The sequence below is a fragment of the Erythrolamprus reginae genome, chromosome 3 (genome assembly GCF_031021105.1).
Source record: "Erythrolamprus reginae isolate rEryReg1 chromosome 3, rEryReg1.hap1, whole genome shotgun sequence".
NCBI classification, from domain to species: Eukaryota; Metazoa; Chordata; class Lepidosauria; order Squamata; family Dipsadidae; genus Erythrolamprus; species Erythrolamprus reginae.
This window is the reverse complement of record NC_091952.1, coordinates 78,720,454-78,842,349: the sequence shown is the minus strand read 5'-3', so window position 1 is coordinate 78,842,349 and position 121,896 is coordinate 78,720,454. Positions and strand designations below refer to the sequence as shown.

The window sequence follows — 121,896 nt, the reverse complement described above, 5'->3', positions numbered from 1 at the left end:
CAATTCAGTAGTGTCAACCCCTAACCCCAAACATTTTTCCCTTAAACTATCCACGATTGACCTCTCCAGGTTCCTTAGAGGTCAGTAAGGGGCGTGCATAAGTGCACCAGTGTGCCTTCCATCCCCTGTCCAATTGTCTCTCCTTATCTCATTCATCTTTTCTTCCTTTCAAATTTGTTCACCTATACTTTTATATCTTTCTTCTATTCTTTTCTTTAGTTATATTACTACATATCTATTCTCTTCAATGTGTGTTATGTATTGGACTAAATAAATAAATAAAATAAATAAATAAATAAAGCCTGACTGGCTGGGGGATTCTGGGATTGAAGTCCATAGGCCTTAAAGTAGCCAAGTTTGGAGACCTCTTGCTCTGGAACATAGCTATAGACAAGCTGGCGACTCGAAGTCTCCAATCTCTCGAATTTGTTTTTCTAAATTATGATACTTAATGGAGCTGAAGGACAAAATTATTAATTGCATTATGTTAATTTACAGTTGTATTTATTCATTTAATTTTAAATGTAAATGAAATGAAGTTTAGTTGTTGTCTGACTCCACCCTTTATGTTTTGAAGTGTGCTCCCAGCCAAGGTTGATTCTCAGACTCCAAACTTGTCATAATGCATGGAGATTCAGGAGAGATGTTATGGAGAAAGATCCCTGCTTAGCTTTGCAGCCAACTGATTATAAAACGCATGGCACGGTTTCAGCTTGTAGCTTGAATTATTAACCATTTTACAGATACAGTTTATGATTTCCAAGCTGTCCTTTACCATGTGATGGTTTTCAGTCCTGCTGATTATTGACCGCTGGAATTGATTTCTACTTTGGGGGATTCGCTGAGCACATGATGAATATGAAGCAGCAAGCTGACTAAGGAAGAAGAAACATTTAATCTGGCTCCTCCTTTTGCAGGCAACATGTGAATCAGCAGCTAAACCAGAAATACCGGTTAAAAAGAAAAGAGGTGGAGAAATCAGAAAAGTAAACAAATTTGAAAGACGGGAGAGAAAGAGAGGAAATCCTGGAAAGCTGCTGATTGAAGACTCCTGAAGGGTCAGGAGCCTTTCCGAGCAGGCAAAATGGAAGAAGACGCCGTGGACATTGACACTCTTATTGATGAGATGGACTACATTCCTGGTCACTTTCATCTAGATATGAATTTAAATTTTGAAACTTCTGCGCCAATCAGCTTCCAAGGGAGAGACCTGAAGCTGAAACGAGAGAGTCTCCTCTGTGAGTTGGAGTTTGAAACTGGCTCGCAGCGATATGCTATTCAAAACCTTCTCGGGGTATTTTCCTTCTACCTGGAGGAAGTGGAGCAAGCCAAAGAGATTTTCCTGCAGATCACTCAAGAACAGCCAGAGAACTTAAACGCATGGGCCAACCTGGCCTACATCTACGACAGGTTGAACCAGGAGCAAGAAGAGGCTGAGTGTACTGAGCAGCTCTCCTACTTAATGGGTTTGGATTCGGAAGACAAACTGCAGGGAAATCCCCAGGACAGAGCAGCCCGTTGCCTGGCTGAACAGGGCTACGCTTATGCCTTCGATATCAGGCTAACCAACGAAGAGGAGAAGATGGAGAAACTGACTGTAGGTCTCACCCTCTACAGCAAGGCTTTGGCTTACGGGAAGCAGGTAACTAAGCTATGGTGAATCTTTGTATCATTTGTATTTAGTGGGAGGCTGGAGTTCTATCACATACGGGTCAGGAGTGGCTTCCTCCCTGTTAGATATGCTGCCCAGTTACCTACCCAGTTACAGGGTAAAAGTCAAAAGTTCAGACTTGTTTATTGTATGTTAATTGGTTAGCCTATTTTGGCAGTAAAAATGTATCTGTGTAAAAGCTGCCTGTTGCTGGGGCTATTTTGTATAAATACCCAGAGCTGTTTTTGGTTTGTGCTCTCAATACACAATTGCTTCTTGACTGAATTGAACTTCCTTGTCCTGTCAGAGCAATAAACCTTGCTTTTGATTCAACCTATTTTATTGAGAGTTATTACATTGGCGGCGAGGAGGAGACCAGATCGACTGAACCGCTAGGAACCCACTGGTGACATCAGGATAGTGTCATGGTCCCAGTTCAGTTGATGCCAGTCTGTGGGCATCGCCATCTCTTTTTTGAATTTTTGATGACTTTTTTTACTGTTGGGACGTTGTTTCCTCTGCTGCTGTTTTAAAAAGAGCCTTCTCGCCCGCCCCCCAAGTTGAAACCGACCTTTATTTCTTCACCCGAAGCACAGCTGATCAAATCCTCAGCTGTGTGTCAGGCCGATTCTAGCTAGTGAACATGCGCAGAAGCCAAATTGGATGAGGGAACTTGTGCATGCATGAATAGAGCGTAAGCAGGTGCGCTAAACATCGTGATGCGAACTGGCAGCAAGGTAAGTAGGAACCCAGGGTGGCGCAGTGGTTAGAGAGCAGCACTGCAGGCTACTTCAGCGAACTAACTAGCTGTAGTTCAGCAGTTCAAATCTCACCACTGGCTCAAGGTTGACTCAGTCTTCCATCCTTCCGAAGTGGGTAAAAGCCAGATTGTTGGAGGCAATGTGCTGATTCTGTAAATCGCTTAGAGAGGACTGTAAAAGCACTATGAAGCGGTATATAAGTCTAAATGCTATTGGTATAAGTAGGAACCCAACCCTGATACAAGCAGTCCTTGACTTACATTTTGTGACTATTAAAAGTTACAACGGCACTGAAAAAAAGTGACTTAGGGCCATTTTTCATCCTTATAACCTTTGCAGTATCCTCAGGGTTTACATGACTTACATTCGGACGCCTGACAATGGACTCATATATTTATGATGTCGTGTGATTCCCCTTCCATGACCTTCTGACAAGCAGAGTCAATGGGGAAGCCAGATTCACTTAACGGCAGTGTTAACTAAGGGAACCACTGTAGCGATTCCTTTAGCAGTTGTGGCAAGAAAGGTTGCAAAACTGGGCAAAGCTCGCTTAACAAGTGTCTCACTTTGCAGCAGGAACTTTGGGCTCAATTGTGGTTGTAAGTTGAGGATTACCTGCATACTGAACAAAAGCCACATAGGGCGCCAAAAACAGGGAGCTAAGAGTGGGAGGAATTTTGCAGGAGACAAAATGGATTCTTAAGCTTTCCTAATAGCCTTCCCTAGGGTAATTTCTTTAGATATGTTGGGCTTTGGTGATATCCCAAGAAACCAGGAATATTGACCATGTTGCAAGAGACCAACATATGTGAAGGTCACTCTGTTGGGGGAAAATTTGGTCTTGTAAGAGGACCTTTCACCAGCCTCAAGCCAAAGCACTTAGCTATTGCCTTCTTTGGGTAAAAGTGCAAATTATAAGATCAGGAGGTCCATCTACAATCATGCTTGCTACACTAAATAAAACATTTAGGCTTTTTCCATTATAAGCCATGCTTTCCCTTTGAGCCAGGGCTTTGTCCACAGAACTGTTGTGATCACCAAGCTCCTTGTCCTGCATGAAGAAGTGAAAAGGACAATGCTAGTGGGTAATAATGTGAAAGTGATTTTTGGGGCAGAATCTTAATTTTATCTGTTCTTCTGTGCAGAGCTATTTTGCTGACTATACCCATAATTCAATGGGTTTAGTCATGCGGTGGGGTATCCCCATGCCTCACCCAGTGCACCTGTGCATGCTACCCCACCCTGCACAGCCTTGCCCCCTAGATCCTGGGGAGGGCAAAAATGCCCTTTCCTGTCCCCCCAGAGGCCGTCTAGAGGCCAAAAATGGCCCATTTCCTGACTTCCAGTGGGCCCAGTAGGCCTGTTTTTTGCCCTCCCCAGGCCCCAGAGGCTTCCAGAGGCTGGAAATGCATTCAAAGAACCTCCACCAAGCCGACAATCAGCTGATGGAGCTGAGCTAGGGCAATGGCTTGTGTGCCGGAAGATATGGCTCCGCATGTCATTTGTGCATGTGTTCCATAGGTTCACCATCATGGGCTTAGCGTGCTGAAGATGTTGTAGCAAACTTTGATCATGATGGAGTTAAATGGAGTAAATAAACAAACCTTGGGACTCCATAACTAATTGTTTCATGGTTGGCTGAAGCATTTTATAGCCACTTTTCTTATGGCTATAAGAAGTATGCAAAAATAATCAGGGCAGGAAAGGTTTAGGTTAATAGGTTAAAATATTTGAAGTTGAATGTCAAGGACATTTCTGAACAGCTCTGATCCATCCCAGACAGAATTAACTTTCAGTTTTCTAATTAGCACTTTCATTGTTGTTGTTAATTACATAGCCAGCAAGATGTTTAGACTGGATTTTAAATCCACCTTTCAAGTCCTTCCCAAGGATCTGGCAGATGTTGAGGTTTCATGTTATATTATTATTGTGGTTGATCATATAGTCAGCTAGATGTTTAGATTCGATGTGGAATTTTTCTCCGCCCAAGGACCTGGAATAGGTAGATGCTGTTCGTTATTTTTGTTATGCTTGTTTTCTTGTTTTAAGGTTGTCCCAAAGTTATTTCCTTCTTAATGCTCAATTTGTGCTCTAAACACTAAAGGCACAAGACAAGAAGGCTAAACTGTAACTATTTGTTATAGCACAATATTTACACTAAAGGGATGGTCTGTGTTTAATTTTATAACATTGTGAAGGATTCGAAGTTCTTAGGTGGTGCAGAAAACAGAATGGCATCAAAATAACATTCATAAATATATTTTAAAGTGGTTGTCTTATAGACATATAGACAGGGGTGGGCTACTGCCCAGACAAGGGGTAGGGACACAGTGGGGTAGTGAAAATGGAGCTCCACCCCAGAGCACCCAATTTGCACTGAAAGATGTTGAAAGGAAATGCAGGGTGTCCTGCCCACGCCCACAGTATGGTAGTAAAAATTTTGGTAGCCCTCCACTGCATATATAGTAAAAATATTGGGGATTTTTGCTCTGAGCTTTCTGCAATATGAAAATTATTTTTTTGATTTGCTGTATTTGTGATATTTTGAACTATTACCTAAATTAAAAATATTAATGAAGGAATCCTATGACATATTATCAATTGCCAATTACTTTATTTATGAAAGATGAGCCATTTGCATAAAGTGGTATAGTTTCCAAGAAGACAATGTTTTTTCAATGAAAATAACTAATCTGATTGATTTTACTTCTTTTTGTTTAACTACATACTGTATTTGCATGAGAATATTCAGTCACAAGAAAGGATCTGACTTGGCATATGCTATAAACTGTTCAAGTTTTGTTTCTGTTTTTTTGCCTCTGTCTCTAAATTGTTTTGATTTTTATTGCAGCCTTTAATTTCTACCTGCATTTCTTTTAATGTTGCTCAGATAATCCCATTAAATATATACTTTACTGCTTTTTAATGTGATACTTCTCTCTGAGCAGATTTACAGGACAGGACAAATAATTACTACTCAACATTTAATAGAGCTGATGAGTGGATTTTGCTCTTCATTTTTAGGATTGAATTTATTATATCAAATGAGGTGATACAGTCTGTTATATACACTGCTCAAAAAAAATAAAGGGAACACTTAAACAACACAATATAACTCCAAAGTAAATCAAACTTTTGTGAAATCAAACTGTCCACTTAGGAAGCAACACTGATTGACAATCAATTTCTCACATGCTGTTGTGCACATTCAACTTTGTACATAACAAAGTATCCAATGAGAATATTTCATACATTCAGATCTAGGATGTGTTATTTGAGTGTTCCCTTTATTTCTTTGAGCAGTATAGTTTGTGGATGGGAACAAGCTAGCAACTACAGTCTTTAATTTCATGAAATAATATTCTATGACTGGTACTGGGGGAATGCGATCACTCAGTCCTTAGTGCCTAATCATACTCTGTTGTCCTTGCCCCTCTGTCCCTTCTTCCCAATTTCAGATCCCTTTAGAAGAGAAACGGAGCTGGTACTTTGCTATGGCCACTCTGCACATCAGGTGAGACATGAGAAGGCATCCAGAATGAAAGTTCACCATCACTGGTCTCCAGGGCATGGGTTCTAACTTAATTTGCTGCCGGTTCACTTTCTTCTGTGCCGTGTGGCTGCACCCAGGGGTGGGCTGCTGCCCGGATGGTGGTGGACGCAGTGGGGTAGCAAAAATGGAGCTTCACCCCAGGGCCCCCAATTTGCATTGAAAGATGTTGAAAGAAAATGCAGGGCATCTTGCATAAGCCACATCCACAGGGTGGTAGTAAAAATGTTGGTAGCTCTTCACTTGCTGCACCACATGGGCAAGTGCATGTTTTTCATGCGTGTACATGCACAGTGCCCAAAAATCCAAAATAAATTCTGGGGGAAAAAGCCGAAAACAAGATGCCAACACATGCACAGTGTTGGAAACTTGGTTTCTGTGCATGCACATATGAACACCCCCCCACCCCCAAACCATGCTTACAGAACCGGTAGGGGAAGTTTTCAAATTTAACCCCTGCTTTATATCAACTTACTTCTCTGGGAATAATTGGGAAATCTCCCATTATCAAATTATAAGAATCAATCAAAAGATAACAGAAGTGGCTAACTCACAATGATATCACAAGTTTCCTCTGGACCATATTACTCTCTAGAGCAGAGGTCTTCAAACTTAGCAACTTTAAGACTTATGGACTTCAACTTCCAGAATTTTCCAGCCAGCATAGCTGAATGGAGAATTCTGGAAATCCATGTCCACAAGTCTTAAAGTTGCCAGGTTTGGGGACCCCTGCTCTAGAGCAGTGATTTTCAACCTTTTTTGAGCCGTGGCACATTTTTTACATTTACAAAATCCTGGGGCACACCACCAGCCAAAATAACATTTACCTCCAGTCCTGACCAGGATTAGAAATCGGGACCATGGGGAGGAGTAGCAGCTCCAACTACTCACTGTGGCCACACAATGACAAGTGCGCAGCAGCCCAAGTGGGGACCTTCCTGGGTGTGGATGAGAGGTGGCCTGCTATTGGTTCATCGCTAGTGGTCAGGGTGAATCCTAGAAGATGATTGGTCAGTGAGCATTCCCTGTGTCTCCACTCTTCCTGTCGCTGATAGCTGGAGGGATTGTGAGGGGAATGTTTATGTTCAGATGGAGGCGGCTGGCGGCAGGCCGGATAAATGGCCTCCGCGGGCTGTATCCGGCACACAGGCCATAGTTTCTTTAATTTCCCCATGGCATAACTGACCATGTCTCACAGCACACTAGTGTGCCGCAGCACACTGGTTGAAAAACACTGCTCTAGAGGTATCACAGTTAGAAGAGGGTGGAAAGAATGGGATTCAAAGAAATATTTCCAACATTTGATTTATTTTTTTAATATTAATCCTATAGGAATTTTAAAAAAATATGTCACCAATCAATTTAGCAAATTCTGTATGTACACATCTGTATGTATGAATGATATTACCGTATTTATGCTTTTTGCTTCAGACTAGATGGGGTATGGATGAACAAAGGTGAGGATGAGAAGAAGAGGCTGACGGCTTTCAACAGAACTCTGGTTTTGCTTCAACAAGTGCTGAAGTCATCTAATCTGCACTACAGAGGTAGGAGAAATGATCATTGATCCATTACCAATCAAAGGCTGTAGCATGGATCAAACCAGGCCAGAACATTGGGATACCATTGCCAGAACGCCTCTATTTACTTGCACACACATATACGCACCCCAAAATCTGGTAGCATCTTTTCTGATTAACAATGGCAACTCACTTGATCATATCCATAGAGTGTCTCAAATAATGTAGGTTTCTAAACTGGGTTAGAGAAGGAGAAAAGAGGGAAGATTGTTAAGGTGTATGCAGAACCCTTGAGTTATCAAGAACATGCACAGAGAAAAATGTAGGATTCCAGCAGATATTGAGAAGATATGAGTAATTATTCAGTCATACCAAACAAATTAAAGTTTATAAAATAGTGCTTAGTTTAGAAATAGCTCAGTCATGTTAAACAGTCCGGTCATACACGTTCAAATCAGTCAATATCTCTCAATACAATAATAATATTACAAGCCTGTCTTTGTCTTACATATCAGACATACTTTGCAACTTACAAATACATCAAACTAACACAGAGCTTACTATATCAGTCATAGTGAATCAGCAGAAAGAATAGAGCACAGAGAGAGAGAGAATCATGCTTTCTGGCTCCCTCTTATGGCAACTTGCAACACTACCTCTTAAAGCTATAATTCTTCAATACATGCAAACATTCAGTGTCAGCTTGTTTATATATTGCCAAGCCAACTGTTTGTACATAGTACTACCTTTATTTTGGAGTTATCCTCCAGGACACCTTTTCAATTTCACAGTTTAGTCTACAGGTCTACATTGCTCTGATGGTTCTCCAGCCAGATATTAACCAGGACTAAACCAGCCTAGCTAGAGTGCTTCAGAATTTTCTGATTTGAAAACCTTTTCTATACAATCCCAGGGGCTGTCTCCAATTAATAAGTAAAAAATTAAGTTTAATAATAATAACTTCTCCTTTATTTTTGATTGGAATGATCCGCTCTGAAGTATATCTTAATTTTTCTCTAGCTTTAGCCTGGTGCTATCTTGGAATGCTACTAGAAAGGAAATATTCTTTCTCAACTATTCCCCTGGGCATTAATGACTGTGGTTATGCTGGAACTGATGCCCTGGATTGCTTTGGAAAGGTAGGCTGATATAATTAATCATTACAAAAAGACAAAGGTGGGAATGATACCCAGTCTCCCCCCAAGAAATTTAAAGAGGATTTTCAATAGAAATAGTACTTAGAGAGTACTTTACAGCCCTCTCTAAGTGGTTTACAGAGTCAGTATATTGCCCCCAACAATCAACCTGAGTGAGGCATATCAACCTCAGAAGGCTGGAAGTCTGAGTCAACCTTGAACCTGTCAGGATCAAACTCCTAGCAGTGGGCAAAGTTAGCCTGCAATACTGCATTCCAACCACTGTGCCAACATGACTCATAATGTATTAGATGCTTCTTTGTTTAATGTTCTTCCTACTGCATAACACAGAACATATCTTCCTTTGCTATTTTCTTCCCTTTTGCAAGTGATGGTGGGCTTCGAAGTTGATTGCTTCTCTCAACACCACAAGTGAGGTATATCCTTCCCTTCCCAACCCTAAATCGAGCACACACAAACATACTCCTAAACTACATTGCAAGGGGGTGGGGAAATGCATAGCAAAGGAACTTGCTGATTGGTTAGTGAAAAGCAGGTGCAAAGAATTGTGGTTGTGTTGGTTATCTAACCTGAGCTGGGTACACTTGCATCTCTATGCTAGCAACCTCAGCCTCTCAAAGGCTGCTTTGGATAGCACAATCTCATCCATTTGCAGGACTGTCTGCAGAATGATGAACAGGCAATTTTGCTTGATTATAATCCTATTGATGTAGTTTTCTTCAAGGAGTGTAAGAGGAACAATATTTCAAATCTTATTTTTAAGAGAAGAAGTTTGGGGCATTGATGTTGGGGCAAATTCAGAAATGTGGAGGCAACACATGCCAATTTGTTTGTTTGTTTGTTTGTTTGTCAAAACATGTACAAGATAGCAGGTATTGGTATAAATGTAAACATAAGCAAAGTAGGTACAGGTAAATTAGATCAATAGGACAGTAAGACAGGAACAGTAGGCATAATGGTGTGCTTATGCACACCATTTACTACCCCTTTTTTGAAAATATAAGAATGAGTACTTAGAACAAGATGTGCCCAGAAAAAAATACTTCGGGGCTAAAATGAAAGGATGATTTTATTGCTTTCATCTTCTCATTGTATGCAAGCAAGAGAAGCAAAAAGCTTCTTCCAAGCTTCACAATTATAAAGGAAGAAGAGGAGGCATCTTGCTCATCTGCTTATAATTCTATTGTAATGCTAGCTCATTGATGTAAGAAATATTCCTAAAGCTTTAAACATTAATCAAGTGTAAAATAAATATGGTTAAAATGTATCATCGCAGGCTAATTCTGCCAACTGACACAGGTTCAATTTTCACCAGATCAAGGTTGACTCAGCCTTCCATCCTTCCAAAGTCGGTAAATTGAGGATCCTGATTGTTTGGGCAGAGGGAGCAATCTAACCTATGAACTGCTTAGAGAGGACTTTAAAGCACTGTGGAACCATAAGTCTATTGCTATTTTATTGCTTTGCTAAATCTTCAGTGCAGGGATCTCCAATCTTGGCAACTTTATGGCCACAAGCTGGCAGAGGAATTCAGGGAATTGAAGTCCACAAGTCATGAAGTTGCCAAGATTGGAGACCCCTGTTCTAGGCAACTAACCAGAGCATTTTTTTCAGCCATGAATTAAAGATGAGGGCATGTCATGTATTGAGTATGACCTATAAAGCCCTACATAGCATCGGACCAGAATATCTTCGGGACCGCCTTCTGCCTCACGAATCCCAGCGACCGATTAGGTCCCACAGAGTTAGTCTTCTCCGGGTCCCGTCGACTAAACAATGCCGTCTGGCAGGACCCAGGGGAAGAGCCTTCTCTGTGGCGGCCCCGGCCCTCTGGAATCAACTCCCCCCAGAGATTAGGACTGCCCCCACCCTCCTTGCCTTTCGAAAGCTCCTGAAAACCCACATGTCGCCAGGCATGGGGAAACTGATATGCCCATTAGCTATTATGGTTTTTTATGTATGGTTTGTTAGGTTGTGTGTTTTTTTATATTAAGGGTTTTAAATTGTTCTTTTTAACATTAGATTTGTACATTACGTATTGTTGTGAGCCACTCCAAGTCCTCAGAGAGGAGCGGCATAAAATCTAATAAATTCTTCTTCTTCTTCTTCTTCTTCTTCTTCTTCTTCTTCTTCTTCTTCTTCTTCTTCTCCTCCTCCTCCTCCTCCTCCTATCATTATTATTATTATTATTATTATTATTATTATTATTATTATTTCCAAAGTGTGGTTAAAAATGTCTTGGAAGACAGCTGGACTACAAACCCACCTAGCTGATAATTATGGAAGATATAAGCTAATGCAGCATCCAACTCAAAATGAGTAACCAGGTTTTTACACTAACAACAAATATTAGAGAAATCCTTTCTTTTACTCATTTGCCACCTAACACAAGTGGCCAAAGAGTTCCACCTTTTAACCTGTGTCCAAGTTGTGACTATAACTGATCATAATTTCCCTGTTCATGGCAACTGATGATTAATTGGGAAAAACTGTATTTGCTTTTAAGGCAATAGAGGTTGCTAGAGATAATCCACCTGTTCTCAACCGCCTGTCAAAAATCTTCCATTTCCTTGGCAAGCTGGAGATGGCAATGGCAGTTTGCAACATGGCTCTGGATGTAAACCCTGATCCAGGACTTAACTGGCAGGCGTATTGTATGCGTGCTAAGGTAGGTAGCTCACTCTTAAAACAACTCACTTGGTAACATACCAAAACACCCGAGAATATTTTTGAATAGATGATTTAAGTTTGTGCTGCTTGTGTCACTGCAGTCCTACCGAATGATAGCATTTCCAAAGGATCCAATGCCTTTTAAAAAAATGTTATGACATCAAACTAATTGGACACTGAACAGACTTTAAAGAAAAGATAAAACAGCCTCGATGGTGCAGTGGTTAGAGTGCAGCACTTCTGCTGACTGCTGGCTGCCAGCAATTTGGCAGTTCAAATCCCACCAGGCTCAATATTGACTCAGGCTTCTATCCTTCCAAGGTCGGTAAAAATAAGGACCCAGATAGTTGAGGGCAATATGCTGCCCCTGTAAAACCACTTAGAGAGGGCTGTATAAAGCACGGTGAAGCGGAATATAAGTCTAAATGCTATTGCTATTGCTACATAAATTTAACTGTATACACAATGTCAATGGCATTGATAATAAAAGGAGCTATAGCAGATAATTTGACCAACACATTGAAAGTCTGAAGGTTTCAGAACTCCCCACCTAGAACACCCAAGATTGTCAACCCAAACTTCCTGCATTGGTATGCCGAAAGGTGCTTTTTTCAAGAGCCAAATTTGAATCACATCTGCTTGGTGTAGTTGTTTTGTGGTTTGCCACCTCTTATTTTCCAAGTGAATGTCTTAGTTAGCAACTTTTTCCATAGGCCACTGTTTCTCATCCTTGGCAAATTTAAAATGTGAACTTTAGCTACCAGAACCTGAGCCACTTATGCTGCTGGGGAATTTTGGCAGAGGTGGTTCGGACCAGTTTTATAGAACTGGTAGCAGGAATTTCCCCCTGCTCAATGAACTGGCAACGATGGTCGGTTGGCCACGCTCCCAAACTGGCTTGCTTGGCAATGCTATAGGCACCACCATCTTGTTTTTCACTTCTGTGCATGCGCAGAAGCTGTGTTTTCAACACTGCGCATGAGCGCATACAGGCACACGTAAAGTGCACATGCACCCACAGAGCACAGGAGGAAGTGAACTGGCAATGAGGTAAGTCAGAACCAATGGTGGGATCTAGCCGGAATGCTAAATTATTTTATTTTATTTTATTTTATTTTATTTTATTTTATTTTTATTTTTATTTTTATTTTATTTTATTTTATTTTATTTTATTTTATTTTATTTTATTTTATTTTATTTTATTTTATTTTATTTTATTTTATTTTATTTTATTTTATTTTATTTTATTTTATTTTATTTTATTTTATTTTATTTTATTTTATTTTATTTTATTTTATTTTATTTTATTTTATTTTATTTTATTTTATTTTATTTTATTTTATTTTATTTTATTTTATTTTATTTTATTTTATTTTATTTTATTTTATTTTATTTTATTTTATTTTATTTTTATTTTATTTTATTTTATTTTATTTTATTTTATTTTATTTTATTTTATTTTATTTATTTTGTTTTATTTTATTTTATTTTATTTTTTATTTCATTTCATTTCATTTATTTTATTTTATTATTTTATTTTATTTTATTTTATTTTATTATTTTATTTTATTTTATTTTATATTTTATTTATTTTATTTTATTTTATTTTATTTTATTTTATTTTATTTTATTTTATTTTTATTTTATTTTATTTTATTTTATTTTATTTTATTTTATTTTATTTTATTTTATTTTATTTTATTTATTTTATTTATTTTATTTTATTTTATTTTATTTTTTATTTCATTTCATTTCATTTATTTTATTTTATTATTTTATTTTATTTTATTTTATTTTATTATTTTATTTTATTTTATTTTATTTTATATTTTATTTATTTTATTTTATATTTTATTTATTTTTTATTTTTTATTTTATTTTGTCCAATACACAATGAGGGTTTTAGTGGGTACTGTATATATATATACACACATAGTAAAATACATGATGAAGGTTATAGAGGAGATACTCATAGTAAAATATATCTAAGAAAGAATAGAAAAGAAGATATAGGAATAGAAGAAAGGTATAGGAGATATAGGAGAGCAATAGGACAGGGGACGGAAGGCACTCTAGTGCACTTGTACTCGCCTCTTACTGACCTCTTAGGAATCTGGATAGGTCAACCGTAGATAATCTAAGGGTAAAGTGTTGGGGGTTTGAGGATGACACTATGGAGTCCGGTAATGAGTTCCACGCTTCGACAACTCGGTTACTGAAGTCATATTTTTTACAGTCAAGTTTGGAGCAGTTAATATTAAGTTTAAATCTGTTGTGTGCTCTTGTGTTGTTGTGGTTGAAGCTGAAGTAGTCGCCGACAGGCAGGACGTTGCAGCATATGATCTTGTGGGCAATACTTAGATCATGTTTAAGGCGGCTTAGTTCTAGGCTTTCTAGGCCCAGGATTGAAAGTCTAGTCTCGTAGAGTATTCTGTTTCAAGTGGAGGAGTGAAGGGCTCTTCTGGTGAAGTATCTTTGGACATTTTCAAGGGTGTTGATGTCTGAGATGCGATATGGGTTTCAAACGGAAGAGCTGTATTCGAGGATGGGTCTGGCAAACGTTTTGTAAGCTCTGGTAAGTAGTGTGAGATTGCCAGAGCAGAAGCTACGTAGGATCAGGTTTACAACTCTGGAAACCTTCTTGGCTATGTTGTTGCAGTGGGCTCGTCGCCAAGGCTCATCAGTGCTTGTGGGGCCAGCATGATTTTGCTTCTGCACCTGTGGAGATAGCAAAATCACACATGGAGCCGCAGGTGCGCCCGTGTTTCGGCGAGGGTTTTTTTTATTCCACGCATGCCAAAACATAGGAGCACCTGTGGCTCCATGTGTGATTTTTCTATCTCCACAGGTGCAGAAGCAAAACTGCACTGGCCCCGCAAGCACTCACGAGCTGCCACGGCAAGCCAAATTAGTCTTCCGGCTAGCAGCCCACCCCTGGTCAGAACCCACCCCTGAATTCTGGGAGTTGAAGTCTACACATCTTAAGGTGGAGGAGCACTACCTTTAGGCAGATCACACCCCGCTGCTCCCTTCAGGAAAGATCAAAAGCAGAGAAAGCCACAAAGGTCATAATTTCATTCTTTCAGCCGCTCCCCAAAGTTTTAGCAGTGATAAAACCAAATCGTCAACTGAGCTCTATACATTTATCTTTAGATGCTGATTAAACTGTATTTACGGGATGTGGAACGTATGAAGATAGGCTTGGCTGAAATGCCAGACCAGAGCAATCTTTTGGGGGCCAAAGTTGATCTTGAAAAAGTCATCAAAGTCCACCCCTGCCTGAAAACCTACTTTGATCTTGGCCAGGTAAGTGAAGTCATCTATGCCATCCATATATTTTCACTTTCACTCTTTTCAGGAACTGTCAGTCATCGAAGAGCTGCTAGTGAGGAAAGTTCAAGGCTCCGCCCACCTACCCAGAAGCCGCCATTTGGTTTCTTCTACCCTCTGCACATGTGCAAAGTATTCAGTGCATGCATAGAGGGTAAAAGAACCCAAATGGCGGTATCCGGGCAGGTTGGCGGAGCCTCGCGCTCCTTTCACAACTGGCTCTCTGCCAACTGACAGGCACGAGTGAATCAAGAGCATTTCATCCCTGGAATATATCAGGACTTACTGCATGCAGACTGATCAGAGTCTGATGCTAGAGTTGTTAAAACGTTGCAATTCAAGATACTCCTCCTTGTAAAATATTTCATTATTGATCACAGCTGCGCGGGTGGGGGGTGGACACTGAAATTTACAATTGTGGTTTACCACATCTGGTGGACTTCTTAATTTTTTTTAGATAAAAAGTGGTGTTTTTAAAACATGTATGACTTGGATTTTTTTCTCCCCGCATTTTTAAATTGTCTAGGTATATTACTACCTGGGAGTAGATGCTATGCAGGAGCTTTTCCTTGTGGATGAAAGTGCCCTCAACAAAGCCCTTGTGCTCTTTGCTAAAGCCATGGAATTAGACCTGGGCAATGTCTTGCCTGAACTCCAGGTGCTGAAAGGGAAATGTCTTTGGATTAAAAACGAGACTCTGGAAGCCATGGAGTGCTTCAAGCAGGCCATAGAACTGGACGATGTGGGTTCCACGCATAGAGAGAGCTTCCGGTGCTTAATGGAGCTGCTGCTTACCCTGTTTGCTCAGAAGAGGATCAACATGGAGATGCTCATGAAGGAGGTAGAGCTGTGGGTGAAAAAGGCGGAAGAGAAATATCCAAACCAGCAAGTGCAACAGGAACTTCGACTGGTCTGTCGGCATCACACCAGTGAGGTGCTTGAACTTTCTAAAGCTATGCTGGCTCGAGGGAAGACCGAACTGGTGAAGCTGCTTTTTGAGACCATGAAATGCGATTTTAATCGACCCAGGCTGAGCGAACGTTCGTTCTCTTTTTGACCTGCTGCTATCTCTTTATTTATCTACTACCCTATTAGTTAAACTTTCTTCATTAAGCAGAAAGAATCTATGTTTGAGAGCCATAGTACTTTTTACAGACTCAAATGCCTTATCTACCTTTGGAGAAACCAGAGTTATGGTGATCTTTAGAAATGGCTGTTCTTTCTCTGTATGTGTTTTTTTAAAATAATAATAATAATACATTCAAAAATATGGATGTTTTGAATCTTACATCTATCAATGTGTTTGTGCATGTTATCTTTATTGCATTGAAGCAAAATTAGTGTACAAGTTTTTTAAAAACCGAAGCAAATTTTTACACCAAGATAAGATGTCAGAGAAAAGAGAGAAGGGACAAAGAAATTATGAACAATAAGTGAAATGTTTAAGCCAGGGAAATGTTTACACCGTGCTGATACTGTACCACAGCCTCCACCTTAGAACTGGTTTTGAACTGCAGATCTTAACATATGAAAATTGGTTCTTTAGCAATAGCACCTATATACCACTTCATAGCTCTCTCTAAGTGCTTTATGGAATCAGCATTTTTGCTCCCAGCTATCTGGGTCTTCATTTTATCGACCTTGGAAGGATGGAAGGCTGGGTCAACCATCAGCCAGGCAAGATCAAATGCTGGCAGTCGGCAGAATTAGCCTGCAATGCAGGGGAGGGCTGATCCCCACCGGGGGGAGGGGGAGCGTGGACGCCATCCTGGAAGCGGAAATGGAGCTGTGCACGCAGCTCCAGCTGATCGGATATCAGACGCGTGTGTCCTGTGCGAGATCTACAAGCTTCACAAATAGAACTACACTATCCAGTAGCCATACCACCTAATATGTCAATTGGAGTTGAGTAACATCTGAATGGCCACAACTTCTTATGTAAGTTAGAAGCCACTTACGAATCTCTCTTTCTTGGTTTGAATGACGTAGCTATTGTTATCCCTATGAGAGACCAAGTATAACAATGTGTAAAGAAGATACATTTTGTGCTACCCAGAATTAGATATAGAAAGAAACCTGTGTTTGTTTGACAATTTAGGGACTTAAATGTACAAGACTTCTGTTTAGATCTGTAGCATATGGAACAACTCCTTTGTTTCCATTTATATTCTCTCTAGTAGCTGGATAGCCATGCTTCGCTACGAAACTATGTGACTGGGTTTGATAAATTGACAGTTAAAGCTTGAAAATTTATGTAGAATGCATAACTCCTTAGCATCAGAGTGTGTTAATATAAGGCAAGTGGCAGTTGGAACAGAGTTCTTTTCAGGTGGGGAGGGGGAGTAGAATGTCTAACTCCTTAGCATCAGAGCATGTTAATTTAATAATGCATAAGAAACACTAATTATCTGATGGTCACTTCAAAAAAAATCCTTTCTTAGCAAGCACCTAGAACCCAAGTGGAACATATGTGTCAAGTTTCAAGTTTATAGGCTTTACAGTTCTAGAGAATTTGTGATGAGTGAGTGATTTTTGGCTTTTATATATAGTATATAAATAACACTTGTCATTTATTTTTAAAATGTCACAATTTTCCAATGACTTTTTCCCCAACAAAAGAAAATCCAGGGAGCAGGAGCTTTTCCCCGTGTCAGGAAACAGAGAACATCAACCTCGACCCCAGGGAAGGGGGGGAGGAGTGGCTATTGTAGCCAGGGAGAGCCTTGGCCTGCGTGGGCTCGTTGCTCCGGAGATTGCGGGTTGCGAGCCCCTCCTTGTGAAGTTGGACTTAGGGGTTCAGGTGGGCTTGTTTCTCACGTACCTGCCTCCCAGCTGCGTGTCAAAAGCCCTGCCTGTGCTACTCGAGGAGGTAGCCGGGTTGGCGGTGGAGTTCCCCGGACTTATTGTCCTGGGGGACTTCAATCTGCCGTCACTCGGCGAAACCTCTGGGTTGGCACAGGAGTTCATGGCCACCATGACAGCCATGGACCTGACTCAAGTAGTTCAGGGTCCGACTCACGAGGGAGGGCACGCACCTGACATGGTATTCCTTTCTGAGCAACTGAGTAATGGTCTGAGACTAAGGGGCTTAGATGCGTTGCCTTTGTCATAGTCAGACCATTTCCTACTACGGCTTGACTTCCTACCTCCAATCCTTCCCCGCAGGGAGGCGGAACCAATTAAGATGTTCCGCCCCAGACGCCTGATGGACCCTGAGGGCTTTCAGACGGCGCTTGGGGTTATACCAGAGGCACTTGTCCACAGTTCGGCAGAGTCTCTTGCGGAAGCCTGGAACAAGGCCGCAGCGGAGGCTCTTGACCGGATTGCGCCTTTGCGACCTCTCCGAGGTGCTAGGCCCCGTAGAGCTCCATGGTTCAACAAGGAGCTCCGGGAGTTGAAACGCCAGAAGAGACGTCTAGAGAAGCGATGGAGGAAGAGTAGGTCTGAATCCGACCGAACACTTGTAAGAGCTTTTATTAAGACTTACAAAGTGGCGCTCAAGGCGGCAAGATGCGCGTACCATGCCGCCTTGATTGCATCAGCGGAATCCCGCCCGGCCGCTCTGTTTAGGGTGACCCGCTCCCTTCTTAACCAGGGGGGAGTTGGGGAGCCCTTACAGAGTAGTGCCGAGGACTTTAACACGTTTTTTGCTGATAAAGTCGCTCGGATCCGAGCCGACCTCGACTCCAATTGTAAAACAGAGTCGACTGACAACGAGTCAGTCGAGGTGACTGGGGCACGTACTTGTCCACCTGTCTGGGAAGAGTTTGATCTGGTGACACCTGATGAAGTGGACAAGGCCATCGGAGCTGTGAGTTCCGCCACCTGTTTACTGGATCCGTGTCCCTCCTGGTTGGTTTCGGCCAGCAGGGAGGTGACACGGAGCTGGGCCCAGGAGATTACCAACGCTTCCTTGGGGAGGGGAGTTTTTCCATCACTCTATAAAGAAGCGCTTGTGCGCCCCCTCCTCAAGAAGCCCTCCCTGGACCCAGCCGTACTTAACAACTATCGTCCAGTCTCCAACCTTCCCTTTATGGGGAAGGTTGTCGAGAAGGTGGTGGCACTCCAGCTCCAGCGGTCCTTGGAAGAAGCCGATTATCTAGGTCCCCAGCAGTCGGGTTTCAGGGCCGGTTACAGCATGGAAACCGCTTTCGTCGCGTTGATGGATGATCTCTGGCGGGCCCGGGACAGGGGTTTATCCTCTATCCTGGTGCTCCTTGACCTCTCAGCGGCTTTCGATACCATCGACCATGGTATCCTTCTGCACCGGCTGGAGGGGCTGGGAGTGGGAGGCACTGTCCTTCAGTGGTTCTCCTCCTACCTCTCTGGCCGGTCGCAGTCGGTGTTAGTGGGGGGCCAGAGGTCGACTCCTAGGTTTCTCCCTTGTGGGGTGCCTCAGGGGTCGGTCCTCTCCCCCCTGCTATTCAACATCTACATGAAACCGCTGGGCGAGATCATCCAAGGACATGGGGTGAGGTATCATCAATATGCGGATGATACCCAGCTTTACATCTCCACCCCATGCCCAGTCAACGAAGCGGTGGAAGTGATGTGCCGGTGCCTGGAGGCTGTTGGGGCCTGGATGGGTGTCAACAGACTCAAGCTCAACCCGGATAAGACGGAGTGGCTGTGGGTTCTGCCTCCCAAGGACAATCCCATCTGTCCGTCCATCACCCTGGGGGGGGAATTATTGACCCCCTCAGAGAGGGTCCGCAACTTGGGCGTCCTCCTCGATCCACAGCTCACATTAGAACAACATCTTTCAGCTGTGGCGAGGGGGGCGTTTGCCCAGGTTCGCCTGGTGCACCAGTTGCGGCCCTATCTGGACCGGGACTCATTGCTCACAGTCACTCATGCCCTCATCACCTCGAGGTTCGACTACTGTAATGCTCTCTACATGGGGCTACCTTTGAAAAGTGTTCGGAAACTTCAGATCATGCAAAATGCAGCTGCGAGAGCAGTCATGGGCCTACCTAGGTATGCCCATGTTTCACCATCACTCCGCAGTCTGCATTGGTTGCCGATCAATTTCCGGTCACAATTCAAAGTGTTGGTTATGACCTTTAAAGCCCTTCATGGCATCGGACCAGAATATCTCCGAGACCGCCTCCTGCCGCACGAATCCCAGCGACCGATTAGGTCCCACAGAGTGGGCCTTCTCCGGGTCCCGTCAACTAAACAATGTCGGTTGGCGGGCCCCAGGGGAAGAGCCTTCTCTGTGGCGGCCCCGGCCCTCTGGAACCAACTCCCCCCAGAGATTAGAACTGCCCCTACTCTTCCTGCCTTCCGTAAACTCCTTAAAACCCACCTTTGCCGTCAGGCATGGGGGAACTGAAACATCTCCCCCTGGGCACGTTTAATTTATGCATGGTATGTCTGTGTGTGTGACTGTTAGCATATGGGGTTTTTTAAATATTTAAATATTTAAATTTGTCTGATTGCTTATGATTTGTTTTTACATGTTGTGAGCCGCCCCGAGTCTTCGGAGAGGGGCGGCATACAAATCTAAGTAATAAATAAATAAAAAATAAATAATAAATAAATAAAACTTCACTGTCATATGCCTTAAATTAGAATGCATTTATCGGAAGAAAATAGAATAGAATAGAATAGAATAGAATTTTATTGGCCAAGTGTGATTGGACACACAAGGAATTTGCCTTGGTGCGTATGCTCTCAGCGTACATAAAATGATGGTTGTAAACATTTTAATTTTATTCAAAACTAATTCCTGCATGTCAAGTCAAAAGAAAATTCCATGACCTTCATTCTAATATCAGAATATGACAATTGCAGCATATAAACCTCTCTATGACTATAAACATTTCTGGAGCAAAAGATCTCATGGCCAGCACAAATGATACAACCACCCTCTTTTGGTCTGAACTTAGGTGAAAAATGTATCACTCATTACACCTTTAAGCTATCTCCATTTAATGTTTAATTATATACATAAACACACATAACAAATATTTTTCAAATGCAAGCTATAGTTTTTTGAACATGGAAAACACCCTTCCCCATAGATAATGTCTGAATCAGCTGTTCAATACAAAAACTATTATCATCATTATTATTAAATGTATATGCCACCCTTCCCCCAATAAGGCAATTCTGGGCAACTTACAAAGAGTAAGCTATGCAGGTTATGCAAGACCTGAAGTATCTCACCCATCTCACCTTCATCTTTGTGTGTGTGTCACTCTCCAAATTAAATTAAATATTCAATATGCTATAAATCACATAGCATAATTTCTAAAAGTCATACTTAATTCAAAAAGCCATTTTCAGCTGGAATAAAACAAGTGCTACTATTTGGCTCTCCTTATTACTTAACATGACAGCAATGAGACAATGATGCTTGCAAAAAAAATATTGTAAAATATGAATACTTATTATGATTTATTTTATTTATTAATTGGATTTATATGCCGCCCCTCTCCGAGGATTCGGGGCGGCTTACAACATATAAAAGACAATAAAAACTTCTGAAATCCAATTAAATTTAAAAACTAATTGGTCTAAAAACATTTAAAAATCAGTGACTCCCATTTAAACAACAAGCATCCCTTTCATTCAATGGCTGGAGGCAAGCAGTTAATAGCCCCAAGCCTGGCAGCCCAAATGAGTCTTTAGACTCTTGCGGAAGGCAAGGTGGATGGGGATAGTAAAATCTCTGGGGAGAGCTGGTTCCAGAGGGTCAGGGCCCCTACAGAGAAGGCCCTTCACCTAAGTCCTGCCAAGCGACATTTTCTAGTTGATGGGACATGATGATGTAAAGGGCAAAGCTGTCTTTTCCTGGAACGTTGATGCATCTTATTTAAGGTTTCATTGCCTGGCCCTCCGTGGAAGTTCTTGGCTCATTCTTTAGATGTTGCCCAGCAACATCAGGATGAAGGTGAGTAAAACGAGCCAATGCTAAAATAGGGAAGATGTTGCGGTAGGCTGTATAATGGAGAGTGCCAGCTTTGTAGAATCCGGTAACAATGTCTTCCTAAGAAGAGGCAAGAAAGAATTGTCCTGAAAAGCCTGCTTATGCTTTAAAGCTTTTACTCAGGGGTGAAATCCAACAGGTTCTGACTGTCACGCTGAATATTTGCCAGCCCCCATAGACATTTAGTAATTAAAGAGTTAACTGTGTGCGCCTTACTTAGACCCTCCTATTATGATGTAATATCCTGCCAAATCTAACATCACTTCCTTCTTCTTCCCATCATTCTCCTTTCTCTTTTCTATCCTCCATCATGTAAGACGTATTTGTTATGTTGTCCCTCGAGACATGTTTTATTTCTGTTTTTATAATAAAGAAATCTTGTTTTTGAACAAATGAATAAGGCTTCTATCTATCGCCTCCGTGGGGTTAAGGTTCTAACGGACTTTAATCACTCACAAACCGCGACACTGACAGGTCCTAGAGAACCAATAGCGTAAATTTTTAGTAGTTCAGAGAACCAGCAAATGTCACCTCTGGCTGACCCCAGGAGTGGGAGGGAATGGAGATTTCGCAATATCCCTCCCCTGCCACACCCACCAAGCCACGCCCACAGAACTCGTGTGGAAAAAAATTGGATTTCAACACTGTTTCACATTAAAGATAAAATCCAGAACAATAGGATGTGATCGTTACTAATACAAAGAACAAACTTCTTTCATACATTGCCCAGAGGCGGGGGTTGGGGCTCCCGCCACTACTGGTGTGTTGTGCTCACAGATTCAGGTGACTAGTGAGCAGGCGTGCATGCCCGAGTGAGATCTTCAGATTTCAACAGTTGTTTGTTTCTCCACATGTACGGAAGCAAAAAAAAATCATTGAAATCTCACACGCACGTGTGTCCCTTCGCAAGATTTTGCTGTGCAGGCACAAGAAGCAAAATCTTGCGAGGCGACACACGTGTGTGTGCGATTTCAGCGATTTTTTTGCTTCCGTGCATGTGGAGAAACAAACAATTGTTGAAATCTTATTGATTGATTGATTGATTGATTTTGTCCACTACACAATGAGGGTTTTAGTGGGTATACACATAGTAAAATACATGATGAAGGTTATAGAGGATATACTCATAGTAAAATATATCTAAGAAAGAAAAGAAGACAAGATATAGGAACGTATCAATGAACATAACAATGAAAGAATAGAAGAAGAGATATAGGAATAGACGAAAGGTATAGGAGATATAAGAGATCAATAGGACAGGGGACGGAAGGCACTTGGGTTTCTGGTGCGAGGCTGTCCATCATCTTCCCAAAAAGATGCCCATAGGAGAAGACGCAGTTGCATCGGGCATTCCCTTTTTGAGGAAATTAAAATTAATTGGCATGCGTCCCCTCATAAGAAATTTGCTTCCTGTGCATGCAGAGAAGCAAGATATCGCTGAGGCGCCTGCGCGAATCCGCCCAGCACCTGAAGCTGTGCGTGCAGTTTAATTTTCGCTACCAGTTTAGCATCATTATCTGTACCGGTAGCAACCCAATACTGATTGTCCAGAACTTAACTGTTAAATAAGATGAAAGACTCAGTTCTCTAACTCTTTGGAGTCAAGGGAGTCTTCCTATTAGACGAGGCAAAACAATCTCCTCACGCAGCAGAAATCAAAAGAGACACCAGAAAGGTGTTGAAAAAATATACAGTGGTACCTCATGATACGAACCCCTCGTCATACGAACTTTTCAAGATACGAACCCAGGGTTCGGAATTTTTTTGCCTCTTCTTACGAACTTTTTTCACCTTACGAACCTGCTGCCGGCTGCTGGGATGCCCCACCTCCAGACTTGAGTTCCTCCCGTTTTTTCCCACCCTGTCCTACCCCATTCTCCCCTCTGGATCTCCATGGGTTTCCTCCGTTTTTCTCCACCCTGTCCTGCCCCATTCTCCCCTCTGGATCTCCATGGGTTTCCTCCGTTTTTCTCCACTCTTTCCTGCCCCATTCTCCCCTCTAGATCTCCATGGGTTTCCTCCATTTTTCTCCACTCTTTCCTGCCCCATTCTCCCCTCTGGATCTCCATGGATTTCCTCCATTTTTCTCCACTCTTTCCTGCCCCATTCTCCCCTCTGGATCTCCATGGGTTTCCTCCGTTTTTCTCCACTCTTTCCTGCCCCATTCTCCCCTCTGGATCTCCATGGGTTTCCTCCGTTTTTCTCCACTCTGTCCTGCCCCATTCTCCCCTCTGGATCTCCATGGGTTTCCTCCATTTTTCTGCACTCTTTCCTGCCCCATTCTCCCCTCTGGATCTCCACGGGTTTCCACCGTTTTTCTCCACCCTGTCCTGCCCCATTCTCCCCTCTGGATCTCCATGGGTTTCCTCCGTTTTTCTCCACTCTGTCCTGCCCCATTCTCCCCTCTGGATCTCCATGGGTTTCCTCTGTTTTTCTCCACTCTTTCCTGCCCCATTCTCCCCTCTGGATCTCCATGGGTTTCCTCCATTTTTCTCCACTCTTTCCTGCCCCATTCTCCCCTCTGGATCTCCATGGGTTTCCTCCGTTTTTCTCCACTCTTTCCTGCCCCATTCTCCCCTCTGGATCTCCATGGGTTTCCTCCGTTTTTCTCCACTCTTTCCTGCCCCATTCTCCCCTCTGGATCTCCATGGGTTTCCTCCGTTTTTCTCCACTCTTTCCTGCCCCATTCTCCCCTCTGGATCTCCATGGGTTTCCTCCGTTTTTCTCCACTCTTTCCTGCCCCATTCTCCCCTCTGGATCTCCATGGGTTTCCTCCGTTTTTCTCCACTCTGTCCTGCCCCATTCTCCCCTCTGGATCTCCATGGGTTTCCTCCGTTTTTCTCCACTCTGTCCTGCCCCATTCTCCCCTCTGGATCTCCATGGGTTTCCTCCGTTTTTCTCCACTCTGTCCTGCCCCATTCTCCCCTCTGGATCTCCATGGGTTTCCTCTGTTTTTCTCCACTCTTTCCTGCCCCATTCTCCCCTCTGGATCTCCATGGGTTTCCTCCATTTTTCTCCACTCTTTCCTGCCCCATTCTCCCCTCTGGATCTCCATGGGTTTCCTCCATTTTTCTCCACTCTTTCCTGCCCCATTCTCCCCTCTGGATCTCCATGGGTTTCCTCCGTTTTTCTCCACTCTTTCCTGCCCCATTCTCCCCTCTGGATCTCCATGGGTTTCCTCCGTTTTTCTCCACTCTTTCCTGCCCCATTCTCCCCTCTGGATCTCCATGGGTTTCCTCCGTTTTTCTCCACTCTTTCCTGCCCCATTCTCCCCTCTGGATCTCCATGGGTTTCCCTCCCCCCACTCCGTTCGCCTCAGCTTCGTCTGCCGGCAGCTTTTTTTTTTTAAAGCCTTAATGTTTTGGATTTTCCTAATCGGCTTGCACGCATTATTGGCTTTTCCATTGATTCCTATGGGAAACATTGTTTCATCTTACGAACTTTTCACCTTACGAACCTCGTCCTGGAACCAATTAAGTTCGTAAGATGAGGTATTACTGTATAACCTTTCTTAATCAGTACAACTGATCACCCCCCCCCACCCCAACAGTAGTGCCAACATTTACTCCACCATGTTTTAGAATTGTAATGTGTAATTTGGTCGTCTGAAAAATATTTTGGCACCTCAGAGCAGATATCCAAATTTTGTATGGCGAAACCAAATGTATGCAAATGAATCCACGGTTGTCGCCATCTTTGTGTTACAAGAAAGCTGCTGATTGAAGGACATGGGAACACACCTTACCTACCAAATCACACTAATCTTTGTCTGGGGCTTAGGTGTTATGCTAGGAATGTGAATGTTTCCATGTTTTCCTTTGGATGGGTATCTCCCAAGGAAGCTTTGGGGGAAAGGGCTAATCTAGTGCAGTGTTTCCCAACCTTGGCAACTTGAAGATATCTGGACTTCAAGTTGCCAAGGTTGGGAAACACTGATCTAGTGCATGGGAGAGGATATCAAAAATTAGCAGCTTTTCCCCCCGCCCACTATCACATTGCTATCATGTTCATGCATTACAGACGCTGCATTAAACCAGTAGTGGGGGAGCAGCTTTCTAGAAGCAACTACAGTGATCCCTCGATTAGCACGGTCTCGATTAGCGCGAAACGCTGCAACGCGGTTTTTCAAAAAATATTAATTAAAAAATAATTAATAATAAAATAATCAAAATAATAATCAGTCTTCTATGTTTCTATGTTTCTATAAGTCCGCGCTAGTTCTCTCTCTCTTTCTCTCCCTGTTGCCGGCGTGGTATATGAGAGAGAAAGAGAGAGGCAGAGGTCGGGCGCATTACCGGGAGGTGGAGGCGGCGTGGGGACGCTGGGTGCCGGGGACACCGAGGAGGGGGTGGACGTGGCCTCTCAGCTGCAGAGCCGAACAAGGGCGGAGGCAACGGCGGAGTCCGGCGCTGGGGCCATGCGGGGCCGCTCATCCAGGGCGGCGTGGACTGGCAAGTCGCCCTCCTTTCTCTTTCTTTCTCTCTCTTATACCACACCGGTAACAGGGAGAGAAAGAGAGAGAGCGGAGGGCACCTTGCCGGTCCACGCCCCCCTAGATGAGCGGCTCCGCATGGCCCCAGCGCCGCCCAGGCAAAGGGGAAACCCCAAGATCACTTGCCGCTTGCCGTATTGCAGCGAAGGAGGCGAAGCAAGGCTCCAAGCTGCAATACGGCAAGCGGCAAGCGATCTTGGGGTTTCCCCTTTGCCTGGGCGGCGGGAAGACCAAGGGAAGGTTCCTTCAGCCGCCCAACACCTGATCTGCTCCGCAGCGCGGCAGCAGCGAGGAGCCGAAGATGGGGTTTCCCCTTTGCCTTTACCCCATCTTCGGCTCCTCGCTGCTTCCGCGCTGCGGAGCAGATCAGCTGTTGGGCGGCTGAAGGAACCTTCCCTTGGTCTTCCCCGCCGCCCACACGCAAACTCCACCATCTGCGCATGTGCGGCCATGAAAAAAATGGCGTGCATGCGTAGATGGTGTTTTTTACTTCCGCACCACTATAACGCGGAAATCGATTAGCGCGGGAGGTCTTGGAACGTAACCCCCGCGCTAATCGAGAGATCACTGTACAGTGTTCCCTCGATTTTCGCTGGTTCAAACTTCGCGAATTGCCTATACCACGGTTTTTCAAAAAATATTAATTAAAAAATACTTCGCAGTTTTTTTCCTATACCACGTTTTTTCCACCCGATGACGTCATATGTCATCGCCAAACTAATAATTTTTGCAAATAAATAACAAAAAAATAATAATTATTAATAAATAATTATGTTTATAAATATCAGGATCACTAAGTGTTTTATTGGATGGTGAGTATCAGTAATAATGGCGAGTAAATGCCTGTTAAGGGAATGAGAAATGGTAATTTGGGGGTTTAAAGTGTTAAGGGATGGCTTGTGATAATGTCCATAGCCAAAAATGGTGTATTTACTTCCGCATCTCTACTTGGAGGAAATTCGACTTTCGTGGGCAGTCTTGGAACGCATCCCCCGCGGAAATCGAGGGAACACTGTACATCAAAAAGAAAACATGCTAACTCTATCAGTCTCTTGGTATTTGCATCTGTACATCTGGAAGACCTGATTGGGCCTTGTCCCGTTCTTGTCAGAGGGAGCCTTTTTAAAAGGCCCTTCCAGATTGAAAAGGTTAATTGGTGACTTCACTGTTGTCTGAGGAGTGCTTGTGGGTGCTCCTTTCATATCTCCATAAAGAAGCCGGAGTGAATGGTGGATACTCACCTACCCCAACAGCACTCAGATCTCGAACGCAGGCCCGCTAACCTCCAACCTCTTAACCATATGAGCCACCCCGCTCTACCTGATTGGATAAAAACAGATAGTCACACACCTGAGCCCAGTCCCCAATGGCTCGCTGCTTGTCAATCAAAACTTGGATCCCCCTTTCTAAAACACGAACATCGGGATACCTGCAAAGCAAATGGAACAATGGTGGTTAGTTCTGACAGCAGAGACTAAGTCAGAAAGTCCTATTTGCTTTTTCTAGAATGATTTTTTTTTAACTAAAATCAGTTAGTAAGATCAAGATGAAAATGTTTCCTTCAAAACAACAATCCTCTAAAGGTTTGGGTAAGTTATTTATAGCTCTTTTCTCCACTCCTGGAGACCACAAATTATACAGAATCCCCCCCCCCAAGTTTTTTATTTTTATTTTTGTTAACTCCATATTCACACATATATTACTGCAAATAACATACAAATATTTCCATAACATATATTATTATATCTTTCTAATCAATCTCTATTCTATTCGACATCTTTATCATATTGGTAAAATTATCAGTCTATATTCATATTTCTCTTTCTCACTCCCCTTCTACTCTCTTCATCTCTTCCATCTACCTTCTATACCTTCCTTCCTTCCTCTTGTACAGAATTTGTACAGTTACCCATACAAAATTGTACAGCATTTTTAATGTGAGGCAGTAACATTCCAACACAAAATATTTTAAACTACAATTTAGATTTGTGATGAATTGTTTTATTTTGCTGTGAGCCGCCCCGAGTCTGCGGAGAGGGGCGGCATACAAATCTAAATAATTAATAAATAAATAAATAAATAAATAAAGAAAAGAAAATTTGAAACTTCCTTGTAACTTGTGGAAATTGGTTGGCAAATTAAAACATTCAATAGGATTACTGCCTAGACCTAATTTGCGTTCCTTGATATATTAGCTTGTATATTAGCTTGTATATTAGCTTTTCCTCTATATCCACCTTCCTTAAAAGAAACATTGTTATGTCTTTGTACTTACCTAGCAGCCATCAGCCCCAACAGAGCCCATGCAGTTTGGTGCACCTGGGAAACTGTATGCTGAATATATTTGCGAAACTTGTAGGATTCAAATTCTTCTCCCCAACCGCCATCTTTCATTTGTTTGGAGACCAGCCAGGCACAACCCTTGGTTACCTCACTGCATGCCAGTCTGGAAAATATGACACATACTTATTTTCTTTTTTTAAATGATATAGTTAATAACTGCCTTTGGGAGGGGGAGTTGGACTACAAGACCTCCACAGTCTCTTCTTAATCACATGATTCCACGATTTGATCTGTTCCATTATGGGACTGGGTTGTATCCAAGTGAATTTCAAGCAACACATTTAGGCTATGATGAAAACTAGCAGGAGAAACTACTAGTGAAAGGACCAGTAGCAGTGGTAGCTCATCTTACGAACTTAGTTGGTTCTGGGAGGAGGTTTGTAAGGTGAAAAGTTTGTAAGGTGAAACAATGTTTCCCATAGTAAACAATATAAAACCGTTTAATGCGTGCAAGCAAAAAAAAATCGCAAAAACGGCACTCCGCTGGGTGCCGCCGCCCGGCTGTCACCTTTTGAAACAGCCAGGCACTTCTCAGCGTTCTCACGAACGCCGAACCCGGAGGTTCAGCAAAAGTTCGGGTTCCGCTGTCACCTTCGCAGAAGAGCCATGGAGCTGTCGGCTGGTCAGGAGGTTCAAACGGAGGTGGGGAATCCCAATAGGGAATTCCAGGGGCGGAGCTTTGACGTCACGAAGATGTCCTTCCTGGAGTCCACGTTTCAGCCGGCCAGGAAGAACGTCTCCGTGATGTCAAAGCTCCACCCCTGGAATTCCCTATTGGGATTCTCCACCTCCGTTTGAGCCTCCCAACCGCCCAACAGCTCCACGACTCTTCTGCGAAGGTGACAACTGGACGGCGGCGCTTCCAGGCATTCTCCCGGACCCGAACGCCGAACGCCGAACTTTTGCCGAACTTCCGGGTTCGGCATTTGCGATGGCGGGTTCGTAAGGTGAAAAAAGTTCATAAGAAGAGGCAAAAAAATTCTGAACTCTGGGTTCGTATCTCGAAAAATTCGTATGACGAGGGGTTCGTATCACGAGGTACTACTGTATTCTGTATTCTGTATTCTATACTCTATATTCTGTATTCTATATTCTCTATATATATTGAGAAAGAAAGTGGCAGGAAATCAGAAACCAGAAGTGTTAATGCTCAGAAATCGCTTTGTCTTTTGCATGATTATATCCTATTGCACTGTTTCATACCTTCAAACTTTCACAATATCATCTCCAAATTTGGAAACGAAATGAAAGAACGGAATTATAGAGTAACATGCTTTTAAAAGTGCTGTTTCTTAAACAGTTATTCTTCCTCACCATAGCGTTTGTGTACACCACACCAAAACATTTGTGTGTGTTTTTTTGTTGGTTTAGTTTTATATTTCTTGCCTGGTATAGTTATCTATATTAAAATCAGATTTTTCTAAAGTTTCATAATAAAAATATGAAATAGGGGAAGGGCCAATAGCTACCCAGATAATTAAATTAGGGAGTCAGCACTGAGTTTTCAATGAACAGAATAAAATCAGGTGTCCCCCTCCCAGTCTCATTCCAAAGTAAAAAACGGAGGTGCTGTCAGTCAATCATTTATTTATTTATTCAACTTCTATGCCGCTCAATCCCAAAGGACTCAGGGCGGCCTAATGTTCTGCTACGAAAGGAATTTACTTACCCATTACGGTAAGTGTATCCCATACACGCAAATGCTTCCAATGCAAACCAGGTGCCATATGTGAAACACACACCCCATCTCCTGTAAGGAAGAGAGATTCATGAAGCAATCAAGTATGGAAATATACTAAGATCAATGCTTTTTGAACAAATTGCAGATAGTGTGATGGGTTCAGCTCCCTCCGTGGGGGAAGTTGGGAAGCTTTTATATCTTTAAATCCACCAACTCCTACAAAATTTTGCATCCAAAATGGGCCCTGATCTCCTTACTGCAACCCTCCAATTGATTCAAGTTGCACAGCACTATAATTGAACATGTTTTTACCCATTGTGTCTTAATGGTTGTGTCACTTGTGCAAAACACTGGATGAATACAAACCAAAGGAGATGCCTTCCTTTTGTGAAAGTAATCTTTTAAAATTTTATCGGCACAGTGCAACTACATTCACTCGAGTAGCAATGAGAAGTAACTCACCCTAGCCAGGATCCATCTGCTTTCTGTGTATTACGACAATATTGCAGACCCTTATGGAGAGTATCACTGAAGAGAAAGAAACAAGAGGGTTTGGTTAAGATAGCACCATAAACATGTATAAACAGACTGCACTGTTTCTTGTAATCTTGTTTCTCTGTATATAATAATAATAATAATAATAATAATAATAATAATAATAATAACAACAACAACAACAACAACAACAACAAAAAAAAACAACAACAATAACAACTAATAATAATAATAACAACTAATAATAATAATAACAACTAATAATAATAATAACAACTAATAATAATAATAACAACTAATAATAATAATAATAATAATAATAATAATAATAATAATTTATTAGACTTGTATGCTGCCCCTCTCCGAAGACTTCGTAAGATTTTTTTTAAAAAATTCAAAACATTTAGACTCAGAAGAGATGTAGAAGACTGGAAGGAGAATCTCAGACCACTAAGAGTAGGCAACGGAATGACAGATGAAATTGGTAATAGCAAGTACTACCTGCTAAGTGATTCACTTGGAGGGATAATCACACTCACTGGAGACATGGAAATGAGTCTTAATGTACATACAGCTTTTTCTCACAGCTGCTCATTATTCTGCATTCACCACAAGGACAATGGAAAGTGACTACTCCCATCCATCCTCCTATCCAATAGACTTACAAGAGCTGCAGAGGAGCTCCACCTCTTACGTTTTATAGCAATAAACATAAAAACTGGATTCAAATGTGATGAAATAACTGGTATGTTGGATGAGTGTAATTAAGTGGGGGGGGGGGAGGCGGGTAACTCTTTAAATTGATGTGAGAATTTGGTTCCCACAGGATTCCATGATGGACAGTAGCAAAGCCTTTATAAAAAAAAGGGGGGGAGGATATCTTTAATAAGTCAATTAAAAAGGCACAAAATACACTAGCTTTCAAGATCATGAAGTTACTGTACTTCATACAGTACAGTAGGATAAGGGTGGCACAGAAGTCTAAATAATAATAATAATAATATTAATGATAATGATAATAATATTAATAATAATATTAATATTAATAATAATAATAATAATAATATTAATAATAATAATAATAATAATAATTTATTAGACTTGTATGCCGACTCAGGGCAGCTCACAACAACAATGAAACAACACAGATACAAATCTAATAATTTTAAAAACTGCAACTAAAACCCATTACCTTAAAAACAATTGATACTACACAATCATAACCACACATAACTTTCAATTGTCAGAGTGGGGGGGGGGAGGATATATATTGGTATAGACATAACGTTGTTTTTATTTATTGATCTAGTCATGTTTATATATTGTAAAATTGGAGGTGGTGACCCTTTAAGAACTGTATGCAGTGAAATTTCATTTTTAATGTATGCCAATTAGTTTACATTCAAAGTGACAATAAAGCTATTGTATCATATTGTATTGTATTGTATTGTATATTCTATATTCTATATTGTATATTCTATATTCTATATATTCTATATTCTATGTACTCTATTCTATAATCAGTAATGGGTTGATACCAGTAGGGATAAGGATGGCCCACTGGTAGCAAAAGTTGCACTGCGCGCACAGCTTCGCTTCTCCTGCCAGCGAGATTTTGCTTCTGCGCATGCAGAAGGAAAAAAAATATTCCCAAAATCTCTCTCACAGGCATGTCCCCCCCCATGAAATTTCACTTCCTGTGCATGTACAGAAGCAAAATTTCACTGGGATACGCACATGTGCACGCAAGAGAAACGAAGCCCCTTGTGCAGTGCACCGGTAGCAGCAGTTGCGGTAACCTTCACATAACCTCAAGGGGGGGGGGAAGCGACATAAAAATCCAATAAACAAACAAACAAACAAACATTCTGTATTCTGTATTCTGTATTCTGTATTCTGTATTCTAGATTCTAGACGCTAGACGCTATACTCTATGGCGAACCTTTTTTTTCTTGGGTGCCGAAAAAGCGTGAGTACATGCTATTGCGCATGTGCAAGTGCCCACACCCATAATTCAATGCCTGGGAAAGACAGAAACAGCTTCACTGCCCTCCGGGAGGCCATCTGGAGACTGGAAATGACCTGTTTCCCAACTTCTGTTGAGCCCAGTAGGCTTGTGTTTCACCCTCCCCAGGCTCCAAAGCTTCCCTGGAGCCGGGAGAGGGTAAACACCCCCACCCCCTTCCCTCAGAGGCTCTTTGGAAGCCAGAAACGCCCTCCCAGAGCCAAAAATCAGCGGGTCAGCACACACATGCACATTGGAGCTGAGCTAGGGCAACGGCTCACATGCCAGCAGATATGGCTCCGCATGCCACTTGTGGCACCCATGCCACAGGTTCGCCATCACTGCTCTATACTCTATAGAACTGAAAAGCTTCTGGATGAAATTTTAATCGAGGTGGGTCAACAGAAAGAGTGGCATTCAGTGACCAAGACTTCAAAACTTGGATACCAGGGATTGGCCTCTAAACCAGGAGAGGTTTAAGATTCACTTGTTAATTATTTAAAAGTATATGTACTCCTCAATTTGCAACAATTAATTTAGTGATCGTTTGAAGTTACAACCGCTCTGAGAAAAGTGACTAATGACCGTTTTCCCCACAACCACTGCGGCATCGCATGGTCATGTGATCAAAACGTTTGGCAACAGACTCATATTTATGATGGCTGCCATGACCTGGGGTCATATGATCATCTTTTGCAACATTCTGACGAGCAAAGGCAATGGGAAAGCCAGACTCATTTAACAACTATGTCACTAATTCAACAGCTGCAGAGATTCAAGGTTGTAAAATGAGGTAAAATATTGTGAGTAGGACATGAAAGTGAACGCTATTCACACTGAAATTTGCCAAGTGATTTCGAAATGTGAACGTGCGGGGTTGCAAGATTCACCTACAGACAAACATAGAATCAGATTTATAAGTACTGTACACCATTAATAAACTCTAAGCAAAGTCAATTTCAATTTACAACATAGAATTTCCTTCTTAGTTTCAGGGGATCTCCTCTGTTTCAGCTACCTGATTTCCTCTCTCCGGTGATCTGGGAATTTCTTCTGGAAAAGTTTCAGTCCCTGCATTACTGATGAGGTACATTCAATATAGGTGTGATCTACCATACAGTCAGCTGGAAAACATAAAGAAAGTTGTTGAAGTACAGGTGTCCTATTGGGTTTTTTAAAAAATTAATGACTCTAGGTTACAATAGTAACACCAATTATCTATTTATTTTATTTATTTATATTTATTTATTTTGTCCAATACAAAATACATATAGAAGAGAATAGACATGTAGTGATATATATAAAGAAAATATATAAAAATAGAGGAGAAGATATATGAAAGGAAGACAATATATATGATATATGAGATAAAGGAAAGACAATTGGACAGGGGACGGAAGGCACTCTAGTGCACTTATGTACGCCCCTTACTGACCTCTTAGGAACCTGGAGAGGTCAATCGTGCATAGTCTAAGGGAGAAATGTTGGGGGTTTGGGGATGACACTATGGAGTCCGGTAATGAGTTCCACGCTTCGACAACTCGGTTACTGAAGTCATATTTTTTACAGTCAAGTTTGGAGCGGTCAGTACAGATTAAGAGTAAAGGTGATCTCTCAGTCCAGAAGGAAACTAGCAGGATTTACTCAATTCCTGAGCCTGAATCCATGCCCTCCAAACTAGCTACATTGCAATCAATCTGAATTTTGTACATAACTGATAATTTATTCTTACCGTAGGTCTCTGCACAGTTTATGGCCTCTAACAGCCAGCTTCCACGTCTGGTTTCATAAGAGGAAAAACCACCGTCGGAATTTCTCATGTTCAACATCTACGTATTTATAGAAATCAAGGCGGGAAGAAAACAGATTAGACTTCTCCTACAAAAATTAGGCACAAATTCAAGGCCCATCCCATCATTGGACAGCTGATTTGAATAAAAAATACACAGGAATAGTAGCAGGTTTTTAGCAGGCCCTGTTGTGTGAACCATAACTCAGGTACAATGATGGGTGTTATTCCATTGTCACTATTGGAATATTGTAAAAGTTCAGTTTTGAAAGAGAGCATTGTCTTCTCCTTTACATCAAGCAAAACAATATCTTGGTTAATCTTTGTACCAGGATGAAATGCTCCTGATTCGTTCGTGCCTGTTGGTCATCAGAGAGCCAGTTGTGAATTAATAATAATAATAATAATAATAATAATAATAATAATAATAATAATAATAATATTATTATTATTATTATTATTATTATTATTATTATTTATTGGATTTGTATGCCGCCCCTCTCCATAGACTCGGGGCAGCTAACAACAATGATAAAAACTATGTGACAATCCAATAATAAAACAGCTAAAAACCCTTACTTATAAAAACCAAACATACACACACACAAACATACCATGCATAACTTGTAATGGCCTAGAGGGAAGGAATATCTCAACTCCCCCATGCCTGGCGGTATAAATCAGTCTTGAGTAGTTTACGAAAGACAGGGAGGGTGGGGGCAATTCTAATCTTCCGGGGGGGAGTTGGTTCCAGAGGGCCGGGGCCGCCACAGAGAAGGCTCTTCCCCTGGGGCCCGCCAAATGACATTGTTTAGTCGACGGGACCCGGAGAAGACCAACTCTGTGGGACCTTATCGGTTGCTGGGATTCGTGCGGTAGCAGGCGGTTCCGGAGGTAATCTGGTCCAATGCCATGCGTGCAGTGTGCGACTCCACTCACCCACCCAGATGGCAGATTGATTGATTGATTGATTGATTGATTGATTGATTGGATTTATATGCCACCCCAGTCCATGGACTCGGGGCGGCTTATAACATATTAAAAAAACCAATACAAATATCCTGACTCCAATTAATTTAGACTCTAATATAAAAAACCCATGATTGAAAAGTCAATCATTCCCTTTCAAACAACAAATATATATTGCATTCATCGGCCAGGCGGTTAAAGTCTGATAGCCCCAAGCCTGGCAGCATAGATGAGTCTTCAGACTCTTGTGGAAGGCAAGGAGGGTGGGAGTAGTGCAAATCTCTGAGGGGAGCTGATTCTAGAGGGCGGGGGCCTCCTCAGAGAAGGCTCTTCCCCTAGGTCCCGCCAAGTGACATTGTCTAGTTGATGAAACCTAGAGAAGGCCGATTCTGTGGGACCTAACTGGTCAAACCTGGGCAAACGCCCCCCTCGCATTTGGGTTCTTTTACCCTATGCACACGCACAAAGTGTTCTGGGGGTGGTGGTTGAGTAAGGACAAAACTTGGACAAAACTTTTTCTCCCGTCCTTCTTGAACAAATTTGTCAAAGAGAAAGTTTTGTCATTTACCACCAACTCCTGCGGAATGAAATTCTCCAAAATAAATGCACATTTGATCCCCTCTCTCCAGCCCTCAGGAACCTCATTAATCCAAATCCCATGTTTTCTCCTTGGGCTTCCCTGGACTCACCACATTGACGGCATCGAAGAGACGTTGTGGAGCTATGTGATCTTCTATGAAAGGACATTTTTCTTCAAGTAACATCAATGACTTGATTGCTTCGGCAGTGCAGTCGCTGACTATCCAGTCGTTGTCACGATTGCTGAAGGGGAATCCTCCCTAGCGGTTTTTTAAAAAAGACATTAAGAAAGTATTTCCTTGTAAGGATCTATATTTTTTCACTAGACTCAGTTATGGAAGATTACTTGTGGGATTGTGTCACTCCACTGGGATTGTCCCGCCCACTTGTGCCAGCAGGAGGCATGCTGTGGGTCCCATTGGCCCGATTATTCTGGCTGGCGGGGTCCTGCTCCTGCCCTCTGGAACAAGTTGTGAGGTTGGCCCCAACCTTCCTATCCTTTTGGCCCAAAGAGCTGGCAGTTGACCTGGGACCCCAGTAGGGGAAACAACACAGTGGTCGATCAAGTAACAACAGATCCCACCTCCTTCCATTCCACCCCACCCTCCCCATATGTCCTTAGATTTTATCTTTGGTTTTTATTTATGTGTTAATGTAAACATATACTGTGTTTCCCCCCCAAATAAGATGGTGTCTTATGTTGCAGCATAGCAGATTATGTTAGAATAGGATTGTATTAAAAATCTGGATTTCTAGCATAAAAAAACCCTGATTCTATAAAACCAGGACAGGAGGACACTAATCTGCATTCCTGGGAAACAAAAGGGGCTCAAATAAAACATCTCACAATAAACAAAATTTTCACCACTATAGGATCAAAGGGGGGAATTTATATTGCCTAAGGCATACAACAGCAGGACAGGGTGATTAAGGAAGATTAGCCAGATAAGGAAGAAGCCTTCAGAGAAATTAGGTGTGAGAACATCTGCTCTTGGAAAGAGGTTTGTAGGAAATTGTTTATTGATATCTATGGGAAAGGAAGAACTCAAAAAATACATTTGAAGTTGTATCATTTGACATGTATATGTAATTATACCCCATTTCCTTATGTTCCCAAATAAAAAGGAGTGCATGGCTCTACACTATGTCACTTCACCCAGAGAGAAACAATGTGTCCAAGCTTTCTTTCTAGTGTTCGTGAGTGACCCCACACAGCTGGGTTGCTCTTAGCCTCTTTTGAAGGCATTGATTTCATTAGGGACTCAGCAGCATCCACAGTCTTATATTTTTTGGAACCCTGACCTAAGTGCTCGGCCTTATTGCCATGCATTCAAAAGCCGAATTGGGCTTATTATTAGGGGATGTCTTATTTTGGGGAAAACATGTTGTTTTAGGACTCTAAACCACCCAGAGTTGCTTTATGGTATGATGGGGGAGGGAGAAAGAAAGAAAGAAAGAAAGAAAGAAAGAAAGAGAAAGAACAAAAGAAAGAAAGAGAAAGAAAGAAAGAAAGAAAGAGAAAGAAAGAAAGAAAGAAAGAAAGAAAGAGAAAGATAGGAAGGAAGGAAGGAAGGAAGGAGGGAGGGAGGGAGAGTTCATGCAGGTATCTCTGATCTCATTGATTAATATGGAATTTAAATGGCACTATATTCCTTTAATAGATTTATTATCATTTAATGCAATCCAACAACTCTTAATTTAGGCAACAGGGAAAGTTAATGCATCTGAACCTTTTAATATGTTATATGCCTTACTGCACAGCTGTTTCTTACACTTCTGTGTTAGAACTCTCTCAGAATACAGACAAATAAAAGCGAGCAAAGCATTGGAACATACTTTGGATTCTTCCTCAAGGATATAGCCAAGTTGGTAAAAATCAAGGAAGAAATTAATTTTCCCCTTTCACTAGAGTTAATTTAAGTTTTTTAGGAAAGGCATTTCTGGACCACAAATATCTGTTTAAGGCAGGCATCCTCCACCCCCAAGCTAGGGACTGGCACTAGTTTGCAGACTGTCAGGAACGAGGCCATACAAAAGAGCAACGTGCCATCTTTGTAAATTGTTTCACTTTGTTGTGAGCCGCCCCGAGTCTGCGGAGAGGGGCGGCATACAAATCTAAATAATAAATAAATAAATAAATAAATAAATAATAAATCTGGGCATGCACAGGATTCTTCCAGACAGGACATGAAACCATTCCCTACCCCAGTGTTTCCCAACCTTGGGAACTTGAAGATATTTGGACTTCAACTCCCAGAATTCCACAGCCAGTGAATGCTGGCTGGGGAATTCTGGGAGTTGAAGTCCAAATATCTTCATGTTGCCAAGGTTGGGAAACACTGCCCTGCCCCACCCACTTCCATCCATGGAAAGATTGTCCTTCATGGAACCAGTCCCTGGTGCCCAAAAGGTTTGGAACTGTTGATTTAAGAGAAAATATGAAAAGCTAAGTATCCAATATTTATTTCTCTCTTCTTTATAACAAATCCCAGCGGCTGATAAGATCCCACGGAGTTGGCCTTCTCCAGGTCCCGTCGACTAAGCAATGTCGTCTGGCGGGCCCCAGGGGAAGAGCCTTCTCTGTGGCGGCCCCGGCCCTCTGGAATCAACTCCCCCTGGAGATTAGAACTGCTCCCACCCTCCTTGTCTTCCGTAAACTACTTAAGACCCACCTATACTGCCATCAGATTTTGAAAGTACCTTGTTCATTTGACGATAGTATCTCTGGTAGTTGGGTGGATTATCTACAATCTGAAGAAGACATTAATAGCATTTTAACCCAAGGCAATTTACAATGGCAAAAAACATGTTTTCGTTCATCTGACATCATTTCCACTAGAGGTGGGTTTCAGTAGGTTCTGGCCAGTTCTGGAGAACCGGTAGCGGAAATTTTGAGTAGTTCAGAGAAGTGGTAAATACCACCTCTGACTGGCCATCTATTCCCTGTCTCCCAAGTCCCAGCTGATTGGGACGAAATGGGGATGTTGCAGTAACCTCCCCCTGGAATGGGGTGGGAATGGAGATTTTACAGTATCCTTCCCCTGCCACACCCACCAAACCACACCATGCCCACTAAGCCATACCCAGAGAACTGATAATAAAAAAAATTGAATCCCACCACTGAACTGTCCACAAAGTGAACTCAGTGCCAATTCTTTTCCTACCAACAAGTTTGTGATGCATACAGTATTTGCAGTTAGGATTACTTTTTTCAAGTCAATCTTGATTCTCACTGAGTCAAGTTGTTAGGTTTCCCTCGGCAACATTTTTGGACATGGTTTTCCATTGACTTCTTCCTAATTTGAGACTGACTAGACCCAACTCGCCTCTCTGGTTTCATACCTAAGACAAGACTAGAACTCATGGTCTCCTGGTTCCTAGCTTGGTGCCTTACTGGCTCTCTAAGGGTTGCATAAATAGTATATAGGGACCGCCTTCTGCTGCACGAATCCCAGCGACCAGTTAGGGGTGGGTCTTCTCCGGGTCCCGTCAACTAAACAATGTCACTTGGCGGGACCCAGGGGAAGAGCCTTCTCTGTGGCGGCCCCGGCCCTCTGGAACCAGCTCCCCCCAGAGATTAGAATTGCCCCCACCCTCCTTGCCTTTCGTAAGCTGCTTAAAACCCACCTCTGCCGCCAGGCATGGGGGAATTGAGATACTCTTTCCCCCTAGGCCTTTACAATTTTATGCATGGTATGTCTGTATGTCTGTTTGGTTTTTATTATAATGGGTTTTTAACTGTTTTTACTATTGGATTATTATTATATGTTGTTTTACTATTATTATTATATGTTGTTTTACTATTATTATATGTTGTTTTAAATAAATAAATAAATAAATAAATAAATAAACAAATAAACAAACAAACAAACAAACAAACACACACACACACACAAATAAATAAATAAATAAATAAATACATAAATACATAAACAAACAAACAAACAAACAAACAAACATATTTATTTGCTTTGGTGATGTTCAAGTTCTGTTTTCGGAGTTGTGAGGAAAAGATCTCTGGGTATAGAAATGTGTTGTTTCAATCAAGCAGAGGATGTTATGGATGGGACAAATACTGTATTTCCAATAGTACAGTTTTGTTGCATCTACCAAAACTGTAAATTATGATCAGAAGCCATTGAGAGATAGGTTACCCAAAGGAGCAACTGGCCATTGAGTCAACAGTTTTAAAACTGGGTCTGGAATTTGTGGGTAACAAAAAAGAAGTATTAGCTTACTCAAAACAGCCACCATGTATTATGCATGGCATGGTTTTTTAAACAACTGCAATTACTACATCCTGCCCTTGTGGAATCAAATTGATGGCACTTCTCTAAAATCAATATTAAAATATCAATGTTATTCCAAGCCAGCTTCTTACCTGAGAACATTTAAAAAATGAATGAGCTTTTTTCAGACAGGTATTATACTCAGGGTCATTTTGGACACCAGCCTAGAAATTGAAAAAACAAAAGATTATAAAATAAGTAAATGTCAATAGGTAAAAAAAAAAATACAGGCCTCTTAAAGGAAAGCAAAACTTTATACAGCTTCTTAATGAAAGGCGTGTTTTTCAATAATAGTGAGTAGCAACCCTGAATGAAACTTTTCTTTATTAATAGAGCAGCAGGTAGAGTGCTGTACTGCATGCCACTGAAGCTGACTGTAGATCTGTAGGTCAGCGGTTCAAATCTCATCACCGGCTCAAGGTTGACTCAGCCTTCCATCCTTCCGAGGTGGGTAAAATGAGGACCCGGATTGTGGGGGCAATAGGCTGGCTCTGTTAAAAAGTGCCATTGCTAACATGTTGTAAGCCGCCCTGAGTCTAAGAAGGGCGGCATAAAAATCAATCAATCAAATAAATAAGTAAGTAAGTAAGTAAGTAAGTAAGTAAGTAAACAAACAAACAAATAAATAAATAAATAAAGCTTTGTTTACTGAACATGATTCTCAGAAATATTTCTATATCAATAAGATTCTTGTTTCTTAGATATTATGTGACAGTGACATGAACCAGGACGATTGGAGGATAACCTGCAAATATTTGCACTGTGTGTATCTCTGTGTTGTGACTCGCCAGCAGCCTGTGCAGCTGGTAGCAGATTCCATCCGAGACGAGGCCGATGAGGAGATGCGCGAGCGGCCTCTGCATCTAGCACATAAGTCAGACAGTGAAGAGGCTGGCGAGGGCTCGGTGCCAGAAGCAGAGGTTCAGCCAGGGCCTTTGAAACCTCCAGGACCTCATAGCAGTGAGGAAGAAGGGGAGGAGCCTCTTCTTAATGCACAGACATGCAGAGCTGCCAAAAGGCAGGAATGGCTACTCAGGAGGAGGTCTCCTCGGGAGTAGGCTTGGGGATAATTGGCCACTCCCCAAGCCTACTTAAGGAATTAAAAAGATGGAAAAAAAACTCTGCAGGAAACAAACACGTTTTAATAATTTGTTCGTTTGTGTGCCTTTTGTTTGGAAAATCTCTGCTCAGCTTCTGTTTTGTGAACTGATTCCAGGCATCTTGCCAACCTCCGTAAACTTCCTGCAATATCCAGGATTAGTTACTTATCTTTGTTTCTGACTTTATGGACCTATGTCAGCTGTTAATGTCGTATAATTAACGGATTTTTTTTTTCAAGAAAAGACTGATTTGAGACTTATTTGTATGTGAACACTACTAAGCTAGTTTATTAGTAGTAGTTAATCAATTAAATATAGATTTGAACAAACTGAGTGGGTGCTACATTTTCTCTGATCTGTAGCTGGGGCAGAACCTCCCAATCTGGTGCTTCCAGATATTGTTTAGACTGCAACTCCCACAAAATCAATCCATTTGATCAATGATCAAAGATCGGAGCCGCCCCGAGTCCACGGAAAGGGGCGGCATATAAATCCAATAAATAAATAAATAAATCTGAAAGTCTAAAACAGATGGAAGCCATTGGAGTATCACTTCTTGGGATAAAGTAAAGCTTTGCTTGGACAGGTAATGAATAGGTACTTTTCATCCATTAATGTAACCTGGCCTATCCATTTGACATTGTCTCCTAAAACCAGAAACTGACAGATATCCTATTGGTCTCTTTAAACTCTTCCTAACTTGAAGATGAGATTGAGATACATTACATATTATGTTAATGGCCAGAAACTTTGAAAAGCTGTCTTTTTAAAACTATGTTAAGCACTAGTGGCTGCTGAATTCGTTTGCTACTGCCTTGTGTGCACGCTTGTGTCCTGATCAGGTGGGCGGAGCCTCCCACCATCTCTCCTGGTCCTAAGGACCGTTCCAAACTGGGATCTACCCACCACTGATGTTAAGTCTTCCTAGCATGACAATTAAACAATATAATAGGAAAATATACCTCTAGAAAACCAAAAACTGTAAATGTAGCATCCCAGGTTTGCGATCCCATCACCTTAGGCAATAAAAATAGACATAGTTTAATTTTTCTTTTTTTAAAAAAAGACAATTTCCTCTTTTTATCCATTGATATCATCTAGCCCAACTTGTCTACTCAATGCACGAATCCATGTTAAAGCATCCCTGATAAATTTGATCAACTTAATAATCTTAAATCTTCTTTTTTATTTGTTTTTATTGATTATAACACAGAAAAACAAAGACAGATATACAACAGCTATTGGGTTATTTACAACCCCATTTTTGTAAGAAATTATTGTCGGAGATATTGGAGGAATTATTATCTGAAATTTATACATTTTCACATTTCTTTGTTGTTCTTATAACTAACGTTCCTTATAATATATATACTTAATGATTTAATAATCTTAAACCTTCTACTTAAATACATCTAATGAAGGGTAGTCCACTATCTTTTAAAATAAATTAATGTACACTCAGTGTTTTTCAACTTTGAAAAGATATGTGGACGTCAACTTCTTGAATTCCTCACTCAGGTTTGCTGGCTGAGGAATTTTGGAAGTTGTAGCCTACTCATCTTAATATGGTCAAATTTGAGAAATAGTGCTCCTGCCATTGAGAAAATGTTCACAGCACTCATCCAAAATCTGTCACCTAGGAGCTCATGTTCTGAATTAGTACATACTTCAAAAATTTACAGTGCTTCCACATTAATGCCATGTCAAACACCCACTCCACTCCAAGTCTAGACTTTTGAAGAGTCAAACCAGAGCAAGTGACAATAGAAAGAGGAGAAAATTCCTTAGACTTTTTCCCCTCTCCCCATCCGTAGTCACATGATCTAATTAAAACTGATGATAACATTTTACACATTTAATGAAGTACATTAGTGTTCCCAGAAGCCATAATAAAGAGTTAGTACTTCAGAGGCCTCAATGTTGTTTATACTTCCACTTGATGCAAATGTACTTTCTGATCTAAGAATTGAGGATCAGGCTACATATTGGTTGAGTTCTTACAATGCCCCCAAATAATTGCCTTGTTTTAACTATGCCCTATCAAATAAACCAGTGTTTCCCAACCTTGGCCACTTGGAGACATCTGGACTTCAACTCCCAGAATTCCCCAGCCAGCGAATGCTGGCTGGGGAATTCTGGGAGTTGAAGTCCAAATATCTTCAAGTAGCCAAGGTTGGGAAACCCTGAAATAAACCATAATGGCTGGGCTTACAGAACATTGTAAACCACATACAAATTATATGATTATGATTTAGATCACTTATGATTTCAATCACTTATTAACATGGACATGGTAAAAGAGGCCCAAGGCGATTGTCGAACAAACATTTTTTTAAAAAAATAAAAATAATAATTGCTGTCAAAAAAAATTTGACTCCAGGCTACAAAGCAGTAAAAGGGCAGATGGGCTTTAACAATAACCAATTTCCTTTCCACAATCTTACCTTCATCACCATACCCTCGTCTGTCAGCCTGCACAGATGTACAATAAAGACAGATTATTGTATGCGCAAAAGCTAGAAGGGTAATTTTAGGGCATAGTATGGGAGTATGGTGGCATGCAGAAGATTTACAAATAGGAAGCAGAAGATAATATCTTTCTAAAGCCTCTTTTCATGAATGAAAGTGCTCTGGAATTAACAATAGACATTGGCAACTGTGATCTCTAGGGGAAAAGGGTAGACAGATCTCGGCAGAATCCTAACATCTGCTCTGGATTTTACAGTGGCCCTGTTTTGGGCAACTTTTCCTAATCTTATATCTCTGTGATAGATTACAATGCCTAGTTTTTCCATTAAGCAAGGCTGTTGATAATGATAGATGAGGTTTTCAAGTGTTGCGGCTAGAGGACCTTAAATAGGGGGAAATAGTGTGAATTAGACAGGAGAGGATTCTGTCTTTTCATTGGCATCTTATCTTCCATTGTCCTCATGATCCACAAATACCTCTCCTATATGTCACATGTGGTGAGCAGTGATGGGTTCCTACGGGAACAGTGAGATATGCAGAACTGGTAAAAAAAATTTGGTCAAGTCCTTTCTGGACTATGGGTATGTTTTTCCTATCGCAGTCAATGAGGTTGAATGTGTATAATTTTAGAAGAGCTGTGTGTGCGTGTGTACACACACATACAATTCATATAATAGATCATGTATATTTTTGTGTGCCTGTGTTGTATAATATGTATGTACACATATGACATATATACATAGAATTAAATAGTATATTATGGATGTGCAGTAATAGTAAATAGATAGGAAAATTGTACCTCTTTGAAGCAAGGAGAGGCCAGGCACCCTAACCCAAGCCCTTGACACGAGTGACCTCAAGTTGGCCATCTTTAAGCCAGTCACGTGACCTTTAAGCCACCCCCACCTAGTCACATGGCTGTCAAGCCATACCCACAAAATAAGCCACACCCACAGTGTGGTAGTAAAATTTTTGCAGCCCTTCACTGGTGGCGAGAAAAGGTTTTGAAAGGGTTTGGCATCAGCAATCTTACCAAAGGTAATCGTAGATTCTGGAGATGTGTTCTTGAAAGGCTGCAGAATTGGGACCATCCATGTACCATGAGATCAACACATGGAATGGTTTGCAAATCTACAGAATGAAAAAGTTCCATCAGGCATTTTGTAACCCCCTCAATCCCAGGGCAATCTTTAGGATGCCAGCCAAGCCCAGATATTCCTTCAGAGAACATAACAAGTAAATTCCAAACATAGTTCTTTCCATCTGAAAGGACACTAAACCAAGGGCCTTTGTGTTTATTTGTTTGTTTGTTTGTCAAGTACGCATTGGTGGTATACAGATATATAATAATATTTATATACATGATACTAGTAAAGGAGAAACATTAAGTCAGGGGACGGACTTAATGGTGCACTTATGCACGCCCCTTTCTGACCTCTTAGGAATTGGAACAAATCACTCCATCCGAGGGAATTTTGTTCCAAAACCAGTCATTTCTGTGTGGTGCTTTCAAAAGACCTACCGGGCTAGAATTAGTAGAGTTTGAGAATATATCATCGGCCTTGATTATTTCATACAGCTCAGCAGTGGCTTTCTTTCTGAGACTGGTGAGATGGTATCTGTCGTACAAATTGAAGAGGGCTGCAAAAAAGGAGCAAAGAGATAGACTAGGACCAGACCCATTAGGTTTACAATTCAATCTTTAGTCTGAGTTTGTGGCATTGGTTTGGGCAAGGTTTGATTGATTGATTGATTGATTGATTATGTGCCATCAAGTTTTTTCAACTCACCAGCTGGAGCATTTGGCATTTAAAAAGAGTGCTAAGAATCCAGCCTGTTTCTGTCAACCTCTGTGAAAGAGGAAGTTTCAACTGGACATGCAAGCCCTTGGAAGTTGTACTGTTCTCAGCACCACTTACCAAAAAAAAAGTCCAGGACCAATGTATGTGGTGCCTGCAAATCAGCCTCATAAATATATTTCTTCTGGGCTGGCCAATCAATGCTCGAGTAATCCTCCACGTAAAGTTCCTAAAGTTAAAAAATATACAGAAAAAACAGGGGCTGATAATGTAATTCAGTTAAATGATTTTTTAAAAAATGTTTTATTTTCAATTTTTAAATTACAATTTAAATTACAATAAAAAAGAAAAACTTTTCGATAATCGTATACAGATCGTTACCCAGTTCAACTTCGTAATTTATATAAACAATTGACATCATTCAAGTTACTCAGTTAAATGAATTACAGTATGTATCCTGTACTAATGTAATGTATTGATGTATCCTGTAATTATTTCTCTGTTGTTCTGCATCTATACTGAAAGCTTAAGCACCGAAGACAAATTCCTAATCACACTTGGCCAAATAAATTATTCTATGCTACTCTAAGCTATGCTACCCTATCCTATCCTATCCCTAAAAATTCATGAGATTTGAATGCATAGCGATTTGATTTTTTTAATTTCCACATATCAGCTCTACTAAGGATCCAATCTAAGGATCCAATTAAGAGAACAACAATATCAAAACCACAATAGCTGTACTGCACACCAAGACAACTAGACACAAGAACAGTTTTTTCCCGAACGCCATCACTCTACTAAACAAATAATTCCCTCAAAACTGTCAGACTTTCTACTAAATCTGCACTTCTATTCTACTAGTTTTTCTCATCATTCCTATCACCCATTTCCTCCCATGTTGACTGTATGACTGTAACTTGTTGCGTATATCCTAAGATTTTTATTAATATTGCTTCTTCATTGCTTATTTGACCCCTATGACAATCATTAAGTGTTGTATCACATGATTCTTGACAAATGTATATTTTATTTTATGTACGTTGAGAGCATATGCACCAAGACAAATTCCTTGTGTGTCCAATCACACTTGGCCAATAAAAATTCTATTCTGTTCTATTCTATTCTATTCTATTCTATTCTAAAGCCTAGACAGCATTTATATTAATAAATGGACTGCCAGTTTTAAAATGCCACAAAGCCCAGAGAATACATGAATTAATTATTTTTTTGTCCTGAGCTCACAGAAACCTCATCTAATGTCATAGATACGCTTTTAATTTTTTTTAAAGTGCTATAGATGTTATTTTCAGTGTTAAATTGTGTGGCTTACTTAGGGATCTTTAATGAATCACTATTGTTTTGCCTTACTTATCCAAGATAATTATAAAATAATCTGGGTACCCCCACAGCAGTAGCATTAATCACTGGGTGGGCTTTGGGGGAGTTTTTTGATTAGTTTTTTTAGAGTTTAGGTTTAGGCCAGGGATAGGCAAAGTTGGCTCTTCTATGACATGTGGACTTCAACTCCCAGAATTCCTGAGCTAGCATGATTGGCTCAGGAATTCTGGGAGCTGAAGTCCACAAGTCATAGAAGAGCCAACTTTGCCTGTCCCTGGTTTAGGCAAATCAAAGTATTCACAGAGAAATTTAGAAAGTTTCCATCTGCAGAAGCAGATATTAAATACTAAACAGCATAAACCATGGAGAGATGTTGGTGTTTTGTGGTGGAAAATATAAATAAAGCCATGCCTGATCAGATCATGTTCATCTAGTCCAGCATTTCATGGCACAAGCTGGACAAGAGGTACAACAGGAAAGTTCATAGGGCTTGAGTAGCAGGTGATAATTCACTTTCCTCGCTTGCTTGCCAGTGATCTTGAGCTTGCTTAAAAGCAGAGGTCAGCACATCCTCGTGGCTGCACAGAGTCAGCGCAAGAGGCAAAGAGAAGCCTAGAGTTGTGGAGATTAGTGCCCCTCTTTATAAGATTTCACAAATTATAATATGCATTTAATTTGCTGAGCAAGAGTCCAGAAACTGACATTCCAGCCCACTGAATTCAGTTCTGTAGCTATTGTACATTGTACAATACCTGTTTGTTAGCCCGGAATGATTATTGCTTCATTGCTTCAATTGTGAAGTCTCACAATTCTTTAATCGTGGTTGTATTCAAGCAACAAAGTAAAACATTTTTGTCTATGTAACCAGAAACTGAGTGCAGCTTTTATTGGGTCTGGATTGAGACAACATCCTTTAGCGCCCCCTGCTGGTTGAAGGGTTATTGATTGAAGGGTTAATTTTAGTTCCAGGGATTTTTTTTTTCATAGTAATTCGGTAAGAAATTGACAAAGACACTGTCTCCACTCACTGGCTGTGAATTTACCTTGGGAACAGCTAGTAGCAAATCTGGGGAAAACAAACAAACCTTTCTAATGCTGCAACCGCTTAATACAGTTCCTCATGTTGTGGTGACCCCCAACCATAAGTCTAGTGCCAATTCTCCCAACAGAGCTTTAAGCTGATTGGCAGGAAGGTCAGAGGGACAACCCCACTGTAAACATCTGATTGGTTGGATTGTAAAACTATGATCCATGGTGCCGGAATAGAAGCTTTAGTTCCTAATACCATGGGAAATTTGTCTTTTCCCATGGTCTTAAGTGACCCCTGTGAAACAGGCATTCAACCTAAAAATGGGTCCCGACTCCCCAGTTGAGAACCACTGACCTAAGTTAATCATCTCTAGCTAGCTCTGGAATTAAGAAGGCTCTCTACAATAGAGTTATGGTAATTATTTGCTTTTGTGGAAGTACAAATGTGGAATAGGAATCAAGATTATATGTTTCATTTGTTGAGGAAACCAAAAGTTTCCTAGGACCACACAATATAATTCCTTTACCAAAAGCAAGTAGACATGCAAAGGAGCAATGTTTGAAAAATGTTGTCACATCAAAAGACCAATTCATTGGAAATACTAGCACATTGTAGAATAATGTTTTCAATTTTCTTTTTCATGCCTTATGAGTCTTCCACATATAATAAAAGAAATTCCATATAAAAATCTTCTTGCGTTTGCTTAAACCAGAAGTCAGTACACTCTCGTTTGGATACAGAATAAGTGAGAGAATATGTGAATATTGTTCTTTTACCTGCCTGAGACTGCGGATCAGTTCATCTTCTTCTGCACTCAGCTGGTTGAGTTGGCAGAAAGTTGTTGCGAGCAAAATATGGCGGGCATGGCACCAATAGCCGGAGGGATGGCCTGGCACCCAGGTAGGTAACAGCCTGCCTCAAAAAGATGGAAGCAACAGGATCATAAAGAGATAGGTGGGGTTGTTCACTGGTTTGCAAACATATCTCAGAACATTTGATTTCTCCTTGTTGTAATTCTAGAGCTCCATAAAGGACTTCCAACAATTTTGAACAACATTAAATGAGAGCAGAGCCTCTAAGACTAATGTGGAGATTGGACTTCATTCATCTATGGATATTAAGGCCTTTGCAGGCCTTCAACTTTGCTGAAGATATTTATTTATTTATTTGTTTGTTTGTTTGCTTGCTTGTTTGTTTATTTATTTATTTATTTATTTATTTTGTTCAATACACAACAATACACAATGAAGGTTATAGAGATTATACTCGAGTAAAATATATTAAAGAAAGAATAGAAGTGAAAATTTAGGAATAGAATATATCAGAGAATAGAAGGATATTATGAGAGTAGTATAAGAAGATTAGAATAGAAGAATAGTAGATATGATATATGAGATACAGTAGTACCCCTAGATACGAGTATAATTCGTTCCAGAAGGGAGCTTGTATGTCGAGCAACTCGTATCGGGAACAAATAGCTTTAGACTTTGTTTTTCCCCTCCGAGATAACCAAAAGCAAGGATTCTTGCGCCACCTAGTGGACGCTCGGCTCGTATTCCGAATTTGAGCTCGGGTCTGGAACAGAAATGTCTCTCCCCTCGTGGCTCGTATCTTGAAATACTCGCATGTGGAGCAGCTCATATCTAGAGGTACTACTGTATAGGAGAGACAATAGGACAGGGGACGGGGGGCACGCTAGTGCACTTATGCACGCCCCTTAAGGTTTAGACTTGTGTGGAATTCAGGCCCTGATTCCTGTAGCCACACAGTTCTCTTGGTGGAAGTATAGAATTCCTAGACTCCCTAAACCATTGAAGCCAAATCTTGTTTAACTTCCGATAGAAACTAAAGTTGGCTAAGTACTGCCAGCAGCTGAGATGACAAATAACAAAAGTAATCTAATAAGTATCAGTTTCTTACAGCAAGACCATCACATATCCACTGTACAAATGGAAGATACTGTGAAATATTCATATGTATAATGCAGCACAATTTGAATTTGAAGATGACTTAATATTTATGTTGTTAAAATCAAGTCTAATTTCCATCCAATGGCCGTGTTGATTTCAATTCTGGATAACTCCCCCCAAATTACTCATTTGTTAGTTTATATTAATATTTTGTTCAAAATAGTTCAAAATTGGGCATTTTACCTATAACGTCTCAGCTGAAACTGTAGCCTCTCCCATGCTAAGTTCTTCTGAATTTCTAGTCTACAGCAGTTTGAATCCTGAATCTATTTATTTATTTGTATTGCATATTTCCGTCAGAAAGGCATCTACCTAGAGTTAACTTTTATAAATTGAAAAATTTGTAAACATATCGCGGGAGAATCAAAACTGGGTTACTGCTGCAAATATAATTCAGATATCTGCACTTGCATTTTGGGAAAGATTACAGCTGTGTACAAATCGTCAGGGTTTTACTGATTACACAATATAATACTGTGTTGGTTCATTTTATTCAATGGCTCCCTGCTAACCGAACAAAATGCAATACATCTTTAGAATGCATACCACAATTCCGGAAACGGCGCATTCATTCCCTCCCAGCTGTACACGTTCATAATAGCCAGCCAGACTTTCCCCAAATGTGGGGCTCCAAGAGCACCACCTGGAAAAAGAATTGACAGTGGGGGTGACAGGGAAGCAGAAGACACACAAGAGCCACAAATCTTCACAAATATATAGATCTATATACAGTGTTCCCTCGATTTTCGCGGGTTCAAACTTCGCGAAAAATCTATACCATGGTTTTTCAAAAATATGAATTAAAAAATATTTCACTGGTTTTTTCCCTATACCACGGTTTTCCCCGCCCGATGACGTCATATGTCATCGTCAAACTTTCGTCTGCCTTTAATAAATATTTTTTTAAATAAACTTTAATAAATAAACATGGTGAGTAATAATCTAAAGGGTTGCCAAGGGAGTGGGAAATTGCAATTTAGGGGTTTAAAGTGTTAAGGAAAGGCTTGTGATATTGTTCATAGCCAAAAATAGTGTATTTACTTCTGCATCTCTACTTCGCGGAAATTCGACTTTCAAGGGCAGTCTCGGAACGCATCCCCCGCGGAAATTGATGGAACACTGTAACTGGCTGATATATTACTTGATTGGCTTTGACAATTGTGTAGCTGGTTACCTTCCCACTTTTCCATGCATAATAAACCTTTACTTAGATTTTGCTTAATGGATTAGATTAGTTTTTGTATGTTTATGTATTTGTTTGTTTGTTTGTTTTGTCAAGTACGTATTGTGGTATACAAAGATATAATAATATTTATACATGTGATACTAGTAAAAGAGAAACATTAGGACAGGGGATGGAAGGCACTCTGGTGCACTTATGCACACCCCTTACTGACCTCTTAGGAATCTGGAGAAGTCAACAGTGGATAGTCTAAGGATAAAGTTTTTGGAGTTAGGTGATGATACTAGAGTCTGGTAGTGAGTTCCATACATCAACCACTCGGTTACTAAAGTCGTAATTGAGTTTAGAGCGGTTTACTTTACGTTTGTATCTGTTGTGTGCTCTTGTGTTGTTGTGGTTGAAGTTGAAATAGTCATTGACAGGAAGGACATTGTAGCAGATTATTTTATGGGCTATGCTTAGGTTATGTTTAAGGCAACGTAGTTCTAAGCTTTCTAAGCCTAGGATTGTAAATCTAGTTGCAAAGGGTATTCTGTTGTTAAAGACAATACATCCTTTGTATAAAGTTAGAGAGTTCAAGACTGTTGCCATTTATGCTATAAGGAAGAGAAGGATTGATAACCTTAGGATGCTCAGCAGGTTTAGCACTTAGCTGGCCATCTCTCTACAGCCAAGAAAATTGCCTTTAGAAAAGTTGCTGAACTTCTGGGCTTGGTTGGCCTGAAGCAAAAGGCATCTATACCCAATAATTAACACATTTTCAAAATCCTTCTGCCCTTAAGAGAGATAAAGGGGAAGCAAATATTTCAGGCTTTAGTCAGAATATAGGAATAGCAACCATGTTCAAAGATGCCATTATAATAAAAATGTAAACACTCTTTCATGTTCAGTAATGGAAGGCAGTGGTGAAATGCAAATTGTTCTGTGGGCATAGCTTGGTGGGCTTGGTGGGCATGGCTTGGTGGGCATGGTGTGGCTTGGTGGGAATAGCTTGGTGGGCGTGGTGTGGCTTGGTGAGCATGGCTTGGTGGGCATGGTGTGGCTTGGTTGGCATGGCTTGGTGGGCATGGCAGGGGAAGGATACTGCAAAATCTCCATTCTCACCCCACTCCTGGGGAAGGATACTGCAAAATCTCCCTCCCCTCCCCACACCTGGGGAAGGATACTGCAAAATCATTCCCTCCCCACTCCTGGGGAAGGATACTACAAAATCTCCATTCCCTCCCCACTCCTGGGAAGGATACTACAAAATCTCCATTCCCTCCCCACTCCTGGGGAAGGATACTGCAAAATCTCCATTCCCTCTCCACTCCTGGGGAAGGATACTGCAAAATCTCCATTCTCACCCCACTCCTGGGGAAGGATACTGCAAAATCTCCATTCCTTACCCACTCCTGGGGAAGGATATTGCAAAATCTCCACTCTCACCCCACTCCTGGGGAAGGATACTGCAAAATCTCCATTCCCTCCCCACACCTGGGGAAGGATACTACAAAATCTCCATTCCCTCTCCACTCCTGGGGAAGGATACTGCAAAATCTCCATTCTCACCCCACTCCTGGGGAAGGATACTGCAAAATCTCCATTCTCACCCCACTCCTGGGGAAGGATACTGCAAAAACTCCATTCCCTACCCACTCCTGGGGAAGGATACTGCAAAATCTCCACTCTCACCCCATTCCTGGGGAAGGATACTGCAAAATCTCCATTCCCTCCCCACACCTGGGGAAGGATACTACAAAATCTCCATTCCCTCCCCACTCCTGGGGAAGGATACTGCAAAATATCCATTCTCACCCCACTCCTGGGGAAGGATACTGCAAAATCTCCATTCCCTCCCCACACCTGGGGAAGGATACTGCAAAATCTCCATTCTCACCCCACTCCAGGGGAAGGATACTACAAAATCTCCCTTCCCTCCCCACTCCTGGGGAAGGATACTGCAAAATCTCCCTTCCCTCCCACTCCTGGGGAAGGATACTGCAAAATCTCCATTCCCTCCCCACTCCTGGGGAAGGATACTACAAAATCTCCCTTCCCTCCCACTCCTGGGGAAGGATACTGCAAAATCTCCATTCCCTCCCCACTCCTGGGGAAGGATACTGCAAAATCTCCCTTCCCTCCCACTCCTGGGGAAGGATACTGCAAAATCTCCATTCCCTCCCCACTCCTGGGGAAGGATACTGCAAAATCTCCATTCCCTCCCCACTCCTGGGTAAGGATACGGCAAAATCTCCATTCCCTCCCCACTCTGGGGCCAGCCAGAGGTGGTATTTGCTTCTTCTCCAAACTACTCGAAATGTCCATTACCGATTCTCTGAACTACTCAGAATTTCTGCTACCGGTTCTCCAGAAACTGCTGGATTTAATCCCTGATGTGACACCTTTGACAACATATGGGTAGGGATCATTTTCATGGATAAATATATGCGTGGATATTTCTGACTTGATTCTCACCTTTTTTATGGAGAGAGATTCGCGCCCTCACTATATCTGGATGGTCCGGTCCATATCCAAGGATTCTCATAGCTATATAGTTGAGGGCTGTGCCAAAAATGGTTGGTTGTTGTTCCCTGAGATGGCTACCACACAGAGATTTAGAGAAAAAAAAAATTAAAAAGACACAAATGTCCTGGATATCTCAGTCCCCTATCCACAGGCCAATTTACAAATTATCTTCTTTGGTTACTTTCCATCATTCTGAGTACCTGTTAGTATTGTTTGATTAATGAACTACAACAATATCCTTGCTAGAATGTAGATGGAATTGTAAAGACAACTTTAGAATTTAAGGTGTTTTTAAAACTTTAAAACTGCTACTTTATTTGACAGCGTAAAATAAAGATTTACTGTGTAAATCTCTAGTGTGAAAACTACAAGGTCTCTCTCAGAAAGTCTAAGTAGCTAATAAATGTTTTATGTTTTTAAAATAAAGCATCATGCAAGTTTGAAAAATGTTGATCTATTTGCAAAAGTTTTTAAAGCCTTAAAGCCTTTTAGAATAGATCATTACTGAAGCAACCCATAAGAATAATAAAAGAAAAATAGATATTGGGGAAGCTGTCAAAGAAGGGGAGAAAGCAACAGGACTAAAAAGGAAGTTATAAGAGAGAGCCAATAATGATGGAATAATAAGCTATAATGATTAATTACAATAATTTAGTAATTGAACTAATTAGGTTGTGAAGCCAGATTACAAAATTAGATTTTTTTTACTGGAGGTATGTCTTTTTTTAGTGTTAATATACTGCCGTATGTAGCTTAAAAGACCTACTGAAGATTTAGAAAGTCATAAATAATTTTTGTTTCTTTACTTTTGGGAATACAGTGATCCCTCGATTTTCGCGATCTCGATCTTCGCAAAACGCTATATCGCGATTTTTCAAAAAATATTAATTAAAAATATTTTCCCACCCGATGACGTCACTCTCTTCCTTTCTCATCTTTCTTTCTCTCTCTCTTTCTCTATCTTGCTTCTTCCTCTCTCACACTCTCTTCCTCCCTCTCTCATCTCTTTCTTTCCTTCTCTCTCTTTCTCTATCTCTCCCCCTCTTGCTCTCAAGCGGTGCGTGGGCGGCGGGGAAGACCCAGGGAAGGTTCCTTCGGCCGCCCAGCAGCTGATCTGCTCGGCAGCGCCGCAGCAGCGAGGAGCCGAAGATCCGGGTTTCCCCTTTGCGTGGGCGGCGGGGAAACCCGGATCTTCGGCTCCTTGCTGCTGCGGCACTGCCGAGCAGATCAGCTGCTGGGCGGCCGAAGGAACCTTCCCTGGGTCTTCCCCGCCGCCCACGCAAAGGGGAAACCCCGATCTTCGGCTCCTCGCTGCTGCGGCGCTGCCGAGCAGATCAGCTGCTGGGCGGCGGAAGGAACCTTCCCTAGGTCTTCCCAGGTGCGGAAGTAAAAACACCATCTGCGCATGCGCGGCCATGGGAAAAAAAGGGCGCGCATGCGCAGATGGTGTTTTTACTTCCGCACCACTATATCGCGAAAAATCGATTATCGCGAGGGGTCTTGGAACGGAACCCTCATGATAATCGAGGGATCACTGTAGTTAAAAAAGTTATACAATACCAGTCTGCAAATTTGAAAGGGGAGATACTCTGGAAAGGTTCATGAGGGCAAAAGAGGAAGTAGAAAGGGAGAAAGAGAAGGAGAGAGAGGTAGAGGAGGAGTGATGAAAGAAAGAGGGGAGTTTGAGAGAGAATGATAGAAAAAATAGACTGGGGGTGGCAAAGGAAGAAGAGAAGGGAATTACAGTATACCCAGTGGTGGGCTCCTATGGGTATGGTCAGATACGCAGTACTGGTAGCAAAATTTTGGTCAGGTACACAGTACCGGTAGCAAAATTTTGATTTTCTTTTTCTTTTTTCCCTTCTGGGCTCTGGGTATGTTTTTCCTATCACAGCAAATGAGGTTGAATGTGTATAAGTTTAGAAGAGCTGTGTGTGTGTACATACACTTTATATAGTAGATAACACTCTGCAAACTTGAAAGGTGATATACACTGGAAAGGTTTAAGAGGGTGGAAGTGGAAAGGGAGGAAGAGAAAGAGAGAGAGGTAGAGGAGGAGTGTAGGTGCAAGTAGGTAGGAGGAGGAGTTGATGAAAGACAGAGGGGAGTTCGAGAGAGAAGGATAGAAAAAAATAGACTGGGGGTGACGAAAGAAGAAGGGAATTTTTGATTAAATGATATAAGAAATATGTTTTTGTATGTTATTTCTGTAATATTGGATGGTGTATATATATATTATACAAGGCCGAAATGGTGCCATCCTAGTCTCCCTTAATTTTAAAATTTCAGCAAAAAACATGTGATACATACATATGTGTGTGTGTGTATGTGTATGTGTATGTGTATGTGTATGTATATGTATATGTATATATATATATATATATATATATAGGCAAAAAAGGAGCTGTGATGTTCCTTCAATACACCAGGGTGATTCGACACAAAAATATGTAACCCTTCCCTGGTGCAGAGCTGAAGGGATTGGATACTGTAGCCTAGAGGTTAATTCTCTTCCTTACAGTATGGCTAGCTGATGAGGCCAAAATAAGGCTGAAATAGATCTATCCTAGTCTCCCTTAATTTTCAAATTCAGGAAAAACATGTGAAGTTGTTAGCTTCATGCTGCTGTAAATATAGTAAATATAACTATATTTACAGCAGCACGAAGCTAACAATTTCAGCCTTATGATGGTGAATGTTATTTCACGGAAACGTCGCATAGACATTCAAAATATTTCACGGGGCAAAACACGAACTCAGAACAATCTACATACATATACCCGTGAAAATTTATGAATATATATATATATATATATATATATATATATATATATATATATATATATAATTTTTGCTGAATTTGAAAATTAAGGGAGACTAGGATAGATCTATTTCAGCCTTATTTTGGCTGGCCTCATCAGCTAGCCATACCCACTGGGACGTGAACCTGCAACCTTTGTCTTGTAAGGCAGAGAATTATACTCTAGGCTACAGTATCCAATCCCTTCAGCTCTGCACCAGGGAAGGGTTACATATTTTTGTGTCGAATCACCCTGGTGTATTGAAGGAACATCACAGCTCCTTATTTGACTCTCGGCCCAACCCAGGGCCATTTCCAAGGCAGTTAATTTTATTGATAGCCGAAAATTCTATCTGTATGTGTCACATGCTTTTTTGCTGAATTTGAAAATTAAGGGAGACTAGGATAGATGTATTTCGGCCTTATTTTGGCCTCATCAGCTAGCCATACCCACTGGGACTTGAACCTGCAACCTTTGCCTTGTAAGGCAGAGAATTATCCTCTAGGCTACAGTATCCAATCCCTTCAGCTCTGCACCAGGGAAGGGTTACATATTTTTGTGTCGAATCAATTTATAAATATATGTATGGTGGAGAAAAATTTTAAAAAAAAAATTTTTCCCAAAAAACAAAGAATTAACATGGAAAATTATAGCTGCTGATATAATAAGTACATATGTAAGCAGGAAGGCCTATGGAAATTTGCAATCTGTTATTCCATAGCTAACGTCATATTTAGGTTAATCTTCTACCATTATCTTGATCTGGAATTTAAAACAAAACAATGAAATAATTCAAGAACTAACGTGGGAAATCATATATCAGGTTAAGTTATTTGACTTTTATGCCACCCAATCTCATGGAATTCAGGGTGGTTGATGTAAGAAAGTAAATACTCGTAGGTGCTGAAATTAGTATAAGCAAGGGAGCAGAAGTGGGTATAGAAAGTGGTCAAGCAACCGTTTGCCATTATTTGGAATTTATCAGAAATTACCCTGCTGCAGCACGGCCCCCAAAAGAGAAACAACAACAATCTTTTCACTTTACTCACAGACCCCATCCGCCTTCTGGAAGCTGTCTTGAACGTATATATCGTAGTATTTCTTTCTTTATCTCTTCTGGCAGGGAAATCTTAGAAACATAGCAGGCAATCAAAAGACCTGTTTGATGAAAATGACCATGACTATTCAATAATGCCCGAGTTTGGATTTTATTTTATTTATTTATTTATTTTGCACACTAAAAGTCCCCTTATCTGATAATCTAAGGGTAAATTTGTGTTTTTGTTTCCTTTCTTAAAGGGAAATCAGATTTTATTCATCAAAATGAATTAAGATCGATTGCAAGTATGCATGGCCTTTTATGATATTATTGTTTTTATTGTACTGTTGATTTTATTGCTATATTTTTAATTGCTTTTTATTGTTCTTGTATTTATGATGATTGTTCGCGGCTCTGAGTCCTTTTTGGAGTGAGCGGCATATAAATACAAATGATAGATAGATAGATAGATAGATAGATAGATAGATAGATTAGATAGATAGATAGATATGATAGATAGATAGATATGATAGATAGATAGATAGATTAGATAGATAGATAGATAGATAGATAGATAGATAGATAGAGACAGACAGACAGACAGACAGACAGACAGACAGACAGATAGAGCAAACAATCTCTGCCTTTTCTCAATGATAATTTCTCCAGTATTCTTGGATTCTATTACTTTTAAATAAATACACAAAAACCTACCGATAAATATCATTATTTCAGGAGGACAAAAGCAGACTGTCCATCCAATTCTTCCTTAAATGTCTGGCAACCTGCCAGAGAATGGAAGGGAGAATACAGTAGATCCTGCTTCTCAGCAACCATTAACAACCTATTGTTCTGGAATATTGTATCCTTTTCCTCCTCCCTTCCTATATGAAAGAATCCAAGTTCAAGATCCCAGTTCAAACTTTGGAATCTCGAGAATGAGCAAAATGAGAAAGGCTAAAAACCATTTAGAAGCCTTTCTCAACCTGGTGGGGACTGTAACTCTGTGCATTGACAGAAAATAATGGTTATGTTGGGTGGGAATTACAGGGATCAGTTCAGTGGCAGGCAGCCACTTACCGCACTACCCAAACAGATGGCGGTGGATGGACGTGTGTGTGCACCCCGCGTAACATTTGGCTTCTGCAGATGAACAGCAAGCCAAATCTTGTGAGATTTTGGCTATTTTCGCCGATATTTTTGCTTCTGTGCATGCGCAGAAGCAAAAAATAGCAAAAAAATGATGAAATCTCAATAGGGCAAGCGAGAGTTCAGCTATTTTTGGTGGTATTTTTGCTTCTGCTCATGCACAGAAGCAAAAACTCGCCGATTTATGGCGGAAATCTGTCGGTCGTGCCATTCCTTAGCCATTTCCACTACCTGGATGGTGTCTCCCCCATGTGGGGGGAGGAACCCATGACATGACTGGATCAATTCTAGCACATCTGGAAAATACCAAATTGGAAAAGAGAGACAATACTGAGCTAGCAGGAGTCATGATCTTCTTGGACACACATAGCTGAGGTATTCCCCATGCCCCACCCCATTTTCCCAGTTCTGTGTGCTTATTCCATAACTTAATTCACAGCGCAGACGTAATTTTAACTGGTTGATTTACACAGAGTGAGTTTATACCTGGAGCAAGGGTCAGCACCCCAGAACATTCAGCAGGCCAATGGCCATCTTCAGCTTGTAAACCCGAAAAAAACTTAATTGCTTTCAGCACTGCTTCCTGGGCTGTGCTGGCTTTGGGTAACTCTGGAAAAAATTTACTCTGTAAAATAAATAATGGAGATAAAGATAAATATCTTCCTGTCAGGTTACATTTTTTTCAATATATTCACTATATTTCTTTCGGAGACATTTTATCTAAGTTAACAGAGAAGGCAATGAGGTCTGGAATCTTGGTAATGAGGAAGAGAAATTTACCCTTTCCATTCTGGCTACATTCCTTTTTTAAGAACATTAGAGAAAAGGAGTTTTTTTAAACCCATTTTTCAGTTTGAACTTCTTTAGGGAAAATTTCTACAGTTTATTGGAAAATGTTTATACTGTCAACAACCCAATGCAGCCTCAAGTTGAAAGTAATCTTCATGATCCTGTTTTTTTAAAGCACAAATCACTTCAGATACACTCTTTTAACATTATCTTTGTATGTATTTATGAATATACACTGCTCAAAAAAAATAAAGGGAACACTTAAACAACACACTATAACTCCAAGTAAATCAAACTTCTGTGCCATCAAACTGTCCACTTAGGAAGCAACACTGATTGACTACCAATTTCACCTGCTGTTGTGTACATTCATCTTTGTACAGAACAAAGTATTCAATGAGAATATTTCATTCATTCAAATATAAGATGTGTTCTTTGAGTGTTCCCTTTATTTTTTGAGCAGTATATATATTCATATATCACATTGTATTCATAGCAGCACAAAGCTCAAGACATCAGCCTGAGAATGTTGAGTGTGATCTCATCGAAATGTTGCAAAAACACTCTCAATCTTACATGGGGAAAAACCCAAACAAACCAAAATTTACATATGAATATATGTATAATATGTATATGTACATATGTGTATATGTGCATATATACATAGATATATTATATATACATATATGTGAACGTATACACATACACATACATATATCACTGTGAAAAGTGACTTATGACAGTTTTCACACTGATGACCTTTGTAATATCCCCATGATCATGTAATCAAAATTCCGATGCTTAGCAACTGACTCATTCTTATGGCCGTTGCTGTGTCCTGAGTTTGTGTGATTACCTTTTGCAATGTTCTGACAAGCAAAATCAATGGGGAATTGCAATAGCATTTAGTCTTATATACCGCTTCACAGTGCTTTATAGCCCTCTCTAAACGGTTTACAGAGGGTAAGCATATTGCCACCAACAATATGGGTCCTCACTTTGCCAACCTTGGAAGGATGGAAGGCTGAGTCAACCTTGAGCCTACTGAGATTCGATCTGCCAAACTGCTGGCAGCCGGTAGGTAGGTAGGTAGGTAGATGGGTGGGTGGGTGGGTGGGTGGATGGATGGATGGATGGATGGATGGATGGATGGATGGATAGATAGATAGATAGATAGATAGATAGATAGATAGATAGATAGATAGATAGATACATAGATACATAGATACATAGATACATAGATACATAGATACATACATAGATACATACATAGATACATACTGTAGATCAGAAATCTTCAAACTTGGCAACTTTAAGACTTGTGGACTTTAACTCCCAGAATTCTGAGAGTTGCAATCTACAAGTTTTAAAGTTGCCACATTTAGAAATCCCTGCTATAGATACTGATTTTTTGATATATATGAAAAGGCAACATAAAAATATTACTGGTAATAATATCGTAGTATGTCCCTAAGAATCACTATCTCAGTTACGGTTTATGGGTCTGAGTTGTGAATTTAATAAATCATACAATTGTTTAGAAATTCAATTGCTAGTTTAAAAAATCTTCTGTCAACAGATTATATCAATGAATTGTTTGCTTGACGTATTTTATGCACATCAAAAGATTCAAGGAATGCATTGTTCATGAGTTATAGAAGTAACTAGGGTTATCAGGAGTGTTGTACCAGTAATAATTCTAGTTAATGTACAAGAAGCTACAGATATCGGGGTGATAGATCCACAAGACTGAGTTCCTCTTTCTCATTATAAGAATCTCTAAACTACATGTCTTGTATGTCAGAATAGAAACCACAAGCAGAAAAAAGACCATCAGTACTTGCTAAGTTGCAGCAGAGCTGCTGTGCATTGATAGTATTCATGCTTTTCTTTGCCACTGTGGATATTTTTTTGTATCCTTATAATGATCATCAACCACTTACTGTGTTTAGTCCTAAAGTATATGCCTCAACTGCATTCTGTTCCCTGGCACATTCCTCATTTTCAGGCACATAATACCACTTCTGTCGTCCTTCCACTGTGCTCAGTCGCCAGCGAGTCAGATCTGTCTCTGGTTCTATTTTATTTGCACCTTCTCCTTTGTACAGAGAAAGCCTGCTAAGATAGGAGAAGGTTTAAACAGTGTTACCATATCATCATTTTATTATTCAAATTCAGGAAGGAACACATTCTAAACTTACTTAAGACAGCAAGATGCAAAATATATTAAATAGTAGAGCAAGTAAAACGAAAAGATCTTGGGTGAATAGGGTTCGGGAACCAGGATTCCATGTTTAAATATTTCTAAAACTATATTTTCTATATTTAATTAATTTACTTTTATTTATAGATTTGTCAACTATCTTAATATTACAAAAGCTATCATAAAGATCAACTAAACTGTTCAATAAGGTTATAGGATTATACATAGTGGTGCAGTGGTTAGAATGAAGTACTGCAAGCTATTTCTGCCCATAGCAAGGAGTTCGATCCTGACTGGTTCTAGGTTGATTCAACCTTCCATCCTTCCAAGATCAAGAAAATGAGGATCCAAATTGTTGGGGGCAATATGCTGACATTGTAAATTGCTTAGACAGTGCTATAAAGTATTATGGAGTGTACATACGTCTAAGCGCTATTATTATTGCTATTATGAATCTTTAGTATAACCATGTAAGAACAAACACATTACACAAGCAATATGCTTAAATATCAATTTAATATACAATATATATAAATAACAACACCAGAATCACTATAACGTTCATCTTTTAGTATGTACTATATCCAGCTCATTGGTTCTTTAAATATTCATAGCAAACTATTAAGAATAGTGTACAATTTCATATCTACAGACATCTGATTTTCATGTTATGCTAAACCTTTGTTTATTTAACTGCAATTTCCTGACTAACCCACTATATAACCTAGTTAACATTATAAACAAAAACAAAAACAAACCGATCCCATAAAGGCTTAGGGTGATAGACTCATAGCACTCATTAGCACATATGAAGAATTTGGATTTTAAACACAATGTTTATTTAACCACTCATTTCCTAATAATAGTGCAAAGAATTGCAATCCATACATAGAAACATAGAAGATTGACGGCAGAAAAAGACCTCATGGTCCATCTAGTCTGCCCTTATACTATTTCTTGTATTTTATCTTAGGATGGATATATGTTTATCCCAGGCATGTTTAAATTCAGTTACTGTGGATTTACAAACCACGTCTGCTGGAAATTTATTCCAAGCATCTACTACTCTTTCAGTCAAATAATATTTTCTCACGTTACTTCTAATCTTTCCCCCAACTAACCTCAGATTGTGCCCCCTGTTGCAGTATTCGACTTTTCTTGAAGTCAAAATTGCTTTCTTTGCACTTTTCCTGGTTTTTTAAGCATACATTTATTCATTAGGGTTGACATCTTTCAAAATACATTCTTCATTTAAGCTTATTTAGTTCACCCTGTTGTATAAAACTGAAGATTTTTTTATATTTTAGGCACTCCAGCTACATTAAACACTGATACACTTGTATTTTTCTAATAATATGCAGAGAAATTGCACTTACATGTTATCTGACATCTCTCTTGCTTGATGCCTGAAATCACCTCCTTTGAATGCTCCGGAGTTGTTTCTTTGGAGTGATCAGAATTGGCAAACAAGGTCCTGGTGATTTAAGAGCTAAAGTTGAGATGTTGTGTCTGAACCAACACAACTCCAGTGAAATCTGGTGCAGAGTTGCTGGAATAAACCTGATATCCTTGGTATAGGAAGAGAGCATTTAATGTCAGATGTAAGGAACCAAGGACAACAAGATGATATATTCAGAGTAGTTTCTTTATTGCTGTTCATCCACAGAAAGAACCTTGCTAAACTAAAGCACAACCTCCATAGATATACTCAGTGAATGGTTAGGGAGGGTCTACTCTGGAGCTCCTCCTGCGTAACAAGGATTCCAGACTAATTTTCACCTTAGCTCCTCCCAAAAGACTCCCTTTAGCAACTCTTCATCAGATTCTACAGGAACTACTCCTAAAATACTTAAGTTCAAAAAAAGTTTAAGGTTCGCTTAAGCAGATCTGTGGTACACCAGACACAAGAACAGTTTCTCCCCAAATGCCATCACTCTGTTCCCTCAACACTGTCAAACTATTTACTAAGTCTGCATTACTATTAATCTTCTCATTGTTCCCATCACCCATCTCCTCCCACTAATGACTGTATGACTGTAACATTGTTGCTTGTATTCTTACAATTTATATTGACTGATTCCTAATATGATTTGATTGCTTATTTGTACACGGACTATTATTAAATGTTGTACCATATGATTCTTGATGAACTTATCTTTTATGCATACTGAGAGAATATGCACCAAAGACAAATTTCTTGTGTGTCCAATCACACTTGGCCAATAAAAAAAAATATCTTCTCTTCTTCTTCTTCTTCTTCTTCTTCTTCTTCTTCTTCTTCTTCTTCTTCTTCTTCTTCTTCTTCTCCTTCTCTTCCCTTCCATTCCACTCCACCCTACCCTACCCTATAACAAGGAAACCAACAAGGCTCAGTTAAGGTTAGGCTAGAATTAGGAATGGGTGGAGTTTCAGTTGCGCTCTATCATATTACAGTAATCCTTCGCTACTTCACGGTTCATCTTTCACGGATTCACATTTTCACGGGTTTCCAAAGGGGACTTAAATCCATTAAATCCATTAAAAATTAATAAAATTCTTCTACAGCACTGTAGTCTATTAAAGAAACTGGTAGGATATCACATGTAGTTCCAGCTGAGAAACACTATAGAATGACTATTTGTTTAATGCAAAGGGTGGGTTTTAAAAGTCCAAATACTTGTTAAATACATAAAAAAATATCTTTCCTCTACTTCATGGAAATTCGTTTTTCGCGGGTGGTCTTGGAACGCATCCCCCGTGAAAAACGAGGGATTACACTGTATACAGGAAAACTGTAAACTTGTTCCTTTTGCAGGGATTATGTTTCTTGGGAATAAACCATGAATTTCCTTCTCTGATAATTCTAAACATGTGTTTATCTGTTATTCCACCAAAATTCATTGTAGGAAGCATCCAAGGTCAAAAAAATAAACTGATAAAAACCAGCCCAGCAGCACTTGATAACAACAGGTTATGACTTATTGAGACCCTGTCTGACCTGTGCAGATCTACATTCCAGGAAATGCAAAACGACAAGCAAAAATCAGGTTCTTCTTAATTTTGCAAATGGTAGATTATTTAACATTTCCCCCCATCTCTTACCCAAAAGGCTGCTTGCACATTGAAAAATGTGTTTCACCGGGGGGGCGGGGGGGGGAAGGTTACAAAGGGAAAGGGGAATCAAAGTAACTCCACCACCAGTTCTTAAGCTTTTTTGAAACTTAATAACAGGCAACTATAGGTTGTTTGAAGAATTCTAGAAATGATCATCATCTCAGAACTAGCCTAGATCTAAGGAGAAATTTTCTGACAGTTAGAACAATTAATCGGTGGAATGAAGAACAAAAGGGCCACCTTCTTTGAATAACAAAATAACAGAGTTGGAAGGGACCTTGGAGATCATCTAGTCCAGGGGTGGGCAATTAATTTTGCCAGGGGGTCGCATGAGAAATTGGGCCAAGCCAAACCTGCACTTAGACCAAACTTGGAAACCAAAGACACACAAAGGAATACAACTTTTAAGAATCTTGCTAATCTGTGAATGTACAGCATTCCTATTCTCCCTCCCTTTTTGAAAACTAGGGAAGGTCATGTTTGCGACGCTTTCTCATTTAGGAAGAATTTTAATAATTGTAAAAATAATTTTAATTCAAAATTACATTTATTCCTGTATTGTCTCCAACCTTCCTTTTAATCATTAATGTGGCCTACCAGTAATCCAAACTTGAAAATTGTGTTACAAAGATCACCTATCAATCAGTGGACGGCTGCCCAAATTTTTACTGCCATACTGTGGGCATGTCTTATTTTGTGGGTGTGTCTTGATGGTCATGTGACTGAGGAGTGGCATGGTGCTTGTGTGACCAAGTGGGAGTGGCTTGACAATCATGTGACGGGGTGGCTTAAAGGTCATGTGACTGGGTAGGAGTGGCTTAGCGAACCAGAAAGCATACAAACATTCTTCAGTGGTTACACTGAAAATACACAACTGCACATCATTTAATATCTGGAATAAAAACTATTTGACTACTAATTGTCCCTACAACCCCTCTCATCTGCTGTATCACTTCACAGTTAGTCTATGAATGTCTAGATAGTATGAGGTGCCTTTGGTGAGGCTGCCTTCAGTTCTAATGACTTTAGTTCTAATATTTTGCATCTTTGATACCAAAAAGATATGCCCTGATCAAAGAATACTTCACACTTCAGCAACACTGGAAGAACATTGCTACCACACATAAACAAAGAGCAAACACCACTCCGCTAGTCTGTTACCTAGTCTGAAACAAATCTGCCAGCAAACAAGAAGGATTCAACAGTTCACGTTGATTCATATTATTAAGGTATCACTTTGTTGAAGGATAAAGCTACACGAATTCTAGAGCCAAAAGAATAAAATGAGAGAAATCATAAGGAACTTTTAATGAATGTTTAGAAGAAATGAATACAGTGTTCCCTCGATTTCCGCGGGGGATGCGTTCCAAGACCGCCCGCGAAAGTCGAATTTTCGCGAAGTAGAGATGCGGAAGTAAATACACCATTTTTGGCTATGAACAGTATCACAAGCCTTAACACTTTAAACCCCTAAATTACTATTTCCCATTCCCTTAACAACCATTTACTCACCATTATTACTGGTACTCACCATTGAATAAGACATTTAGTGATCCTGATATTTATAAACATAATTATTTATTAACAATAATTATTTTTTTTGTTATTTATTTGCAAAAATTATTAGTTTGGTGATGACATATGACGTCATCGGGTGGGAAAAACCGTGGTATAGGGAAAAAACCGCGAAGTATTTTTTAATTAATATTTTTTGAAAAACCGTGGTATAGGCTATTCACAAAGTTCGAACCCGTGAAAATTGAGGGAACACTGTATTACCTATCAGAATATTTTAACTGTAAAAAAGAAGTTATGAAATACTTACGCCCTAGATAAACGTATAAAAGTCTGTGGAACTGGACTTGATATGCCCAAGCTGTTCAGCAACATACTTAACTGATGGAGCTAACAGATTGTTCAATTTTGCTGTGGCACTCAATGGTTCAGCAACTTAAATACCTTGAAAATTATAATGTCTAATTGCAGGTGTGGTTTACCCCTACCCATTCCACAGTTGGTAAAGTCATGAACAAATCCACATTTGTTTGTTTTTTTCATTTCAACCATCATGTTGCTTTGAATTAGATGGATATTTGCCCTTTTAAACTAGATTCTCACAACTTGTAAAGTTATGATTAGCGTAAACTACAATTAGCAAAACTAACCATTGCTAAGACATAAACATTTTTAACAGAATATACTGGGTGGGCTTGTATTGTTTGCTAATATAAACCAAACAAACCATATTATTATTAACTGTTAAATCAAACTCTAACATTTGAAAACTACAGAATTATTAGAGGCACAAATTTTATTCCACTTACACTGTTTAAACAAAATTGCCTGGAGGAAAACAGCCAAGAGAGAAAAACAAGAAGGAAATATACCAGTCCCATATTACTTAACTTTACGGTATGCAATTGCTGCAGGCTTCTGTAACTGAGGGGGGAAATCTCTAAAATAGATCACTAATCTAACCTTGAGGTTGTAAAAACGGAATATTGTGTAAGGAACAGTAAAGCAGGATTTGCAGGAAAATTAATAACCCATAGGATAAGTATCAGTTTTCTATGTAATTGTTTAAAAGTTTAACTGAGAATGTCCTTGATAACCAAAATTAGTGGTAAAGACGCACTCAAGTTGTGCTCAGCCTTTGGTAGCTATTTAAATATCTGCACAAGTTCACATGGAGGTGGATAGATGGACAGACAGCTAGACAGACAATACAGATATAATTTGTCAATGTCTGTCTGTCTGCCCGCCTGCCTCTCATCCATCCATCCATAGCACCCAATGTGCCGATCACTACTGGGAACACCTGTATTGGTTTATGGCAGAGTTGTTGTAGTTCGATTTTAAGATCCTATCGGTTAATTTTTTCTTGTTGTTTTTCATCAATTCGACTGTCATCTGGTATAGCAACATCAATGATTATTGTTGCTGTTGTTATTATAATTCTATTATTATTATTATTATCATCATCATCATCATCATCATCATCATCATCATTTTGATTGGAGAAAGAAAAGCAAAGTTTCTTTTTTTTTAAAAAAAAAGATTCCTTTCAGCTCTGCGGTAGCTGGCATAAACTTTCCTGCCACAAGCAGGCATCTACCAAACAGCATATAGTATAACATGGAGGTTATCAGTTTACATCCTTCATGATGAAACCAACAGCCAAGTAGTAAAATTAAGCCTGCAAACAACACTGCAGCACAGAATTGCTCAGCGTTAACTGTTTTAATTCATACCAGTTTATTGCAAGATTGAAATAGTAAGCATGTAATGACAAGGCCATCTGATTGCCTCCTGAATGGAAAGGACATTGAAGAATTGGGGAGCCAGCTCCCGGTGCTTAAAAGGAAAACACAGGGACAAAAATTCTAAATCAAAATACTGAACGTGATTCTTCTCTCTTCAATCGGATTTTTTTTTCTTTTTAATTTAATAACTAAATTAATTTTAGTTTTTTTTAAAATTTTCAGCTCCAGTTACAGGGAATGGGATGGAGAATAAGGGGGCACAAGGCGTCTAGAAATGGGTGGAAAGTTGGACCAACCCGTTTCTCTTTTGAAATAGTTTTTATTAAGTTTCCTTTTTTTAAATGAAAGTCCGTTTGTGATATGATCTGACAGGTTTTTATTTATTTATTTCCCGCCAGCTGGAAAAGCGGGAAAGAGGAAGATCGGCAAAGGCAAAACGATTAGCTACTCCTTTGCCCCATCATCACGCATTGTACACAGGTCATCTGGACTGCACCATTGGGCAGCGATCCAGTTCAGTCCCTATGTGAACTGGACGCATACTACCAGTAGCAACGCAGAAGCAAATTCTGCAATACTTTTTCTGCTGAAAATTCATAGATGAGGGCTAGAATATTGCAATATTTGCAACCTAACAGGCATGAAAACAAAGCCTCTTTTGACCCTGAAAAGTGGGCGCGAGTAATATAAGAGAATGTTTGGCTTATATCCAATACTCTAACCAGGCATATGTCTCAAGTAAGAGCCTGAGTTTGCCGCCAAAATGTAAATTTTAACAAAATAGCTTTGCACTGCTTCCTTAGATATCACTTGATAGAATTTGGACCGAAAGCATTTGCCAGATTCTTCCAAGATTATCAGACGCGGAAAAAGCGTCGCCCGCTTTCACTACGCGAGCCCGGAAGCATTCCGAAATAAGAAGGAAACTGTGTGTACGCATGCGTAGTTTGCAATCGAATGTCTCGCAGGTCTTGCGCAATCGCTGGAAGGTCGCAATGCTCCGCGTTGAATGGCATGAATGGTGAGTTTTGCAACGAGTAAGGCGATCCCAGCCACGGTGCCGTAAAAGGTAACGCAAGATGGAAGCGGGATGCATTGTTCTCGGGCTGTTCCTGGCGAGTTTGCTCACGGGACTTATTGTTTTGTAGACACCGAGCTGTATATATGCAGTTGGGGCAGCGGTGCAGTTTAAGTTAAAAAAAAAACTGGTTTAATTGTTAATTGCTGGTTTTAAATTGCTTTGCACTGTTTTTAGGGGGGGTTATATTGCATTTTATGTGTATTTGGTTGTAAGCCGCCCAGAGTCCTCTGTGACTAGGGGGACATATAAGGATAGCTAGGTAGGTAGGTTTTGATCAACTAGCTTTCCTAATAGATAATATACTGGGATAGATCGATGGATAGATCGATTAGATAGATAGATAGATAGATAGATAGATAGATAGATAGATAGATAGATAGATAGATAGATAGATAGATAGATAGAAAAAGGAAGAAAGGAAAGAAAGAAAGAAGGAAAGAAAAAGAAAAAAGAGATAACAGACTAACAGAGTTGGAAGGTACTTTGTAAGTCGTCTGTTCTGGCCTTCGGACGAAACAGAAGATCCTATACCATTTCTGACAGGTGAGAGTCCATCTCTTCTAGATAGCTTCCAGTAGTGAAGCTCACAACATCTGAAGGCAAGCTGTTCCACTAGTTGATTGCTCTCAAGTCAGAAAATTTCTCCTTATTTCTAGGTTGAATCTCTCAAAATATATGATTTTCCATGTCCTTGCATGAAATGTGACATATTTCCCAGAATTCATTCCTTTGGACGTTTCTTACTGATGATCTTCACAAAAACATCAAGGAGCATTTAAATTAACAAAGCACGCATGGGAATAACCTCTTCTAGCTCTACCCACAGTTTTCCAGAAAACTGGAAGGCGTCAGGTTGGGAATGGCTGTGATAAAGCAGAGGTAGAAGACTTGCATTGTTCCAGGTAGAGCTGAGCGAAAGTTCTCATTAGCCATCCACATTGACCATGGGACCTGTGAGTTACAACTGGTCAACAAGACTGTGCATTGTTTCATATTTAGTATCCCAAAACTATCCCAGTATCCTAAAAGAGCTTGGAATATAAAGGAACGTGAATGCAATACCTGCCTGTGAATCTTTAAAGCTGCCCTATCCCCTTGGAACCTGCCACAGCTAAGGAAATATTGGATTGTTCCTGAGATAAAATGTAACTGCTTTAAAAAATTTACACAGGGGTTACATCCATGCTCTCATTATCCCAAGCACTTAGGGGGCATTGGATTTGAAGCACCATGCATCCTATTCTGCAAATCTATCTATCTATCTATCTATCTATCTATCTATCTATCTATCTATCTATCTATCTATCTATCTATCTCTATCTATCTATCTATCTATCTATCTATCTATCTATCTATCTAATCTATTGCCATCAATTTCCATTTAATAGGTATGCAGTTAAAAGAATGGATATCCAAAAATATTAAAACTTTACTCAAAGTCAAATTAATGTGTGTAATTTCTTGGATCCTTTTGAAGTTATTTTTTTTTCCTGTTCACTTCAGCAGCTGTAAAGCTAGCTGATTCCTGTGTTACATTTCCTTGTAATAGTTACGGTAATTTAAGACCTCAAAATGTGTTTTGAGAATCTGGTTTTTTGTCTGTTGCTCAATTGGAGTTCAGGATGGATCCAGTTTCATTGTCAACTACATTTTTTAAAAGTCCAAACTACTATTTAGCTAAATACAATAAGCAAAAATTGTTGTAACAGGTTCATATCATAAAATACAAAAGGAAAAATCCACTCCTCCATTTTCTCTCCCTCTTTCATGTCTCTGAAGGGATTTAGAAAAGAAAAATGTGCAGATTTTTTTTTTGTTTAATTAAAAATAGATTAAGGATATACTTGGGTTTTTTCCTATTCTTCCTATTTTGAGAGTAGTTGATTGGGGGTCGGGAGAAAATTACCATTTATAAATATATTTACATTCATGTGAGGATTTAAGATGTCTATTTTATTTATCGGACATGTATTTAGAAGGTGGTGGGATACCTTTTAATGGTTCATTGAGACAGTCTCTGTAACTTTTCAAGTTTTTTTTTCTTTAAATAAGGAAAACACCTTTGTTTTCATACCATTTTACAATATGAATAATTCTTATTTCCTTGTCAATCAATGCAGTGTGAATTGTTTTGTCATACAATGGCGTACAGCATAGTGTAGCTTATAAGTTTAATTATGTGAAATTAGCTTTTGTTACTTTCTCTTTTTCTACAGACTTGGAACTGAAGCTTCCTCTATGAATGTTAAAATGAAACTTAAAGTGGATCAACTTTTTAAAACAGGAAAAATAGTACTGCCTTGTTTGGCTAATGGGGTCATGTGCGGTCAAAGACAGAGTTGCAGGACTTACTGCAATTTTCATAAAAAACAAAAGCTTTTTCCACAAATGACCCTGCGGGATGACACTGAAGCCTTCCAGGAGAGCAGATCTGGTGAACCAACGTGTAAAAGCCAAACATTGATGTTACAAACTGGATTGATTTGTCCTGCCAATCCCGGATGCTATTACTACATGCCTTATACTGTCCGAGCGATGGAGAAGCTTATCAAAGTGTTAGACCAAGAAATGCAAGCCATAGGTGGCCAGAAAGTGAACATGCCCTCATTATGTTCAGGAAAGCTCTGGAAAGCCAGTGGAAGATGGGAACTGATGGGCAAAGAGCTTCTGCGAGTGACAGACAGGCATAGTCAAGAATATTGTTTAGGGCCTACCCATGAAGAGGCCATCACAGACCTAGTAGCTTCTCAAGGCTCCTTGTCTTACAAACAGCTTCCTCTTTTGTTGTATCAGGTGACAAGGAAGTTTCGAGATGAGCCGAGACCTCGTTTTGGGTTACTCCGTGGCCGAGAGTTCTACATGAAGGATATGTATAGCTTTGATGTCTCTGAGGAGGATGCCCTCCAGACTTACTCCCTTGTGTGTAAAGCTTACTGCACCATATTCAGCCGGTTGGGGCTTCCGTCTCTGAAAGTCCAAGGAGCAACTGGAAGCATCGGAGGGACGTTGTCTCATGAATTCCAGCTACTTTCTGATGTCGGCGAGGACCGATTGGCGATATGTACCAACTGTGACTTTTCAGCGAATCTAGAGGTAGTAAACTCAAGTGAGATGCATTGCCCTGTTTGCAAAGGAGAACTGGTTGAGAAGAAAGGCATTGAAGTGGGGCACACATTCTTCTTGGGAACTAAATATTCGTCTGTTTTTAAAACGACTGTCCAAACCGCTGACAATGTGCCCGTTCTAGCTGAAATGGGATGTTATGGCTTGGGTGTCACCCGCATCCTGGCGGCCTCCATTGAGTTGCTTTCAACGGAGAATGCCATTCGTTGGCCAAACCTCATTGCACCCTATCAGGTTTGCCTTATTCCTCCCAAAAGTGGCAGTAAGGCAGACAAAACAACAGAACTCATAGAGGATTTACACAGGTGCGTTGCTGAAGCCATACCCCAACTTAAGGAAGAACTTGTGCTGGATGACCGGACTCAGTTCACCATTGGGAGAAGGTTAAAAGACGCTGACAAACTTGGCTATCCTTTTGTTATAGTATGTGGGAAGAAGGCTTTGGATGACCCTCCTCTCTTTGAAGTATGCAACCAAAACACGGGTGAAACCCTGTTCCTTACCAAAGAGGCCACAATTGACTTGCTACGTAAAGCCCACATTTCCTGAAAACTGGATTAGGGTGGTGGCGGTTATAAAATATTAAAACTTTTCTCATATGAAAAAAGTAATATTTTGGGTACGTTGGGTTTTTAAAATTAATGTCTGGCATCGCAATGAAGCAGAATGATGATACCTCTCTTTCTGAAGCTTTGCATCCATCACCCTTAATAGGTAGGCTAGGTAGGAAAGATGATGAGATAAGATAATGATACTTTATTGGAGGGGCACTTTTCCCCACATCCCCTTTTATAACCCCCAAATTAGGGAGAGTCTCTTTTGAGCATCTTGCCCCGCCTACATTCCTATTATGAGCTAAGCTGCTTTTTAAATCTACTTATTATTTTATATCCCACCTTTATTATTTTTAGAAATAATTTAAGGCAGTGATTTTCAACGGTTTTTGAGCCGTGGCACATTTTTTACATTTACAAAATCCTGGGGCACACCACCAACCAAAATGACACAAAATGACACTAACACAGTACATATTATAGATATAGTTATTGTGAGGCATTGCATATCACCCTCTGTGTCAAAGGTCAAATATCTACAGTATATACACCATCAGGATAGACATAACCAGCTGAGGTTGAGGCTTCATCTAGTGGTGGCAACATTTACCTCCAGTCCTGACCAGGATTAGAATTCAGGACCATGGGGAGGAGTAGCAGTTTCAGCTACTTGTCGCGGCCACACAATGACAAGTGCACGGCAGCCCAAGCGGGGACCTTCCTTGGTGTGGATGAGAGGCGGCCTGCTATTGGTTCATTGCTAGTGGTCGGGATGAATCCTAGAAGGTGATTGGTCAGTGAGTGTTCCCTGTGCCTCCACTCTTCCTGTCGCTGATAGCTGGAGGGATTGTGAGGGGGATGTTTATGTTCGGATGGAGGCGGCTGGCGCCGGGCCGGATAAATGGTCTCCTCGGGGCCGTATCCAACATATGGGCCGTAGTTTGGGGACCCATGTTTAATTTCTCCATGGCACACCTGACCATGTCTCACGGCACACTGGTTGAAAAACACTGATTTAAGGCAATGAGCATATCCAATATACCTTCCTCCTCCTATTTTCCCAACAAACAACAACCCTGCAAGGTAGATGGGCTGAGAGTGACTGGCCCAAGGTCACCCAGCAGGCTTTTATGACCAAGACAGGATTTGAACTCATTGCTCCTGCTTTCTAGCCTGGTGCCTTAACCATTAGACCAATTTGACTATTAAGCTAGCTGTACATTTCAGGTATAGAAGCAGCAGCCACAGGGTTTTTTCTACACTGAGTGAACTTCTTTGGGGCCCCCAAAGAATCCGTCGTGTTGCTACGGTGTTGACCATGCCTCCCCCTTCCTAAGCTGTATATATAAAATCAAACTTTTTAATGGAAGTTTTTGCCTTATATTTTTATCATAAGGTTATGCCTGCTCTAGAATCTACCTTATTCTGACTTCGTCAGGCAATAGCATAGTTTTTGATACAGAAAGGCAAGCTCTTTGTTTTCTTCTAAATAAATTGGTAGATAACTTATGCCACTACAGCTAGTTAAAATAAGGAGGGGGAAGAGCCTCCAAATATATCTGGAACTAGCCATTCTTTCCTGTCCACTCTGATTTAGTTTTCTTCCCCTTTCTCTTTTCTTCCTTCTCATATGACCTATGGATTTCAATTCCCAGAATTGATTAACTCAGAAATCCACAGGATGCAAAGTTGCCATAGTGGTCCCACCCATCACATACGAAGCAGGAACTATGTGATTATTTCATAAATCCAAACTAGCCATTTCTAAAAAATTAGTCTGGAGGCCAAGAGAAATTAGTCTGAAGTCTTTCTGTGGCACTAAGGTCATCTTTGTTCTAGACTAGAGCAAAGGTCTGCAACCCGCTGTTCTGGAGCCACATATGGTTCTTTCATCCCTGTGCTGTGGCTCTCTGTCACTCAAAATATGTGTCATAATTGCCAAGGTGCAATACCCACTGGCACACGATTTATTGAGGTTTTTGACCCATCTTTTAGGGGGGAGTTCAAAATGTTTTTGTTGCATGCAGAAAAAAAATTCTCTAGCAGTTCATTGATTTCATAAATGCAACATCCTATAGTTTTTTATGCATAGCATAAAGGTAAAAAGTAATAATAATATATGCAGTGCTATCTTCATTTTGGACGTCAAAAGGAACTTGTGGCTCCCAGTGTTTTATTTTATCTGGGAGACAGGTCCAAATGGCTCTTTGAGTGTTTAAGGTTGCCGACCTACAGAACAAAGTCTGTAGATGCTCAGTCATCCAGGTTTTGGTAGTTTCAAAGGTGCTTTTTCAAGTGGCAACTGGACTTTCTTTGAAAAAAACAAAATCCAGTTGCCTCTTGAAAAAGCATCTTGGACAACCTATTCTAGAATCTGCCCATAAAGTTGAAGTCTTACATATGCACCTTTCAAAATGCTGCTAAACTCATTTGAATAACCTATTTTCCAAAACACCCTTAGATTTACCATGAGAGTAAGTTGTAGAGGCCCTTTAGTGTGTTCACACTATATATTAAGTTCAGTTTTATTAAGATTGGATCTTTTTGTGGCCCAGGTTGATACACAAACCCAGACCCTTTTGGTGAGCTGATAATTCAATGTATTCTAGGAATTCAGATAATACTAGAGCCAAATGTGTTGTGTTTATCCTGTACTTCTATGGATAAGTGTTGCTAAGGAGATAGAGAAAAAAAAATCCCTTGAGTTAAATTCATGAACATACCAATGGTGTCTTCTCAGCAAAAAAGGGACAAAATTTAGCATTGTTACCTGTTATTTTTACATTTTTATTTCACCTACGTTTCTGGGATTTTCTGCTAGTGGCTCATCCTAGCAGTAACCAAAGTGACCCTACTTACTTCATGAAATTAGCTAAGGTTGCAGCTGCCACCTTGCTGTGGAGCAAAGTGAGAGCAGTCCTACTAGAAAAAAAAAATCTCAGCTTTGAACAGGCTCAGGATTTTAAACTTCCAAGCGTTTACACAATGACACACTGGCACAGAGTTGTAATCTATGACTGCCAGCAGTTTGGCAGTTCGAGTCTCACAATTTCAAGGTTGAGTTTTCATTCTTTCAAGGTAAAATGACTCAGATTGTTGGGGGGGGGGAGGCAACAGGTTGACTGTTAAATGACTTAGAGAGGGCTTTAAAACATTGAAGCAGGATATAAGTCTAAATGCTATTGATAAGAGCAGTGTCATTGGGCTGATGGACAAGGAAGGCAGAAATCTTTTATTTAGAATAAAATTGAATTGGTTTATTTATTTTATTATTTTATTTTGTTATTTATTTGTCAAGTATTTATTTGTTTGTTTGTTTATTCATTCATTCATTCATTCATTTATTTATTTATTTATTTATTTATTAAATTTGTATGCTGCCCCTCTCCGCAGACTCGGGGCGGCTAACAGCAGTAAAAAGACAACGTAAACAAATCTAATATTAAAAAATCTAAAAAACCCAATTTAAGAGATGTAAGTATGTATTGGTAGTATAGATATAATGCTGTTTATATACATGAGATGGGTACTAATAAGAAAGAACTTTAGAACAAGGACGGTAGCATAAGGAGGCAGCATGAGTTAAAATACATGTACCGAAAGTCAAGAATTAAATACAGTATAGTAGATATGAGACCTTGAAAAAAGAGGGATGATTATGATGGGTAAAAGCTAGAGAAATATTTTAATATGTTACGTAATAATAGAACTATCCACTTAGGGAAGGTTTTAGAGGGTGGATGGGAAGTAGGAAGGAAGGAGAGAAAGGGAAGAGAGTAAAGAAAGAGTAGATGGAAGGAGGGAGGAGAAGGAAAGGGTAGTAGAAGGAGGGAGGAGTAAGAAAGTAGGTAATAGAGGCGGAATAAGCCGCCTGAGAAAGAAAGAATTGGAGAGAAGATACAGATACCAGAGTGCCTTCCATCCCGTCCTAATGTTTCTCTTTTACTAGTATCATATACAGTAATCCCTCGCTACTTCACGGGTTTTCAAAGGGGGCTTCAATCCATTAAATCCATTAAAAATTCATTAAATTCATTAATTACTCTATTAAAGAAACTGGTAGGATATCACATGTAGTTCCAGCTGAGAAACATTATAGAATGACTGTTTAATGCAAAGGGTGGGTTTTAAAAGTCCAAATACTCGTTAAATTCATAAAAAAAATATTTTTCCTCTACTTCACAGAAATTCGTTTTTCACGGGTGGTCTTGGAACGCATCCCCCGCAAAAAATGAGGGATCACTTTATATAAATATTATATCTTTGTATACCACCAATACCTACGTGACAAAACAAATAAAAATAAATAAATAAATAAATCTCTCCAGGATGTGTGTGTGTGTGTGTGTGTGTGTGTGTGTGTGTGTGTATGTATTGCAAGGAGGAAAATAAAAAGTTTTTTTGGGGAAAAGAACAAAATATTTGATCAGACAAATGTAGATTTGTCTAATAAAAGACATCTTTTATTAGAGAAAGTAGGCGGTGCACGCTTAAAGTGGGGAAAGCTGTTATATTAGAATTGCTTTTTTTTCTAGCCAGGTTTCCATACATCCATGAATGTATGGATGGCTGTAATTACATTAAATTGAAATATTTTTATATTGATCCATGTTTATTTTGGTGGTGAGCCGCCCTGAGTCTCTAGGGAGTTGAGCGCATTTAAATAAATAATATTAATATTATAACTAGAGCAGGGATGGGCAATTAATTTTACGACACGTGGACTCCAAGTCCCAGAATTCCTCAGTCACCCGTGTCGTAGAGGAAGCAGCCAAGTTAGGATAATGGGACTTGTAGTCCAGCTGGCCCGGTAGCCGCAAGACAGAAAAGGCGAACAGAGCGAAGAAACCCCGGTCTCGCGTCCTTGCAAGCCCCGACGGACCCACGCACGCTTTCGGCTGCAAGAGCCGCCTCCGGAAAGGCGGAGCGACCGAGCGGGACGAGGTTTTCCACGCATGGCGGAAAGCGAGGAGGGGGATTGGGATGCCTTCTTCGACAAGTTTCAGGGCCCGCAGCGGTACGAAGGGGCCTTCGATCCCACTACGTGGGAGCAGGTGAGGCTGCGGAAATAGGCGCGGGGGGCACTGCCCGGCGGGAGGTTCTTCACTTCGCCGGGGAGGCGCGTTTCGGATCTGGGGTGGGCAGCGCAGGCTGGAAGGAGACCTGGAAGGGGATGACGCCGGTTAAGGCCACCACAGCTGGTTGCAGTTCTCCAGCGCAGGAGTCTCCAACCTTGGCCACATTAAGACTTGTGGACTTCAACTCCCAGAGTTCCTCAGCCAGCGAAGCAATTGCAACATCTGGAGACCCTCAGATTTTTAGCATAAGACAACACCTCTTCTTTTAGATATTTCAGATATCGGGTATATTTTCAAAATCGAGTAAAAGTTCTGAATTGTTTATTTTCTTCCATTCCTGCTACCTTGAATCACCTGCATGTGTTCATAGGAATTTGATCAGATTCCAATGTTCATGAAGAATGTTCCCACTGAAATAAATGCAAAACAAAATCCTGATCTGGCATGCCTTCAGTCCATCATTTTTGATGAAGAACAGAGTTCTGAAGGTACCCTTTTATACTATGTATAATCTCTCTCTATAAAAGTGAAATACCACTCACATATCATCATGAAACCTCCAGAACTATAAAGCTTACAAACTTGAAACTTATCACATTTTAGATGCTAAGAAAGAATTTTTTAAAATGACCATCAGATCATTCTTATTTCTTATACAGTACGGTATTAACACACTCTGATGCTATGGAATGAAACATTTTACTCCCCCTCCCCACCTGAAAAGAACTCTGTTCCAACTGTCAGTTGCTTTATATTAACACACTTTGATGCTAAGGAGTTGCACATTCTACATAAATTTTCAAGCTTTAATTGTCAATTTATCAAGCCTGATCACATAGTTTCACAGTGAAGCATGGGCATCCAGCTAGTAGTATTTTAATGTTACACAGGTTATAATTTCTCCCTTTTGGAACTGTATTGGTGGCTGAAACAATTCATATCAGACGCTTTCTAAAAATGGTAATGTCTTTTGTGTTTTCCTCACCAGAGCAAGCTAAGACTTATAAGAATGAAGGTAATGATTATTTCAAAGAAAAGAATTATAAGAAGGCTGTGATATCTTACACAGAAGGACTCAAAAAGAAATGCAGTGACCTGGAATTGAATACTGTACTTCATACAAACAGAGCAGCAGCCCATTTTTATCTGGGTAATGTGACGCATTCCAAGTTATACCTAGATTTTGTATTTTTAAATATATATATATATATGAAAATATATTTCTTCATTTGGTCTTATACTCATTTATCTGTTCAGATGATTCATTTTAATATAGTTAACTTTGGTAAAGTAGAGTGTGTAGTGTTACAGTGGAATCAGAAACTGCCCTATACTACAAAATCAAAGATACACTAACAAAATAAACCTCCACCAACATTAACATGAGTAGTTGGAGGGAGGGGTTGCATCATATTTTACACTAATCAATTAAAATAGTTGTATTCCAATGCTAAATTAGTCTTGTAGCAGAATGGTTCCATTTTTTTGTAATGAAAATCACATCATAGAAGCTTCGCATGGGTGAAATTTTTAAATTCAGGTTATATTTTGTTTAGGCAATTATCGCTCAGCTCTGAATGATGCTGTTGCAGCAAGGAAACTGAAACCCAGCCACCTCAAAGCTATAATAAGGGGTAAGAAACTCCACTATTGTTTGTATGTTCAATTCTTGCAGTCTAATGTTAGATTCCATATAATTAAGGGGATTGTATTTATCTATTTATCAATTGAATTTATAAAGGTGGAAGAGATGTCCCAAAGGTAGATAAAGCAGCAAGCCATCTTCTAGGACAGTGGTTCTCAACCTGGAGGTCAGGATCCCTTTGGGGGCCGAATGACCGTTTCACAGGGGTCGCCTAAGACCATGGGAAAAGACAAATTTCCCATGGTGTTAGGAACTAAAGCTTCTATTCTGGTCCCTTGGAACATATTTTTACAATCCGACCAATCAGGCGTTTACAGTGGGGGGTATCCCTCTGACCTTCCTGCCAATCAGCTTAAATCTCTGTTGGGAGAATTGGCGCTTGGCTTATGGTTGGGGGTCACCACAACATGACTAACTGTATTAAGGGATCGCAGCATTAGAAAGATTGAGAACCACTGTATAGAAGAGAAACTGACTGCAAACTTCCATTGCCTTGTGGCTATATCCATCATTGGAAAAGGCTTCAGGAGTAAACCTTGAGGCAAAATCCGGAGCTGGAGCCCCAGAAGCAGTTCATGACTGTGTACATCCACGTTCTGATAACTCCTGCGATGTAGTTGGAAACAATCGTATTGGCCTTTGCTATTCCATTGCATTATTTCAGAGACGTGGAGAAGGGGGATCTGCTGCTTGGGTAACAGTCTATCCTCCATATTAACCAACCCAGGCCTCGTGCCCTGGAGAGGTTACTCCAGCTTTATATACGGCATTTTAGGAACTCTTTCCAGAGCGTAATACCATAGGCTTTTAAGATTGAAGGATGCCAATGAATTTATCAAAATAAAAGATTCAGAGCAATACATTCATGCATATTACAAAGTGTTATTTTGTAGAAATATAGAAATGTTTAGATATTAACAATGTATTTATTTATTTTATTTATTTATTTTGTCCAATACACAATGAGGGTTTTAGGGGGTATATATCTATATACACATAGTAAAATACATGATGAAGGTTATAGAGGAGATACTCATAGTAAAATATATCTAAGAAATAATAGAAAAGAAGATATAGCAATAGAACATATCAATGAAAGAATAGAAGAAGAGATATAGGAATAGAAGAAAGGTATAGGAGATATAGGAGAGCAATAGGACAGGGGATGGAAGGCACTCTAGTGCACTTGTACTCGCCCCTTACTGACCTCTTAGGAATCTGGATAGGTCAACCGTAGATAATCTAAGGGTAAAGTGTTGGGGGTTTGGGGATGACACTATGGAGTCCGGTAATGAGTTCCACGCTTTGACAACTCGGTTATTGAAGTTATATTTTTTACAGTCAAGTTTGGAGCGGTTAATATTAAGTTTAAATCTGTTGTGTGCTCTTGTGTTGTTGTGGTTGAAGCTGTAGTAGTCGCCGACAGGCAGGACGTTGCAGCATATGATCTTGTGGGCAATACTTAGATCTTGTTTAAGGCGTCTTAGTTCTAAACTTTCTAGGCCCAGGATTGAAAGTCTAGTCTCATAGGGTATTCTATTTCGAGTGGAGGAGTGAAGGGCTCTTTTGGTGAAGTATCTTTGGACATTTTCAAGGGTGTTAATGTCTGAGATGCGATATGGGTTCCAAACAGATGAGCTGTATTCGAGGATGGGTCTGGCAAAAGTTTTGTAAGCTCTGGTAAGTAGTGTGAGATTGCCAGAGCAGAAGCTACGTAGGATTAGGTTTACTGTACAACTCTTGAAGCCTTCTTGGCTATATTGTTGCAGTGGGCTTTGGCACTTAAATCTTTTGTTATTAGTATACCAAGGTCTTTAACCAAGTGGGGATTATCTGTGATAATTTGATTATTCAGTTCGTATTTGGAGTTCAGATTCTTCTTCCCAATGTGTAGGACAGAGCATTCGCTAGTTGAGATTTGGAGTTGTCTTAAAACAAGGTAGTTTTAAGAGTTGTTTGCATTTCTGGTCAGCAGGAGACAAACTAAATAGAAGCACGTGCAATGATCATCTATGGTAGTTTAATGATGAAAAATAGTCCCTATAGTTTGGATAAATGGTTCAATCCATCAATCATTGAGTCTTTACATCCCATCATTTCTTTTTCTGGTACTTTTCTACACTTTCATCATCAAAAAAATGTGATCAACTACATTGGCCTATTTAAAGTATATTGTTTGCCGTGGAATACAAGTATTTTAAAAATGTTCTACTTTTATAGGAGCACTGTGTCATGTGGAACTCAAGCATTTCTCTGAAGCTACGGCATGGTGTGAGGAGGGTCTGAAATTAGATCCACGGGAAAAACAACTTCTGGAAATAAGAACAAAAGCAGACAGACTTAAGGTTAGAAAGGATTAAAAATAAAAACACGTAGCCCCTCTGATGCAGAGTTTGGTGAAGCATTGGCAGCTCTTACACTGTCGCTGCATAACTTCATTTGTCTTGCAGCGTACCGAAGAGCGAGATTTAAGAAAAGCAAAATTTCAGGAGAAGAAGGGACAGTCTCAGAAAGAGGCCTTGCTTAAAGCTATTAAGGTACTTGTGAAATGAAAGCAACCCTTGAAATGTGAACCCATCCTAACGTGTTTTAGATCCCTGCCTCAAGATGGATTGTTTTACTTTTCTGACCTAGGATCGAAACATCAAATTGTCTCCGGTCCCATCAGCAGATGAGATGGCCATATCAGACGACCTCGCGGAGATGTCTTTAGATGGACTCAGCTCTCAAAGCGGCAGTCAGGCCAAAGTCTGCCTAGAAGACACCGGGAGCCTTACCTGGCCAGTGCTCTTCCTGTATCCTGAACATGGACAAACTGACTTCATTTCTGCTTTTCATGAGCAATCCAGGTTAATGTTTCTCAAAGCACAAAATAGCACATTAAATTGTAGGTCTAGTTTGTGTGATTTTCGCAGTTCTAACACTTGAGTGGTTTATGCCAGTGATATATAGAGGAATGAATTTAGGCCTGCTGGCTTGCTGTACATGTTGAAGTGGAACAGCAAATGTATCCTGTTCCAGTGAAGGGCTGCAAAAAATTTACTATCATACTGTGGGTGTGGCTTGATGGCCATGTGACCAGGTAGGAGTGGCTTGCCGGTCATGTGACCAGGTGGGAGTGGCTTGGCAGTCATGTGACCGGGGAATTGCTTAAAGGTCATGTGACTGATTGAGAGTGGCTTACCGGCCAAGATAAATTTTAAAATAGGTGCTTGGATTCTTTTTCAGTTGATTAAGTCACATTATTTGAATAGTCATAAAAAGGAAAAATGATAGACAGCATTATTTGTTGAGCACAGTATTATGTTAAGGTTTTGTGCTGAACCCACAAGGTTCAATATGATAACAGATTAGGCAAGTAGCTCAATTTTCTTTAATTGCTATAAAAGTTCAGTTCTAGGTAATGATTAAAATGATTATGGGTAAAAACATACTATTTAATTATTTCCTATTTTAAAAGTAATTAAGGATCATACTAAGGTACTAGAAAAGGAAGGTCAATAAAAAAGCTATTAAGTATTCAATAAAAATGCATAGACTTACTACCCCACTGTGTCCCCCTCCATGGGGCCAGCAGCCCATAACTGTCCTGTTCTAGATACAATACTGTAAAACTAGAGAGGTTCTGATGAGCAGAGCACTCCTGTCATTCTTGTTGAAAGGGAAAATGGAATGTTTTCTTGGACCATTTTCAGCCAAACTTTGTTCTGATTGGTTGTTTTGTCTTTCTATAGTTGCACTTAGAACAACATAAAATGATGACACTTGAGGCAATAGGAAGGGAAAAATTCTAGGGCTGCTTTAGTTTTTAACCTACCATTCTGGGGAGCATAGTTCCCTCTAAGCTGAGCAGTGAGCAATCGCTCACTTAAAAATCATCATCAACTCAGAGTTTTCCAAACCTGCCCAGAAGCCGAGAGGGAAAGAGTGAGAGGGAAGGAGAGAGAGAGGAAGAGAGAGAAACAGATAGAAAAAAGAGAGAAAGGAAAAGAGAAAAAGAATGGGAGTAAGGAAGAGAGAAAGAAAATCAAAATCTAGTTTGAAACTAGCTCAACTATTTAAGTGGCATCTTGATATTGATAGAGTTGCCCTATTATGAGCTCACTGTTATAGACACACAGTACAGTATTTTATTTTGAAATTCTCTGAGGCAAAACAGGGTGGGTTTTTTATTTGTTTGTTTGTTTGTTTGTTTGTTTATTTATTATTTCTGTGCCACCCAATCCCGAAGGAACTGCCGCTCAGACACTATACTTTTCCGCCCCCCCCCCCCCAAAAAAAAAAAATTAGAGGGAACACTGCTGGGGAGTATCAGGGAAATTACTTTAATTCTGTAAGTCTCCCTTATTCTTCTCCCAGAATTATTATTATTATTATTATTATTATTATTATTATTATTATTATTATTAATTAGATTTGTATGCCGCACCTCTCCATAGACTCGGAGCGGCTCACAACACAATAAATCAGTTCATAGCAAATTTAATAATTTACAAATTAAAATATTTTTAAAACACCATTATTGAGCAGACATACTGTACATACAAACATACCATACATAAATTGTATAGGCCCGGGGAAGATATCTCAGTTCTCCCATGCCTGACGACAAAGTGGGTTTTGAGGAGTTTACGAAAGGCAAGGAGGGTGGGGGCAGTTCTAATCTCTGGGGGGAGCTGGTTCCAGAGAGTCGGGGCTGCCACAGAGAAGGCTCTTCCCCTGGGGCCCGCCAAACGACATTGTTTAGTTGACGGGACCCGGAGAAGGCTCACTCTGTGGGACCTAATCGGTCGCTGGGATTCGTGCAGCAGAAGGCGGTCTCGGAGATATTCTGGTCCGATGCCATGAAGGGCTTTATAGGTCATAACTAACACTTTGAATTGTGACCGGAAATTGATCGGCAACCAATGCAGACTGCTGAGTGTTGGTGTAACATGGGCATACCTTGGGAAGCCTATGACTGCTCTCGCAGCTGCATTCTGCACGATCTGTTTTTATGTTCTTTTCTATCAGATAATACCAAAACAGGAACTTTTCCACCATGCAGAATAAGCTGCCAGAGGGAAACCTCATTTCCATGGTGAAGCAGGGGTTCTGCTATTTCTCATACATAAGACACTTTTGACTTCAGTAACACAGCCTTTAATAAAAGACAATGAGCTTCTGATCTTTCTTTGAAATAATAGAGTAGGGATATAATATACTGAAGATTTTGGCACCCATTACCAGCTTTTCATGAAACTCTGTTGCTTTGTTTCAAAGCAAAACACTGCTCAAGTTAAATGCTAAAACACTATTTCCAATTAATGCATTTTGTGTTTCAGATTTTCTGACCATTTAGTTGTTATGTTTGAAGAATCTCCTGCCTGGGATACAGAAAGAAAATATGTTCCTAAAGAACTAGAGGTACATGTAAATGCACAGTCAGTACTTGAACTTTTTTTAAAAATAAAGTGATATACAGTGATACCTCGTCTTTTCGAGATACAAACCCGGGGTTTAAGATTTTTTTGCCTCTTCTTACAAACTATTTTCACCTTACAAACCCACTGGCGCCACTGGGATGCCCCGCCTCCGGACTTCCGTTGCCAGCAAAGCACCCGTTTTTGCACTGCTGGGATTCCCCAGAGGCTCCCCTCCATGGGAAACCCACCTCCGGACTTCCGTGTTTTTGTGATGCTGCAGGGGAATCCCAGCAGGGGAATCCCAACATTGCAAAAATGAGCACTTTGCTGGCAATGGAAGTCTGGAGGTGGGGTTTCCCAGCGAGGGAAGGCTCAGGGGAATCCCAGCAGCGCAAAAACAGGCGCTTCGGCTGACAAAAGGGGTGAATTTTGGGCTTGCACGCATTAATCACTTTTCCATTGATTCCTAAGGGAAACATTGTTTCGTCTTACAAACCTTTCACCTTAAGAACCTCGTCCCGGAACCAATTAAGTTTGTAAGACAAGGTATCACTGTATTTTTAGAATTGTTAGAATTACATTGCATTTGTATGCATATATGTGTATGTAATACATTGGATTCCTTGCTTACTCTCAATTAAGCTTTTTGGAGAAGGGACTTTTTTTTATAATTCTAGGTTTATATTGCATAATGGACCCTAAGGAGCATTTAAAAAAATACTCCTTAATTAAGTTTCCATTTAAGTTTGCATATCTAGCCAGTTTCATAATATGATCAGTAGTTAATCTTAGACAAACCAATATTTCAAATAGAATGTTTCTAAAAAAAATCCTTCTTGGTTGTCATAAATATCTTTTATCCCCCCCCCCCAAAAAAAAGATTAAGCTTAGAAAGAATAATTCACTTTGAATGTGATGTATTTCAGTAGAGCAGTTCCAGGAAATAAAATGAGTGGATGGAATTTTCTGCCCCCAGATGTGTGAAAGCTACAAATTTGGATGATTTTAAAAGGTGTCTGGACAACTTCATGGAAGAATGAGTTATCGAAAATTATTCTGATGGCTGTGGGTTGCCTCCTGACTCATTGGTAGTCTATCTTCAATCACAGCTATGGGCATAGTTCCCTCTAAGCTGAGCAGTGAGCAATCGCTCACTTAAAAATCATCATCAACTCAGAGTTTTCCAAACCTGCCCAGAAGCCAAGAGGGAAAGAGTGAGAGGGAAGGAGAGAGAGAGGAAGAGAGGAAGAGAGAGAAACAGATAGAAAAAAGAGAGGAAGGAAAAGAGAAAGAAAAAGAATGGGAGTAAGGAAGAGAGAAAGAAAATCAAAATCTAGTTTGAAACTAGCTCAACTATTTAAGTGGCATTTTGATATTGATAGAGTTGCCCTATTATGAGCTCACTGTTATAGACACACAGTACAGTATTTTATTTTGAAATTCTCTGAGGCAAAACAGGGTGGGTTTTTTATTTGTTTGTTTGTTTGTTTGTTTGTGTATTTATTTATTTATTTATTTATTTATTTATTTATTTATTTATTCTGTGCCGCCCAGTCCCGAAGGGACTGCCGCTCAGACACTATACTTTTCCGCCCCCCCCCCCCCAAAAAAAATATTAGAGGGAACACTGGCTATGGGACCAACAACAGTGAAAAGGATCTGTTACACACTATCTGAACTTTCTGACCACAATTCACTGGTCACATGTGCCACAGTGCTAGACTAAATAGTCCCTTCACTATCTAGTAAATTTTTCCTTCAGTTCATTATCTTTAGTAGTACTCAAGTTACTAAAAGCTCCAGACTCCTCACCCACCCTTATATAACCAGAGTAAAATAATTAAGTCTTCAGTTTTTTTCATCAGCCAATTAATTGCTTGTTAGTTTTTAAGTGAATTCTGCCCTGTCTGTATACAGTGTAATGCATTTTGTTCATGCATTAAATTTGTTTGTTTCTCCTATGGCAATAAACAGCTTTATTTTGAGGACGAAGAAAGAGGAGATATATACCAGATAAACCCTGAAACCACATTGTTAGAGGTGTTGCAGCACAAAAGGTGAGATGTTGAACTATGTTTTTAAAAATAATTTTATTCATTTATAAAGTTTTTAAAAATACATAAAGGAAAAAACAAAGAAATAAGAAATTATACAATATGAATCAAACACAAAAATGAAAACGTATATACATATATTATGCCTTTAAGGCTATATTACAATACCTATATCGACAAATATTTTATGTTTATTTGTTGAACTATGACTTGAGTGTTTTTGTTGCTGCTATTTTTATTTATTATTTAACAAAAATATTACTCCAATGGCCTCTTCTTTTAAATATCAGAGAATACTTCCAGAAAGCCACATCAATTTTAAAGATCTGTAAAAGTATAATCTGAAATGTAACAGTGTCCTGTTTTAGTATTAAGACAAGGCAGCTGAGTTAAACCACTTAGTTATGTTTGGAGTAGATATATTTAAATAACTGGGAGGAGTTAGTGTGATTATATTTAAGAAAACTTTCTGGCATTAATATAATGCCATAATGTACATTTCTCCAATTCTTTGCTATTCCTATGGGTCAGGCACATATGCACAGAAATACACAGCAAACAGTGTATATCATCTAAGGTGCATCTTATACTCAGGTGCGTCTTATACTCCAAAAATACAGTAGTTTTCTTCAAAAAACGTTTTGTGTGTATTCTGAACTAAACTCTATCAGAACAGTTTTTCCCTCTCAAAAATAATGTAATTAGGTTTCCATTATCCTGAATTCAACTCAAACCTAGATATTTGGGATGGGAGTTTATGGGAGCTCTACATAATCTCGAGACTATCTGGTTGGGAAAAGTTGATCTAATCTGTGGGTTCGTAGTAGTAGTAGCTACCAATTATAGAAACATTTAGCAAACATTTTCAAACACCAGTCTAATTTTTTCTTGAATATATAAGGTACCTAAAACTAGATCATGACTTTCTAAATACTATTTTTCAGGTACTTTGTAAAAGCTGGAACTCCTGCCTTTTTAGTCCTGGTGAAAGATGCTCCTTTCTCTAAAAACTATTTATTTGGGAAGACGGTTCATCACTTAAAGTGAATTGGGATGATCTCAGCAAGAAAGTGAAGACCAGCAGCGACTCTCTTCTTATCACTTATGCAATGTCCTCAATTGGAATGTTTTCAGAGTATATCTTTTTCTGTAACAAATAGGACTAAGAAAAGATAAGCTTATATCAGATTACTAAGAGCCATGGTGGTACAGTGGCTAGAATGAGTATTGCAGGCTAATTCTGCCGACTGCCAGCAGTTCAATTCTCACCAGCTCAAGGTTGACTCAGCCTTCCATCATTATGAGGTCGTTAAAATGAAGACTCAGATCATTGCGGGGAAAATGCTGACTCCAAACTACTTAAAGAGGGCTATAAAACACTGTAAAGCAGTATATAAGTCTAAGTGCTATTTCTACTATACTTTTAACTTTCCCTCTGTATTTGAATAATTAAACTATCTCATTTCACCTTCTTTCAATAAATTAAAACAGTAAAATAAAATAAATACATTGCCCATGGTGTTTCAAGTATCAGATTATTTTGCATGAGAGAACTTTTTAGATATCAGCTAACTTATTAAAAATTCTCAATATCAGAATTTCCATTTATAGATTTATGAAACCATTTGGGTCTGGGTCGCATTTTTCATACTTGCATTCAATCTGGAGCACTGGATTTAACAGACTTATAGTTTCCAGCTTTTCTCCTGTTGCTATCTAGCAGTTTCCTGCTGGTCAACAAATAGTTCAACAAATAGTTTCTTGGCATAGCAGAGATCAAGGTACAATTTATTTATTTGTTTGTTTGTTTGTTTGGATTTATATGCCACCCCTCTCCGAGGACTCGGGACGGCTCACAGCATGTACAGAAAAACAGGAAACAATAATAACAATCCAATTATACCTTAAAAACAATTAAAATTCTAATTAAAAACTATCAATATCATTCATTCAGCAGTCAAACTAAGCATTCATCAGTCAGGAGGGAAGGTCTAAGAAACCCCAGGCCTGGCGGCAAAGATGAGTTTTTAAACTTTTTCAGAAGGCAAGGAGGGTGGGGGCAGTACAAATCTCTGGTGGGAGCTGATTCCAGAGAGACGGCCCCCCCACAGAGAAGGCTCTTCCCCTAGGTCCCGCCAGCCGACATTGTTTGGTTGACGGGACCCTAAGGAGACCAACTCTGTGGGACCTTACCGGTCGCTGGGATTCATGCGGCAGAAAGCGGTCTCCGTGTCTTTTAAAAAAGAAAACTAAAGAATGCAGAGGTGAGGACTCTGCAGTTGTATTGTATTTGTGCTCTGTTGAGAACAAATGAATAGTCTGTGGGAAATAGAGGTTAAAATGAAGGATGGATCGTGATAATTTATATGTACCCTGGTCTTGCTTATCATTATAGGTGACTCACCTAAATAATACAATACAAAGGAACAAATTAAAACTTACCTGAGAAATTTAAACCATACAGATTAAATAGTTTTCTTTTAAAATCTCCTAAATTGCAAGAAGAAAGTCTAAATTCCAAAGGCAAACAATTCTATAGCCGTAGAGTTTTGTATTCTGCAGGACGTCTTGTTATAGGATGTGCTCCTGAACATAAACACTGAAAGAATCCCAAGCTAACAGTAAAACCTCACATTGGAAAAATAATATAGTTGTCCTGGCTGCAGACTATTGATTTAACCCAGCCATTGAAATATGCTAACAAATATTCATTATATTTGAAAGAAAGGATTAAGAGCCTTGTTATAAGGAAGGGATCAAAAGAAGGAAGGGCCAGAAGTTCTTGTCTCTTAAAACCAAAGATTCATTTAACTATCAAGCCAAATGTAGATAATAATAATTTAATAATAATAATAATTTATTAGATTTGTATGCCGCCCCTCTCCGAAGACTCGGGGCGGCTCACAACAATAATAAAAACAATATTATAGTAGAACAAATCTAATATTAAAAAACATATTTAACCCTATCATTATTTAAAAAACCAAACAACACATTCATACCAAACATAAAACAAAGTATAAAAGAGCCTGGGGAAAAGGGGTCTCAACTCCCCCATGCCTGGTGGTATAAGTGAGTCTTGAGTAGTTTACGAAAGACAGGGAGGGTGGGGGCAATTCTAATCTCCGGGGGGAGTTGATTCCAGAAGGCCGGGGTCGTCACAGAGAAGGCTCTTCCCTTGGGGCCCGCTAAACGATAAACCTAATTCAGAAACCATTGTTGTGTAGGTCAGGACTAGTTTTATTTTCTATGTTGCAAGTCTATTTATTTATTTGTATCGAGCCTTTATTATTTTTACTGAATGTATCCAATGCGCCTCCTCCTCCTCCTATTTTCACCCTTTTGTGAAGTGGCTGGCTGGCCCAAAACACACCTAACTGGCTTTCATCGCTAAGGTGTGACTTGAACTCATGATCACCCACTTTCTAGTCTGGTGTGTTAACCACTAGACCAAACTGGCTCTTTGGCAGTTTCTTCCTCTTCTATATTTTTGCGAGGTAAGGAGGAATTCTAGCATCAGATATTATAACGTCCTAAATTGAGTGGGAGGAGAAATTGTCTCCCTGTAAATTGCTTTTTTAAAAATATATATATAATATATTGATTTATTGAAAGGGGAACGGGGAACAGGGAGTACAGAAAATATGAAGGGTAAAAAAAAGGAATGCACATATATGTTAGCATCTGTAATATATATAGCTTAATGTATATCATTTCATGATATTAAACTAAGCATAATCCTATTACATTCAAAATTTACAATTGAAATGGGAAAAGACACATATCCAAATAAAATCAGCATATATTACTTAATGTTTGTCAATTCAAAGTAATGAACTCTACATAGCCATATTATATTCAAAGTTTAAACTGTATGTATTTTTATCTAATACATATATTGATTTGAAGGGGGAATTAGTAAAGTACTATAGTAGTTAGTAGATATGTGAAGAGATGGGATTTGGGTGGGGGAAGGGAAGGGTAGTACATGCAGATTAGCAGGCGTTGGTGTTTTGACGACTTGTTGTTTGTGGTGTATGGTGGATGTATGAGATCGAGATGAGTCGGAGTTAAGTTGTTAATATTTATGAATGAGTATCAGTAGGATTAAACCCAGACAGTGTATGGAAATCAATATTTTCGATTGCATGTTAGTATTATTGGTTTTCTTTTTTGATGTTTAGTTGGGGGTTTTGTTGTCAAATATTGAATGAAAAGAGAGTAGTTTGGTCGTTATTTTTTATTTTGTTGTTGTTGATTTTGGATAACCATCGAAATTGCTTTTTTAAAAAACCCATTGCATTTTCTAGGAAGCTGAAGGGAAAATCAGCTGGAACATTTTTCTTAAGCTATTTATTTATTATTTTATTTTATTTTAATATTTATTTTAATATTTATTTACTTACTTACTTACTTACTTACTTACTTACTTACTTACTTACTTACTTACTTACTTACTTACTTATTTAATTTATAGGCCGCCCTAATCTTTGCGAATTCAGGGCGGCTTACAACTTAAGACGGCTTACAACTCGGGCCGGCTTACAGTCGAAGAAATCTTGCTAGTACATCATTATGCTTCAGTGTGCAAAACAATTTGCTGAGCTTTTATTTGCTGCCTTCATCCCGGGGAACCCCCCCTTCATCAGTTCAGAGCCATCAGTAAGAAAGACAAAATGTTTTACCTGCTATATTCTGTGCACTGAGGCAGCATTCTCCAGAATTCAGGTGACTGTTGGAAAAAAAAGAGATATTAACGGCAACATATTCTTTGAGGTACATGTTCCTTAAGAATCTGCAAGTCCCTCGCTGGATGCTGAGCAGGAATCAAATTAAAATGAATCAGCTAATGGTGCTTAAGAAGCTTCACGCACTTGTCTCCCAAGAGGAGCCCATTCTGAGCCATCTGTGAAGAGCCACACAACCTCTACGCCTGAGTGAATTGCTACAAAGATGGTTACAGCAACTCGACATATGCCACCATTAAAACAAGTTCGGGTTTTAGTGGCGCCAGGCAACATCTGGAGCGATTAACATTAATGAAAATTTAACCACTGGTTGCAGTAGGATATGAATTGCACTCTTAGAACTTACAAAATGAGAAGGAGGAGGGGTCTGCATTTATTCCTCAACACTTAAAATTTATAATAGATGGATGCTATTATCTCTCCACTAACTCCCTCTACCACTACCGCCACCCAATTCTTATCCTTAAGTTTATTCTTCTTCTAGGGCAGTGATAGCTAACCTTTTTGCCATCGACTGCCAATAATAATAATAATAATAATAATAATAATAATAATAATAATAATAATAATAATAATAATAATAGTTTATTAGATTTGTATTCTGCCCCTCTCCGCAGAGTTGGGGCGGCTCATAACAAAAATGGGAGCGCAGGGGAGGCATGCATGCCCACACCCATAATTCAATGTGCCTCGCCCCACGCACACATGATTGCGCAACCCCCCGTGTCCTCCCTGCTTTTGGCACGCGATGGCATGGTAGGCCCATTTTTCACCTTCCCCAGGCTCCAGAGGCTTTCCTGGAGGCCGGGGAGGGCAAAAATGGCCTCCCCCACCTCCCAGAGGCCCTCCGGAGGCCATAAACACCCTCTCAGAGACTCCGTGCGTGCCCTTTATTTACCTCAAAACGGGACCGCTGGAGACTCCTGGGAGGGAAGGGGGTGTGGCCAGCCAGAAATCAGCTGGCCAGCATGGGCATGTGCGCTGGAGCTGATACATGGCAATGGCTCCCATGCCAGCAGATATGGCTCTGTGTGCCACTCGTGGCACACGTGCTATGGGTTCACCATCACCGCTCTATGGCAAAGAGGATCGCATCTATCTGGAAATCAAATACAGTGGTACCTCGAGATACGAGTTTAATTCGTTCCGGACCTGGGCTCTTAAGTCGAGCAGCTCTTATCTCGAACGACTTTTCCCCATAGGAATTAATGTAAATAATTTTAATTGGTTCCAGCCCTCAAAAAACTCACAAAGTTAGTCTAAATTATGCAGAAAGACATGTTTTTAATGAAGAAATGTACATGTACATATAAATGAATAATGAAGTTTCTTTCACTTAACTTGTAAACTTTCTTAAACTTTTAAATTTACATATGTTCAACTTCTCTGCCACCCAATCCTGTAGGACAGAGGTCCCCAACCCTTTTTGCACCAGGGACCGGCTTTAAGCGATCAAGAGAGGAATGGGTGAATGAATGGACGGAGGGTGGGAAGGAAGGAAGGAAAGAGGGAAGGGACAGGAACAGAGGAAGGAAGCAAGGAAACTTATGAAAGGGGAGAGTAAGAGAGGAATGAGTGAAGGGAGGGAGGGAGGGAAGAAGGTGGGAAGGAGAAAGAAAAGAAGAAATAGAGGAAGGGAAGGTAAAAGAGAGAAAGAAAAAGAGCAAGAAAGAAAGCAAGCAAGCAAGAAAGAAAGAAAGGGGGAAGGGACAGGAACAGAGGAAGGAAGCAAGGAAACTTATGAAAGGGGAGAGTAAGAGAGGAATGAGTGAAGGGAGGGAGGGAGGGAAGAAGGTGGGAAGGAGAAAGAAAAGAAGAAATAGAGGAAGGGAAGGTAAAAGAGAGAAAGAAAAAGAGCAAGAAAGAAAGCTGCAAGCACCCCCCCGAGCCCCCCAGGCCGGCTGCAACCTTTTAAAACACGCGCGCCGCTTCGCAGCTGTCTCCTGAAGCCGAACGCGGAAGTTAGCGTTTGGCTTCAGGAGACAGCTCCTTGGCGCTTATATCTCGAATTTGGGCTTGTAAGTAGAACAAAAATATCTCTCCCCTCCCAGCTCTTATCTCGAGTTGCTCTTAAGTAGAGCAGCTCTTATGTCGGGGTTCCACTGTAGTTACCTTCCCATGTTGTGTATCACCAACTTCCAACAAGCGTCATATGAACTTACTGCTCCGCGCAGCCTTTTGGCACGTGAAAGTGATAACGTAGCACTAGACTCCTTAAAGCAGCTGTGCCTTTTCCCAGGATAAGGGAAAATGTGACTTTCATGCTGGGGCAGGGATGGAAAACTTGTAGTTCATGAGATGTCATTGAGCTATAATTCCGAGACTACCATTGTCATTCTGACTGAGTGATGAGCTGAAGGGATTGGATACTGTAGCCTAGAGGTTAATTCTCTGCCTTAGAAGGCAAAGGTTGCAGGTTCAAGTCCCAGTGAGGTATGGCTAGCTGATGAGGCAAAAATAAGGCCGAAATAGATCTATCCTAGTCTCCTTTAATTTTCAAATTCAGCCAAAACATGTGACACATACAGAATATAGTTTGTCGGCTATTAATAAATTAACTGCCTTGGAAATGGCCCTGGGTTGGGCCGAGAGGCAAAAAAGGAGCTGTGATGTTCCATATACCAGAGTGATTTGACACAAATATATACATACATTTGTTTGTTTGTTTGTCTGTCTGTCTGTCTGTTTGTTTGATCGATTGATCGATTGATTGCTATGCCACCCTTCTCCTGAGACTCAGAGAGGCTTACAGCTTATTAGAAATCTACAAAAACAATATTCTAAAAACCCACAGTTAAAACCAAGGCAACAGGTTCACACATTGCACATCCAACATCCATTTATTGGCCGGGGCAAGATGTCAAAGTTTCAGTGGCCCCAAGCCTGTCGTCAGAGGTGGATCTTCAGAACTTTACGGGAGGCAGGGAGAGGGGACAGTACGAATCTCTGGGGGGGAGCTCATTCCAAAAGGCCAGGGCAGCCACAAAGAAGGCTCTTCCCCTAGGCCCTGCCAGATGATATTGTCTGGCTGATGGGACTTGGAGAAGGCCAACTCTGTGGGCCCGGACCGCCCACTGGGATGCATGAGGCAGAAGATCTGGTCAGTCACACGATTCCCATCCCTGGTAAGGAAAATTCATCAAGAGGGACCAAATGCCCTGGTTTGACCTAATGCATATGAGAGGCTGGAAATAATAAGCAGAAACCAGGCATGTATAGGTATGAAACAATCATTCCAGAATTGTACTGTAAACAACAGCAGGGTTTGCAATTTCCTGCCTCATCCAGGCAGTTAACACAAGGATATTTACACAATATACAAACTCACCGATATTCCCCTCCACTCTCCCTCTCCCTCCCTCTCACTTTCATTCCCTCTCTGTATGTGTACACATACACACACACACATCACATGATTAGAACTTACAGTTCCAGTAAGAATATAATACCTGTCCTGCAGACATTGGGACAATCACCAACAAAAAACCCCAAAAAACATTATCATTGGTAAGTTTCCTCTGCTGCATAGTTAGAAGATGCATGGGTTTTTGACTTAATTTCTGTGTCACATGGACCCAGGAAACTGAATTAACAGGATGTTTTAAGTTAATTATGGGTACACCAACATACAAACATAGCTTTTTATAATTTTTTTTAAATTGGGAATCTCATTTTCTAATTGAAATCTCTACACCTGGCAATAATAATTTCAACCTATAGCAAAGGCAGATGATCTTTCAGTGGCCAGGCACCCCTCGATTTTTCAAAGCCCAGACTATAAATTCATGTGTCTTCCATTCAAATTGCTTCTTTGAATTTCTGTTAGCTATCTTGATAGAGCACCGTTGGCTAGGTGCCTGCTACCTACCAGTGGCAGGAAAGAAGAAGAGGGAGCAATGAGAGCCTTGCCAATGGAAATGCTTCTGGTCATCGTAACCTATTGGGAAAGTATTTCCACCAAGGATACTATTGTTGTGAGCGGTCCACAACCAGCTCAGTTAGGCACAGATTCTGAGGAGGATGAACTGGGTCTTAGTACCCCAAGCCAGTGTTCTTGACTACTGCGTCAGAGAGTGAGGGAGAATGGGAACCTAAGAAACCAGCGGAACCTCCAGAGACTGTAGAAACCCCAATGATGGTAATGTCTGAGCCAGAGGAGGAGGGAGACATTGGGGGTCAGGAGCCACTGTTAGATGCCCAGGTCAGAAAGTTATGAAGCAGACAGGAATATTTTAATGGAAAAAGTTTCAGAAGGTGCGTCTATGAAGGAAAGTCTAGACAGAAACAATTGACTACACCCAGACAGTATATAAGTGAGGATTTCTGGGTAAAGGGGCGTGGAAGTCCAACGTTTTTAATGGTGGATGTCCTAGTTTCGGGGTTTCAGAAATGCTTCACTGGTAAACTGTTCTTTCTAAGTTCATCAAGCAGAGATGCAGCTTTCTGAGGAAAACCTGGAGATCTTTGAGTGTATGTGGTGTGTCCGAACAAACATTATCTCACTGACGAATGTTTTAATTAGCTTTGATTCTCGGCTGCAGCCCATGTTACATCCTGGGTTTCTGGTAGGAAATTGCAAGATGTTAATAGCTGCCAAGCATGGCCTGTTCTGTTGAGTAGTTGGAGTTGCTTCTTGTTAGTTCAATACATAGATTATATCAGTGTTTCCCAACCTTGGCAACTTGAAGGTATTTGGACTTCAACTCCCAGAATTCCCCAGCCAGCGAATGCTGGCTGGGGAATTCTGGGAGTTGAAGTCCAAATACCTTCAAGTTGCCAAGGTTGGGAAACACTGGATTATATTACAGACTGGCTGGGCGTCCTCCTTTTCCTCCCAGGAAAACACTGGCGACGAGGGGTTTCTTTCCCGACTCACTGTGCTTTGCCACTGTAACTTGAGCCTCCATCACTTTGCCTCACTTCCAGCCCATTTCTTATCTCTTAGCCAATTTAACCAGGAAAGCTGCTGACATGAACTGAAATGCCTAGCTTTGCTTGTATAAATCCTCTTTTACATATAAAAGTGTTTGATTGAAATCTCTGCATGTGGATTCTCTATTTGTTCCAATCCGAGTAGGCCCGGGCAGAACAACTACATAAGAACATAAGAAGCCCATTGAGTCCAGCATTCTGTATCACACAGTGGCCCACCAATTGTCCATGGGGATCTTGAGCAGAAAGAGAAGGCAAGACCCTCCCTTTCCCCTGACCCCCAACAAATGGTACTCAAGGGAATCCTGCCTGTCTCAACCAACATAGACGTGGCACATGGACATCCGTTTCAGTAACCACCGATACACTTGGCATCCATGAATCTGTCTAATCCTGCCTTGAAGCTATCAAGGCTGACAGCTGTCACGACCTCTTCTGGAAGTGAACTCCATAAACCAACAACCCTCTGGGTGAAGAAATATTTCCCTTGATTTGTCCTCACTTTCTTAAATAGGAGCTTTAAGGAGTGCCCCCTTGTCCTAGTATTGTGTGATAGAGAAAATATTTTTTCTCTATCCACCTTTCCTACCCCATGCATGATTTTATACACTTCAATCAAGTCACCCGTTAAATGCCGCCTTTCAAGGCTGAAGAGACCAAGGCATTGCAAGTTGCAACCTGGTATTGTAAGGGAGGTGCTCCATTTCCTTTATCATTCTTGTTGCCCTTTTTTGCACCTTTTCCAGTTCTATTAACTATGAAGCTTGGAGGTTTCAAAAAATGCCACATCCTGATTTGAAGAGAACTCAGCCAATTGGAATGGAGGCTGGAAGGCAGCTTTCCAAGTTTTAACTTCAGAATGCCCCCCAGGGGTATTTTGTCTTTAGCCTGGAACACAAAGTAAGCTCTGATGCAATTTCATATCCACTTTCCTGTCAGCTCTGCACAGGATTGTCCTCTGAAGAGATGAGCAAGAGAAGATAGGCGGAACGTCCTCCCCAAGGGTTTCTCAGATAATAAACACATCCTGTTTGACAATTAGGAGGACATGAACACTGCTGTAGTTCTTTTTTTTTCTCCTTTTCTCCTGGAAAAGTTAATTCAGAGGGACTGCAGTTCCTCTTCCGATCTTAATAATAATTTTAAAAAAGTGTGCATAAGTGCACCAGCGTGCTTACCATCCCTGTCCTAATATTTCCCTCTTGTTAGTACCCATCTCATGCAGGTAAATGGTGCCAGACCCATCCTCGAATACAGCTCATCTGTTTGGAACCCATATTGCATCTCAGACATGAACACCCTTGAAAATGTCCAAAGATACTTCACCAGAAGAGCCCTTCACTCCTCCACTTGAAATAGAATACCCTATGACACTAGACTTTCAATCCTGGGCCTAGAAAGTTTAGAACTAAGACGCCTTAAACAAGATCTAAGTATCTAAAGAGCCGGGGTGGCGCAGCAGGTAGAGTGCTGTACTGCAGGCCATAGTTCCCTCTAAGCTGAGCAATGAGCAATCGCTCACTTAAAAATCATCATCAACTCAGAGTTTTTCAAACCTGCCCAGAAGCCGAGAGGGAAAGAGTGAGAGGGAAGGAGAGAGAGAGGAAGAGAGGAAGAGAGAGAAATAGATAGAAAAAAGAGAGGAAGGAAAAGAGAAAGAAAAAGAATGGGAGTAAGGAAGAGAGAAAGAAAATCAAAATCTAATTTGAAACTAGCTCAACTGTTTAAGTGGCATTTTGATATTGATAGAGTTGCCCTATTATGAGCTCACTGTTATAGACACACAGTACAGTATTTTATTTTGAAATTCTCTGAGGCAAAACAGGGTGGGTTTTTTATTTGTTTGTTTGTTTATTTATTTATTTAATATTTTTGTGCCCCCCAGTCCCGAAGGGACTGCCGCTCAGACACTATACTTTTCCGCCCACCCCCCCAAAAAATTAGAGGGAACACTGCTGCAGGCCACTGAAGCTGACTGTAGATCTGTAGGTCAGCAGTTCAAATCTCATCACAGACTCAAGGTTGACTCAGCCTTCCATCCTTCCAAGGTGGGTAAAATGAGGACCCGGATTGTGGGGGCAATAGCCTAGCTCTATTAAAAAAGTGCTATTGCTAACATGTTGTAAGCCGCCCTGAGTCTAAGGAGAAGGGCGGCATAAAAATCGAATAAATAAATAAATGAATAAATAAATAAATTGCCCACAAGATCATATGCTGTAACGTCCTGCCTGTCAGCGACTACTTCAGCTTCAACCACAACAACACAAGAGCACACAACAGATTTAAACTTAATATTAACCGCTCCAAACTTGACTGTAAAAAATATGACTTCAGTAACCAAGTTGTTGAAGCATGGAACTCATTTCCGGATTCCATAGTGTCATCCCCAAACCCCCAACACTTTTCCCTTAGATTATCTACGGTTGACCTATCCAGATTCCTAAGAGGTCAGTAAGGGGCGAGTACAAGTGCACTAGAGTGCCTTCCGTCCCCTGTCCTCTTACTTTCCTATATCTCCTATACCTTTCTTCTAGTCCTATATCTCTTCTTCTATTCTTTCATTGATATGTTGTATTACTATACCTTCTTTTCTATTCTTTCATAGATATATTTTACTATGAGTATCTCCTCTATAACCTTCATCATGTATTTTACTATGTGTATATAGATATATACCCACTAAAACCCTCATTGTGTATTGGACTAAATAAATAAATAAATTAAAAAAAAAATATGTATACTACCAATACCTACTTGACTAAAGAAAAAATAAAAATTCTCATTTAATAAAAATGAACAGATAGAAATAAAACCATGCCCAAACCCATTAATGTTTTTTTTTTTAAAGACAAATGTTCAAAATGGGAATGGAATCCAGTAGTGCAAACAAACATGTTTAAAAATAAAAAGGCTGACAAAGTAAATAAATTATTGTCCTATCTCTTCTTAAAAACTTCCAGTGTTGGAGCATTCATAACGTCTGGAGGAAAATTGTTCTATTGGTTAACTGCACTCACCATCAGTGTTCCCGCTAATTTTTTGGGGTGGGTGGGTGGAAAAGTATAGTGTCTGAGCGGCAGTCCCTTCAAGACTGGGCGGCACAGAAATAAATAAACAAACAAACAAACAAACAAACAAATAAATAACAAACAAACAAACAAACAAACAAACAAACAAACAAACAAACAAATAAAAAACCCACCCTGTTTTGCCTCAGAGAATTTCAAAATAAAATACTGTACTGTGTGTCTGTAACAGTGAGCTCATAATAGGGCAACTCTATCAATATCAAAATGCCACTTAAATAGTTGAGCTAGTTTCAAACTAGATTTTGATTTTCTTTCTCTCTTCCTTACTCCCATTCTTTTTCTTTCTCTTTTCCTTCCTCTCTTTTTTCTATCTGTTTCTCTCTCTTCCTGTCTTCCTCTCTCTCTCCTTCCTTCCCTCTCACTCTTTCCCTCTCGGCTTCTGGGCAGGTTTGGAAAACTCTGAGTTGATGATTTTTAAGTGAGCGATTGCTCACTGCTCAGCTTAGAGGGAACTATGCTCACCATTAGGAAATGTCTCCTTCGTTCTAGGTTGCTTCTCTCCTTAATTAGTTTCCACCCATTGCTTCTTGTCCTGACTTCAGGTGCTTTGGAGAATAGCCTGGCTCCCTCTTCTTTGGAACACAATATCCCCATAGATATTGGAACACTGTTATTATACCTCCCCTAGTTCTTCTTATCATTAAACTAGACATACCCAATTCCAGCAACCATACTTTATACTTTTAGCCTCCAGTCCCCTAATCATCTTTGTTGCTCTTCTCTGCACTCTTTCTAGAGTCTCAACATCTTTTTCACATTGTGGCGACCAAAACGGTGCAGTATTCCAAGTGTGGCCTTACCAAGGCATTATAAAATGGTACTAACATTTCAGGTGATCTTGAATTTCTGTTAATGCAGCCTCGGATTGCACTGACATTTTTGGGAGCTGCAAAATATTAAAACAATTGTCCACTAGGGCTCCACGATCCCTCTCACAACTATGTCACACTGACAAAGATGCTAGTCCACTTCAGCAGTAAGTGGAAAGCTATAGGTTAACCATATTTGGAGGGCGTTGCAGTTTTCTCCAGATCTAGTGGCAAAAACGTAAACAAACTGGTCCCAAAGCAGTTTTCTGTACAGGGAATCCTTGACTCACAACCATTTATTTAGGGACTGTTCAAATTTATAACGGCATTTGAAAAAAATGACTTATGCCTGATTTTCACACTTCCAACCATTGCATAATCCCCATAGTCATGTGATCAAAATGCAGTTGCTTGGCAACTGTCTCATATTTTCGATGGTTGCAGTGTCCCAGGGTCATGTGATCACCTTTGTGACAAGCAAAGTCAAGGAGAAAGCCAGATTCATTTTACAACTGTCTTCCTAACTTAACAACTGCAGTGGCTGACTTCACAACTGTGGCAAAGAAAGACCTAAAACGGGGCAAAATTCGTTTAACAATTGTTTTGCTTAGCAATGGAAATTTTGGGCCCAGCTGTGATCGTAAGTTGAGATTCTGCCGCACGAATCCCAGTGACCAGTTAGGTCCCACATAGTTGGCCTTCTCCGGGTCCCGTCGACTAAACAATGTCGTTTGGCGGGACCCAGGGGAAGAGCCTTCTCTGTGGTGGCCCCGACCCTCTGGAACCAACTGCCCCCAGAGATCAGAATTACCCCCACCCTCCTCGCCTTTCGTAAGCTCCTTAAAACCCACCTTTGTCATCAGGCATGGGGGAACTGAGATATTCCCTTCCCCCTAAGCCTATACAATTTATGCATGGTATGCTTGTGTGTATGTTTGGTTTATTAAATAAGGGTTTTTAAAATTATTTTAAAAATTAGATTTGTTACATGTTGTTTTATTATTGTTGTTAGCCGCCCCGAGTCTACAGACAGGGGCGGCATACAAATCTAATAAATAAATAAATAAATAAACAAACAAACAAACTTCCTGGATGTTTGCAGCTCAGACTATGTAGCACTACTTATCTTCAGGTGAATGACAATGTTTGTGGCCCACCAGCAGCCCATGCAGCTGGTAACGGATCCCTTCTGAGAAGAAACTGATGTGGTGATGCAGCAGTGGCTTGTGCAGCTGGCACCCAAGTCGGACAGTGAGGAGGCTGGCGAGGACTCAGCGCCAGAGGCAGAGGTTCAGCCAGGGCCTTTGGAATCTCCAGCACTTCATATCAGTGATAAAGAAGATGAGAAAGAGACTCTTCTTAATGCACGGACACATTGAGCTGCCAAAAGGCAGGAATGGTTCCTCAGGAGGAGGTCTCCTCGGGAGTAAGGCTTGGTGCTAATTGGCCACTCTTCTAGCCTACTTAAGCAATAACGAGGACAGCAAAAACTGCAGGAAATGTTTGTTCGTTCAGGTGCCTCCATGGTCTGAAAACGTCTGCTCAGCTTATCTGTTTTGGCTTTTTTCCTTTGGACTGTTTTCAGGCATTTTGCCCACTCTTGTAAACTTCTTGAGATATCCAGGACTAATTTTCTTAGACTTAATTTATGACTTTATGGACTTATGCTAGCTGTTAATGCCATTTAATTAACAGCTGATTTTTCAAGAAAAGACTGCTGTAACTTGTGTTTGTGTGTGTCAACTACTAAGCAGGATTATTAGCAGTCGTTCATATTAGATTGGTGGAGGACTACATTGTAGCTTTAACTTTATTTATTTATTGATTTGATTTGATTTGATTTGATTTGTATGCCGCCCCTCTCCGTAGACCCGTAGACTTTATTGTGGTTAAGCTAGAACATACCTCAAAGTAGCATATACATCTATAGGAATAAGGAGTGGCCACGTAAGGCTTGCAGTCCTTTTAAAAAGTTTAAAACTTTTAAAAAGTTTTTTCCTGTGTAGGCATGACTTGACAGCCGCTTGAATTTTGCCAAATTAGCCAATCTGCGTCTGGCATGCAAATGGAAGTGTATTAGCATACACAACAATTCATTGAGTAAACATAGATTTGAACAAACTGTGTGTGTGCTAAGTTCTTTCTGGTTCATAGCTGGGGCAGAACAGACAGGTCATTCATATGGTAGGGACTTGATCCAATAATGTTAATATTTTTCAATTACTACCATAGGAATTTTCACATTTGGCATATGACAGTGGTTCTCAACATGGGGGTCAGGACCGCTTTGGGGGTCGAACGACAATTTCACAGAGGTTGTCTAAGATCCTGGGAAAAGACAAATTTCCCATGGTGTTAGGAACTAAAGCTTTTATTCTGGCGCTTTGGAACATATTTTTACAATCTGACCAATCAGGTGTTTACAGTGAGGAAGTCCCTCTGACCTTCCTGCCAATCAGATTAAAGCTCTGTTGAGAGAATTGGCACTAGACTTATGCTTGGGGGTCACACCACTACATGAGGAACTGTATTAAGGGCATTAGAATGGTTGAAAACCACTGAACAAGATGGAGAAAGTGATCCAACCTTATGTGAAAGAAAACATCTTTCTTTCTCTTTGTCAATGAAACCCAACTTTTTTTTTCCAGATGCTTTAAATCAGGAGTAGGCAAAGTTGGCTCTTCTACTATGACTTGTGGACTTCAACTCCCAGAATTCCTGGGCTAGCATGATAGGCTCAGGAATTCTGGGAATTGAAGTCCACAAGTCATAGAAGAGCCAACTTTGCCTACCCCTGATTTAAATCATTGCAACCGGTTAAAGGGCAGGACTCTTTGGATCCCCAAAGAGGGATCTCCGACCTTGGCAACTTTAAGACTTGTGGACTTCAACTCCCAGAATACCTCTGCCAGCAAAGCTTGCAAGGTTGGAGACCCCTGCTTTGAAGAGCTTCCAAAACCGGAATCTGGAAATCTTTGCCTGGAGAATTTTATCGCAGGTCTGTGACCATTTGCAGCCATTCCTTTCGGGCAATTAGGAAGAAACACAACAAAGGTTAATCCTTTGGCAGAACTCTTGGCTTCGGAGCTTGAGAAGAAATGGTTTTTTAAAGGGTTTTTCAGAAAGAACAAAACGCAACGACTACTTCAGCTTCAACCGCAACAACACAAGAGCACACAACAGATTCAAACTTAATATTAACCGCTCCAAACTTGACTGTAAAAAATATGACTTTAGCAATCGAGTTGTCGAAGTGTGGAACTCATTACCGGACTCAATAGTGTCAACTCCCAACATTTCTCCCTTAGACTCTCCACGATTGACCTTTCCAGGTTCCTAAGAGGCCAGTAAGGGGTGTATATAAGTGCACTGATGTGCCTATCGTCCCCTGTCCAATTGCCTTTCCTTATATCATATATCATATATATTCTCTCCTTATCTCTCTCTCTCTCTCTCTCTCTCTCTCTATATATATATATATATATATATATATATATATATATATATAAATCGTATATATATATATCATATATATTCTCTCCCTATCTCTTATATCATATATATTCTCTCCCTCCCATCTACTTCTCTTCTTTTTTACTTTCTATCTTTATATATATTACTTAATGTCTATTCTCTTCCATATGTATTGTATATTGGACAAAGAATAAATAAATAAATAAAATAAATAAATAAAGTTTGTCCCATCCCGATCGGATAGCCAGAAGATGGCAGCATAAGGGAGCTTTTGAGTGCCTGGCAGTGCTAATGCATGGAGCTCTAGGAAAATAAATTAAAACCAACCTGCACAGGAGCCACCCCTGCAGCCCATCAATCACAGATCAAGCTCCTTTTCCATTCCATTTGATTGGGCGAAATGATGTCATTCCTCACCAGATGCAGATGCACTTCTGGTATAAATTAAGGAACTAGGTGACAGCAGAGGAGGGGGAAAACGTGTTGCAGTTTGCACCTCCTTCCTTTCCCTTGTGTGCATTAGCAAAACTCACGATTGCTGGATCGTTAGAATAACAGTAGTATTAAAAGAGCAAAGAAGACTGAGTCAATCAGGCACAGGACTAATTATTGGATTGGTAACAGATATTAATGTGTCTCCAACAATGAGCTGCTGTTTGCATTAGTCCTTAGTTCTATTGGCATGAAAATAATCAACTTGTTCTTTGTTCCAAAGTGCTGCTTGATTCCTACATCCACAATTTACCTCTGATAGAGTAGAGGGAGAAAATGGAAGCAATTAAAGCTATTTCATCGTCCCTGCTGGGAAACCCCACAGCTCCCTGAAGTGTTATCAAATAAAATCTGTTTTTTCCGCAGACTTATTTACTTATATCCCACCTTTTATATAAATAACCCAAGGTGGCAAGCATACATAGTATTCAGTAGTGGGATTCAATTTTTTTTACTACCGGTTCCGTGGGCGGGGGCGGGTCTTGGTGGCCGTGGCAGGGGAAGGATACTGTAAAATCTCAATTCCTTCCCGATCACTTGGGACTTGGGAGGCAGAGAATAGATGGGGGCAGAGCTACTCCAAACTACTCAAAATTTCCGCCACTGGTTCTCCAGAACTTTTCAGAACCCTCTGAAACCCATCTCTGCTAATATTATAGCATTTAGATTTATACAGAGAGGATGAGGTGGTGGTGGTGATGATGATGATGATGACCAGTAATAGGTTGCTACCAGTGCGGCAGCTGTGCACCGGTAGCAGCTGCCAGATCATGCAATTTGTGCGATTACGCTCTGGTGCAAATCCTATGGGCACCGCCATCTTTTTTCTTCAATTTTTTTTGTGCATGCACAGAAGCAAAAACATGTTTGAATGCACACTTGTGCATGCAAGACACCCGAAGCTACACGCGCAGATCAACTTTTGCTACAAGTGCGGCTTCCTTTACTGTTCTGGAAGGAACCCACTACTGATGTAGTCTCAAATCAGCTGAGGGTCGGGAAGCTGATAATCAGTTGCTTGGCTTAACAGATTCTGTTCTGTTTGCTGTAAGGAGGTAAATTGCTGGGAGGCAGAGCCCAAAGGGTGGGGGTGTCTGAGTAGGGCTACATTCAGTATGTAAGACACACCCAGGTTTTCACCTTCTTTTGGGGGGGGGGGGGTAAAAAGATGCGTCTTATACTCTGAAAAATACAGTAAGTATCATAGAATTGAGCTGTGTCTGACTGAAGGGAAAGCAGCCAGGAACTTATGAAAGGGGAAACTGAGGAAACTTTGTGCTCCTTAAGGGTTAATATTAACTCAGGGTGTCCGGCAAACCTGGAAAACAGAGAAATCAGGGAATTAACAGGGAAATCAGAAGTTCGGGAAATAAATAAGTAAGTAAGTGAGTGAGTGAGTGAGTGAGTGAGTGAGTGAGTAAGTAAGTTAATAAATAAATAAATAAATTTCCCAAACTGCTGATTTCCCTGTTAACCCCTTTATTTATTTGTCTGTCTGTTTGTTTGTTTGTTTGTTTGACTTATATGCCGCGGACTCAGGGCGGTTTACAACATTTCAATAAACAATACAATATAAAAAACACTTTTAAATCCAATTAATAGAAATAATTAGTTCATTTAAAAAAAAAAAAGCTAAACATTTAAAAATCAAACATTCACATACATGCTACCACATCCTACACATTCACTGGGCAGAGGCTGGGGTCTAGTTAAAAATATCAGGGAATTATCAGGGAATTCATGAAAAAAACCGGAATAAATCAGGGGGGGAAATCCAAACTGTATTAAAATGTTTAAAAGTCAGGGGGAAAACTACGTAAAAAAAGGGGGGGATCACGCAAGCCAAAATGAGCATAACTGTGGCAACAACTTGCTTCCTCATCTAATGATATTTCCCCATAGCTTAGCCGTTTTGTATGATGTCATCAAACCATAAGTTACAGGGAAATATCAGGGAATTTCAAAATGCTTTCCTCCTTTATACCCTGCAACTTCATGGCATATAGTCAATGAAAGAGATGAAATTTATGGGACCTTTCAAGATGCTCCTTTTTCTTGCAACCCCCCTCTGTGCTTGCAGCCTGATAACTGGGCTATAGATTTAGTGCTTTTATAGAAATAGCACTTATATACCACTTCACAGTGCTTTTACAGCCCTCTCTAAGCAGTTTACAGAGTCAAGCCATTGCCTCCAACAATCTGGATCCTCATTTTACCAACCAGAATGGAAGGCTGAGTCAACCCTGAGCTCTGTCAGGATCAAACTCCTGGAGTGAACAATAAATTAGACTACAGTACTACATTCTAACCACAGCGCAGAACGCAAGATCTGATTTCAAACCCAGCATAATAGATCATAGGCATGGAGCATTTCTGTGCCAGCAAAGTAGCTTAACCCATTTATATAAGCATCTAAACTCGTACTAAATATTAAGAAAAGGAGTGTTTTCTTATCCTGGCATGTGGTGCTTGGTGGGCACCACACACTAATTCGTGGTTCATCTTTTGCGGATTTGCTGCTTCACGGGTTTTCAAAGGGGGCTTAAATCCATTAAATCCATTGAAAATTTTAAATCCATTAAAAATTCATAAAATTCTTCTACAGTACTCCTGTACTCTATTAAAGAAACTGGTAGGATATCGCATGTAGTTCCAGCTGAGAAACCTTATAGAATGACTGTTTAATGCAAAGGGTGGGTTTTAAAAGTCCCTTCATGGCATCGGACCAGAATACCTTCGGAACCGCCTTCTGCTGCACGAATCCCAGCGACCAATTACGTCCCACAGAGTTGGCCTTCTCCGGGTCCCGTTGACAAAACAATGCCATCTGGCAGGCTCCAGGGGAAGAGCCTTTTCTGTGGCGGCCTCAGCCCTCTGGAACCAACTCCCCCTGGAGATTAGAACTGCCCCCACTCTCCTTGCCTTTTGTAAGCTATTAAAGACCCACCTATGTCATCAGGCATGGAGAAGCTGAGCCCCTGGGTTATATTATTTATGTATGGTATGAGTATGTTGTATGGTTTTTAAATAATGGGTTTTAGACTTCTTTTAATGTATTCTATTTGTTACATTGTTGTTATTATTGTGAGCCACCCCGAGTCTTCGGAGAGGGTCGGCACACAAATCTAATAATAATAATAATAATAATAATAATAATAATAATAATAATAATAATAATAATACTCGTTAAATACATAAAAAACTATCTTTCCTCTACTTCATGGAAATGCATTTTTCATGGGTGGTCTTGGAACGCATCCCCCGTGAAAAATGAGGGATCACTGTAATGCCAAAGAAAATCATCACCTGTTTAACTTGCCCCATATTAAATTGACAAAGATAGGCACCAGTCATTGGCCTCATTTCTGTGTCAGAAGAGAGATTAGCAGCAATAAGGGCAGCCCAGTTTACACTGGCATAGTTTTCTGCCAGCTCATCGGCTGGAAGACAGCAATTTAATATTGTCACCTGGCTGTGCCCTAAAACACTTCCTCCTCCGTGATGCTCTTGTTATTTTGCACTCTCGATCAGCTTCAGCCGGTTGCCATAGTTCTAACTTGACAACAATAAGACCAGATTCACATGGGTGGATTGCTCCTACCCAATGCTACTGGTGCACTGCCTGCGCAGCTTCAGGTGTCTTGTGTGTAGTTCCCCGCGTGTTTTTGCTTTGCAAACTCTCACAAGGGAATAATAATAATAATTAATAATAATTTATTAGATTTGCATGCCGCCCCTCTCTGAAGACTCGGGGCGGCTCACAACACAATAGCAATGCAATATAGATACAAATCTAATGTTAAAAAAATGAAAAAAACCTAATTTAAAAATACACTCAGTCCAACTAAATAAAAAGCATAATAAAAAACATAATAAACATAATAATGCACATGCGTGTGATATTTTGGTGGGAGTGTTTTGCAAAAACACCCTGAGATGTGTGTGCATGCATGTAAGACACCCAAAGCTGTGTGTGCAGCACAACTTATCCTACCAGTGCGCAGTAATGGGCAGCCAAATTTTTTACTGCCACACTGTGGGTGTGGTTTATTTTGTGGGCGTGGCTTAATGGTCATGTGACTGGGTAGGAGTGGCTTGCTGGCCATGTGATGAGGTGGGAGTGACTTGAATGATCATCATAGTTCAAGTGAACTGTTAAGTCTTCGATTTATAACCTTACCAGTATCACTTGCTGGGGTGACAATTTGCTTTGTGTTTCCTGTGCTCTCCTTTCTGGGTTGCCCACCACCACCTCAGGCTGGGTAGCTAGGCGAACAGATGCTGCCAGAAGCATAAATGCTGCCAGCGCCGCTTCCACCCACGACTTCTGCTTGTACCTCAGGTGGCCGCGTGAGGCCGGAGGGGAGCCAGGCAGGAGAGAGAGAAGTTTGTCTGAGGCCAGGAAGGAGGAAAGAGGAAAACAGCCAGGAGCTCAGACGCAGTAGCAGCAGCATGGAAAAAAAGGAGAGCCAAGCCAAGACCAGTAATCCAGGAAGTGACAGCCGCCGATCAGCTGGAGCTGCACACGCATCTTCATTTCCACAGGTGGAACTGCGTTCCACCACATCCTGCCTGCTGCCCACCCCTGCCTGTGCGGCGTCCTTATCCGTTCCAGTAGGAACCCACTACTGCAGATTCAGGAGTTGGCCCAGTATATCAACTGAAAGCCCATCTTCACCTTGGGATATGCAAAGCCAGAAAGATTTTTAAAGGCTTTACAGAGATTTGCTGGAGTTTGCCTCCAGTCTCCTGTATGTACAGTGGGATAAGTTCAATCGTTATGAGATCTGCAATCTCTGCATCTCCCAGGATACATATAGCTTTAGATTAATGGTTTTTTTAAAAAAAAAATCAGGCAAGGTTTTCTTTCTGCAAGATTTGGTGGGACCCAATATTTGCCCATGGAGATTTGTAAAGCTTTCTGAAGAAAGATCTGAACCCTTCCTTCCTTCCTTCCTTCCTTCCTTCCTTCCTTCCTTCCTTCCTTCCTTCTTTTGTCATACAAATATAGTATTGTAGTATGTTTAACATAAAATAAGTATAAAGTAGAGATAGAAAAGATAAAAAGACATTAGGATAGGAATGGTAGGCACAAAGGTGCACTTATGCACGCCCCTTACAGACCTCTTAGAAAAGGGGACAGGTCTATTGTAGATAATGTAAGGTTGAAGATTTTGGGTTTCGGGGAGGGAAAAACAGAATCCGGTAGTGAATTCCAGGCATTGACCACTTTATTGCTGAAATCGTATTTTCTGCAGTCTAGTTTGGAGTGATTTACATTTAGTTTGTGTCTATTGCGTGCTCTTGTGTTGTTGTTGTTAAAGGTGAAGTAGTCGCTAACAGTACATTGTGATGTATGATTTTATGAACAACAGTTAAATCAGTTCGGAGGAGGCGTAGCTGTAAATTTTCTAAATGTATTAATTGGAGGAGTAAGGTAATCTGTTGCTTGAAAAGGAGTGGAGGACTCTTCTTGTGAAGTATTTCTGGACTCCTTCAATTTATTTATTTTATTTATTTATTTATTTTGTCCAATACACAATAATACACAATGAAGGTAATAGAGGACAGCTTCGAGGAAATAGAATTAGAGAAAGAATAGAAGAGAGAGTATAGGATAAAATAATCAATGAGAGAATAGAAGAAAGATATAGGGATAGAAGCGAAGATATATGGGATATAGGAGAGACAATAGGACAGGGGTCAGAAAGCACTCTAGTGCACTTATGTACGTCCCTTACTGACCTCTTAGGAATCTGGAGAGGTCAACCGTGGAAAGTCTAAGGGTAAAATGTTGGGGGTTAAGGGATGATACTGCGGAGTCCGGTAATGAGTTCCATGCTTCAACAACTCTATTACTAAAGTCGTATTTTTTACAGTCAAGTTTGGAGCGGTTAATATTGAGCTTGAATCTGTTATGTGCTCTTGTGTTGTTGTGGTTGAAACTGAAGTAGTTGGTGACAGGCAGGACATTGCAGCATATAATCTTGTGGGCAATACTTAGATCATGTTTAAGGAGTCTTAGTTCTAAGCTTTCTAGGCCCAGGATTGTAAGTCTAGTTTCAATTTATTTATTTATTTTATTTTATTTATTTTATTCTTTGTCCAATATACAATACATATGGAATGAAATAGACATTAAGTAGTATGTATAGGGATAGTAAGTAAAAAAGAAGAGGAGTGGATGAGAGGGAGAGAATATATAGGATATATGAGAAAAGGAAAGGTAATTGGACAGGGGACGTTAGGCACATCAGTGCACTTATGTACAGCGTGGATTTCATACAGATGAGCTGCATTCGAGAACTGAATTTAATTCAAGAATTCAAGAATCACATCCAAGGCTCCAATGCCACAAATACTTGACAGGAAAACCTTCTTTCCATTGGCAGTTATTGGAAAGATGGACTTTAAACTCAAAGCACTTGTTGTGTTGATTGACACGGAACGAAGGAGGGACACAAATTCCATCTCTAATAGGCATAAAGTGAGGGACTTTTTTGCAGAGTTCTACGTGAGCTACAGAGCAGAGCAATTGTTGTTTGGAGTTTCCTCGTGAGAACCTGTTCTGTGGTTACGCCTTCATTTTTAATTTCAGCACAACAGCTTATAATTCTTAGGAAGCACATTCTGCAAGAAACTGAGTATCTGTTTTAAAAGATTATTATTTTTGGGGTTGACGGTACCAGATGACCAGAAGCTTTTCAGCCACATTATAATTTTTCAAGAAAGACTTGATATACTGTCTGCATAGTGAAGTAATATGGGAATAGTATGACAGCACAAAAAATTTGTCCAAAGGAATGTTCTACCATTAGCATTGTTCAAATAACTAAAAAGAAAATTGTAGATTTTTAAAGAAGAGTTTCCATCAAGAAAATACTCACTTGGATTGTACCCTGTTTCATTTGTTTTAGATCCTGGTTTCATCAACCAGGGATTGTTGCTGGAACGAAATTCTTCATAATTCTTTTCAACTTCCATTGATTTTCTTGCCTTGCATTGGAAAAGAAGGTGTCACCGCTGAAGTACAGATGCCAAAAAACTTTTGCAGATCAAAAATATGATGGTTTCCAAGATGGGCTGTTCTTCGTCTGGAAGAAAAGGAACAGTTGTTGCTTTGATCAGTGCTGTGGCAGTGATTTCTGGCTGCATCGCTCTCTTAGTGTGGCTCGCAGTCAGAAAACAATTTCTAGAAGGTACGAACGCCAAGCCAAGCCAAGCGCTTTTGAGCTGGGAGCCAGCGTTTTCCGTGAGTGTGTGATTGCAGGTTTAGGATTTCATATGATTATTCAGATTTGGATTATATTGATAATTGACAGCTGTGCTAGAGCTAGTTTGGTTTATTTTAAACATAACCAGGCTTTTAATTCTTTATGTTCTTTATTAACGTGCACCCAGGGTTTTTTTTTAATTATTGCAAACTGCCAGAGTCAATGGCTGATTTATCAGGTTGCAAGGGGCATTTTAAGAATTACATTTTTATAACATGTCAGCCCTCCAAAAACAATGTGAGGGAACCATTCCAAATCTTTTCCTGACAAAATCTTGGCACATAAGAATCAGTTGTGCTAATAAAAAGCAATGAAATAGACATGTGTAATACTTCTACATTCTTAATTCTGTTACAAATTATATGTCGATATGGATACAGATAAAATAACTGTACAATGTTAACTTTGGCATGGTATATCATTTGTTTTCAAAACTCAGTTGGGGTGTGTTGGGGATTTCTGCACCTCCCTTTAAATCTCTTACGTGTTTCATTTATTTTATTTATTAGATTTGTATTGATTAGATTTATTTTCTTCTATTGCTGGTATATTTATATTTTGAATCCCAACATGTTGAATTATTTTAATTTGCATCTTGTTCAGGGCCTGTACAATGTGTCCTATTTCACAGAATATTTTGGCTAGCAGATGATTACCAGAAAGAATTCTGTAGGATACCAATGCTTGCCCGTTGTGTATTGGACGGGGTATAATGAAATATCCCATTTAACTTTAGATCTGCAGTAAAATATTCCTACAAGGTGATGGTTTAAAAATATGTCCCACTGAGAGAGAGAGAAAAAAGGCTTATTTCAATTTAATGGTTATAGCCTCATAGAATTTCTCCTAGGGATGAATTCATGAAGAAAATGACCTGAAACTATAGAACAGTGACAGTGAACATTTTTTGCCAAAATGTGGAGGATGCGCTAGTATGCGCACACATGCCACATTCATTCCCTCCCCCACACAACATGTGCATACCCCCCCTCCATGCTGCCCCTGAGCATGTGCACAACCCCTGGCCCCTGAAGTCTGGGATGGTGAAAAAACAGGCAAACGGGCAAACCGGACATTCAGAAAAAGGGGCTTCCAGTTTACCCATTGGGTTATTTTTTGCACTTCAGGGCTTCAGGAAGCCTCCCTGAAGCCTACAGAGGGTGAAACAGCTTTCCCCAAGGCTGAAAATCCATGCTGGAGCTGATATTTTTAAATTTGTTTTTATTTTTTCCAATACACAATGAGGGTTTTAGTGGGTATATATCTATATACACATAGTAAAATACATGATGAAGGTTATAGAGGAGATACTCATAGTAAAATATATCTAAGAAATAATAGAAAAGAAGATATAGTAATAGAACATATCAATGAAAGAATAGAAGAAGAGATATAGGAATAGAAGAAAGGTATAGGAGATATAGGAGAGCAATAGGACAGGGGACGGAAGGCACTCTAGTGCACTTGTGCTCTCCCCTTACTGACCTCTTAGGAATCTGGATAGGTCAACTGTAGATAATCTAAGGGTAAAGTGTTGGGGGTTTGGGGATGACGCTATGGAGTTCGGTAATGAGTTCCACGCTTCGACAACTCGGTTACTGAAGTCATATTTTTTACAGTCAAGTTTGGAGCGGTTAATATTAAGTTTAAATCTGTTGTGTGCTCTTGTGTTGTTGTGGTTGAAGCTGAAGTAGTCGCCGACAGGCAGGACGTTGCAGCATATGATCTTGTGGGCAATACTTAGATCTTGTTTAAGGCATCTTAGTTCTAAACTTTCTAGGCCCACGATTGAAAGTCTAGTCTCGTAGGGTATTCTATTTCGAGTGGAGGAGTGAAGGGCTCTTCTGGTGAAGTATCTTTGGACATTTTCAAGGGTGTTAATGTCTGAGATGCGATATAGGGCAATGCCTTGCGTGCCCTTGATATGGCTCCATGTGCCACTTGTGGCATGCGTGCCATAGGTTCGCCGTCACTGCTATAGAAAGTACCAGTTGGTAGAATATATAGACAAACTCGGCTACCTACTATGTATAAAGATACACAATATGAAAGTGATTCCAGATGGAGGGTGTCACTTCAGAAGATACCTGAACAATTTCATCATTTCCTCCTTAAAATATTTTTATCTGGAAACAAAAATAAGGAGGGGAAACTGGAGGTAAAGATTAGAGGCTTTCACAAGAAGAACATAACCATCTGTATTCAATACCATCTGGCAAATAAAGCAATGGTTGCACGGAAACATCCTTCTAACCTACAATGCTCCATCTGAGCTCTTATTTTTCTTTCTCACTCAGTCCAGTTTGCAAAGCATTTTTGGACTACAGAGTACTTTGGCCTCTCAATTTTTGCAATCTGAGTACAAAGAAACTTTGGTAAATCCAAGTCTTATAAAACCAACCTTAGAATTCAAACATAGGTCCATTTAAGGCAGGTAATATTCTCATTGTTAGTCCAGCTTTGTCATTTCTTCATGCATTTGAAATACACAAGGCTTGTTTGCAGAAATATACTGTACCTTACATGGGAAGAGAAAGTGCATTCTTTCCTGACTGAAGAGAATCAAATATGTTCCTATAACCAAAATAAGAAACTACAGGTAGTCCTCTACTTATAACCGAGCCCAAAATTTGTGCTGCTAAGTGAGACTGTTGTTAAGTGAGTTTTTCCCCATTTTATGACCTTTCTCCCCATAGTTATTAAGCGAATCGCTGCAGTTGTTAGAGTAGTAACATGGTTGTTAAGAGCGTCTGACTTCCCCATTGATTTTGCTTATCATAAGGTTACAAAAATAGTAATAGTGATAATGATAGTGATAGTGATAGTGATAGTGATAGTGATAGTAATAGTAATACCCAGCTGTACATCTCCACCCCATGTCCAGTCAGTGAAGCAGTGGAAGTGATGTGCCGGTGTCTGGAGGCTGTTGGGGCCTGGATGGGTGTCAACAGACTCAAACTCAACCCGGATAAGACGGAGTGGCTGTGGGTTCTGCGTCCCAAGGACAATTCCATCTGTCTGTCCATAACCCTGGGGGGGGAATTATTGACCCCCTCGGAGAGGGTCCGCAACTTGGGCGTCCTCCTCGATCCACAGCTTACATTAGAGAAACATCTTTCAGCTGTGGTGAGGGGGACGTTTGCCCAGGTTCGCCTGGTGCACCAGTTGCGGCCCTACCTGGACCGGGACTCACTGCTCACAGTCACTCATGCCCTCATCACCTCGAGGTTCGATTACTGCCACGCTCTCTACATGGGGCTACCTTTGAAAAGTGTTTGGAAACTTCAGATCGTGCAGAATGTAGCTGTGAGAGCAATCATGGGCTTTCCTAAATATGCCCATGTTACTCCAACACTCTGCAGTCTGCACTGGTTGCCGATCGGTTTCCGGTCACAATTCAAAGTGTTGGTTATGACCTATAAAGCCCTTCATGGCATCGGACCAGAATATCTCTGGGACCGCCTTCTGCCGCACGAATCCCAGCGACCAGTTAAATCCCACAGAGTTGGCCTTCTCCTGGTCCCATCGACTAAACAATGTTGTCTGGCGGGACCCAGGGGAAGAGCCTTCTCTGTGGTGGCCCCGACTCTCTGGAACCAACTCCCCCCAGATATCAGCCTTTCGCAAGCTCCTTAAAACCCACCTCTGTCGTCAGGCATGGGGGAATTGAAATTTTCCCTTCCCCCCTAGGCTTATAGAATATATACATGGTATGTTTGTATGTATGATTGGTTCTTTAAATTGGGGTTTTTTAGATTATTTTTAATATTAGATTTGTTAACATTGTCTTTTTTATTGTTGTTAGCCGCCCCGAGTCTTCGGAGAGGGACGGCATACAAATCTAATAAATAAAATAAAATAAAAATAGTAGTAACCACTGGTAGGGAAGATAAGTGGAACCCACCCTGGGTCATAAGCGGTATTGAGTTGCTACATGGATGGGGGGGGACTCCGTTGAAGTAGCAAAAATGGAGTTGCGTGCACAACTCCAGCTGACCAGCCAGAGCGCGCACGTGTCAGAGCGAGATTTCCTTCCTGCGCATGCACAGGAAGCCAAATCCTGCGTGAGGACATGCAGGCATGCAATATTTTGATGATTTTTGCCAAAAACCAGCAAAATCCTGCGCTCACGCGCATCCTTGTATGCATCTTGCATGCGCAAGAAGAAAATCTTGCTCTGACACTCTGACACGCATGCTAGCCTGGGGTCACAAAGTTCCATGGGAAGTGCACCGTTAGTGGCGGCAAGTGGACTCCGCCCCTGGTCATAAGTGTGAAAAACAATCATAAGTTCCCGTCTTCAGTGCCGTTGTAACTTTGAATGGCCACTAAATGAAAAGTTGTAAGTCAAGGACTACCTATATGTGTTAATAGGTCCCAAATATTGATGATACCCCAGAGGTGGTAATGTTCCTTAAATGTTCCTTCATCTAGATATGAAGTGTGAATTGAGCATATTTATTTTTTGTACAAATGACCTTATTGAATCTTTCAGACGTGAAACCAAGGCCCTCCTTTTATTCAGGCGGAAACGTATTAGATTATTTGCTTAATCTGAAGAGAATCGACAGAAAAGATGGATTGCTGGTCACCTGGTATCATGCTGCAAATAGTAAGAATGACATGGAAGAGGCCTTAAAAGGTAGGATTTGTGGTTTTTTTCTAATTTGGACACGTGTAGCAAACAACATGACGATCAAAAGTAGCAGTAGCAATAGCACTAAGATTTTTATACCGCTTTACAGCCCTATTTAAGCGGTATACAGAGTCAACATGTTGCCTCCACAATTTGAGTCCTCATTTTACCCACCTCGGAAAGATGGAAGGCTGTGTCAACCTTGACCCTGGAGGGATTTGAACTACCAAATTGCAGCCAGCCAGCAGGCAGCCGAAGTAGCCTGCAATACTGCACGCTAACCACTGTGCCATCTTGGCTCATAAGTAAATCACACTTACTTATTCGATGGGTTCTACTTATTTTCCACACTGGTTCGCATTGCAACAGAAGTGCACTTTTTGCGCATACGTGTCCCTTCCTGGAAATGATCCTCTGCGCATGCGCAGTACTTTTAAAAAAGTTTATGAGCATGCTCAGAAGCAAAAAACAAGATGGCCGCACCTACAGCGCCACCGAGAAAATCAGCTTGGGGGCATGGCAGGCAGTGACCCAGGACGCACTACGGTATATGTACAATAAATGTACCAGAGTAAGAGAGAGCATCAGTCTTTCTATTTTAGGACTAAAAGCGTTCTGAACCCTGAATTTGTTTTCAAAACAAGTACTATCACACACACAAAAAGACTCACTGCGGAGAAATAAACCTTGCACCCACAATAAATCCTGCAAATTTTGCTCATATATTTTTTTCATTTTACATTATAATTGGCCAGGTTTTGTTCATGGGTGCTATTGGCTGTTTTCACTGCATTTAAAGTAACTGCTACACCAACAGTGCTGCCAGAGTTGAGCAGACAATATGACACAATTAGAAACTCTTCAAATTTCTTTGTCTGGTTTGCTGTCTATTTCCTATTCATTCTACTGCACATTCCTCCTCAAACACAATGATTTTCTCAACTTTCCATTAGTTCTACATACCCAACATTTTCTTAGCAATTCCATCTTTTCCCATAGCTGCTCCAGTTCTTTTTTTGTTCCCTTTATCTTTAACTACTGTACTTTTTCCTCAGCCATTCCCAATGTAGCATTTCACAAATAACAAATAACAACAACAGAGTTGGAGGTCTTCTAGCCCAACCCCCTGCTTAGGCAGGAAACCCTACACTACTTTAGACAGATGGTTATCCAACATCTGCTTAAAAACTTCCAGTGTTGGAGCATTCACAACTTCTGGAGGCAAGCAGTTTCACTGATTAATTGTTCTAACTGTCAGGAAATTTCTCCTTAGTTCTGAGTTGCTTCTCTCCTTGTTCAGCTTCCATCCATAGCTTCTTGTTCTACCCTTAGGTTCTTTGGAGAATAGATTGACTCCTTCTTCTTTATGGCAACCCCAGAGATATTGGAACACTGCTATCATGTCTCCCCCATCCTTCTTTCTTTCTGCCTAGCAACCAACCTGGCATTTGTTGTCTCCTCTCTGATTTGTTCCCGGTTGGGTTCTAACAAAAGTGGTGAGGAGGCACTTATGTATACAGCAACTATACTGGAACACATTCCAACTTGTTGTGTAGCATTTATTTATTTATTTGTTTCTTTTTTTCTTTATTTATTAGATTTGTATGCCACCCCTCTCCGAAGACTCGGGGCGGCTCAGAACAATAATAAAAACAATATTATATTAGAACAAATCTAATATTAAAAAACATATAAAACCCTATCATTATTTAAAAAACCAAACAACACATTCATACCAAACATAAAACAAAATATAAAAGAGCCTGGGGGAAAGGTGTCTCAACTCCCCCATGCCTGGCGGTATAAGTGAGTCTTGAGTAGTTTATGAAAGACAGGGAGGGTGGGGGCAGTTCTAATCTCCGGGGGGGAGTTGATTCCAGAGGGCCAGGGCCGCCACAGAGAAGGCTCTTCCCCTGGGGCCCGCCAGATGACATTGTTTAGTCGACGGGACCCAGAGAAGGCCAACTCTGTGGGACCTTATCGGTCGCTGGGATTCGTGCGGTAGCAGGCGGTTCCGGAGGTACTCTGGTCCAATGCCATGTAGGGCTTTAAAGGTCATAACCAATACTTTGAATTGTGACCGGAAACTGATCAGCAGCCAATGCAAGCCACGGAGTGTTGTAGAAATGTGGGCGAATCTTGGAAGCCCCACGATGGCTCTCGCGGCTGCGTTCTGCACGATCTGAGGTTTCCGAACATTTTTCAAAGGTAGCCCCATGTAGGAGTGGTTATGGTGCTAGGAGCCAGGAATCTAGGTTCTAGTCCTCTCTCAGATACACAAAACAAATAGGTAAGCTTGGATGAATTTTTTTTTTTTTCCCCTAATCAGTGTTGGGTTCTATGCTAAGTGCCAAGCCAACAGATAAACAAACCTTATTGCATCATTCATTGATATGTTTCACTGCAAGAATTGATAAGGGCAGTGGAAAAATTAGTACTGTAGATGCTCAACCATTGGATTAAATGCTAAGAGAAACAATAGCAGCAACAATTTATTGTAAATTGAAGGGTAGGTTGAGCTGGCATTCTTCCTTGAGCCACTCCTCCTTTAAGCAGGCTGTCCAATTTTTTCCCCCTCTAAAAGAAGTGGTACATTGTCCAATTATTTCTGATTATTTTTTTATTTTATTATTATTAATTTTTTTGCAAAATTGCTTCAGGGACGAAGGCTAGCAAGTGACGTCACTTAAAACATTTCCAAAAGTTACTTTTTATAGGAGAGAAGGGTAGATGTACAATTAGGACTGTAAAGATATTGCACATATCTTTACTTCCCACTGTTCAGCAGTTAGATATTTGTCTGTCCTTCCTGATTTACAGAGCTGTTGAGTGTAGCTGAAACCATCACTTCTATACTGAATCCTTGCATTTCAATTTATATTAATGAATCAAACTGAAGAAGTCCAAAGAAAGTGTAAAGAGACATTGTCCTGAAGCCTCTATTACTTTTAGCATGAAAGAGTAATAACGTATTAGCTATAATTGCTCCAGATTGTAAAGGAAATAGATTATAAAAGAACTGGGAGTGCCTAACTCACCATTAAATAATATGCCTGTGTGAACAGGTTAGTAGCACTAGGTAAGCAAGTTGTAACTGGTTCTACTTGCTTCCTGAAAAACAAATGCCCTTTCTTTTGTCTAATTGTCACTTTGAATTATTAGACTCTGGCAGCGTTCAGAACAGAAATAAACTTTATATAATAGGCAAAATAAATGCAATATTTTGTAAATTTATTTCAATGAGAAACAAATCTTTTTTTAACCCCCCACCCCCACCTTTCTGGTCTAATTTTAGTTTTATAGATAAAAATGGAACATTTCTTTAAATAACCAAGAAGTAGATTATAAATTATAAATCCTGCTAAACTTTAATACATGAACCACATCATTCTTTGCGGTTAGTCAAGGCCTTGAAATCCTCTAGTGATGAGTAAAAGTAAGTAGTTTTAGTTGTACTGTACAAACATCTAGCATGCAAAACACTGCATTTTGAATGGAATTGCCTGAAATGACATACCACCTTGTCATAGTCATATGAGAATGAAGGGTAGAATCCTATGTCTTGTTTATCAAATTTATGTAGAAGCCTTTTGAAGAATATCAAAGATTTATTTGGGTAGGAGGAAAATCACATATTTTATGAAGAAGGGATGAATTTATGGGGAACCAGAACAATTGAAATTTCCTGTTCATATAATAGACATGGTACAAAGTGATGATTACTTAAGATTACAGAGATGCCCAATTAGAGGAATGAAAAAGTCCACTGCAAGCATAAAATTAACATAATTTTACCTACTTAGAAAATTATTGGAGTTTAAAACTGTGCTATGTACTTTTTAGAATGGATTTAGAAAGAAAAACAAATTCTCAAGGCATGTGTCTGGTGTATAATTTTTAAACAGTCATACCTCCATAATTTGGCTAAATCCTCCCCCCTCCCCAAAATCCTTTGGGCAGAAGATGGAAAAGTGTTAAAAATTCTGTTTTATATAAAGCACCAGAGGTGGATTCCTCCCAGTTTGGACTGGTTCACCTGAACAGGTAGCAAACCACTGTTGACGTCATGATGATGTCATAGAATCGGATCAGTCTGTGCCGGTCTGTGAAGGCCACTATTTTATTTAATTTGGAGGGATTTTTTTTCAATTCTTTTTCTTCTGCACATCTGCAGAAGCAGAGCTCCCAGCACTGCGCATGCGTCGCCATTTTGTTTTCAGCTTTTTTTGAGGGGGGGTGTTTCCAATTGTTTGCTCCTGCGCATGTGCATGTGAGCAAAGCAATGCATGCACCCATGAGGCATGGCCATGTGGCACGGGACAATGTGAACTGGCAGTGAGGTAAGTTAGAACCCATCCCTGTAAAACACCACACGGCACCTCACAGAGACTGGGCAAAAGGTACAGTCACCATGTGCTTTACCTATATTACTGTAACAGGAAAACAGAAACTCTACTTAGAGCAAAAGAGCTTAGAGTATATATATATATACCATACATACAAACTTGTAAATACAGTGGTACCTCGTCTTACGAACGCCTCTTCATACAAACCTTTCAATATATCCATTGTAAGATAAAATACAGGAAATAGTAAAAGGGCAGACTAGATGGACCATGGGGTCTTTTTCTGCCGTCAGTCTTCTATGTTTCTATGTTTCTAAGATACGAACCCGGTGTTTAAGATTTTTTTGCCTCTTCTTCCAAATTATTTTCACCTTACGAATCCGAGCTGCCGTCGCTGGGATGCCCTGCCTCTGGACTTTCATTGCCAACTGAAGTGCCCATTCTTGCATTGGTGGGATTCCCCTGAGGCTCCCCTCACTGGGATGCCCTTCATTTTTGCCGGCACTGCTTTGAATCCCAGTGAGGGGAGGCTCAGGGAAATCCCAGCAATACAAGAACAGGCGCTTCAGCTGGCAACGAAAGTCCGGAGGTGAGGTTTCCCAGCGAGGGGAGGCTCAGGGAAATCCCAGCAATACAAGAACGGGCATTTCAGCTGGCAACAGAAGTCCGGAAGCGGGGATTCCCAGCGGTGCAAGGCAAAAGGGGTGACTTTTGGGATGGGGTTACACGCATTATTTGCTTTTACATTGATTCCTATGGGGAAAATTGCTTCTTCTTAAGAACTTTTCTACCTACAAACCTGGTCATAGAACGAATTAAGTTCGTAAGATGAGGTACCACTGTACTGCAATCTACTGGCTAAATACTACTGTAGTTTTTGCATAGAAATACATTCCAACAATGAATTCCAACAAAAAGTTATATAAGACTAGCCAAACATGTTTCTCAGAAGGACTATAATTCCAAATATTTCTAATCATTGGCTCTTTTGGTTGAAGCTGATAGTTATTATTAGTTCACCTAGGAACACTGAAAAATTACATATTGGTTTTAAAAAGTAAGGAGTTATCCAATCTGGGGAATAAGGTAAGAAATATGTCATATTATTGGAAAAAGATCGTGATAATTTGTTGTGGGTTGTATGGCAAAAGCAACTAAGAGTTTGAGCTATCTTTACAGCTTGTTAATTTCTATACATCCAAAA

The 121,896-nt window shown here is 40.3% G+C and overlaps 5 protein-coding genes across 8 annotated transcripts in view; 4 read left to right on the top strand and 1 right to left on the bottom strand.

Moving 5' to 3' along the window:
* Positions 1–992: 992 nt before the first annotated feature.
* Positions 993–15,907, top strand: TTC22 (tetratricopeptide repeat domain 22). Its single transcript, XM_070745931.1, has 7 exons — positions 993–1,642; positions 5,871–5,926; positions 7,394–7,509; positions 8,503–8,621; positions 11,146–11,307; positions 14,463–14,615; positions 15,166–15,907. The coding sequence occupies exons 1-7, from the start codon at positions 1,085–1,087 to the stop codon at positions 15,694–15,696; spliced, it is 1,695 nt and encodes a 564-aa protein (XP_070602032.1). The 5' UTR covers positions 993–1,084; the 3' UTR covers positions 15,697–15,907.
* Positions 15,908–20,556: 4,649 nt separating this feature from the next.
* Positions 20,557–63,046, bottom strand: LOC139164172 (lanosterol synthase-like). Its single transcript, XM_070745930.1, has 22 exons — positions 62,973–63,046; positions 61,337–61,508; positions 59,091–59,229; positions 57,466–57,574; positions 53,565–53,689; positions 50,471–50,567; positions 48,731–48,866; positions 45,704–45,812; positions 45,307–45,425; positions 44,818–44,915; positions 43,760–43,787; positions 42,278–42,331; positions 40,308–40,379; positions 38,627–38,677; positions 36,037–36,186; positions 34,322–34,418; positions 33,608–33,713; positions 30,552–30,617; positions 30,078–30,158; positions 28,341–28,511; positions 27,416–27,494; positions 20,557–21,633 (listed from the first exon to the last, which is right to left on the bottom strand). Exons 1-22 carry the CDS (start codon positions 62,984–62,986, stop codon positions 21,460–21,462), a joined length of 2,247 nt encoding a protein of 748 aa, XP_070602031.1. The 5' UTR covers positions 62,987–63,046; the 3' UTR covers positions 20,557–21,459.
* A 5,855-nt stretch (positions 63,047–68,901) lies between these two features.
* PARS2 (prolyl-tRNA synthetase 2, mitochondrial) lies at positions 68,902–72,767 on the top strand. 4 transcript variants are annotated; one of them, XM_070748970.1, is made up of 2 exons: positions 68,902–68,973; positions 71,250–72,767. In XM_070748970.1, exon 2 carries the CDS (start codon positions 71,272–71,274, stop codon positions 72,703–72,705), a length of 1,434 nt encoding a protein of 477 aa, XP_070605071.1. In that variant the 5' UTR covers positions 68,902–68,973; positions 71,250–71,271; the 3' UTR covers positions 72,706–72,767. The 4 variants fall into 4 exon arrangements, with proteins under 4 accessions (XP_070605071.1, XP_070605073.1, XP_070605074.1 ...); XM_070748972.1 differs by having other exon boundaries at positions 68,902–69,021; XM_070748973.1 differs by lacking the exon at positions 68,902–68,973 and adding an exon at positions 69,434–69,576.
* A 4,710-nt stretch (positions 72,768–77,477) lies between these two features.
* Positions 77,478–88,406, top strand: TTC4 (tetratricopeptide repeat domain 4). Its single transcript, XM_070748969.1, has 10 exons — positions 77,478–77,764; positions 78,159–78,276; positions 78,777–78,938; positions 79,345–79,422; positions 81,654–81,778; positions 81,884–81,970; positions 82,068–82,282; positions 84,758–84,839; positions 86,813–86,895; positions 87,837–88,406. The coding sequence occupies exons 1-10, from the start codon at positions 77,666–77,668 to the stop codon at positions 87,937–87,939; spliced, it is 1,152 nt and encodes a 383-aa protein (XP_070605070.1). The 5' UTR covers positions 77,478–77,665; the 3' UTR covers positions 87,940–88,406.
* A 23,108-nt stretch (positions 88,407–111,514) lies between these two features.
* Positions 111,515–121,896, top strand: part of FAM151A (family with sequence similarity 151 member A) — a 20,113-nt gene continuing 9,731 nt past the window's right edge. Inside the window, exons 1-2 of the mRNA XM_070748534.1 lie at positions 111,515–111,635; positions 116,206–116,352. Of these exons, the coding sequence (XP_070604635.1) occupies positions 111,515–111,635; positions 116,206–116,352 (268 nt within the window). The remainder of the gene's footprint in view (positions 111,636–116,205; positions 116,353–121,896) is intronic.

Excerpts from the sequence above, each read along its gene's own strand:
- TTC22 (XM_070745931.1), top strand. The coding sequence starts at position 1,085 with ATGGAAGAAGACGCCGTGGACATTGACACTCTTATTGATGAGATGGAC. Across the intron at positions 7,510-8,502 it reads ATCTAATCTGCACTACAGAG|CTTTAGCCTGGTGCTATCTT; the intron begins GTAGGAGAAATG and ends ATTTTTCTCTAG. Across the intron at positions 8,622-11,145 it reads CCCTGGATTGCTTTGGAAAG|GCAATAGAGGTTGCTAGAGA; the intron begins GTAGGCTGATAT and ends TTTGCTTTTAAG.
- LOC139164172 (XM_070745930.1), bottom strand. Across the intron at positions 44,916-45,306 it reads ACTCTACTAATTCTAGCCCG|ATTTGCAAACCATTCCATGT; the intron begins GTAGGTCTTTTG and ends TTCATTCTGTAG. Across the intron at positions 33,714-34,321 it reads AAACTGTGCAGAGACCTACG|CTGACTGTATGGTAGATCAC; the intron begins GTAAGAATAAAT and ends TATGTTTTCCAG.
- PARS2 (XM_070748970.1), top strand. The coding sequence starts at position 71,272 with ATGAATGTTAAAATGAAACTTAAAGTGGATCAACTTTTTAAAACAGGA.
- TTC4 (XM_070748969.1), top strand. The coding sequence starts at position 77,666 with ATGGCGGAAAGCGAGGAGGGGGATTGGGATGCCTTCTTCGACAAGTTT. Across the intron at positions 78,277-78,776 it reads TGAAGAACAGAGTTCTGAAG|AGCAAGCTAAGACTTATAAG; the intron begins GTACCCTTTTAT and ends TTTCCTCACCAG. Across the intron at positions 78,939-79,344 it reads AGCAGCCCATTTTTATCTGG|GCAATTATCGCTCAGCTCTG; the intron begins GTAATGTGACGC and ends TATTTTGTTTAG.